The 144,179-nt window shown below is 36.7% G+C and overlaps 2 protein-coding genes across 2 annotated transcripts; one reads left to right on the top strand and one right to left on the bottom strand.

Moving 5' to 3' along the window:
* Positions 1-48,066: 48,066 nt before the first annotated feature.
* LOC149537256 (ubiquitin-conjugating enzyme E2 7-like) lies at positions 48,067-133,650 on the bottom strand. The gene is made up of 6 exons (XM_089807583.1): positions 133,373-133,650; positions 121,019-121,121; positions 120,643-120,740; positions 120,316-120,416; positions 120,117-120,194; positions 48,067-48,336 (listed from the first exon to the last, which is right to left on the bottom strand). The coding sequence occupies exons 1-6, from the start codon at positions 133,413-133,415 to the stop codon at positions 48,259-48,261; spliced, it is 501 nt and encodes a 166-aa protein (XP_089663709.1). The 5' UTR covers positions 133,416-133,650; the 3' UTR covers positions 48,067-48,258.
* Positions 114,609-118,452, top strand: LOC149537257 (uncharacterized). Its single transcript, XM_089807582.1, has 6 exons — positions 114,609-115,990; positions 116,156-116,454; positions 116,570-116,967; positions 117,086-117,309; positions 117,435-117,622; positions 117,729-118,452. Exons 1-6 carry the CDS (start codon positions 115,251-115,253, stop codon positions 118,343-118,345), a joined length of 2,466 nt encoding a protein of 821 aa, XP_089663708.1. The 5' UTR covers positions 114,609-115,250; the 3' UTR covers positions 118,346-118,452.
* Positions 133,651-144,179: the final 10,529 nt, after the last annotated feature.

The following is a 144,179-nucleotide window of genomic DNA, read 5'->3' as shown; positions in this document are numbered from 1 at the left end:
ATCAAAAAATAATAGATCACACAGAAAAGAACACAAGACACCAAGATTTAACATAGTTCACTCAAACCCTAAGCTACATCCACCAAATAGAAAGTCCAATATTATTATGATCCAGTGATTACAACCTGATTACAATCTGTAATCCCTTATAGCTCAATACCACCACAAGAACCAATTTTTGCATCACATCTTATGAGAATGCCTAACCCTAAGCCCTTTTATACAAGTAATTTTATGTTGCTTTAGGGTTACAACATGTTAGTCATATGTTACCCATACATCAGCCACAATGTTGGCCACAATTCAAAAAAAAATTAAGAATTTATGAAGTATGTATAGTACTTCCCTGATCAATCACCACAAATTAACAATCTCCCACTTGGAGACTAATCAGACTCCACACTAGACGACAATCTCCCACTTGGAGACTGATCATGTAGCAATACCACTATCACATGGGGCTCCCACTAGATCAAATCACCCTAGACTCTGATATTCTTTTATTCATGTTTAGTTTAGAAGACTGACCAAAGTTGAAGAGGAATTCAGCTTCTCCCTAATCACTACCTTTGTATTTACATATCCACTGGATTGTCATATGTATGTATCTTATCCAACTTTAACTATCCATCACCCAAAATTGACTAAATGAAATGGTAGTGCAACTGAATATGTTTTGTCTTTGAATGCAAAGTTGAATTCTTTGCAAGATGAATGACACTCTGGCTATCTATAAACAAATAATTATCCCTCTCAGGGTGTCCTAATTCTTCCAAGAAGAACTAAAGCCATGTCATCTCCTTGTCTGCCCCTATAGTAGCAACATACTCTACCTTTGTAGTGGATAAAGCATTAACTTTCTGTAACCTAGAAATCCATCTCATGATTGCTCCACCAACAATAAATACATAACCTGTAGTACTCCTCCTAGTATCAATATCTCCTACCAAATCTGAGTCAAGATATCCCTGTAAATTAGGAGTAGAGCCCCCAAAATGTAAACACTTACTAGATGTTCCTCTCAAATATCTAAGAATCCATTTTACTACATTCCAATCCTCAATTCTTAGATGATCCATATACCTGCTAACGACTCCCACTACATGTGCAATATCTGGCCTTGTACATACCATAGCATAGATCAAGCTTCCTATAGCTTAAGCATAGGGTACCATGGACATCTTATTCTCCTCTTCTTGTATTTTTGGACACATCTCCTTAGTCAACTTCAAATGACCAGGTAAAGGTGTGATGACAGCTTTAGCATTCTCCATAGAGAAACATTGCAAAACCTTCTCAACATAATCAAACTGAGATAGTGTCAATTTCTTATTTTTCAAATCTCTACAAATATTCATACCAAAGATTTGTGTTTCTACCCCCAAATCCTTCATAGCAAATGTATGTACTAACTAGCATTTCAATCCGTTAATGTGATCCATGTTAGACCTAGGGTCAAGCATATCATCAACATATCAACATAAAATAATGTAGTTGTCATCATCCAACCTCTTAAAATAAAAAATAAAAATCTAAATGACACCTACTATATCCATGCTCATGCATAAAATCATCAAATTTTAGATACCATTGCCGAGGTGCTTGCTTCAAGCCATATAAACTTTTCTTCAATCTACAAACTAAGTTCTCCTTACCTTTGACCTCAAATCCTTGTGGCTGAGCCATATATATCTCTTCATCCAAATCACCATAAAGGAAGGTTGTTTTAACATCAAGCTATTCTAAATTTAAATCTTCAGTAGCCACAATACTTAAAATAGTATAAATAGAAGTCATTTTAACAATAAGAGAGAATATTTCATCAAAATCAATGCCCTTTTTTTGTGCAAATTATTTTACAACTAACCTAGCTTTAAATATTTTCTTACCTCCATCCTCTTCTTTTAACCTATAAATCCATTTATTCTATAAAGCCCTTGTACCCATGGGCAACTTGCATAAATCCCATGTCTTATTTTTCAGCAAAGATTCTATTTTGTATTTCATGGTATACTCCCACTAAATCTTAGTATCTACCTACACAGCTTCATCATAACATTCAAGTTCACTAGCATCAGTAAGTAAAATATAATACAAGGAAGGAGAAAATCTTTCTGGAGATATACTTAGCCTTGTTCACCGTCTAACATTCATGGGGTTGTGTACTATTTTTTGTTGTGGTTGTTGCACATCATGAGAAATTTTTAGAACATCATCTTTTAGAGTATCATCCAACACTACATAATCATCTTCTTTATTCTCATGTTGTTGCAATAGATCTTTGTACAACACTTTCTCATTGAATATGACATCCCTGCTTCTTACAATTTTATAATATTCAAAATCCCAAAGCCTATAACCAAATTTATTAATGCCATATCCAAAAAACACACATTTCTTTGACTTAACTTCCAACTTGGTTCTATTTTCATAATCTATATGAGGAAAAGCTTCACAACCATAGGTCTTAAGAAAAGAATAACTCACCTTCTTACCAGTCCATGCTTCCTCTGGATTACCACAACCCCAAGGAGTAGAGGGACCTCTATTAATAAAATATATAGTACTATTAATAGCCTCTACCCACATGTGTAAGGGAAACTCAGCATGTAACCTCATGCTCCTTGCACACTCCATTATAGTCATGTTCATGTGTTCAACCCCTCCATTTTCCTGTGGAGTCCTTGGAATAGTTTTCTATCTATGAATACCATTAGTGGAGCAATAATCTTCAAATTCATGACTATAATACTCACCACCATTATCAAATCTGAGACATTTTAATTTTCTGCCAATCTCATTTTCAACCAAGCATTTCTATTTCTTAAAAGTTTGAAATACATCAAATTTTTGTTTAAGGAAATAAACCCATACTTTTCTAGTTTCATCATCAATAAATATAACATAATAATGAGAGCCACCGAGGGAAGATACCTAAGCTAGTCCTATTGGAAATATAGAAGGAGTAACTAAGAGGGGGGGTGAATCAGTTAGCACTAAAATAAATCCCATATCCCTTAGATGTCAACCATAAAAACTAATTTCAGATGTTATTCAGTAAATACACAAAAATATTGTAACTCGGTAAATGCAAAGTGTGATTTACTTTTAACTAATCTTAAAATATTCATAGTAATTAATTTGTGAGCATAAGAGAAATAACATGAACACATGAGACACTAAGATTCAATATGGAAACCCAATATGGGAAAAACCACCAATGTAACTGATTATTATTTTCACTCTTTTGAAGTGAGCCCTGTTAGGAGCCAACCTGATTAAAGGTTACAAAACACACTATTAGGTGTGACCTTGTTAGAGGATTTAATCACCCTATAAGGAGTGGCCTTGCAAGATATCTTAAAAAAATTCAATGGAACTGTCACCTTGTTAGAGGATTTACAACTGGTTGTTAAACCAACTTTTCTAAGAGATTTAGATCACTACTACAATGGTTAGAGAGTAACAATAAAATGACCTGATTGTGATACAACTGAATTGTTGATTATAGATCTATATTCTACTTCATCATTGATCCTTCTTGATCAAATACCACTTTTTTGCTCCACAAGGACACCTGCTTATCCTTCCAGTTCGCTCTCACTCTTTTTTTTTTCAATCCAATCAACACACTTGCACACACACTAAAAATCTCAACTTGACCTTTCATTTATATCAACCAGATTTTCAAGTTGGCTCAATAACTAATAATCATTACCACAATCAGCTAGAAACAATACTTAAAATAAATAAGCTTCTTATGCCAAAACAATAAAACCCTTCATTGGTCGACCCTACTTGGTAAATACTAGTTCTAAGATAATTTTCTATGTTAACCAATAGAAGCTTGGTTAACATTGCAAACTTGCAAAGATATCCTTTGGCAACCGAGTGAACTCAGTGAATGTTGACTCTGTCTAGCTTTCCTTTGTTAATTATGAGAACTCAATTAACATTGTTTCCTACCTAAATTCCTTCGACACTCGAGTGAGCTCGGTAGACACCATCTTTGTAGAGTAAACTTCAGGAACACTCAATAGACAAGGAAAACTATCTTGTTGACCAAGTGAGCTTGGTAAGCACTGACTGACAACTGATATGACATTTGTGTTACATCAAAGACAACACACAATTAGGCAGTTGTATCCAACAATCTCCCTCTTTGCCATTGATGGAAACACATGATGTCATAGCACAATGAAATTTGAAAACAAGACTTTCTCTGATAGAAAGTTTCTCCTTCTTAGATTTTTACCAAAAACTTCTTCTCTTTCATGCAGTAATCTCCCTCTATGAAGGAATTAAATAACTTCTAACAAATTTTAGAAAGATATGACAGTAATCTTCTCCTTCTTTGATAACACATTCCAAATATATGACATACCAAATTAGTATTAATGTACCTTGAGTATTGATTCATATGCAATATTCCCTTTGACTATGTTGCATCAATTGATTGATCTTCAACTTGGTTCCTATTGATGCATCACTAAAACTTTATTTAGTGAGCTTTAGATAGGGGAATGACCCCTAACTTACCTCTTAGATATAGGAATGCATCTTTACGTAATGGCTTGGTGAATATGTCTACAATCTATTCTTTTCTGTGAAAATATTCTAATTCAATTTCTTTATCCTGCACCAATTCTCTGACAAAATGATATTTTATAGCAATGTGCTTAGTTTTGGAGTGTATCACTAGGTTCTTTGATATGTTAATTGTGTTGGTGTTATCACAATACATGACAACCGGTTCTTTGATCTCAACCTTCATGTCTTCCAACAACTATTTAAACCAAACAATATTAGAACAATTCACTACTATTGCAACATATTCTACTTCTACTGTAGATTCGGATGTGTAGTTTTGTTTCTTGCTTGTTCAAGATACCAATATTTTACCAAGAAAAAATGATCCACCACTTGTACTCTTTCTGTCATCAAGATTTCCTAACCAATCAGCATCAGTGAATACCTTTAGGTCTAAGTTTCCTCCAAGTTTGTACCATAGACCATAATCTTCAGTACCTTTCAAATATCCCCAAATTCTTTTGATTGTCATCATATGATTTTCTCTGGGTTTAGCTGAGAATCTTGACACTATCCCAATTGCTAAAGCAATATCAAGCCTTATATAAACTACATACTATAATTTTCTAATCATTGATCTATATAAGGTCTAATCTTCCTCTTTTGAATCATCATCTTTGGTAAGTTTTAGTCCAGTACACATGACGGTTCGAATTGGTTTAGAATCTTCCATTGAAATTTCTTGAGTATCTCTTTGATATACTTAGATTGAGTAATTTAGATGTTATCCTTGTTTTATTGTATCTATAGTCCAACAAAATAAATTAATTCACCAAACATGGACATTTCAAACTCTTTGTTCATTTGTTTTAAAAATTCTTTGCATAGATCATCATTTCCTATAAATAGAGTGTCATCCACAAATAATTCTACCAATACAATCTTGTTATTTGGTCCTTCCTTAACATACAAACTATTGTTATCATTAGTTCTTTGAAAACCAATCTTTATAAGGTAGTTGTGCAACCTTTCATACCATGCTCTAGGAGCTTGTTTAAGACCATATAGTGCTTTGTGTAATTTGTAGACCATGTCCTTTTTGTCTAGATCAACAAAACCTTTTGGTTGTTCAATGTAGAGTTATTCATCTAGTATACCATTGAGAAACGTAGATTTAACATCCATCTGATATACTTTAAATGCTCTATGACCAACATACACAAGTAGAGTCCTAACACCTTCTAATCTTGCAACAGGAGAAAAAGTCTCACCATAATCAATTCCTTCTTCTTGAGAATATCCTTTACACACCAATCTTGCTTTGTTTCTTGATACTTGTCTATCTTCATTCAGCTTATTTTTGAATACCCATTTTGTTCCAATCGCATTTTTATCTTTAGGCTTGGGAACAAGAGTCCAAATTTTGTTCTTCTCTATTTGTTATATTTCTCCATTCATAGCTTCAATCCAACTTTCATTTTGCAATGCATATTTAACACTTCTAGGTTCAAAATCAGCAAGTAAACATGTAGATTTTAGCTTACTTCTTGTCATAGTACCTTTTGATTTATCTCCAATAATCTAATCAAGTGCATGATGCCTTCTAACCTACTTGGCCAATATAGGTTCTTTACCTTTTGAATGAATTGCACTGTCTTCATTTTGAATTTCATCTTCTGGCTTAGTTTGCTTAGACTTGGTAGGCATTAGCTCGGTAGCTTCAAAATGTGACTCGGGTCCTTGTGACTTGGTTTGAACTTCTTGCTACTTGGTAACTGAGGAAGACTTAGGAGTTGAAGTCTCCTTATTGACAAATGTGTCTAGCAATGTATCAGGTTCAAAGTAAATGAATCTTTTGTAATCTTTTAGTTCCTTTTTGCTTTCTTCTTTAGTTCTTTCTGCAAACTCATCAATTCTCACATGTGCACTTTTTATGATTTTATGAGTAGACAAATTCAAACATATATATGCCTTATTTCTACAAGAATATCCTAAGAATATACCTTCATCACCTTTTACATCAAAATTTCCTTTTCTAGACTCTTTCAAGATATAGCATTTACTTCCAAATACTTTCAAGTAACTTACATTGGGTTTATAGCCATACCATAATTCATAGGGAGTTTTATATGAGTCCTTCTTCAACTGTACTCAGTTCAAAGTATGAACTGCAATGCTGATAGCTTCCTTCTAGTATTTGATAGCAATATTCTTTTCAATCATTAGAGTCCTTACACAATCCATGATAGATATGTTTCTTCTTTCAACTATTCCATTCTACTCGGGAGTACCAAGGGCTAATACCTATCTTTTAATTCCTCTTTCAATGCAAAAGTTATTGAATTCATTGGAGATGAATTCACCACCTCTATCTGATCTTAAGCATTTCAATCTTTTCCTTGTTTCCTTTTCTATTCTTGCTAGATATCATTTGAATTTCTCAAATGCTTCTGACTTTTCTATAAGATACATAACAGTCATCATTCTGGAATATTCATCAACAAAAAGAATAAATATTTTTTCTCCACTATAGTTTTTTATTCCAATGGGTCCACATAGGTCGGCATGCACAACTTCCAAGACATGTTCAGACTAATAGTTTTGGTTGTTAAAACTAGTCCTTCCCATTTTGCCAATCTGACAATTTTTGCATAAACCAACATTTGGTTTCTTCAAACTAGGAATGTCTCTCAGTATTCTGAATTTGCTTATCTTGACCATATTATCAAAGTTTACATGACATAATCTTCTATGCCATGACCAACTTTCTCCCATTTGAGCAATAAAACATGAACAATCACTAAGATCAAGATAAAATAGGTTACCTCTTGTTTGTTTTCCTAATCCAATTAGATTACCTTTGTCATCCAATATTCTTTCCTTTGCATGCATGAATTCCACCTTGAATCCAATGTTTATTAGTTGTTCCACACTCAAAAAATTATGTTTTAGTCCTTCAACCTAATAGGCATTGTCACATACAAGTTTTTTTTAATGAGATTCGGCCTTTCTCTTATATGCAACAAGGTTCATTGTTTCCAAACTTTACACTACCACCATCATAGTCTTCAAAGTGTTCAACCTTTGTTTTGTCTCCAGTCATATGATGTGAAAATCCACTGCCTATGATCCATGTGTCATTTTTACTGATATAAGAGATAAGTGCCATCTTATCTTCTTCATCATCATATTCATCTTTCAAAGCAATGTATACTATCTCATCTTCACTGCTATCAGAATCTTTAGCCATAAAGCAAGTCTTCTTACCTTTGTCCTTGAATGATTTGTAATTTTTGAAATCCTTCTTGTCATTGCACTTGTGACTTTTCTTGTCATCCTTGCTTTCTTTGTTTGGGCACTTAGCAGCAATATGACCAATTTCTCCACATGAAAAATAGATTAAGGGAAGTTTACCTTTGTATTTTCCTCTGCCTCTAGAATATTTCCTTACAATTAAAGCTTCAACAACTTCAACATCGCTATTAGAACTTTCCTCTGATTCCTCTTCACTTTCTACCTGAATGTCCTTTATTTTCTTTCCTTTTTCTTTGAGTGAAAGTTTGGCTTCAAATGTTGATTCAATATTCTTGGAAGCTGGAACATAATTGTCATAGTTGTCTGGCTCAAAAGCTGTCAATCTTCTTCTAAGGTATCCAAAGTTATCTTGTGATTCAACTCACACATATTTTCTTGAATAGTAGATACTCTAATTACATATATAGGAAGTAATGTTCTGAGAACTTTACTTACAACAGTTTCATCATTCATTTCTCCTCTAAAAGCTCTAATTGTACTGACACTGGCTTTGATTCTTTCCACATATTTGGAAACATTTTCATCTTCTCTCATTCTCATTTGATCAAATTGTCCTCTAAGGCTTTCTGTTTTGGCTCTCCTCACATTGTCATCCCCACCATAGATGTCCTTTAGCTTGTTCCATATACCAAATATAGTTTTGCAATCCTTGATATCATCAAATTCATCATAGCTAAGAGTAGATGCAATATCAATCATTATGGTGCTATGGTTCTTTTTCTCAGCAATATCTCCAACAAATAATGTACCAGTGGGAGTTGTGTATTCTTCATCAAGGTATTTCAACCTTGAATCACTAATGGAGGCTAGATGAAGTCTCATGAGTCCCTACCATGCTGAAAATTTGTCTCTATTTAGCTTTGAAATTTCTCTCTTGTAAGACATCTTATCTTTAGCTTAGGTCCTTGAAACCTTCATGCAAGCACCAAAAGCTCTTATACCAATTTTTGGAAATATAGAAGGAGTAACTAAGAGGGGGGGTGAATCAGTTACCACTAAAATAAATTCCATATCCCTTAGATGTCAACCATAAAAACTAATTTTTGATATTATTTAGTAAATACACAAAAATGTTGTAACTTGGTAAATGTAAAGTGTAATTTACTTTTAACTGATCTTTAAATATTCATAGTAATTAATTTGAAAGCATAAGAGAAATAACATGAACACATGAGACACCAAGATTTAACATAGAAACCAAATATGAGAAAAACCATCAATGTAACTAGTTATTGTTTTCACTCTTCTAAAGTGAGCCTTGTTAGGAGCCAACCTGGTTAAAAGTTACAAAACACACTGTTAGGTGTGACCTGGTTAGAGGATTTAATCACTATGTAAGGAGTGGCCTTGCAAGAGGTCTTAAAACAATTCAATGGAACTATCACCTTGTTAGAGGATTTACAATTGGCTATTAAACCAACTCTGTTAAGAGATTTCGATCACTGCTACAATGGTTAGAGAGTAACAATGAAATGACCTGATTGTGATGCAATTGAATTGCTGATTACAGATCTCTATTCTACTTCATCCTTGATCCTTCCTGATTGAATAACACTTTTCTACTCCACAAGGATACCTGCTTATCCTTCTAGTTCACTCTCACTCTTTCTTTCTCAATCCAATCAACACACTTGTACACACACTAAAAATCTCAACTTGACCTTTCATTTATATCAACCAAATTTTCAAGTCAACTCAATAACCAATAATCATTACCAAAGTTGACTAGCAACAATACTTAAAATAAATAAGCTTCTTATGCCAAAATAAAAAAATCCTTCATTGGCCGACCCTTCTCGATAAATACTAGTTTTGAGATGAATTCCTATGTTAACCAATAGAAGCTTGGTTAACACTGCAAACTTGCAAAGATATCCTTTGGCAACCAAGTGAACTCAGTGAACACTAACTTTGTCCAACTTTGCTTTCCTAATCATGAGAACTCAATTAACACTGTTTCCTGCCTGAATTCCCTTGATGCCCGAGTGAGCTCGGTAGACACTGTCTTTGCAAAGTAAACTTCAGGAATGCTCGGTAGACAAGGAAAATTATCTTGCTGACCAAGTGAGCTCAGTAAGCACTATCTAACAACTAATATGACATTTTTGTAACATCAAAGACAACACAAAATTAGGCAATTGTATCCAATAGGTCCCCATATATCTATATACACAAGCTCTAATTTCTCCCTTTTATTTTCCTTCCCAGTCCTCACAAAACTCACTATCTTTTATTTTCCATACACACAACTTTTACAGAAGTTCATATTACCACATTTTAGACCTGGTAAAACTTTCTTTGAATGAAGTACTTTCATACCTTTCTCACTCATGTGCCCAAGTTTGTTGTATCATAGTATTGTATCAGAATCTACAGCAACTATTTGTTCTCCCTACTCAATCGTTTGAACATTAATTTTTCTCTGAAATAATCAAAGTAGAAGGAACAATATGACTTTTACAAAGATATAAGGTGCCTACTTTCATACCTCTATCTACTACAAGGGAACCTTTTAAAACCTTCCAATTTTTATCATTAAAAGTAACTACAAAACCCTCATCACTAAGTTGTCCTGCTAAAATTAAATTCTTGCTCAACCTTGGAACATGTCATACCTCATGTAGTAGCCAATATTTTTCATTTTGCAACTTAATTTTTACTTATTCCTTTCCAACAATCTGAAAGGGTTTATTATCCCCCAAATAAACAAGCCCAAAATCCCCTTGGACATAATCAATGAAATAACCTCTATGAGGTGTAGCATGAAATGAAGCACCAAAATCTAAAACCCATGAACCATCAACACTTTCTAAAGACAGAAGCAAAGCATCCCCTTCGAATTTTTTACTTACCACATTTTCCTCCTTGTCTCCATCTGGTTTATCTCCTTCATTTTTCTTTCAAGTCCAACAATCTTTCTTTTTATGCCCTGGTTTCTCACAATACATGCAATCATTCGGTCCTCTCGATTGAGACCTCCTCCTCTTTGAATTTCTTCTTGATTTCCCATGATTTTGAGAATTTGTTCCTCTCTTAGTTGTTCTATCTTTGCTTTGTGTGTTCAAAGCACTTCCTGATGTACACCCACCTGAGGATTTCCCACAAGTTTACACACTCAAAATAACTGTCATGCCCTAAATTTAACCTAACAAAACGCAACCATTTTTTTTTTTTAACTCATAAAATTTTACATAAATATATATATATATATATATACACACACACACATATATATACACATATATATGTATATATATATATATATATACATATACATATATATGTATATGTATGTATATATATACATATATATGTATATGTATGTATGTATGTATATATATATATATATACATATACATATATATGTATATGTATGTATATATATACATATATATGTATATGTATGTATGTATGTATGTATATATATATATATATATATATATACTCTTTATTTATTTTATTTTATTTTTTATTGTTATCCCAAAATTACCCAAACTTACTAATTATATATTTATTGAAAAGATCCTAAGTTCACATCTAAATAAGTAACCATCTAATTATACTAGGATATTTCAAATATTAACGTAGGAGGTGGAGACAATAACAATATGTCATCCAATACTCCTATCACACTATTTTAAATATGTGACTACCCATACAAAAGAATTTCTTTTATTTTATTTTATTTATATATTTATAGATATATATATTTTAATTTCTTTTATCCTATAGTTTCCAAGGCTATCTCTTAGCCAATTAAGTAATTAAATTAATTAAATTCTTACAACTAACTCAATTATTACTTCCCTTCATAACTATAATGATTAGCTCATTTAGTTCCAATCTATTTTCTTAAATCTTAGAAAAACATTAATAACATATGTTAAAGTTTCCAATTATTATGGTATGCCTCCTTTTTACAAATTGATAGTTAAACATGAGATCACATGTCCCCTAATTCTCTTTGCAAATATATTTCATAGTAAAATGAGGTAGCAAGGAAAGTTATTGCAGTAAGTTTTGATGTTGGTCACCTTCATCTTGGAACACTCCCACCCAAGCTTGTTTAGTATTCACTTTACCCACATCGACCCTCTAAGCAAGTGTTCACGTGCTCAATTCGCATCACTTTACTCCAACCCATAATGGGCGCCTAAAACTTTGGTCAAATGATGGGACATATCCCATACTCCCTATGCACCTATCCCAGGTTAATAGGCCCCTTTAGCCAAATATGGAGGTGTGCCCGTTGGTATTGCTATTTTCTGACATGACAAGGTCATATGCACTTAAAAATTATTGGGTAGTATGGATCTTGATGCCTAGAAAGGATGGGGAAGTGTTTAAACCCTTTTTTTTTCCAAAGGAAGAAGTTTAATATTATTATATTTGTATATGCTTTTAACAAAACATACCACTTAGCATCCTTGGGTAAACTTTCCTAGGTAGGCGTAGTGTCAGTAGTTTAACTATATATTTATTATTATTATTTTTTATTATTTTAAACAAAGAACAATTTTCAACGGCCTAATAAAATGGAGGTACTTTAGTTGTCTTGTATCATTTTCTTTTTCTTATGAGTTTAGCATTTATTATATTTTAGGATTGTCTTGGTATTAGTGTGATACTGTGGGTCACATGTCATAATGAGTCCTTAATGCCATCCAATATTATGTTTTATTTTATATGCCTACACCATTTTATTTAAATTGAATTTTAGTACCTAGCATACCTACTATTATTTTATTACTCTGTAATCTAGTGAAAAGAATTACTTTCTATTCCATATATTTTCTAGAGAGGTGAAATGCTCACCTAGCATAGAATTTCCAAAGAAGAGATCACAATGTCTACCTTTTCAACTACTCATTCTTGCTTGTTTATCTTCTCAATTTATTTATTTTTTTGTATTTGTCTATTTCAACCTAGAACCTTTAGGTAAATATTATATTTGTTGATAGAATGGGTTTGATTTCATAGCAAGTAGTGATACAGAAGAATCAAATACCTAGATGAATTCCCATTTAAAAAAATAATTTCACTCCAAGCTATGGAATATACAACATTTTAACATTTACAGAAAACTTTATTTCAAGTAAGATATAAACATACAACCTTTCACATCTTTCTTTCAAGTTTCAAATGATAATTAGGATGTCATTACATTTTACATTACACATATATACATCTTCCATTACTCATAAATTTCAAATGTTCATTTCTCAAAAAAGAAGACATGCATATGCATTATTTTCTAATTCTTCCTCTACCTATTCACAAGGTAATGATACAATGTTCCTACATCACAATGATACTTCACAAGAGGCTCTTCAAATCATGGACTTTGAGAAGCAAGAACATTGAATACATGGACATTAGAACCCATATACATTGAGCCTTCTTTACACATTTGTTTCTTCACTTTGACAAGGATGAAACCCTAATACTTCACAGCATGAATCTTCACAAACCCTGTAAAACAACACAAAACTTGGAACCATGGAGGCTCACCTCCCAACCTAGGCTCCTTTGAAGCCACCCACCGAGCAAGGGAAACAAGGACCAAATAGGTTACACACATACATCACAAAATTTTGTATGAATACACAACACAAACACAATCAACACCCTTCCATGGCTTGCACAATGATTCTCCATTTGAATCATAAAATGTTGGGTGACGGTGGGCTCTTCAAAGAGGAGAAATTCTAACAACATAAATATCATATTGCCAATGCGTTTTGCCTCTCAAGGCCACCACAACATAAACAACATATAGCCACTGCATTGCCTCTCAAGGCCTTCAAAACAACCATCTTCTCCTCATCCACCAAACCTCCTTGTACCTCCCAAATAACAATATTCATGGCCATGATGGAGCCCATGCTCCATGATAATAACAAACCTCATCATGAGGCAAAAAAAAAAATCTTTTCTCACTTGCAATGTCAAGCCCAACTTATGCCCTTCACCCAAGGCTTCTCTGCCCTCCCAAGGGTGAGTGAAGCCTTCACACCCATAGTCATAATCAACACTCACATTAAAACAAGAAATAACAACAAAAAAAATGAAGAACAAAAAAACAAAACCAAGAAAGGATCTCCAAAAGCACAAAACACATTCACTTCTTCCCAACACAATGACAAACTCATAACACAAGATTGACAATGCAATACATACTCCATAGATAACTTTTCACACTTGTAGATTTTCTTATCCATACTAAAGAAAAGGAATAAAAGAACATGCTTAAGTCACCAACCTTGGTCCAAGCTAGGGTAAGGATAGTTGGAGAAGAGCTCCCTTAATCTCCCTCCAAAACTTAGCTATCTCTAAAATTAGAGAGTGGGTGAACAACCCATTAACTTGTCACTCCCCACCTAAAAGACTCTCCACTAACCATTTTTAGTAAGAACATCAAGCCTCCTTTTCTTACATTGGTGCTCCTCCAAAATAAGAAGGTTGACCAAGTGGAGTTTTAAGGGTTCTATAATGGAAAAACTCCCAATTTCGAATTGGTCTAAGTTAGCTTTGTTTAAGGGGTTCCCAAAAATAGGAAAACATTAAAATAATTAAATTTAGGCCCCTAACCTACTATACTACCATTAGGGTGGCTTTTAAAAAAAAAAATAACACCATAGGATCCTATTTAGACCCCCTAAACTCCTTGTCAAGTTTGAATTCGAATTCCTACATGATGTGACCCAACCAAACACTCTCTCCCAAATGGGAGTACTTAAGCATTAATTTGAAAAGAAGGAAGAGGACCAAGATTGAGTAACCTTGAGACCAACACTATAGGTGACATGTCATCAGCACATAGACTATACAAGTGTCAAGTGACACACATAAAAAGAAATACATTACATTTTCCTTGACATGCCCTTAATGCACCTAGGTTATGATTAAACATATTCACAAGAAAGCAATCATGAAATTACGAAGAAAATTACTTTCACAATGAGGCTTTTGAATCTTCCAAAGATTTGCCTTGATTAAACTATGTCACAAGGTTTGGAGCTTGTTTCCCCCAAGAATTTCCATGGTTCCACTTCCTACACAATAAACTCAAGCATCAATAGTCCAAGGAGTCATATAATATGTATAACATATAAGTGTATAGTGATAATCATAATTCAAGTAAATTTTCCTATTTAAATCATCCAAGATGTTAGAATAAGAAATCTTCATAACATAAGCCATTAGATTAACATCTATGTGCATATCAAAATCAATTAATCATTTACTAGTGTATCATAAATCATCATAACCACTTCTTTGAATATCATAATCATTCATCTCATAAAGCATCATAACCAAATTGGCATCCATCCATAATCAACTTAACATTTAGCATCACATCAAAATTCTAATAATATCAATTCATAAGATTGCATCCATATATTTTCAACCATTTCCTACACAATAGTAGGTTCTAAGTGCATATGATAATGTAAACCACTACTACTAAGTATCAAAATGCGTAAATAAAATAATCCATAGTCCATCAAGTCTCAAATAACTGTCAAAATATCTAGATCCTAAATTTTCAAAATGTAAATAAAATATCCATGCTATGACGGGTCGGGGTGAGGCCTCACAATAACATTGATCACATCATCATATTTTAGGGTATTAGATCTCAAAACAGAATTACTCACAGCCATTACCAAGCCATTCTAGATTTCAGGCAAAGAACACAAAATCAAGAAAGTCCTAATGTCTTCATCAAAATTAATATCCATAGAAGATAACTGACTAGTAATAGTATTAAAATCATTTAAATGATTTGCAATAGATCCACCTTCTACTATTTTCATATTAAATAAATGCTATGAGAAATACCTTATTTGAAGCGAAGGGCTTTTCGTATAATTAGGCTAGGGTTTCCATCAACTCTTCCATCATCTTCACTTTTGTAATGTTAAATGCCACTGATAGTGCCAGGCATAACCAAATGCTTCCAAGTGTCTTTCTATCCAAAAGATCTCAGTCCTCATTTGTCATAGTTCCCTGGTTTTTAGTTTTTCCTACCAACAGCTTCCATAAATCCTTCTAATAAAGATAGTCTTACATTTACATCTTCCATAACTAAAATTTCTACCAATTAAACTTGTCAACCCTTAGCTTACCCTTGTCTGCCATCGCTCCAACTTTATTGTGATACTCCCACTCAACTGTGAGACTTTCTTGCAGAGGATAACTAAAAAATAACTATGCTTAGATAGCACTTGTTAGGATTAAATCTCAAATAAAAATAACAATTATATGCAAATATAAACAATATCAGATAATAATAGATCACACTGAAAAGAACACAAGACACTAAGATTTGACGTGGTTCACTCAAACCCTAGGCTACGTCCATCAAACAAGAAGTCCAATATTATTACAATCCAATGATTATAACTTAATTACAATATGTAATCCCTTATAGCTCAATATTGCTACAAGAACTAATTTTTGCATCACATCTTATGAAAATGCCTAACCCTAAGCCCTTTTATACAAGTAATTTTATACCACTTTAGGGTTACAACATGTCGGCCACATGTCAGCCATAAGTCAACCATGGTCCCAAAAAAAATTTGGGCCAATGTTCCAAACCTGAAAGAATTTATGAAGTATGTACAGTACTTTCCTAATCAGTCACCACAAACTAATAGATCTTAGAGTTCATTGAGTACCAATTCTTCCTAGTGCAAGTTATTTGTGTTGAGGGTATGCAAATGCACTGGGCATAGATTATCTATGATGAGCTCGCCTTCTGGATGAATTTGGCTAGAGGATTTAAAGAATTTTACATGTCCTCCTATCTAATATATGTCTTGTCCACTCACCACTTATGGTCTGGCCTTCCTAGCATCCAAAAATATGATAAGCATATGAAGGTATATGAGTTCTACCCCCATTTGTAGCTACAAAGAAGATTCAAGGAGTATGTCGCAGTAAATGATGCCTTCACAATGAGTCTATGTTGAGAATTGAAAGGATACCATAAAAGGAGATTCTCGCCAAAAGAAATTTTAGCTATTAGCCAATTCAGATGCCCATCCATCCAATATCTGAGCTTCTCATATCTGCAAATAGGTTCCTTTAATGGTTTTCCCAAGAGACTGCCCAAGTACCCGAAGAACAAGCTAGTTCTAGTCAAGTTATGTCAAGAAATTCTTGAACTGAACACCTTGTGTTCAAATGTGAAGAAAATAGTTGGTATTCCCTTCTCCATAGTGTTTGGACCCTATTCATGTGCTTCTAGATCCAATGTTCACAATCTGGTGAAGCATTTTGAGAATAAAATCAAATTGGTGGACTATGAGGTACTCAGGCCTCAATATGATCTAGTCAACTTTGTAAGGGATCACTTGAAGTTGGGATATGCCTACAATAATGTTTTGGATATCAAGGACTTCTAGGTCAGGGTGTCTCAACAAATACTAGACTCAAGATAAATTTTGGTCATATGACTAACAATTGATGAAATTAAGTTATGTTGGTAAAATAAATAGTATTGACAAATGAGTGTTAACGCACTTAACCATATTTACTATGTATGTCAAGTACACAATAGATGCTGAGCCAAAATTTCAATAGGTTTTGAGTCACAATTAGTGCCAAGCAGATCACAATATAGTATGTGTCAAGTGATCCAAAATTGTTCATGTGCTGAGTAACAGAATCATTCAGATGTTGAGGAATTCAGAGCAGCATATGTCGAGCAATATAGGATATAACAGATGCTAAGAAAACCAAAAAATGTAGTTGATGCCAAGCAATCCAAATTAGTATGTTCTGAGCATCAGTAATACTTCATGTGCCGAGCAACGCAGAATTAGCATATGAGTTTGTGCCCTCACAAACTCAAATGTAATCCATTTTTGGAGCTAACATAGAGAGATTTTGAAAAGGAAAAAGGATAAGAATGAATCATTTACATTCCCTATGCAATCTGCATGCAACCAATCAAAAAATGGTGAAGACATGCAACCAATAAGAAAAATGCAAAGTATGAGCAAGAATTTGAGATTCAATATGGATCATAGATCCATACCTAACCCTAATTCTTTGCACTCTTTATAAGGAGAATGAATGCACCATTGTGTGTAGTGGAAGAAAATAGTATAAGGGAAGATTATAGTGAAAATTTAGTGTAAAGAGAAAAAGACTTAGTGCTAAGGACAACATTTATACATCCATTTGATTAGAACATAATAGGGGACATATTCAGAGATCAGATCAAGCAAGGATCAGAAGAGGATGAGCAGATATAGTACCTAAACCCAATAATTTGAGATTGTATTCAATCATGTTAAAATTTCTAATACTCTCTCACAATTGTATTAGAGGTTGAAATCCTATGGTGGTGGGTTAGCTTAACAGCTAGGAAGGAGAACCATTGGAGAAGGTCAAGAAAATCCTATGTATTAGGTGGGTTTAACAGCCTTGTGTAAATCCTTTAACAGGGTGACACTTCATGTAAAGTGTTGTAAATCCTTTCAACAGTTCATATTTAATAGTGTGTTGTAGCCTTTAACATGGCAGGCCTTTAACAGGGAAAACCATCAAAAGTGGTTGAACTCATTGCTACAATGATTTTTGTGGGTGTCATCCCCACCCCAATTTTACCTTCTTATTCCTAGAGGGTTTCTAGGTTACCAAATCCTTGTGTTATGTGTTGATGCATGTTTTAGTTTCATGTTTGTTTATATGTTTACATGCATGCAAATTTTATTTTATTTTTTTTAGTTATTAAGGGTTTGAAAGGATAAAAATTGTGTACTTCTAATTCAGCTCCCCCCCCCTCCTCTCAGAAATACTCTTCCAATTGAACATTTTCAAAAATTGGTATTAGAGCCAAATTCTCTCAAGAAGAAGCCTAATAGCTTGGATAAAAAGATGAGAAGATGGAAGTTTTCAAACTTTGGAAGATCATTGACAATCAAGTGATTGATGTGCAACTAGCTCTACACAAAGTAGAGGAAGCCAAGGAGGAATTAAGAAAATCTTTGAAAAGAAGAAAGGAGATAGCCATAGCTGAAAATGACATACACTACAAGGAGATTGACACCTCACAAGTATTTTCCAATGGAGACTCCAAGGAATTTTATTTAGCAATAGTAGAATTAATGGAGAAAAACATAGCACAAGCTGAAGAAATCAGATTACTCAAGCTTGAACAAGAATCACAAGCCATAATGCTTTGTGAAGTGATTGAACAAAAGAAAAGAGTTATTGAAGACAAGGCCATGGTAGAAGATGACAAGAGGAATCTCATCAATAGGCTAGAAGAGAAGACAATTGAATTTGAAAAGATTTCAAACATGTAGTTAGACACCTTAAGCCAGATGATGAATGCTCATCATGAGCTAAACATGAAGGATATTGAAATCTCCACCTTAAAGATACAAAATGAACAATTATAGAATGAATTGAGGAGAGAAAAGGAAATAGCAAAAAGTTACAACAAACCCAATGAGGCCATCAAGTACTTTGAGAAATTGTTGAAATCACCAAGGGCTGGTAATGACACTACAGGACTTGGCTACATCAGCACTAAACAAGGAGAATCATCCAAGGTTGCAGAAGAAAGAAGCAACAAAGGTAAGAACACTAAACCTACTTGTTATTTTTGTGGTAAAAAAGGAGAACCTCTAATGTGTGTAGAAGCAAGAATAGTCATTAGCATGATAAGTCTACAAATGCAAATTTCTATCACAAATGCAAAAGGCAAGGACATCTAATACAAGACTGTAAAACCAAGACCATGAGGACACCAAGATTTGAGGGTCACTGCTACAACTAAAAAAAAATATGGACATAAAGCATTTGAATATAGATCAAAGCCTATGTGGACACCTAATCAGCCTTCAAGAGGAATCAATCATGTACACCACTACAATTGGGATTATAACACCAAGTATAGCTATCACTATTGTCAAGAGTATGGACACATTCCTAAAAATTGTGCAAGGACACATTTTAAGGGAAACTACAGTAGATGGTTAAATCAAACTACTTGTTCCAGTTTCTTGAAGACTGGACATGTCAACAGGAATTGTTCAACAAAGGTCAAAGCACCCAAGACTAAAGGTAACAAGGGCAAAGAAAAAGTTAATGTGGAACACATCAGGGAAGATATGAAGAAGACATGGCAAAAGAAAAGTGAATGCAGCATAATAAATGGAGAGATCACTTCACCCAAGAGGTCAAGTGATTACACCTCATCAAATTAAGCACTAGAAAGGCACATGGGGTTGATACATATAAAGATGTATCATACATCAGCCCAAAAGAACATAGGAGCATTACAAAGAAGAAATTAGCATAAGATAAGATGTCAGGATAAAAGTTGGAAGATGATGTCGAGCGACCTTTGGTTGCCTAGTAATAACTCCAATACATGTCGAATTGAACAGTCTAGTAGCTGCTGAGTAAGACTTGATAATGGCTACCGAGCAATTAACAAGATAGTAGCTGATGAGTGAATGAAACAGAGTTGATGCTGAGTTGGAAAATCCTTTGGAAGCTGAGTGACAGTTGTAAGCATGAATGTAATAAATGCTAGGTTTCAAGCCTAATAAAAGTGAAAATCGATAAATTTTTCATCATTTGAACAAAGAGCAAAGACAAGCAGAGCGATTGAGTGATTGCCCAGTGATCAAAAGGAAATTTACAATGATTCAATAGCAACCCAACTCTGTTTCATCGATTTACTAGGTATTTCATTCAAGTGTCGAGTTACGCAATTTGAAAAGTTTGTTTAAATAGTAAACCCTAGTTTGATTAGAAATGGCATCTAGTTCTAAGCCTGTAAAGGGAAAGGAAGGTTTGGAGATTCAATTAGTTAGCAATGAAGTTAAACAACCTAAGTTCAAGCCAATACCAGAGGTTACCTATAGAAACGATCTTGTTGGTGCCCTACCTGTGATTCCTAATAAAGTAGTAATGGTTTAGGATGTACGCAAGTGCTACAACTGTAAAATTGGAGTCATAGGAGATTTGGATATTTTCAATGCATTTGATAAACTCTATGAAAATAGGAAACTTAAAGATGAATTCTCCATAGTTGAGAAGAAGGGTTTAACCAAAACCCTAGTTTTCCCTATTGTCTTTAAAATGGAATGGATATGCATTGTGTTAAGAAGAATCCGTGATGGAGCTTTTTCATTAGAAATAGGGCCAGTAAAGTTCACAAAGAATACTGTGCATAGGGTTACTGGTATTCCAACCCTAGATCAACCCAAGACCCTAACGAGTGATAAGAGGGAGGCAATTGAGAAAACATTGTTGCCAAGTGGAACAACAGGGGTATGTAAATTGACACCATCAAAGACCCCCTACTAGATTTTTTTATAAGGATTATATCTCACAAATTTTACCAATCTAGCAAGTTAAACAGTGTACCCTGCATAGCAGTAGATGTTGCCTACAAGCTAGTGAAAAAGGATCATACTTATGATCTTATAGAGTTGATGATGCAGCAAATCAATGAAAACTTGGGAGCCATAAGGAAATCAAAAGCGGCTCAATGCAAGTTTGGCTAAGTTTTGATTTGCATATATTTCTACATTATGAAAGAATTCCCCTTAGTAAGGAAGGTGAAGTGGGATCCAAATAAGACTATTGTTGACCAAATAAATGGATTCATTGATCAAATGGGTGAGAAATTTGATGCCCAAATGAGTAGTTATTTTGAGGACTTCAAACAATCCATGAAACAGAGAATGAGAATTCCAGTTTCATTGGTGGAGCAACATGAAAAAGGCATTTGTTTTCTAGTGGATATTGATTATACTTACATACAAGCAGTCATCCCTAGAGTTAGATAGCTTAGACCACTAGGTTATGAACTTTTTGTCGATCATGCTTTAGCAGCTATTACAGCATTGCTTGCAGAGGAAACTGATAAAACGATAAAGCACTTTCGGACATATGATGTTGTCAAATCAAGGGTGGTCACAGACCTCAAGACAGCAATAGTAGTCAAGAAGAAGGACAAGATTGTAAAGAAACTTAAGAAGAAATTTGGGGTAGATATTGGAGAGGCAAGCACTGCAGAAGAAGCAGAGGAAATAAGTGATGATGAAGAAGAGGATGACAATGAGAAAGATGAAGATGAGCCAGAACAAGGGCCACTTCAGTTAACTCAAGGCCTAGGTGAAGATGAGGATGAGAGTGCCAAGGAAGAACAAGCCAAGGAAACATCCATCCAAACTAAGGTCACCAAAAGAAAGGAAAAAGAACCACCTACTCCTCAGCCCAAGCCAAAGAAAGTGGCAAAGCCTACACCTAAGAAGCCTACTACTAGAGCTACTACAAGAGCTACTACACAAAATGCAAAGGAAGAGGCAACAAAGAGGAAGGAACCCACTAAGAAGACTGAAGAAGAGCCAAAGAAAAGAAGAAAATTTGTGGCTCAACCTAATTTAGATGAAGAAAGAACAGAATCAGAACACTACAGCGAGTTTAAAGTGGTAAGTCATCCACCTAAGCCTTCTATTGACAAATTATGTGCTAGGATTAGGAATGGTGACATGAATGACTTGAAGAATGTAGATTTTAATAAGCTCACAAAGGATTAGTAGAATAATATAGAGAAATCTGTCTATAGTGTGATGGCAGAATATAAACATACACCTCTTGAATTGGATAGCTCATTGCCAAAGGAATTATATAAGATTGTAGAGGATAAATGGCATTTTTTTTTGCAAACTAAGAAGGAAATAAGGGAGTCTACCTTAGTAAGGATGTTGCTTGATTCGACTAAAAGTCAAATAAAAAATGCAGTTAAAAGGCACAACAGTACATTTACTCCCAAATACAGGGCATTTAGCATCTTACAAAATAAAATTGAAGAGGTTGTGAGCAAAACCACAAAAGTATGGAAGATTATTAATAAGAAAATTGATGATGTATTTGATGAAGAATACAAGGCAGAAGAAAATGCCAAAAAAAAGGAGATAAAAGAAGTAAGAAGGAAGAAAATAGAGGAGAAGAAAGTGAAGGAAGAAAAGAAGGAAAAGAAGAGGAGGAGGAAATGAGTAAAGAAGAAGAAAAGGGGACAGAAGCAACAAGAACAAAGTGTGTAGGACACACAACTGTCATCTCCTAGCCCTCCTCATTCTACCATCACACCTGCAGAGACAATCAAGATAAAGGATTTTATTAACACTTCTAGTCAAAACATTAATCCATTAACTGTAGAGGATCTAGCAAAGATCCTTGACCAATCAACACAAGCAACTAGACTATGCTCATGCCCAATATTGGTATATGTTGATGAGTTGCAAAAAGCAGTAGTGAAATTAAAGGAAGTCAAGGTGCAAACACAAGAACCACCTATGACCACATAATCTGCTTGACTTCTACTCCTTCCACCTCCATCTCCACCAAGAGAAAACACGCAAGCACTTCAGGAGCTGAGTGAAACAGTAGGGGATGATAAAGACAAATTAGTACAATCATTAGGTACACCCCCAGCCAGAATGATAGTAGAAGACAAACAAATTGAAGAGAAAGAAGAGACAAAAGATAAGGAGGAATCCGCAATACAAACTTTGGTTAAACTACCCAAAATAGGTACTCCTACAAAAACTCTTTAGTAGCCGAGCACTAGAATGCTAGAATTACAAATTAGAGCACCAGGCTCAAGCTCAACTAGTGTAGCCAGGAAAATTCATTATGGAATTCCTAAGCTTGATGAAGAAATAAAGATACCCTATTATGAATCTAGCACTCTCATAGAAGAAAAGATTAATGAGATACAAAGTGCATTGGATAGAAGAAGGAGACAAGAGGCACTTAGAAAGGATTATAAATACTGGCAAGCATTAAATGAAATCAAGGACATATTTATGGATGCCTTTAGCCTACAGTCTCCAAATGAATCAAGACCAATTATAAAGCAACTATCAGATATAGTTGATCAAGTAACAAATGAGGACCATGACACCAACGCTAAACTAATGGAATGGTCAGAGAAGAAATTCCAAGGTAAGGTCAATAAGAAGATATCAAATGATATCATTTTGGGACAAGTTGACCTAGCTAAAAAATTAGATAGAGTCAAAATTATATTTCAAAATATATTCTCCCTTTACAATAAATTGTGTGATTTTTCCAATTTCACACAAGAGATTAGCTAGAAGATATTGAGCTTGGAGAGAAATCTAAAGATTTATAGCATGCAACTTCCTACCAATCCAGCTCAAAGTGAGAAGCATTTTTCTCAGACGCTTCACACTCAAAGAGAATTAGTTGTATTAACAGCAGAGGAGGCTAATGTGAAAGCCAAGTTAATGCAAATTAAATCCTCCATTACCCCTCACTTGGAAGTACTTCGCAAAGAGCAAATGTATGTAGAGACAATCTTGAAGAAAGATCCCAATCTTTCAACACATGAAGGACTTGTAGAACTAGCAGCAGAGCTTACACTCCAATACAAGTCATTGGATATTGCATTAAACAATTGGGATGCAGCTCTAAAGATACTCCTGGAGGTTAATAGCTCATTTTTTGCTAAACATGCTATTACTACATAGAACCCTTTGACATCAGTGTCAAAAAGGGGGAGATGTATTATAGGGGAGTAAGCAAAGGAGGAGATATGTAGATACTATGGGTAATTAGTAGATATTATGGGTAATTACCACATTTTGATAAGTTCTGATCGTTTTGATTACATTCTTTCATTCATTTTGAGAATAAAGTGGAATGATTGTAATTATTCAAAAAGGGGGAGACAAGGAATAAAGGAGTGAAGTAGAGATGTAAAATTTTGGTAATCACATGGAATATAGGGACATCAAACAGATCAAATATAGCATACAGGCTCAGAATGCATAAACAGGTCAAAGGATAGGGAGGATCAGGCACATTGGTACAAAATTTCAATTTCAAAGGCATAATCAACTCAAGGAGAGTCATAAGGTATATTGCTACCCAATTTTTTTGAAATTTTGCATGTAAGCTGAGTAAGTGAAGAATGTACTCAATAAGGATAGGATCACTAATGCTTAGTTAAGTGTTTTTGACACTCATGTCAAAGGGGGAGATTGTTGGTCAAATAAATAGTATTGACAAATGAGTGTCAACACACTTAACCATTTTCACTATGTATGTCGAGTACACAATAGATGCCAAGCCAGAATTTCAATAGTTGTCGAGTCACAGTTAGTGTCCAGTAGATTACAATATAGTATGTGTCGAGTGATCCAAAATTGTTCATGTGCCAAGTAACAAAATCATTCAGATGCCAAGCAATTCATAGCAACATATGCTGAGCAATACAGGATATAATATATGCCAAGCAATCTAGAAATACTATGTGTCAAGCATAAGTAATACTTCATGTGCTGAGCAATGTAGAATTAGCATATGATTTTGTGCCCTCACAAACTCAAATGTAATCCATTTTTGGAGCCGACATAGAGAGATTTTGAAAAGGAAAAAGGATAAGAATGAATCATTTACATTCCCTATGCAATCTGCATGCAACCAATCAGAAAATGGTGAAGACATGCAACCAATAAGAAAAATGCAAAGTATGAGCAAGAATTTGAGATTCAATATGGATCGTAGATCCATACCTAACCCTAAGTATTTGGACTCTTTATAAGGAGAACGAATGCACCATTGTGTGTAATGGAAGAAAATAGTATAAGGGAAGATTATAGTGAAACTTCAGTGTGAAGAGAAAAAGACTTAGTGCTAAGGATAGCATTTATACATCCAGTTGATCAAAACAAAATAGGGGACATATTCAGAGATTGGATCAAGTAAGGATCAAAAGAGGATGAGTAGATCTAGTACCTAAACCTAGTAATTTGAGATTGTATTCAATCAGGTTAAAAGTTATAATACTCTCTCACAATTGTATTAGAGGTTGAAATTCTATGGTGATAGGTTAGCTTAACAACTAGGAAGGAGAACCTTTGGAGAAGGTCAAGAAAATCCTATGTATTACGTGAGCTTAACAGCCTTGTGTAAATCCTTCAACAGTGTGACACTTCATGTAAAGTGTTGTAAATCCTTTCAACAGGTCACATTTAACAGTGTTGTGGCCTTTAACAAGGAAAGCATTTAACAAGGCAAACCATTAGAAATGGTTGAACTCATTGTTGCAGTGATTTTTGTGGGTGTCATCCCCACCCCAGTTTTACCTTCTTATTCTTGGAGGGTTTTTGGGTTACCAAATCCTTGTGTTATGTGTTGATGCATATTTTAATTTCATGTTTGTCTATATTCTATGCATGCAAAAAAGAAAAAATTCAGTTATATGTTATTAAGGGTTTGAAAGGATAAAAATTATGTACTTCTAATTCACCCCCTCCCCCCCTCCCTTAGAAGTACTCTTTGCATTGAACATTCCAACAAGTTATATAATGATTATGTTGATATTTCTAACCTTGCAAATGATGGAGCATGTAGCACCCCACATCCTATGAGAAGATCAAAGGCGCCCCAATTTTGTCTACCCCACCTGCAAGCCCTGTCATAGACACCATGGAGGTCCTCATGCATGGAATAGTCAAAAGAAAAGATAAGTGGGTAGACTAAACCCAAGAAAAAAAGAAGAAGACTGGAAGCATTGGTTCTATGGGTTGATTATCTTCCAGTATTGCCTAGTCAATTGTAGTAGCCACCACCACAGCTACTACTTCAACATTTGTAGTTCCATTGTAGTCTATTGGTTAAGGTGGAGACCACCCTCTAGAGAATAATGATGTGCCAATCACTCCTACTTGCGATGGTGGCTCTCTTTCAAACATCGAGAAATTTGGGGACAAAGAAGGGGACAAGGAATGAGAGAAATTAGTGGAAAAGCCTACCTCCCCTATCCCAAATCATCAATTTGGATGGTGAGACCAACCCCATGGATGGCCAAGAACAAGACACATCTTAGCAAGGGGATACCTTGGCCCTCTTGGTCACTAAGGTTGATGCCTTCCCTATTGCTTTCTAGAGCAAGAAAACTCCCCTGGTACCAAGGAAGCTATTTGATCATACTGCCTTGCAGTTTGTTATCAATGTGCTCTCTATTGACTCCTAGCTCGAGGAGACCATTGATAGGAATAAAATAAGATATAAAAAAGTATCTCCATCGAAGGACTTGATCACATGAACCACCTCTTCTTAACCATCCAAGAAAACAAAGAAGTAGAAAACAACTGCAGAATTGGCCACTGGTTCAACTACTAGGCACATGTTGGTTTTGAGCCAAAAAAGGAAGGAAAATTCCATGAACTTTCCAAAGATGACTTCCAGATCAGAATGGTGGGTCTTGGTATCCCTGTTCACAACTCCATGGTGAACATATGGAAGAACGCCAATGAGAATATTGAAGATAAGTTAGAAGATCTTAGAGAAGAAAAGGAGGTCTTGAAGGCCTCGAACAAAGAATTCATGGAATACATTAGGTCTTTACTTGGGAGCACTTCATCAAGCCAATTTGACCCAAATGCAGAGGAGAACAAAACTCTACTCCTAAAGTTGTAACAATAGAGTCGAACATGGGTAGACTAGATGAAGACTCAAGGTCCCCCATTAATTGAAAATTTAGGAAGTCAAGTGTTATATTCTCACAAGCTAAGGGAGGTAGCTTCCAATCATCAGACCACCATAAAAAAGGTAGTAGATATACTGACAGAGCAGTTGGCCCTATTGCAAGAATTTATTGACATGAAGACCAATGTTGCCATTACCCATGGGATCCTAAAAATGGGAAAGAGGCCATTGTTTCACTAGAAAAAATCCTTGGAGTTTATTGTAGAGAGCTCTATGAGGTCTACAGATGAGCTCAAGGATGTACATGACCTGGTATAGAAGGTCATTGAGAAATTATTTCAATACCTAAAGATATTGCATACAAAGTTCTTTGTGTCTGCTAATGGTAAGCTTGTGGATATTGAGAGGATGAAGTCAAAGTTCTTGGCATTTGTTGATGAACTTGTTGATCCACTCAACTTCCAAATGTCAAAGATCCAAGAACTCTCTATTAGGATTAAACCATGCACAGAAGTAACAATTACATACAAATATAACCAATATTGAAAATAATAAATCACACAGAAAAGAACACAAGGCACTAAGATTTAATGTGGTTCACCCAATCCCTGGGCTATGTCCACCAAACAACAAGTCCAACATTATTATGATCCAGTGATTGTGACCTAATTACAATTTTTAATCCCTTATAGTGCAATATCGCCGCAAGAACCAATTTTCACATCACAACCATAAAACAATCCCTGAGGCTAAACCCTTTTATACAAGTATTTTTACCGCTTTAGGGTTATAATTAATAATTACATGTCAACCCAAGGCACCAAGATTTAACGTGGTTCACCCAATCCCTGGGCTATGTCCACCAAATAACAAGTCTGATATTATTACGATCTAGTGATTACAACCTGATTACAATCTATAATCCCTTACAACTCAATACCACTGCAAGAACCAATTTTCACATCACAACCATAAAACAATCCCTTACCCTAAGCCCTTTTATACAATTATTTTTATAGCTTTAGGGTTATAATTAATAATTACATGTCTAGTACTTTCCTGATCAGTCATCACAAACTAACACTCTTAGCAGCAGACTCAATCATAAGGAGACAATCAAAGAAGTTTCCATCAAGGATCTCCAGAATTGATGAATTGACTGAGATGAATGACTAATGGATGATTCGAGCTGACAATATAATCATTCCAAATGTCAAGGAACTAGAAAAAGTAATCGATGCTATGAAATCTTATAAAGCCAAAATAGTTACTCCTAAGAAGGCATGATGTTCTAATGCCTTTCTAGACATTTGATATTCTCTCTTGTCTTTCTTTTTGTAGCCATTCATGGCATTTTTTAGTCTTTGTAACTGATAATGATTCAAGCTTGTCCTATTTTTAGCTTATTGTGTTCAGAGATGCTCTATGATGCAATCATCGATTGTAATTGGCCATTTTGAGAAGGCCTATATATGTAACTTTTTGGGAAGTTAATAAGATTGGCAAAAATTATTGTTGGGCGAACCCCTGTAGATAGGACTATTGTGTGTGACTCTGAGTCCAATTTTAATTATGTTGTTCATTTAATTTTAGTATAGTATTTGGAACAAACTAGCTTTTGTTAAAAATCAATGAATGCTAATGAACTAGGTTTTATTTCCTTCATTCAATAGATCATGTGCCTTAATTTCTTCAACATGAGTTTCCCTGTGTTCTTTCTACCATACATCATAGTTTATGTGTTTAGTGTTTTTCATTGCATAAGGAGGTCAAAAATTGGTTGATGGAGTGGCTAAGAGATAGACAATCTATGTATTTTCAAAACATCACTTTATAATCTGAGAATTACCCATTTTGCCATCTTTTCTTTTTCTCCTATTGTCGTAAGTGGTTATGCATGTTTCCATTTCTTGCATTAAAGTTATAATAGATTTCAAGTTTTGAATTAGTCCCCATTTTCACTTGCCTAGGTTATTTAAAAGGTTGAGCAATCTGGTATCTGCCTCTTCTGCTCTCTAGTTAAGAGCATACCCCAAAACTCGAAAAACAAAATTCATTACAAATCTTGCATTTAAAAGGAAATTGTACCTTTCAATTTAGGGGTCTTTTATAGATTACTACTCTTACCCATTTTTTTGTTAACTTCTTTGTCCTCCATAATCCATTGGGAATTTTAAGAGTTAAGGTATAAACCAAAAAGATAAAGGAGACAAATTGTTAACCAAGAGTTTTTGGCGACTCTATTGGGGATAGAAATCATATATCCTAAGTTTTCTTAGTAAGTTTGTATGTGGCTTTACTAAGTAACTTAGGGCTTATCTTCATGGAAATTAATTTTTTGAGCTATGCATAACAACTCATAAAGAGAAATGGTGTTGCCTCATGAGGGACAAATCCCAACAGTGCAATCTAACCTCAGTTTCTAGGACGAACAAAAGGACATAATAAATAAGTTGAATACCCTTTCTTGGAAAAGCCAAAAGTCCCTTGACCAATATAGAAGAGTAATCTTTTCCCTTGAAAGAGAGGAGGCCAATGTTGAATATTGAGAGGGAGTTTTACGGGAAAGAAGATTAAGAGAAGCATACCCATTGTGAACCAAGAATGTTCACCCTGGATCTTAAGTATACCCATAGTGCTCATGGTAAAGGGTAAATTGACCCAGTGTTTGAAGAACTAAAGAAATTTGAGTTTCCTATATTGGAAGATCCTCTAAGAAGAGGGAGAGCTAATGTTTTAGGGTACCCATGGAGCTCTTTTTCTGCCACCCCATCCTATTTCTCGAATACATAGGTGTTCCTCCTCTGCACCTATTTTTTGCACTTAGATCTCATCATTGTGTAATGACCTCACTCTTCACAAAGTAGTTTCCCCTATTTCTATTACTTTTCAGCGCATACGAGTTATCCTTCCTACCTCAATAGTTGTTCCCTAGGGTAATGTTATTGGCCCTTTGTGGCTCACTACCAATAACTACCTACCTAGAGTTTCTTGAAAGAATTTTCCTAAATTCAATGATGATGGGAAGGTCTCTATTGACAAGAACATCACAAATTTCTTTGCCGCATGTAGTATTTTTTGTCATCAACATGAAGATGTAGCAGCAAGGATGTTTGTGGAAACTCTGGTTGAGAACGCAGCTAACTGGTTTTAGCACCTTCTAGTATGATGTATCACGACTTGGGATGACATGTAGAATTGATTTGAAGAATGCTACAAGAGTACAGAAGATGAACACACTCTTTTGACTCAACTTACCCATATAAATAAGGAACCCAATGTTCCTATGAGAGACTTTATCAATAAATTCAATAAGTTGGTCAATAGGATCCCTGTTGAAAGTAGACCTATAGCAAACAATCAGAAAATATTCTTCATTAGCTCCATGCCCCTTGACATCATTTTTCATGTTAGAGGAGCACATGTAGATAATCTCTAGGCTACTTAGACTCTGGCAATAGAGTTGGAAGATGATCTCATAGCAGCCAAGAAATGGAAAAGAGAGATTCAAAATGGAGCCTTGACAAACTCTGCCACTAGTATAACTAACAACATTGAAGTGATGCTTTAGAAGCTATCAAACAAGATGATTTCCATCAAAAGGAATATGGGGAAGACTTTTCCCTCATTCTAGCAACCATATCAAGTCATTCCCTAAAGGCAACATGAAGGAAAACCTTTTCAATTGCCATCTGCTCAACAAAAGCTTGCTATTGAGGCACTTCCCAAGAAACAAAATATGTGCATATTTCACCTAAGAGAGGTTCATGATGGTGATTTGTACCCAGAAATGAATAGATATAAGCAGTTCACTACTAGTGATGAGATAATAATTGAGTACCCTGAAGGTGAAGACGATTATGCTCTCCATGGCGACTCTGGAACATTATGTTTGGAGTATGAATCAAATTCAGAGGTTGGAGGCAATTGCTTCACCACCTTGGATGAAATTCAAATGACCGGAGCTACAAGGAGTCAAAGAGAGAACAATTTGGTGAGCTATGTTCCTACCTGGAACACATCCATGGGCCCTTCACCAGCTATAGTTGGAGCATCCACTTCCTCATCCTAGAGGAAAGACCATTCAAAGTTCAAGCCAAATGGTAAGCCTCACTCCCCATTTGACATAATATAATATTGTAAAGATGCTTGTATCTACTTGTGTCCCCTTGATTATCTCAAAACTCATCATATTGAATGGAAAAAGTTAGTAGATTATTGTAAAGGTGATGCTAATTTTAAAACTTGGCCTAATGTCAATTATACCATTAGCTACGACCAAACTCAATTCGATAGTGGCCCACTAGCTGATGAAGAGCATGTCTTTCCTTTTCTCTTCAAAGAGGAAGAAGCATCAGCCTTGGCTACCTCCCTTGGTCATAAACCTGATCCATTTTATCTGCCCTTATAGATAAATGGTCATAAGCCTAGTAACCGCATAATTGATTCTGAAGCCTCTGATAATGTCATGCCCTCTTCTTTTTCTTGTTCCCTTGGCTTGACCCTTACCAATACATTTGAACATTTATATTCCATAGATGCAAAGAAAGTCCCTCTATTAGGAAAAGTGAAAGATGCACAAGTAGCATTGATCACACACCCTGCAAAGAGAATGAAGCTAACCATCCTGGTAGTAGATATTTCTACTAGCTATAGTATGCTTTTGAGTAGGATATTTTACGAGGACATGGGAGGGGAAATCAAGATGGATTGGTCTCATGCCATAATCTCCGTGGGAAATAAGAAAATCAAGTTGGAACCTAAGGAGAAGGCCAAATTTATGGTCTTGAAGTCTAATGATCATAAGGCACAGATCCTATATCAAGAGATGGAGTTTGGAAATTACATGTTCTCTAACTTTAGTCATTTGGAAGGTCAACCAGAGGCTCCTAGTGACCTAGAGATTTGGATCCTAGATTTTGATGGTAGTTGTGCTACTATTGGATCTGGAGTTCGAGTGGTGCTTGTATCCCCGAATGGAGATGTAACTCATCTTGCATACAAGTTGCATTTCAAAAAAACTAACAACATAGTGGAGTATGAAGTCTTGTTATTACGTATTACTGTTGCAAAGTAGAGAGGGGTGAAAGTCTTAAGAGCTCAAGGAGATGCAGAGCTTATAGTAAAACAAGTTTGAGCTCTGCATACTATGAAGAATGCAAGGCTCAAAAATTACAAAAATAGATTTTGAGATGAGATTGAAAATTTGGACACCTTCTCGATACAAGTTGTTCCAAGGGAACAAAATGCAAGGATAGATTTGTAAGCTACCTCATCCTCACTCTTACTTCCACATCCAGACTTTATAGATAATCAGTACAAGTTTGAAGTCTTATTTAGGCTCAATGTCCTTGACAAGGTTGAGACATGGCAATTTTTCAACGATGATAAGTAGATCCAATATTTCCCAGAAGGCTCCAAACCTTGTAGTGATCAGTACTTTGAAGGAAGTGAAAATACATACAAAGATTTTTCCCCTGACACCAAGAAAGAGTTAGAACCTGGAGCTAAGAAACTCAAAGGTAATAAGATTCCTAGACATCTTATTTCCCTTGAAAATTTGTTTGATAAGCATGATCCATTTATTAGAAGGGAAAGGGGTGGGAAGGGTGCACTTCCAAAGAATTTAAAGGGATGAACATTGGCACTGAGTATAAACCTAAAATGGTCAATATTGGTAATAGTTACTCAAATGAAGAAAAGGTTAAAGATAAGGGATTGTTGTCAAAATATATCAAGATGTATTTTCTTGAGGGTATGAGGACCTAAAGACCTTTAGGAATGGTGAATTCAAGAACAAAATCCCCCTCAAATCCAAAGTTACTCCCTTTAGAGAGAAGTAGCATAATTACAACCCTATGGTCCCTAATGCCATCTTTAGAGAAGTTCACAAGATGCTAGAAGCAAGAATCATCTACCCCATACATCATTGACATGGATAGCCAATATTTTCCTTGTTCGAAAAAACAATGGGGAGATTAGAATTTGTGTAGATTTTAGAAATTTGAATCAAGCATCTCTGAAGGAGAATTACGCCTTTCCCAACATGGATCATCTTCTACAAATAGTGTTTTGATCCAAAATAATGTCCATGTTAGATGGATTTTTGGGTTTCAACCAAATTTAGGTAGACCTAGAAGATCAGTTCAAGAAAACCTTCACCACCCCTTGGAGAATGTTTGCATATAACTGAATTCCCTTTGGGCTCATTAATGTTGGAGCCACCTTTGAAAGGGATATGTTCCTCCTTTATTGATCTCAAAGATAAGATCATCATCATAAACTTGGACGATCTAACAATTTTCTCCAAGAAACAGAAAATTGCCTAAGGGACCTAGAGAAAGTGTTGAGAAGATGTAGGGAGCATGGGATTTCACTCAATCCCAAGAAGTCATTCTTTTGTGCTACAGAAGGATATTTTTTAGGTCATATAGTCTCCTGAGAAGGCATCAGGATTGTCTAAGAATGGACTAGGGCTATCCAACAATTAAATTTTTTGAGAAGCAAGTCTAGAGTCAAATCATTCTTTAGACAGGTGAACTTTCTAAGATGCTTAGTTGATATGATGAACGGAAGTCAAAGGTTCATATGGAATGGTTTTGGAAGGTCTTTCAATCAGATCAAGGATGCCATAGCCAAAGCACATGTTCTAGTCCACTCGGACTACACTAAGGAGTTCATATTATATTTCTATGCCTTGGCCCACACACTATCTTTAATACTTATGTAGGAAAATAAGGAAGACATCCAAGTGTCAATCACTTTCATGAGTACTTTTAAATAGCATGAGTTAAGATACTCTCAAGTGGAAAAGTGTGCCTATGCAGTGGCAAGAGCACTCAAGAAATTTAAATTCTATGTCTTACACTCGCATGTTGTGGTTTATGTACTTGACTCATTTGTCCAAAGAATACTAACCTAGCAAGGGATAGGTTGTAATACTAGAGGTGCGTGGATAGAAAAAGTGCAAGAATACAACATTGAGTTGAAGTCGACAAAGATGGTGTGTGGGAATGGCCTAGAAGAGATATTCCCCAAAGCACTAATGGTCATTCTCCAAGACCCCTAGTTCTCAAACATTTCCTATTTACTCACTTACAGAGATTTCTCGGATGGACTGACATACAAACAGAAAAGAGACCTTGGGATTAAATTAGCTAAGTATGTCATATATGATAAGAAACTCTACAAGAGAGAAATAGATGGAACCTTCTTGAGATGCATGGACAAGCCCCAACAAGAAATATTACTTCAAAATTTCCACAACGAGGCCTGTGGTGGGCATTTCTCATCTACAATCACAGCATACAAGATTTTGAGGCAATGCTACTACTGCCCTGGCATGTTTCAAGATGCATATAAGTGGGTGGCCAAATGCGACAAATGTAGGATGTTCTCTAGCAAGCCTCAATTAGTTGCTTTGCCTCTAAAGACTATTGTAATTGAAGGCCCCTTTCAGCAATGGAGAATTGACTTTATTGGACCAATCAATCCTCCCTCTTTTGCAAGCCATTTATATATCATCATTGTTATGGACTACTTCAGCAAATGGATGGAAGCCAAGCCTACCAAGAAAACTACTTCTAAAGTCATCTGTGAGTTCATCAAAGAGAACATTTTGGTAAGGTTTGGAGTGCCATTGAAGCTTGTCATGGATAATGCTACTTACTCTTCTTCTGTGGAGATCATTGAGTTATGCTACGACAATAGCGTACACCTCAGTCATTCATCAAATTACTTCCCTCAAGGGAATGGTCAAGCAGAATCAGTTAATAAGAACTTGATCAATATCATGAAGAAGTTGGTTTCTGAGAACCAGAAGTACTAGCACAAGAGATTGCATGAAGCTCTCTAGACATTTAGAGTGACACCCAAGAAGGCAATCAGGATTTCTCCCTTTGAGCTAGTATACAGAGTTGAGGCTAACCTTCCTCTCCCATTAGAGCTATGCATCTATAAACTACAACAAGTGATCGAGAATCCAGTATTCCAAAATGGTTTGGAAAAGCACAGTACCTAACTAAGTTGGAGGAGGAGCGTGAAAGGTTGGTTGATCACATTATAGAGCATCAGTAGCACATAAAGACATTCTTTAAGAAGAAGATCAGACCAAGGAAGTTCATGAAGGGCGATTTGGTCATGTTATGGGATAAGAGGCACAAACCCAAACATATGCATCATAAGTTTGACTCCCTTTGGAAGGGCCCTTTCAAGATTATGCAAGTAAACCAGAATAATTATTTCATTCTGGTGTATCCCTCTAGAAAGATTATGTCATTTTTCTATAATGGTCAAGATCTAAATTTTTATCAAGTTCATAATTGAAAGCAGGTAGCACCTACAGTTAGTGCTAGTCTAAGTAGGTTTACTTTGCATATTTCCTTGCTTTATTTTTCTGCTTTCCTATGTTAGTTTTCCTTTTTGTTGCGTGTGTAGTTTAGTTGCCTGTTGTAGCTTTTCATTCTAGTTGTGTGAAACCAAAAGTTTCAAGGCCTCTTCTTAGGCATATGAAATGTCTAAGTTAGAGCGAACTGTTGCCCAGTTTTAGTCCTACTCTTGTAAAACTTAAAGTCATTGGTATTTAAGTGAGTCTATGTCCAATTTGTATTGTCTAAGTTTCCTCTAGGTTACTTTTCATCTTTCCTGAGTACATCACTTTCTATATTTTTTAGGTAACCTTGTATTACCTTTACCCATCATTCTATGTAGGTTTTCTATTTTTTCAGTGCACGAGGGGTCTAGGTGATCTAGGTATGGTTGGGATATGTTTGAGTGTCTTCTCGATGAGAAGTAGGTTGTATGTGTTTAACTATCTACTGTCTTTCCTCGGCATCCTTTTTCCTACGGATTCTTAGCAATCAAACGAGTTCTCCTCTTTGGTGAACTTAATCAAGTACGTATCTAAAGGATGAAGCCATGAAAATGATTAAGAAGTTGTGTAAACAATAATGCCATGATGGAAAGACCCACAAAGTTGTGGATCAAAACCTGGAAGAAGGCCATTCATATTGCAAAGCTAAATTTTACCTTCACGAGGAAGAGCAGATATATGGGTTTTTTCATTGCACACTAATGCAAGAAAAGGTGTTTTGTTCTGCTTCTGAAGCTACAATGATTTATGTGAAATCCATGCCTTTACATACAAGTAGTAAAAGCACAATGTTGAATGAACTATTTCGAGCTCTTAATCAGTGAGACATGCTCGAGACCTGGCTTTGAAGCCATCAGATTGAGGTTAAAGGGTAAAGTATTGTTAGTTTACTCCATTTTGGGAAATTCTATTGAGCGAGGGTTTTTCCATCCCTAGGTAATGAAAAAGGCCACTTTTTCGAAGGCTATAAAAATGGAAATACAAGTGTCTTTAAAATGTGAATATTCTTTGAAGATGCTCAAAAGATACTTTCAAAAAAGTCAGTGGTGAGAATACAACCCCGATATAAAAGAGAGGAAGTGTTAAATGCTTAAGGCAAAAAGTGAAAGAATGAAGTGCGCAAGCTAAAAAAGGATCACTCCCTGCATTGCAATTCCAAGTAGAAGGAAAGTGGGTTTGTGGAAGAGCTAAGTTTTTCTCTCTCCCCGACATATGTTAATATTATCAACTATTTATGCATTCCAGATTCTGAAGCGAAATAAAGCACTCCTTGTGGAACTTAAGCACTTGTTCTGTTAAGTGATTTTTAGTAATATCACTTTAAGTAAAGTAATAGAGCTTCCAGCAATACAAGTTTTTATGTGGAAGTGAACAAAAAATTTCAATAATCGTTGATCATGCAATTAAATGCAAATACTACCATTATAATTGTTGGCCAAGCTTAATTATGTTTGTGTCATGCCAATGTTCTAATTCATATACCTATTTCATCAAAACTGCCTGAAATTTATTTCTTCAAGCATACTAAAATGGTTATTTATCAAGAATCGTATCTTGTGCAATCATAATGAATGGCAATCAGAGTTGTGGGTTATGATAAGTTAATAGGCCTAGAGAGTGAATTGAAAGAGCTAATAGATATGTCATTCAAATTCTATGATTTGGGTGATCTCCAAAGGAGACTCAATTCTCAACCAATTCACCCAATCACTCAAAAGCTTAAAGAGAGCAAACTGGTTGAGGCAACTGGTTTTCCAATAGCAGTACATGCACCGGAGCTTGTGAAGGAATGTATCAAGAGATATGACCCAGAAACAAAGCAGATTATGTTTCTTAATCAATCCATCCTCATCGCAATCAACAAGACACTGGTGCAGTCCACATTCAACATTCCCATAAAAGAGGAGTATTCTGATATTGATTCCAGCTCTTTCATGTCTATGTTCAATGAGAAGAAGACACTGAGACAGGAAGATGTGTACAGAACATGGTTTCAGACTCCTTGCTCGAAGAAGAGAAAAATGTCCAAGACCATGTCCGACAAAAATTTGAAGAGAGAGCTAGTAGACATTATTTCCCTACTACTTAGACCAATAGGAAAAGAGGAAACCTTAGAGTTCATAGAGCACCATTTCTTCCTAGTGCAAGCTATGTTGAGGGTATGCAAATTGACTGGGTGCAAATTATCTGTGATGAGGTTGCCTCATGGATGAATTCAGCCAGAGGATTTAAACAATTTTACATGTCCTCCTATTTAATATATGTCTTGGCCACTCACCACTTGTGGCCCAGTCTTTGTAGCATCCAAAACTATGATGAGCATATGAAGGTATATGACTTCTACCCCTATCTGCAGCTACAAAGAAGCTTTGAGAAGTATGTGGTAGTAAATGATGCCTTCACAATGAGGCTATGTTGGGAATTGCAAGGATGCCTTGAAAGGAGATTCTCACTAGAAGCAATCTCGGCTATCAACCAATTCGGATGCTCATTCATCCAATATTGGAGCTTCTCATATTAGCGGATAGGTTCCTTTGATGGTTTCCCAAGAGACTGCCTAGGTACCCGGAGAACAAGGTGGTTCTAGTTGAGTTATGTCAAAAAATTCTTGAAGTGAACACCTTGTGTTCAAATGTAAAGAAAATAGTTAGGATTCCCTTCCCTATAGTGGTTGGACCCTATTCTTGTGCTTCTAGATCTGATGCTCAGAATCTAGTGAAGCAGTTTGAGAACAAAATCAAATTGGTGGACTATGAGGTACTCAAGCCTCAATATGATCCAATCAAATTTGTAAGAGATCACTAGAAGTTGGGATATGCCTACAAGCATGTTCCAGATATCAAGGACTTTTGGGTCGGGTGTCTCAACAAATACCAGAATCGGGACAAATTTTGGTCATGACTAACAATTGATGAAATTAAGTTATATAACGATTTTTGTTGATATTTTTGACCTTGCAAATGATTGAGCCTACATGAACCTGGCATCCTATGAGAAAATCAAAGGCACCCCAATTTTGTCTACCCCACCTACAGGTCCTATCATAAACACCATGGAGGTCCTCATGCATGGAATAATCAAAATAATAAATAAGTGGGTAGAGTGGACCTGAGTGAGGAAGAAGAGGACCAGGAGCACTAGTTCTATAGGTGGAGTATCTTCAGGTGTTGCCCAGTGAACTGTAGCAGCCACCACCATAGCTACTACTTCAACATTTGTAGGCCCATTGTCATCTATTGGTCAAGGTGGAGACCATCCTCCAAAGAAGAATGTGCCAATCACTCCTACCTACAGAGGTGGCTCTCTTCCAAACACCGAGAAAGTTGGGGACAAGGAAGGGGACAAGGAGAAGGAGAAGGAAGAAGAGAAATCGGTGGAAAAGCCTACCTCCCCTATCCAAATCATAAATTTGGATGGTGAGACCAACCCCATGGATGGCCAAGAATAAGACACATCTCAGCAAGGGGATACCTTGGTCCTCTCAGTGACTAAGGTCATTGCCTTCCTTGTTGCTTTCTGCAGCAAGCAAACTCCCCTACTACCAAAGAAGCTATTCAATCCTAGTGCCTTGCAGTCTACTATCAATGTGCTCTCTACTGAGTCATGGCTTGAGGAGACCATTGGTAGGAAGAAAAGAATAGATGAAGAAGTGGTTCCATCAAAGGACTTGATCACACAAGCCACCTCTTCTTAGTCATCTAAGAAAACAAAGAAGCAAAAAATAAACGCTGCATTGACCGGTGATTCAACTACTGGTGACATGTTGGTAGAGATTGTCGAGCCACAAAAGGAAGGAAAATTCTATGAGCTTTCCAAAGATGACTTCCAGATCAGAACGGTGGATCTTGGTATCCTTGTTCACGAATCCATGGTAAACATATGGAAGTCCACCAATGAGAAGATTGAAGATAAGTTGGAAGATCTTAGGGAAGAAAAGGAGGTCTTTAAGGCCACAAACAAAGAATTGATGGAATACAATAGGTATGCACACAGGAGCACTTCATCGAGCCAATTTCACCTGAACGTAGAGGAGAACAAAAATATACTCCTAAAGCTACAACAAGAGAGGCAATTCGGGCAGGTTGGTCGAACATGGGTAGACCAGATGAAGGCTAAAGGTCTCCCATTAATTGAAATTTTGGGAAGTCTAGTGTTAGATGCTCACAAGCTAAGGGAGGCAACTTTCAATCATCAGACCACCGTACAAAAGGCAACAGACTGACTGACCGAGCAATTGGCCCTACTGCAAGAAGTTATTGACATGAAGACCAATGTTGCCATTAGATGTACATGACTTATTGCAAAAGGTCATTGAGAAATTATTTCAATATCTGAAGATATTGCATACAAAGTCCTTTGTGTCTACTAATGTTAAGCTTGTAGATATTGAGAGGATGAAGTCAAAGTTCTTGGCATTTTTTAATCAAGTGGTTGATCCACTCAATTTCCAAATGTCAAAGATCGAAGAACTCTTAGCAGTAGACTCAATCATAAGGAGAGAATCAGAGAAGTTCTAGTCAAGGGTCGCCAGAATTCATTAATTGACTAAGATGCATGACTACTAGATGATTCGAGCTGACAATATCATCATTCCAAATGTCGAGGAACTATACAAAGTAACTAATACTATGAAATCTTACAAAGCCAAAGCAGTTACTCCTAAGAAGGCATGATGTTCTAATGGTTTTCTAGACATCTGTCATTCTCTCTCTTCTTTCTTTTTGTAGCCATTCATGGCATTTTGTCAGTGTCTATAACGAACAATGATTCAAGCTTGTCCTATTTTTAGCTTATTCTTATCAATGATGCTCTGCAATGCAATCATCTATTCTAACTGGCCATTTTGAGAAGGCTTATTTATGTAACTCTTTGGGAAGTTAATAACATCGGCAAAAATTACTGTTGGAAGAACCCCTGTAGCTGGGACTACTGTGTGCAACTCTGAATCCAAATTTAACTTTGTTGTTCATTTAGTTTTAGTGTAGTATTTGGAACGAACTAGCTTTTGATTAAAATTGAATGAATGCTAATGAACTAGGTTTTATTTCCTTCACTCAATAGATTGTATGCCTTACTTTCTTCAGCATGAGTTTCCCTTTTTTCTTAGTGTTATCTGTCGTAGTTTATGTGTTTAATGTAGTTCATTGCATAAGGAGGTCGAAAATTGGTCGATGGAGTGGCTAACAGATAAACAATCTGGGTATTATCAAAACATCAATTAACTTTGTAATTTGGGAATTATCCATTTTTCCATCTTTTCTTTTTTTGCTTCTATCGTAGTTGGTTATGCATGTTTCCATTTATTGCATTAAAATTAGAATAGATTGCAAGTTTTGAATTAGTCCCCATTTTCACTTGCCTAGGTTGTTTAAAGCATTGAGCAATCTGGTATATGCCTCTTATGCTCTCTGCTTAAGAGCATACCCCCAAAACTCGAAAAACAAAATTCATTGCAAATCTTGCATTTAAAAGGGAGTTGTACCTTTCAATTAAGGGGTCTTTGATAGATTACTACATTGACCCATTATGTTGTTAACTTCTTTGTCCTCCATAAGCCATTGGGGAGTTTGAGAGTCAAGGTATAAACTAAAAAGATAAAGGAGACAAATTGTTAACCAACACATTATAAAGTGGAAACGCATAGAGAAGATGGAAGACAAGCTCACTAATATTATTAACCATGATAGATTAAACTCCTGAGACAAGGTCATTATTAATCAGAATGAAGGATAAATTTATTTATTTTTAACACTAATACTTGGCTCATGAGGAACAACACTAGCTTTTGGGATTGTGTGGGGTTCAAGACTAATTCAAACTCGAAAGAAGATTGTATAAGTAAAGTGGGTAGTATGAAAAGTTTGGCATTACAAGGGCTGAATATCCACAAAATGAAGCAGACCATAGGGATTGATCTTAATTTTCTTGAACCGGAGGATTGTTAGTGGAAGGAGCATAAAAACAACTAGAGAATTTTAAAGAAAGGTGGTGTTGCAAGGTTTTTGGAGAAGTTCCATGGTGCAGACAAGGAGATTACTCAGCGATTTGTGAAGATGTGGGAGAATGGTAAGGTTAATTTGCACAACCAAAGGGTTATTATCAATATTGACCTGATTTCTAAAGTTATTGGGTTGTCTAGTTCTCTCTTTTTTTAAATTAAGATATTAAGTATGTGAAAGAAGCCCTTAATAGATTCCCAACTAAGAAAAAGGAAAAGGGTCTTCTGGATAAGAAGCGTGCTAGTTCCTTAGACATCCACCAGATTAAGAAGAAATGGAAAAATGTTTTGATTAACTAAAAACAGGTTTTGAAAGGACCTGAAACCTTGTACAAAAAGACAAGAAAGATATATCAATGAAGGATCTTAATACAACTATGGAACACCACCCAAAAAACTAGAGGGACGTGCCATAGTTCCCAACAAGAGGACTAAAAACCAGCCCGAAAAAAAAAAAAAAAAGACCATCAAGATTTACATTTTGGTCCGGTATTTTGAGAACGTAAAGACATCAAGCGAAGGTTTGGAAGATTTGACTCTTTTACCTTTAATTGATGTTCATCCATCCTCCACCTTTTCAGCAGTCATCTGCCAATTCAGAGATAAACATGAAGAACCAGGGCAGACCACAAGAGTATTCATAGGGGGAAAGGGGTAGCACCACTTCTAACCCCCAAAACCCTTGTAGAAGAAACATGGGCCTCAATACCCACTACAATAGGAGATAAGACAGTTGAATCAGCACCAACAACAATGTTTAGGACAGAGTCATCAACAAAAGAAGGGACAGCTTTAACATTCTAAACCAAAGCCACCTAAGAGACAGCATATGTATCATCAAAGACAGCAACAGTATCATCCGCCAAAGAAAGATCATTCTAAGATGAGCTATCCACCCCATCCCCTTCCTCGCAAACTTTCTAAACCATATAGTGATGGTCTGAAACCCCCAACCACCAAGAAGGTGATATCCTTGATCTAACCTTATCAAAGGAACACCGCGCATCGAGATGGTCAGATTTATCACATTTCCTGCACCTGAAAAGAATACCCTCATAATCAAGATTATGGGTCCAAGAGACAATTGGAGAAGCCAAAGTAATCTGTTCAAGGAGACCCTTGGAAACATCAACCTCCACAAGAAAGTGAGCATACGTCATCTTAAACACATCAGAAGACTCTAAATCAACCATCTGGAAATCCCCAATAGCCTCCCCCATAGTCTCCAAGACTGAATCTAGCCAAAAGTGAAGGGGAAGATTCGGCAATCTTATCCATAAAGGTATCTTATTTAAGGATTCAATAACCGGATTAAATCCCTGATACCAAGGTTTGGCCATCAAAAGGAAACTCTCCTCCCAAGAGAAATAACTACACAAAAATGGTTTTCCTATCTACAACATTCACAAATTTCACAATAAAAACCCCCTTGCCACAAGGTAAATCTAAATTGTATCAGTTATGATTAGTTCCCAATATTTGGAAATCCAAGCATGTAAATCCAAGAGAGAGGGCTAGAAATCCCTAAAACAAAAAATAGCAGCAATAGAAGAGTAATCCTCCACATATTTGGAAATCTCATCAATAGTTTTTGAATCTAGGTTAATCACAATGGGGCTACTTATAGAGACAGGCACAGTCGATGGACGGAGTCCCCTTCTCCCAACTGAATAAGGACCACTGAGGCCTACCCCAAAAGAAGCCACATTCGTATAAGAGATTGTAGACCTCCCCGTAGCAACCCGAGACCCACAAATGGTTGTCAAAGACAGCCTAGAGGACCCACCAGGCGATGCAGCATAATGGGTAGAGAACCTCTCATGAACAATACCAACAAGAGGATTGTGAACAATTGTAGCAGCAAGAAGAGGGTGGTGGGCAGGAGCATCGTATTTTGAAAATCATGAGCGAGAGCAGCGTGAGCAGTGTGAGCGAGAGAAATGGCGAAATGTTGTTAGAGTGATTATGGAGTATATCACTCTTGATGGTAAGTTCACAAGAGTCTATAACTACCACTTTGTTTTTCTTAGTCACTTCAAACATGAGGTTAAAGTTTATTGTCCTTTCTATCTTTACAATTCTCTAGTTAAGACCCTTGAAAAGCATTGCAAGAACCCATCTAACCCTATTCTTCATGAGGATTTAATGTGTTTGATTGTTGTGTATTGAGAGAAGCACAAAGTTGTAGACTTGTTGGAGACTAAAAACCAAGAGAAGTCCAAAGAGGAGACTTGTAGGAAAAGGAAGAGGGAGGTGAAACAGGACAAGAAAAGTAGGGTTGGCATCTCAAACCTGGAGGACTCCTCAGATGGCTCTTCTGATTCGAATAAGGACCTCAAGAAGAAGAAGCAATTCAAAGTGTATGAATCGAAAGGGATTGCTTCATCCACCCCTTCTGATAGTTCAGAGGATATTTCAACCTCATTGGAGATAGAGGACCAAGATACTGAAATGATGGTAGCTCTGAAGGGCAAGAGGCTAGTGCTCCTAATGATGATGATCAAGCCAACTCTGAGGAAGAAGAAAAGATTAACATGAAAGAGGAATGTGGGGAAGATAATGAAGATCTCGCTCTCCACAAGGATAAGGCAGAAGAAAAGATGGGAAAAAATGATAATAATGTGAAGGGTAATGTTGATCTTGACAAAGGGTAGGTGTGGAAAACAAGGAGATTCTGGAGGATGAAAATTATGCCAGCGATGAGATTGAGGACTGCACTAAAGAAGCTAAGGGGTTATCTCCCAAGTCTTGGGAGAATGCGAATTGTAGTTAACACACCAATTTGGAAGCCATGGCAATGAAAACCCTAAATGACATTAGTGACAACAAGGTGGATTGTAATATTGAAATTGAACAAGACACTGTCAAAGCCCAAGATACTATGTCGTTGGACCAGTCCAATACTAGAAATAAGGACAAAGAAATAGGTAATTTGAAGATTCTTGATATTGCACAAGCCAAGTACTCTAATTCCCTTCAATTTGACAATTGGCTTGGCAATGAAATTCGATCAAATGGAGGATACTAGAAAGGATAATGGTGATGAGAAGATTATTGAATTGAGTAGATTGATTAAGGAAATGGAGAACAATATTAAAAATTTAACTAAAAGGACAGAAAAGAATGAAACAATGTTAGTTACTATTTTTCTTCATAACCATGAGCACCTAAAAGCGACCAAGATGAACCATAAAAAGCTCTATAAAATGTTGCAAAAACTGAATGTCATTAATCTGGACAAGGACGAGGTAGACATTGATTGAATCATGGCTCCTAGCAAGAGAACGAAGGCCAATATGAGAATGAAGATGGAGGACACCAAAGTGGAAGAGCCTAAAGAGGACTCCCATCCTTCAAACTCTGCAGAAGCTCGAAGATCTTGAAAATCAAACAGGGTCCCTTCTCCTGGACTTGGCCTAGTTTCCTGGTTTTTTTTGTACTGGTATTTTTTGATTTTGTATCTTTGTTGGACGGTTTCACTCTCTCCACTTTTGTTGTTGATGTTGTGTAGTTTCTTCTTGTTAGTTGTCTTTTTGTTTTTGTTGATAACTGCATTATGAATGTCTTTCTCATGTGTATCTACCTATAAGAGGCTTTTGTTGTAAACAGTTTCGGGTCCCTTCAAAACCTTTTTTTGCCATTAATCCAAAACTATGCAATGTGGGAATATTATAGATTTTATAGCATAAGTCTTATTTCTAAATTGACGATCAAAGACTCAATTTGTTTGACTCGCATTATTTTTCTCCTCGCCTTATTTAGAAATATGTTTCCATTTACCTCTAGGAAAAAGTGAAAGAAATTATACAAATATAATTGAATACAATAGTGACATAAACCCTAGACAAATCTAAACATACAAATTCAAAAGAGACAATGATAACAAACAAAGTCATTAATGTAGAACATAAGATGTTTCAAACCCTCCCTAGATTAAATTATTTAATTTTATTATTATATGTTGCATTGCATATAATATTAGATATTCAAAAAACCAAAAAAATAAACAAAAAAAAAATACATACAATATATTTCTAAATATTTTGAGTCCAAATATTATAAATTTATCTATCTTTAACATCCCTCAAAAACATTATAAAATATTACACAAACTTCATTAAAAAAAAAAAACTATTGCATCACAAATTACAAATAATCAATTCATATGCAAAATAAATAAATTTAACAATTAACAAGTGTAATAAATATTTGTATATATAAAAAATAAATACTTCACACTTTTATATATCTTGTCGCAAAATATTAAGAAAATAACTACAAAAACTATTATCAAGTTTTCTTTAACAACTAACACACCAAATCATAAAATTTATTATCTAAAGAACACTCCAATACGAAACAAATACATCTCCAACAACATATCTTCAGTGTACTCATTGGACACCGAGGTGCAATTACTAGTATGTACATAAATATAACTATATTTATAGACGTATTTATATATACATATAGATTTGTAAATCTCTAAACATATACTTAAAAAAGCCTCTATAACTACATAGATATTAGGTGATATGTATCTATGCGAGAAAATGAAAAGATAGTCACACCACTAAAATATTAATAACAAGTAGCAAAAAACTAGATAATGACGCCAAAACTTATATAGATGTATTTTACTCTTATAATGGCACATCAAGGATGATTTGAAACACTAATTACAAATCAAGTTACATAAAATATTGATTCCAAAACAATTGACTTAAACAGTGATTTAAGAATTATTACACACTTACTCCAAATTCTCCACAATCTTAATCGTCAATCTCCAAGCTCCTTCTCATTCTCTACAATCTCAATGCTCAATTGTGAAGCCCCTTCCATTCTTGACAGAGTAGTCCCTTCCGTTATAGTTTTTATATCAGTGACCTCTCTTGTTGGTTGAACAATGAACTAAGAACAGGGTGGGTCCAAAAGATACAAATTAGAATATATCTAATTGTATATATGTTTTGTTTTCTAGATTTGATTATGTGAATACACTTGTATCATCAACATTTCGGATCACACTATGTGATCCATCATCAAGATGCTTGCAAAAGAAGAGGAGAAATATACACAAGTGTAAATAGATGTGCACATGTATGAATGTCTACACGTATGAACATCGACACGCATGTAAGGGCATAGTGATGCATGTATGGTTTCCAACATGTTAAGAGAGTTTGATCTCATTATATTTGCTTCTCATATCATGAATACGAAAATTTGTGATATTTAGCAGTTGCATTAGAAAAATACATATGATATACAGACCAACAAAATAATTGATATCCATGAAAAGTTAAAATCAATTATTGCACCCTCTTTGACATGTTTTGCACCCTCCTGTACTTTTCTAGAACATAATTGATTTCTTAACATTTGCATATTTATTTCCCATATCAAATGGTATGATTGCTGTTTAATTTAAAATTACTACATTCGAGTCTTTCCCAAAATCATAAGCTCTTCGACAACAAAAAAGAAGCAGCAAATCCCATATCATAGACACTGTATTCAGTAGTAAAACACAGCACTTGTGTAGAACAATTTGAGCTGAATTTTACAAGTCATGTCATCACATGGTAGATGAGAGGGATTCGCCACAAATGGTCGACTTTCATAGCAATTATCACAGCAGACAATGAGACAAGGACTGAATGATTGCAACAGTGCTGAGGTCAAGTTATAAGGAACAAGTCTTCAAGGTTCACAAACACAACTCCCATATCCCTGACATCCCTATATCTTGGGGGCATCAAGAAATATCCTTGCAAAGTTTAAGTACTAGTACAAGAAGGGAGTGCTATAAACCATCAACTGAATTGAACTTTGTTTTGATGCATCCAGATTGTATTTTCAGTGAATTTCATTCAGATATTTTCCACTATTGATGACAAATTCAATGATTAACTCACTGTGGCACAGTTTATCATGATGCATGCATCTCTATCATGCTTATATTAAACATAACTAGCACATAGATATTGAATTATTGATATTCTTATATATTTTTGGAGGAGGACATCCCTAATTTGAGTGAAGATTCAGAGGTGACTCTTCCCAGTATTGACTCCACATCCCTAGACCCATAAGTCTTCAACCTAAGGGTGTCATAGGAAATAAAATAACAAATGGCATGCTGAACTTAAGCCATAATTCCACAAGCTTTGGTTAATTACAAGAACTGGGGAAAAACGCAATCTACAGTTGCAGACTATGGAAAATCTGGAAATTTAACAGGGAAACTAATTATGACAGTAATTGATAACTACGATTTAACATTTGAAGACACCACTAACCTTATGGGGCTGCCACAGATATAAACAATAACTACACGTGATTAGCAAGCATGTCTTTTAGTGCATTACCTCTTAAGCAACATTCTACACAAAAAGACAAGTTTCCAAGCTTGATTGAGACATCAAAGCGCACACATACAATATATTGCTAGACATAGGGACCCGATAATAAAAATTTGAATTTCCAGTGGGTTAAAAAAGAGTTCGCTCAAATCTCTATAACAATATCCATGTCAGAACATTTCCTGTGATTTCCTGACAATCCGCCTGGCCTTCCTTTTAAATTCTTCTTTATGGTCACGCCATTCCTTCTGCAAAAAGGCAAAAACACATCACAGTTATTCATCAATGATGCTTGGCAATGCATTGTATTTGTCGGCAAAGAGCTTTAACATGTAACAAAGCAGGAAATTTTTATTAAAAAACTATTATCCAAGGGAAGCAAACCAGCAAACCAGATTGATATTTTACAAGTCCTCTTCAACCACTTCAATAATTTCATACATTTAGCACTCCATCTAATTAACTATCTTCTTTTCAGCATTAAAAACATTTTTCTATTGAATATAGACCAGCTGACAAACTAACCAATTGCAACTTGATTTATTAAAATCAGGACATCAATATTAAGATGCTAATTGTTGTGTCCAAACCAAAGTAACATGAATCGGAATCGGATCAGAATCGGCAAGGCCGAATCGAATCGTGAATCAGCCAGGAATCAGAATCGAATTGGCCACAAATCAGCAAATTTAAAAAAACCCTTGAAATTAATTGAGTAGCTTATTTCATAAACCCTTTATCGCTGATTCGATTCATTGATTCACAAAAAATCGTTTGGCTTGAATCAAATCGTTAAATCGCGTGAATCGCCATGATTCTAGGAACTATGGTCCAAACACAAGAATTTCAAGAACAAGCAACATTTAACTAGTAAAACATCTGCAGATACAATCTTACAGAAAACTGCGAACCACAAAGGAATCAAAACTAAACTTTAAAAAATTACCAGAATTTCAAGAAAAATCAACAATTTACTAAGGAACTGTTGTTAGAAATGTGGGGGTAAGATGTAAGTTATTTTCTTCTCAAGAAGGATAAAAATAATTTACTAAGTTGTCGTAAACAGTATTAACATAAGAAGTACAGATATGTAATGCCAGTCTACCACCCTTCCAAACAATAAGAATTGAGTGTTTGGTGCAGTTAAGTACTGTGAAGTCAAAGATTTTGGTTTCCAGCTAATATAACAAAGCTGCAAAACTATCCTCTATCTTTCTAGCCAGATGACTCTAACATACAATTCAGCAAGTTCTAACAGTAGCATGAAGATAAAAATCAAACCATTCCAGATACTAACCATCACTAAGTTCCCAAAATCAAACAAGAAATCACTCACCACATGTATAGATAGCACCCGCAGCAGAGCAGCAACCAGAAATACAACATAACACTAAACCTTATTAAAGAGATTAAACCTCATCGAAGAGGAGGCCAAATCAAGTACTCCTTATCAAGTCCCAGTAGCACCACAGCACATAATAATGCACAATGGCAAAGAGATTAATCCCTACCTTCAATAAATCAAATGAGTGATTCTCAAGAGTCAAAAAGAATTACTCCATGACTTGGCTATTCATCAGCCTGGCTTCAAAAGAAATTTTAGTTATTCAATAGCCAGCCCCCCTACATGTTATCTCCAGATTGCACTGATATAATCAAGGCACGACATGAAATCATGCAGAAGTCATGTGATCCAAAAGTCCTGTCGGTGTGTTTGTGTAATGTTAGTAGGACTTACATTGTAAACCTTTGTTCCAGGTATGTCTCAATATTTGGGTAAGAAAGTTGAAGGCACTAATATAATATATATATATATATAGAACTTATGTATTGGTTGGTTAGGCAGGTAAGGTAGTTCTACAGAGAGATTGAATAACTGGCTTTATCACTGCATAATATACTACGTATGTTATGTCATTATTTATGCCTTCAATAAGTAGTTCATTTTTGTTGTGCTTCTGATCCCACAAGCAGTGTCAGCGCACCCAGGTAACCATGATGCAGGGCATGTGAAGCAAAATGTCATCAGAGATTTTGTGAAAAGTTAGCATTGATCTTTTCAATTTATTATATTGTAATTTGTTCCATTTTTCAGGCTGAATTTTAAGCAGCTGCAAAGTTTATATTATTTGTTTGCTGTGCTTTCATTAAAAAAGGTTAATAAAATATTTCCAATATTTATGTCAGTGTGCTTTGGAAGACAAGATCAGCATACAATTTTACGAAAAATGATCACGTCAATACTCTTTCTAAAGGTAAATTTTCCTTGCATTATTATTCTAAACTTGACAGGTTCACAGGTGCTCCCATGTGTAACAGACAATTGCATCGTAAACAAATTTGAAAATAAAAATGTATGTGGGTCAATACTTCCCAGAAAACTCCATCTAAAAGTACTTAATAAAATGAAGAAAAATACTATGTTACTGACTTGGCCCCTGCTATGCCCAGATCTAAGTACATTCCCATCTAATTTGTATTCAAGGCTGATCTACCACGGGATTCTGTGAGGAAATACAAACACCAGTGAGTTTGTCCCATACAATCCTGTGAAGAAGCTGACAAGAAAATTGCATAACCTGCCAAGGTCGCTGGAAGTCACCTTTAAAAAATCTGAAAATCTCTGCTTTCTCTCTACAAGAAAAACAAAAATCATGACACTTATGTGCCAGTTGCAGAGGTTGCAGACAAAATGGGCAGAAAAAAACCTTAAAACAATGGGCAGAAGTGCAGATCCAGAACGGGTATGGCAGGGAACAAGGGGATGAGTTTTTGGGATAGAAAATTTTTTTGCCAATTTTGGGGACAGTTAGGGGATGGCAAAGGGGAAAAATAAATAAAAATTAGGGAAAATAAATATATGCAGGGAAATTTAAAATATTCATATGAAAACATGGATGAAGGATGCAATTAACTAACAGAATTCTTCTGCCAAATTTGTGTTATTTTTAGATCATTTCAAATTTCCTCTACAATTGGAAGTCAAAGTTCCCTAGGCATCCCGTCCCCTAGACGTTTCCGAGACGGGAATGGCAGAAAAAAACACGGGGATGTGTTCCCGGTAACATAGGATCAAATATATTATGACCACCCAGCCAGGAACAGTATCTTCTGTAAAAGGGTATCAAAGTGCTTGTAGGAAATAATATTTGTTAATATATTATGCCAATGATATTAAAATTCATCGATTATATGAATGTAAAATACATGTGTATGTAAGAAATAGCGGGGCAGCAGCAAGCAGGAACAGCAGGTTTTTGATGGCACGAACGACTACATTACAATGGCCAAACCGGATTTAGATGGCCTTTCAACAGACAAAATCAAACCAGTTTTAAGATCACACCAAGTTATCAACAAAGAGATGCATGGGAGGTTCTGGTTAGCTCTGAGCAGAGATTATTTGGTGCAACTAATGGCGGTCAAAGAACCAGCAATATGGGTCAGAGATAATTTTACAGAGGGGGATCGATGCGGATTGAAGATCGTTTTGATTTTAGAAGGATTGAGACAAAGTTTTGAAGACCTAAAACCCTAGATAAGGATGGCAATCAGATTCGAAAGGTAAGAAATAACATTGAGCATGCTCATGTTACATCATTATTGATAGAGAATAACGAGTGGAGTGACTGTAAAAAAAATTTAAAAGAAAATGCTTTCCTTATTAAATGATTTGGGCTTTGGCTGTCTTTTAGTAAGATAAGGAAATGGTGTGATGATCATTGGAGTAAGGATTGTGCCCTAAAAACCCTAGCAAACAGATTTTACTTTGTAATCTGCCCTACCAATAAAGACAAGGAGTGGATCCTAAATGGCAGGCCTTTTCTACTGGATGGAAAGGGACTTTATATCACAAACTGGTCACCAAACTTTGGCCGTATAAAGGAGAGGATCAAGCAATTCCCAATCTGGGTTAAACTCTATAGCCTGCCACATGAATATTGGGACCATGAAACTCTAAGAATGCTAGGTGATAAACTAGGGATCTTTGTCAAGTCAGAAGAAGCTCTAGATAACAAAGACTCCACCACATATCCTCGGACTTTTATCTTATGGCAACAATGTCATCCCTTGCCAGATATCATTAAACTTAAAATTGGGGAAGGTCTCTGGAAAAAGTTGATTTTAATTAGCAGAAGTGATGAAATGAATATTGGTAATGACGAGTGACCTTCAACAGGAGAAATTTAAGGATGGAAAAGGCAAAGGACTGGAAAGTAATTTGTTAACAGATAAGACAATCAGATTTACAGAGAACAATTTAATTACTGGTCTTATTTGGAAAGACAGAAAGGGCGAAGTGAAGGGCAAGGATGATATAGATCAAATTCTTAAAAATGGCACTGGCAGCTTTTGTCAAGAATCAGAAGAATTTAGATCAGCCCAATCAGATGATGAGAATATCATAATTGTGTTGATGTTTTGTAGCTACATGAGTGTAGCATCCGAAGTCTTATTTTCTCCTGCTGAAGAGGATTCATTTTAACTTTATGGTTTTTGGTATTGCTGACAAATTTGTATTTAATGTTCCTAGCGGTGACTATCTATTCTTCATGCTTTTTGAGAACCGGCAGTCTTCCACTCTCCAAGGGGACAATGGACAGTCAAGAATTATTTATCTGTAGTTCAAGGTTATATTCAGATGAAAACTTCCGTATGAAGAAGATCTTGATATTGCTCTATCTGGAGATTTTGATATTGCTCTATTGTCATTTCAGTTCAGCGTGGAATAAAATTGTATATCAAGACATTCTGTGAAGTAATCTTTCTATGTGGCTGGATTTTTCTCCCTCAAGGAGGGTTTTCCCAGGATAATCTTTGTGTCTTTTGGTTTGTCTTGTTTATTGGTGCAGAGCACCAACGCACTATTTGTGGATTTTGGTTTAATGCTTTGTTTTCTCACCTAATCATGCTAGGATAAATAAGTCTTGGATAAAAATCCATGTTTATAATGGAAAAGACACCTTCATGTATGCCTAGATCACTATTGGCAAGTTATAAACCAAAGTTGTTAGTTGGGCAAAATTGGGTCTTTTTGAGTTTTTTGTTTAATATAGCCTAGGATTAGGTGTTTTTAGTTGTTTTTGATGTTTTTTTTGTGCAAAATTGCTAAATTGCAATATTGTAAAAGTTGCTCTAAATTGCAAAAGGAGTTGTGACTATTCAAACAATAGTTATAACCATTGGGATGGATGTAGGAAGGATATACCTCATTTGTGAGGTCACAAAAGGCAGATTGTATGGATGGGGAGAACTCGCAATAATAAATTTTCAGTTTTGAAGCAAATTTACTGGTTTTTTGTACTTCGTCCGTACTGTAAAGATTGGCAAGCATGATCAGATGATTGATTGAGGAGTTTTGTTTTACCTTTCCATTGCCTTTGGTTTCATCTCTCTGTGTTGTGATTTGTTCAAGTTATTCTATTTTTTGTACAGGAGGGTTTGCAGTGCAGCAATTTTTGTGCAAGTTTCAAAGATGGGCCCGTAACTGTGACTCCCACGGTTGGTTTTTAATGGCCTCTTGAGGAATGACAGTTAGATGGGTCCTCTTGGTGCTTCCAGGGTTTCAAGGCCAGACAAGTTGTTTTGTTATTTTAAAAATTTTCCTAACCAGCCCTCGGTCAAGTGCCTATGTGGATTTGACCTTGTGAACATGTTGTTTGTGTTATAATAGAAGAAGGAGATATGTTGGAGGGCTGAGTGTTTGGGTTTAAGTTAGAATAAGGTGAAGAGACATTCCTGAGTATTGAGTGAGATTCCATGACCCCATTTCTCCACAGTTGTTTTGTAAACCAAGCCTAATTTGGCCTTATTAGGATTGTGTTGCTTAGTTAAGGAAAGGGAGAGCTGGAGTGGAATTGAGACCTGGTGCTTTGGGATTGGACATAACTTTGAAAAGGGTACCTGGAACTCTAATCTGTTTTGAGGCTTGTTTGGGACTTTAGAAAGTTAGACCCTGAAAACCTCTTAAGGAGACCTAATAGGGGCTACTAGGTGAAATTGGGTTTGATGCTTTGTGGAAGTGTGGGGATCAAACCAGTGGCCTATTTTGTGTTATGTGAGTGTCCTAAGACCATTTCATGCCTTGGAACCACTGAAGTAAACCATTGCTGATTTTTTCTCATGATGGCCGAGTTGTGGGAATTAGTTCCTGAAACCATATTTTGGATGAATTTGGTCCTTAGACCATGAATGCTTGAAGGAGTTGATAGCCTTGCTTTCTACTGCATTTGGAGTATCTAAATTTGGTATAACCTTGTGTTAAGGTTGGAGATTTGGTAACTTGTTGAGTTGGTGATAGAGTGGGAAAGCCCATTTTCACATTTCTAGTTGTGTACTCTGCATCATTTATGCTATCTATTTTATGCTATTCCAGCTCAAAATTTATCATGGTATCAGAATGGACTTAAGCAAGATCAAGAACCAGATTCATTCAAGCAGTGTTCTTCAGGCTCTTTATTCTTGCATTCCTTTTAGAGAGCAATTGCTGGATCATTATAATTCAAAGCAGTGGAAGGGAATAATTAAAATTTGAGTTTATAAATATTGGGGAATCAACAGTGGGTCCATTACTTACGGAAGGAGCGGGTAGTCACTCAAGAGGAGTTTATCAAATTAATGTTGCAAGTCGGGTTTTGGATTTTCCAGTATTTTTCATTAATGTTCGCCTTTGAGATATTTAAAAAATAAAAACATAGTCCATATTATGGGGCATATGCTTAATGAAAGACAATAATTTGACGGAATTATAGTCTGGCTATATTTTCAATTGAGGAAGTTTTTGCCGTGAATTAAAGCATTGTCATGAAAAAATAATATTACCATCTGGGTAAGATTTTTATATTTCTGAAGTTTGAGTACATATTAGCCACATGGAACATTTAAGCTTTTCATATTTTTGTCGTATCGATGATTGATGTGGCCAGAAGCTATATTATGCTCTGTGAATGCAACTTGGGGTTCAGATACGAAAATGTCTCATGTGCATATGTGATCCTTAAGGGTTGTCATTATCATGTCCACTTCGAGTTATCAAAAGAAGCAAAGCTTATATGGGACGTTAGTTGTGAAGGTGTCGTCTATAACTTTTTCCACTGGTAAACTTGGTCATTGAAATATCAAGTTGCAACTGACAGCATATTGATGATGTGTGTTTAGCTCTCCATGCTACTGAGTGTCTAAGAAGCAGAGAAAGATTTTTTTGAGCTACCTAGTTTGGAGATACAAACAATCAACAGCTTTCAGTTGTGATAAAAGTTATTGAGCTTTCTTGTTATATTATCAGCATGAGTCTTCTCTCATTCAATGGGATTCATTTTCTGGTGCATCTATTTCTTCCTGAAGTGATTGATCATTTCCAATATTGTCTTTCTTCAAGTGAATTGGAACAGAGATTTGTAACAGGTTTATCTGTTGGATTGTATATAATGTGAGGGCTCTTCAACTGGCACTGATGTGAGTGGATGATGATGTTTCTAGCCATCATGGGTCAAACCTATAGCGTCTGTAGCTGCGTGGATGCAATTTCTGCCATATCTCTGTTGATACATTTACCATCGCAACATATTGTCATTTCTATTTTGGGCATATCTGGAGATCCGAATCTTTCAGTGCGAAGATCAAGAAAGAACAATTGGTGGATTGTGAGGAAGATTAGATGATAAAGATAAGTATAGCATACCTTTGAATAATGTTCATGAAACTTTTATGTAGCTATTGATTTATCGTGAATGATGTATGCTTCTAGCATTGGTGTTTCCCTTTGAGATAGGTTGATCCTATGAACTATTAGTAATCACTCTAAAATGCTTCAAAGACAGATCAAGGAGCATAAGGATGACGAGGAAGAGTTTGATGCATCCTGCGAGGAAGTCACACAGGCTAATTAATGGAGACACAGCTTCTTGTCTTAGGGCTGAGTTGGTGGCACATATCTGGAGACATCTCAAAAAGAAGAACCCATTCAGATTGTCTTGTGATCAGTTTCTTCTATGACATTCAGATGAAGTTAAATTCCAAGAATTCAAGGCACAAGTTGAGAGCATTGAGCTTCTAAGATCAATAGAGGAGAGTTCACTTCCACAAAAATTCTTTGCAATCTCTGTAGGAGGGATCAAGAGGGAGTTCTGAGAAGAAGTAAAGATGTCAACTAAGTGAGTTGCAAGGCCAGGTGCTAACGTCATTGGAAAAACTCTTTAGCTGCACAGAACAGAATAGCAGAGTCAATCTGGATCTAAAATTGGTAAATCCGCAAACTTATTCAATATAAGGTGATTTGGTATGACGTCAGAATGATAGTCCTGGACTCTAGCATGTCAAAAGTTTGGGAGGTGTCTGTTGAAAACCATTACTCTAAGGCAAGCATTGCAGGCAATCTTGAGCAAGGAGGTCAAGAGGTTGATGCAAGTGCTTGAGATTGAAAGGGACCTTGAGCAGCAGATGGAGAAAGCAAAATCCTTTGCGGAGGATCAGTAAGCTTGAGAAGCAGTGTGACTCCTAAAGCTCATTGTTTGGTCAAACATTGAAGCCAAGTGTAATTTATTGTGATAAATCAAAGCTGTAAGAATACTGCCCTTGCTGAGTGGGAGTCTTCGCATTTAGCTGTTCTTATTTTGTGCTAGAAAGCATATTTCTCTATGAGAGAGAAACATGAGATGAAAGCCCTTGTAATGCATGTTTCTCTGTGAGCAACAAATGTGAGGTGAAAGCACTTGTAATGCATGTTTCTCTGTGAGAAAGAAATGTGAGCTGAAAGCTCTTGTAATATATATTTCTCTAAGACAAAAATATGAAACGAAAAATCTTGTCTACATCTGAGATAGAGGTATTTCTCTTTCCACTCACAAGAGTAGCCATAGTGGATGTCATGTTGAAAGACTCCATGACAACATCACAGTGAGGGACTCCGTGATGAGAGCTTGTGTTTATATTTATTTCACACATCTGAGTAGCCATGGTGAACATCATGCTAAGTGACTCCATGATGCTATCACATTGAGAGATTTCATGATAAAAAATTTGGTTTTCTCACAAATGGGTGTGGTCATTGTGACTGTCATGTTGAGAGACTGTGTAAAGTTTATTACCAGATTTAAATTGATTACAAAATTTTGTTGCAATGTTTTGAATCGCTTCCAGAATCTGCAAACGTTAGTGCAGTAATAACACAAATGAAGTATTATCAAACTCAGAATTATCTTCGATCCTTTTGGAGCGCTTGCATTAATAGATTTTGATGCCAAGATTACATTGGGCAGATTGGATAAATACCAATGGAAGGGGTGTGGGGATGAATGGCCATGTCTCCAATTGAAGACATGGCCATTCATTCTCACACCCATTCATTGTTAACTAATACTCATCATTAGTTACTGTCATAAATACAGTGATTAAATGTATAACCAATCATTACATCTGCGGCCCAATATAAAGGATAGATCGATCATGATCTAAACATCAAAGGAACCAAAAATAATCTCGATCATGCCTTAATGATCTCAGAACATATATATATCTCATCAGTTGCAAACTGTGGAAGGTACAACAGCATGTACGTATGCATATATGCATAACAGCGTGTGCATCATGTTGTTGTGCGTATATACATACGTATGTGCTTATCACAGTAATGTCAGACCAAAGCTACATGCATTAACACTCCCTCTTAGCTAGGAAAGACAAAGTGCATACATATAAGTTCTTCTTTATATGAAAAGTAATATCCTCAAGTGTAATGTCCCCTTTTTAGCATTCATAGCATGATGTTGTCGTTAGCTTATTTCTCCACGGTCCCATAGGCTAACCAAGACATTAAAGGGACTTAGAGGCCATTTGGCCTAGATAGTTTCAGTTGCAGGTCTTTCTGAGGGGTTTTGAGGCAACTTTGGACATACTTACTATTTATAGTAAGTCATCTTGGATATGGTCGGACATCCAGTGGCAGCGGTATGTTGATGGTAATTGTTTAAAATCGGCAAGAAGACTTGTTTATCATTGATAAGATTTGTTATGCATTGATAAAGCTATTTTATAAAGTTAAATTTAAATATTTAACTTTATTAATGCATAGACTATAGTTTGTGAGAAATATTTAAATTAAAAGAGTCCCCTTTATTTTATAACACATCGGAGACATAAGTTACATAAAGGGAGTGATGTTTTATCCCACATTGAGAAAACGAAGGATTGAGCTCTTGTGAGAACACTATAAAAGAAAGGGAAGAGCTTCTTTTTAGTATGCTTGAAAATATCAAAGAAATTGGGGAATTTCCTGAAGATTATGTCTCAATAGTTTGAAGGACGAAATCCCTTCAAGCTGGAAATCTTGACGCCGTTGAAAGACGTGGTCTTGAGATTTAACATAGTAGCAATCCGAAAAAGCAGATACGAAAAAGCAATCCGAAAAAGCGGAACCTAAAAAGCAGGCTGAAAAAGCGAATACGAAAAAGCAATCCGAAAAAGCAAAACCGAAAAAGCAGGCCGAAAAAGCAGTTCGAAAAAAACAAAGCAGAAAGGGCAGCATTGAAGGAAATTATTACAGCCATGTACAACTAGGTTCTTTTGTTTGTTGTTTTTTAGGGTGTTATAAGCTTTCAGCTGTAAATGTGCATTATACCAACATTATCATTTTGTAATCCATGTAAATGCCAAAGTCTTGGCCATATTTCATGAGCATTGTATTTTTCATTGCAATTAAGAAGATAATAGTTGCTGATGTCATTTAAGCAATTTAATATCATTATTTATCAACTAGTTAGTTTGCATACCAACTGTTTGTAAAAATGCCAGTTGGCTGTAGGTGTTCATTTCTCATGCTTAGATCTATATATGCACTGAATATTGCCAAAATTAGTAGTACACTCATGTTAGGTCATTGTGTAGTCCATTGTAGTCTTCTAGCACAAGATTCTCATTGATGCAAATTGAAGAAAAAGTCATTTGAAGCTAGCTGAAATACTATATCAGTCATACGTCCCTTGCATGTGAATTGTTTGATGAAATTCCTTGAGCTTTTATCAACATTTTTTTGAGGGCAGATTTGAGGAGGGTTATTACAGTGGTATCAGAGCTATAAGTCCTGCCATCCTGTGGAGGTCTTATAGGGAATTTGGAACAGTCGGATAAAGGGGAAAGTGTTTGAGCATGCAACAGGGGCCTTATAATTTTCGCAATACCAGAGCAAGACCAAATAGGATTTCGGACCTGCAGAGCGAACAGTCTAGTTCATCCGTGCAGGTGGACATAGAATCCAGTTATACAGACACGGAGGAGGTATTCTTTGATCAAGACATCAATATGGGTGACCGAGATGACAGGAATACAGGATTAGGCAGAGGCGGGAATACCAGTCCAGATCAGGGAAAGGAAAGATTCTTGCATTTATTAGACACCTTAGCACAGGGACAGCGATCAGCAGAGCAGAGAGCACAAGAACAGAGTCAGAGATTGGAGCTTATGATGCAGATGATGGCTCGTCAAATGGGGTTGAATGCTAATGTGGGTGGAGGAAATAATCAGAATGGTAATAACCAGAGTGGTAATAATCAGAATGGGACACATAATGGAGGCGAACAAGTTGGGAACAATTTCGGTCATGCACCCCAGCAAACTAGGACAGTGAGTTCGAGGCCCATTATTCCAACATTTCCTCCTAGAGCTCCAGAGCAGCCTGTACCAGAGCCCCAGATCACTAATATACAAGACCAGCTGAGGAGAGATTGGGAAGCCGGAGGTCCAAATTTTATTGCTGCAATCATCTTTAGGGAGTATATAGATGTGCGGATGAAGCATATGCCACGTGGACATGACAGGAACCAAAGCTATGAGCTATGGAATAAAGTAGGGAAACTTCAGTTACCATATTATGATGGCTCGGGGAAGTCTACAGCAAGAGCTTGGGTTCAAAAGCTTGACACATACTTTCAAATGAACCCTATGCCTGAAGAAGAAGCTATTAAGTATGCAGCAATTCACCTGGATGGGTTAGCACATGAGCGGTGGCATCATGGTATGGTCACTATGGGTCATGCACACATTACCTCATATGTGGAGTTTATTGAGAGACTAATCAAACGCTTTGATAGGCCTAAGGATTGTACCTTCCCTATGACAGGCAAAAACTTGCATGAGGAGTTTAACAAACATGTTGATTCGATACAGGGAGACATTAGCACATCTTCAAGTAATGGTTTATCTGCATCATCTTCACAGGCAGAAGGGGTTACAGATGTTGTGCAGGTTGAGCCAGTAGCATGAAAAGGTGATATCACAGGCACACCGGATTGTGTGATTGACACAGATAGTGATTCCAATACAGTTGGGCTGGATGAAGTTACAGCAGTTGAGGATACTGTCATGTTTGAGGATAGTACAATTGATCAGAAAGTGAGCATTCAGGACTTTGCAAAAAATGAGTATCAAGCACAATTGGATGCTTCTTCACATGAGATAGAGGCTAGTAGCTCTTTACTTAGTTTGGCAAGCCAGCTGAAGATAAGGGACAAGAATATTGTCATGGCTTTATCTCATCACGACAGGATACATGGATTGATTGAGAATCACAATTGGATGATTCAACTGCAAGAGAGACAGAAAGGAGTCACAACAAGTTCTTCTTGTGACAACTTACAACAAATCAAGTAAGGCATGGAGGCAATGAAGGTAAGTTACATACACCTACTTTCAGATCACGATCATCTCCTTAATCTTGTAGGGATCTATTTAGATGCATTGAAGAAGGAGGAGGTTGACCGGCTTTCTCATGAGCTGGAGGATACTCAGAATTCCTTGGTGTGTATTCAGTTGGCTCTCCAAGATTCTGAGAGACATGTGGACGAGCTTTGTCTTGAAGTGAGCTCAATTCGAGAGTTAGCACGTATAGCAGGGACTCAGTTTTTTTTTACAGTCAAGTCACATGTTGATGATTTCTCAGAGATGACAAAGTTTATAGGAGAGTCCCAGGATCTGAGTATTATAGATGATAGCTATTCTAAGGTTACTCCTTTGGATAGTGTACCAGGGATAGAGTATAGGAGTTCGACCAGTCGGCACAATCATGTGTCTAGTCAGCTGAGAGTTGGTGAGCGAGACATTTCTATCGCTTGCGAGCATTTTGATGCTGTTCATCAGTTGTTAGCAGTTTATGGATGGGGTACTCCTACTAGTGATGAGCAGGGAGGCAGTTATCTTTCCTTGACAGAGATCCACTCTTTATGGGAGGCTATCCAGATTTTGAGACAGAATTATATGCAGTTGGTAGCCGACAAAGATTATCTTATGGAGTGGAGCAGTACAGCATATGACGCATTATTGGTCAAGGAAGATGAGGTGAGTGAGCTTACTCAGCAGCTCGAAGTGACTTCTGAGTTTCTTGAGAGTACACAGTTGGCTTTCAAGGAGTCACAATTTCATTTAGCTAAGGTGACAATGGAGTTAGAATGACTTCAGTCTTTACCAAATTTTGTACAATCACAGACCGTGGTGTCTGGTGATCCGCGGATGTCCATGGTCGAGGTTGATAGAGGTAGTGGAGGTGAGGATATATCTGTCCACAACACTAGTATTGGCATATTTGGTCCGTTTACACTAGAGGCAGGTTCAACTGAGTTGGGCGCTGCAGCTAAGCATTGTGATATGTTTGACTTGGAGGGCACAGAGACTAGTGATGTTGTTGTTGATTCTGCACTCTTGGCTATATCATCCTCTGACTTAGCTGATGATGAGTCATAGTTGGTTGTATCACGTCTGTAAGATGAGTCTTTGATTGGGATTGGTTCTTTTTACCGACATTATACTGTAGGATATGTTCATCAGTTTGCTTTTGATCCATGTGTTGAGGAGTTGATGGCAGACAGATTTGGTCTGGGCTCTCGTTTTTGCTATCTACCGTGTAATGACTATTCACCATCAGCAGTGCATGGGTGTTATGGTTATGAGACAGTGACCAGTGATCTGCAGAGTTGTGTTAATTGCAGTAGGTGTGCAGTGTGTGGATTCTCTGTATTTGGTGCAGTTTCATGCGGGAGTATCCATCGTTGTTGCAGAATTGTATTGTACATTCCACATAGGCTAGTGGGATGTGTTGATGGTATTTACTATGTTGGCAGTTTGGGTTATCTACTCTACTTGGGTTCTGATATTTCGAGAGCTTGTTTCTCATGGGTTCCTGACTTTGGAGTTTGGGTGAGTTGTATTTGCCAATTTGATTATGAATTCCTCTTGGTTAATTTTCAGAGGTTGTTGCAGGAGCCTATGTTGACTGACAGCAGTATAGTTCATGACTACATTTGGGATCCAGGTGGATTGATTGGGTTGTTGTTCGACCATTGCTTGGGGACAAGCAATTTTGGGAAGGGCGGATTATAATGTCCCTTTTTTAGCATTCATAGCATGATGTTGTCGTTAGCCTATTTCCCTACGGTCCCGTAGGCTAACCAGGACATTAAAGGGACTTAGAGGCCATTTGGCCTAGATAGTTTCAGTTGCAGGCTTTCTGAGGGGTTTTGAGGCAACTTTGGGCATACTTACTATTTATAGTAAGTCATCTTGGATATGGTCGGACATCCAGTGGCAGCGGAATGTCGATGGTAATTGTTTAAAATCGGCAAGAAGACTTGTTTATCATTGATAAGATTTGTTATGCATTGATAAAGCTATTTTATAAAGTTAAATTTAAATATTTAACTTTATTAATGCATAGACTATAGTTTGTGGAAAATATTTAAATTAAAAGAGTCCCCTTTATTTTATAACACATTGGAGACATAAGTTACATAAAGGGAGTGATGTTTTATCCCACATTGAGAAAACAAAAGATTGAGCTCTTGTGAGAACACTATAAAAGAAAGAGAAGAGCTTCTTTTTAGTATGCTTGGAAATATCAAAGAAATTGGAAAATTTCCTAGAGATTTATGTCTCAATAGTTTGAAGGACCAAATCCCTTCAAGCTGGAAATCTTGACGCCATTGAAAAATATGGTCTTGAGATTTAACATAGTATCAATCCGAAAAAGCAGATACAAAAAGCAGTCCGAAAAAGTGGAACCGAAAAAGCAGGCTGAAAAAGCGGGTACGAAAAAGCAGTCCGAAAAAGCAGAACCGAAAAAGCAAGCCGAAAAAGCAGTTCGAAAAAAGCAAAGCAGAAGGGGCAGCATTGAAGGAAATTCTTACAGCCATCTACAACCAGGTTCTTTTGTTAGTATTGTTTTTTAAGGTGTTATAAGCTTTCAGCTGTAAGTGTGCATTATACCAGCATTATCATTTTGTAATCCATGTAAATGCCAAAGTCTTGGCCATATTTCATGAGCATTGTATTTTTCATTGCAATTAAGAAGATAATAGTTGTTGGTGTCATTTAAGCAATTTAATATCATTATTTATCAGCTAGTTAGTTTGCATACCAACTGTTTGTAAAAATGTCAGTTGGCTGTAGGTGTTCATTTCTCATGCTTAGATCATATATATGCACTGAATATTCCCAAAATTAGTAGCACACTCATGTTAGGTCATTGTGTAGTCCATTGTAATCTTCTAGCACAAGATTCTCATTGATGCAAACTGAAGAAAAAGTCATTTGAAGCTAGCTGAAATACCATATCAGTCATATGTCCCTTGCATGTGAATTGTTTGATGAAATTCCTTGAGCTTTCATCAGCATTTTTTTAAGGGCAGATTTGAGGAGGGTTATTACATCAAGATATATATAAGAAAATCAAGTCTCAAGATATTCTTTTTACTTATGGTGTGTATACAGATATCAAGTCACGTGATATCCACCATAAAAGATCATGGTACATCCATAGCTATTAAGTCACATAATATCCACCATGAATTTGAACATATTGATCTTCAACAGATATCAAGTCACATGATATTCATCAACATGCTCTTTTAACTATCATGATTTTTCTTTGAATATCAAGTCACATGATATTCATCATGATAGTAATCTAATAATAATAAAGTTGTCACCTTATATTATTAGAATCAATATTTCAATATAAAATATTATCACCTTAAATAATGAACATAGGGTAGGCCCATGAGTCATAGAGTCACACATATGACAAAAGAGTTTACACTTTAAACATCTTTATTTAAATAATACAAATTTACAAAGTTTGAGACTCAATCTCACAAACTTACATTTCAATCAAACCAAGTTTCTTTCTAAAATGATCAACTTTTGCTTTAGGGAGAGCATTGGTGAGAATGTCAGCTATTTGATCACCTGTATTAAAATATTCTAAATGAATAGCTCTTCTTTCCACCATGTCTCTTACGTAGTGGTAAGGAATTTCTATATGCTTAGATCTATCATGAAATTCTAGATTCACAGATATCTTGATGCAACTTTGGTTATCAGAGTGAATAGTGGTAGGTTTCATAGGTTCACCAAAAAAGTTAGAAAGCAACTTCCGAAGCCACACTGCTTCTCTAGCGCCCATGGCTGCTACAATATACTCTGCCTCAATAGAACTTTGAGCAACAAAAGCTTGTTTTTTGCAAATCCAAGAAATCGTGGCTAATCCTAAACTGAAGCAGCATCCTGATGTGCTTTTCTGGTCCTTTGCACTTTCGGCCCAATCGAAATCAATATATCCATGTAACTCAAAGCTGGTATTTTCATATATAAGTTCATAGCCAATACTACCTTGGAGATACCTCAATATATGCTTCAAAGCAACAAGATGAATCTCACAAGGTTCACATATGAACTGACTTAATGCATTTACTGCATAGCAGATATTAGGTCGAGTATTTACAAGATACATCAAGGACCCAATTGTGTGTCTATATAAGGTAGGATCAACTAGTCTAGATTCAACATTTGCTTCCTTTAGCTTGTGAAGGTTGGTTTCCATAGGTGTAGACATAGGTCAACAGTCCCACATTCCAAATCTTTACAAAATATCAATAGTATACTTGAAATATCCCTAACCAGATATTTAATAAATTTTTCTTTTAACAATATAATCACAACTAAAACATTGCAGATGTATTTCAGCACAATGGAATCCAGTAGAAACCCCAATAGATATTTGACTGACTTCTTCTTGAATATAACATTCAAAATCAGGTATAGGCAGATGGAATACAATACTATAATAAAACCAGAAGATTCTCCACAAGAATATAACCCGTTATTTCACAATAACATTCAAAATGTTGAGCATATAACCATGAGTTACCAACCAATAAGATAAAACCAACAAACTCTTATAACTCCTTAAAATATGTTGTTGCATTATACAATAGCAATACAATAACCAGCACTAAGAATCCAATCCACAGACTAACAATCAAATTGGAATACTAGAGTAGGAACCTGTAAGCAAATGAAACACCTGAACCGATGCCTCCCGAGACAATGAGTTTGCATCCACTAGCTGCCAACGCGAGGGGCTACATCCTCAAACTAGTTGAAAACTGAAGCTTTCTTAAAAACTCTCACAAAAGAGAAAACTGAACTAAATCATAAATCAAGCATCCCCAGCCATGTGCCTCTTTCCCCTTTTAATACACAAACTAAGACTCTTCAACTCCCCTCTGGCTTTCATTCTATTCCCTTGTGACTCTTCAACTTCTCTCTGATAATTCATCTTATTCCCTTGACCTTTTGTCCTTTTTATAACATTAAATTGACCTTTTAATATTTTGAGTTTGTCTCAAAGTCAATTTTAACATTATATAAAATAAGACTTCAATATTTCTAATGTCCCAAAAAGGGGACATTACAAATCTCCCCTCCTTAAAATTGCTTGTCCTCGAGCAATCAGTACTAGGATCCCATACGAGTCTATAGGTAGCCCTGTAGTCCAAGCTGAAAACAATTCTGACCACACTACGAAGCCAGATGTCTCTCTGCAATCTATCTTTCAACTGGATCTTTGGATACTATATAACTCTCTAAAGAAACTCTGCAACTATAAATTGAACAACTCTGATCATCGCTGATACCACTAAATCCAACCTTAAACTGAGAAGAATTACAACAAGGTCCTCAACAAGCCATAAATACATATGATCAACACCTAGATCCCAAACCCTGTTGTCTTAACCAGCTGATATGATAAGATAGAAATGTATCAGTGAACTATGCATAATCCAGTAAATGATGACAACCCGACCAAGATAGATAATGTAATAAACAATTCACTCAAAAACTGAATGTAACATCCTGGGCGCAACAAATACCAAACTGTCATCTTCAATCTGGAGAATCTTCGAGTACATAGGTACTATAAATAAGAATGGAGCTGAAAGAGCATTCCCTATGATCAACACATAACTCTCCTCTAAACTACACCAAAAGCTATCCAAAGGCTGATACAATCCAACCAACTCCTGTATGGTGTGAAATCAGGAACCCAACATGGACTGATCCTGTGATGCACAACCGCAATCAAATCACCACTTTCATCCTGTGACCCATATTCCTTGCTAGGAAATGGTATCAGGATTCCATATCCTGAAATCAAAATCATCTTCATCATGATAATCAAAAGGAGAGTCCTCGTTTATCTCAAAAAGAGGATTATCGGAAATCCAATCAACATCTACTTCAAACGCGAGATTATCGATAAACTGAATGTGCTCTGAAACTTTGGTACTTGGTCCTTTAGGGCAACTATCCAAAGCATACGTCTGCTGAAAACTATCAAGTTCATTAATTACCTCTAGGAAAAATTTGTCTCTCTTTATCCTCTTGCTCCTAAGAGTGATTCGTGATCCTAATCTGATTTTCTGCTTCCTGAAGAGAAATCTGAACATCATTCAATACCTCTTGTGTTTCCTTAAACTCTCTATTGAGCTCCTTAATCTCATGCCTCTCTTTATTCAACTAATCAACATGTGTTTCAGCAATCTTAAGAATGTTATCTCTGTTAGAAAGCAAATACAAATATTCTGATTTCATAGTGTCAAGGCCTGTTTTGATCACTTGCAAATCATAAACAAGCCATTATGCTTCCACTCCCTTTTCAACCTCCCTATAGAGATCCTTAATCAACTTGTGAGTGCTGTCGTAACATACCAAATATGCCACAACCATTTCTTCATTAACCTTCAGTTGGTTTCTAAATACATGCATTTCATTATCGTGTTGATATAGCTCATCGTCTTGTAGTGTCATCTTGGATTGTTCCCCTGAATTTTTGTCATGGGTGTAGGTAATATATGGTTCATCACACAAAAATTCCAATCTGTTATTACCTCATGTGCAACCATCCTCATTCACCTATTTGTCAACACTAATCTCCAATTCACCAACATAAAAATTGTACCCTGGGTAACATCTATATAGTTGTTGGAAGGCTGTAAAACAATGGTAGTTGACTGCTCTTCTTTTTCAAGAACCTCTATTCGCTGATCATGATTTTCTGGAAACTCCTCGTACATATTTTTGCCCTGGCCCCTTGCAAGAAGATCCTGAACCAATTCCAATTACTCTCTTTTTGCCCTATCCGTCTTATTTTGTTGCTCTAGATGAAAATCCACATGATCACTGAATGATAAATCATTATGAATTCAGGTAGGAAGTCTTTGATACTCTTTGTAAATGTTTGAGTATTTCAGTTCTTATATCTACTGGTTGGGGCACCCATGGTCTAGAATATTCAACTCTTTCTTCACGATTGCTATAAACCATGAAGGGTTGCCTATTGACTTGCCTTTCATCCCTTTTGTAATTACCCATAGAGACATCTTGCAAGAGAAATTTATTCGAATAATCAAATCTTGGTGGCTGAAAAGGAACTGATTCCTTTATCATTGAATGCTCAGGAAGTTGTGATAGTTGATGCTTTACTTTTCCTACCTTCTCTACTTTATTACCATCATCACCTTGCAACAAACTCCAGCCATCTTTGTGAGTAAGTGCATCCGTCACGTTTGTGGCTGCCAATGAAATTGAAAAACTTGACAAATTTTCTCTTGCCAATGATTCACGTGCATTTTGCAACTTTGGATCATGTTTGGTTAATGACTTTGCTGTCCTAATTGATGCCCACATAGAATCCATCTGAGCCATGACATTTTGAGGGTGTAATCAAAATACCAAAGTTTGACTCAACATATCCCCAAGAACTTAAGACTGTTTAGAGACTTGCACACTAAACCGTGAGTTCTGATTTTTGTAACTTTAATGGAGCTTCTAAGGTATCTTCTAGTTCTCGCATAGTAATCACCTTTTTGTATCAATTCTGGTAAACTGTGCACTTAGAGTTGTGTTCCAGCACTTGAAACAAGCTATCCAAAATATCAAAAACAACGACAAAATTTATTGCTTCAAAATTTCTTTCTTCTTAGGTGTTTGAACACAACGGGCTGGAACAGATATCTTCATCCTATGATAAACTTGCACATTCCCCTTTTCAGTATTCATACTAATAGACCCAGCAAGACAGATTCATTGGACTTCCTTCACGCACAATTAACCACTCCACTTAGAAAACAAAGATACTGATTTTTTAACTATAGTAACTGAAAAGCATACAATTCTTCCCAGAAGAGAAACTCATCACAAGAACGATCATATTGTGATTCCCCTGCTTGAACTATGTTGTCCCGACCTGTAACTTGCATCCACCTTTCAAAATTCACAAAAAAAATCACCAAGAATGTGAGTCGTCCTCTAGAATAGCAACCACCACGCACAAATGAATGTTAAGGCAGAATGATTTCCAACACTAGCTCTTTCTGATTCATTTGCACAAAATAAATTGCTTATAATTCTAGCTGTACATTCAACTGTCACCCACTGCTCAAATATAGGGATGCGAAATTCAAATAATGTAATTAATATGCATTAATATATGCTTATCTATCTAACTTCCTGCATTGCTCCTATTAGACATGTTTTTTGTTACATTATTCTCTGTTATAGCCTCTACAGAATGAAAATCATGCATCTCAACACCCACTCCTTTCAAACATAGTCGTATTATGCAATAGATGTTCTCAGACTAGGAAACAACTTATATATTATTGAATATCCAACTCAAAAGCCACGACCTCCTTGTTGTCACTATTATGAATACTTGATATTAAACAGAGATCAAAACGATCAATATATACAAAAGGAGAATCGAATAGAATAGAAACATTCTATTCTAGACTACACCTAAATATTAGAAACATTCTAATATTTACAATAAGCTACAAGAGTGAGCATTAAAGATTATTCTAATACCCCCCCTTAATGCTCAATCTATTTACTACACCAATAGATCCCCTGAATTTAACAAACTTGTCAGGACCAAGGGGTTTTGTAAAAATATTTGCTGGTTGCTCTAAGGTAGGGACATAGAGTAACTGAATAGATCCATCTTCTACTAACTGTCGGATATAATGGCAATGAAGCTCGATGTGCTTGGTCCGTTCATGAAACACTGGGTTTTTGGCAAGTTTGAGTACTGCCTGATTGTCTATAAACAAAGAAGTTGGACCTGCTTGAGAAATATGCATATCTGCAAGCATCTGACAGAGCCAAACTGTTTCACAAGCTGCCTTGATAGCTCCTCTATATTCTGCTTCTGTAGAGGAGAGTGCATGTGCCTGTTGCTTCTTACTGGTCCAGGTAACTGCTGCAGATCCGATACTGAACACATAACCAAATGTAGATTTCCTGTCATCAACTGAGCCGGCCCAATCGGAATCGGTGAATCCACTGAGCTAAGGAGTAGTACTCCTTGTGTAAAGAAGACCATAATCTGTGGTACCATGTACATAGCGTAACAAACATTTCGCTGCAATCCAATGATCAATCTTGGGGTTCATCATGAACCGTGAGATGTAGCTGACTGCAAAACTGAGATCAGGTCTAGTAGTAGTGAGATAGATGAGACTACCTACTAGCTGCCTGAAGAGTGTTTCATCTAGAGGAGGAGAATCAAATTGTGCGAACAATTTCAGACCAGTCTCCATAGGAGTGGAGGCAGGTTTGCAATCTTGCATTCGAAACCGGTCAAGCAAATTTCTGGCATACTTGGACTGAGACAAAAAAAACTGTTGTCAGTCTGCCAAACCTCAATACCTAAACAATAATGAAGCAATCCAAGATCGGTCATATCAAAAGTTCTGCATAGATCTTGTTTGATATCTGAAATCAAATGTTCTAAACTCCCAGTAATGATCAGATCATCCACATAGACAACAAGCAAAAGAATATCATTACCATAGTGTTTAATATACAAATTACTATCTGATGGGCTACGCTGAAATCCCTGATTAAACAAGTACTGATCAATCTTTATGTACCAAGCCCTAGGAGCATGTTTAAGACCATAGATGGCCTTCTGGAGTCTACATACTTTTGGTTCTGAACCAGCAACCTTAAAACCTGGGGGCTGTGTCATGTAGACTTCTCCCTATAATTCACCATTGAGAAAGGCACTTTTCACATCCATCTGATGAACTTTCCAACCATACTGAGCTGCAATGGCAAGAAGAATGCGAATAGTGCTCATCTTGGCTGTCGGAGCAAATGTCTCCTCATAGTCAATGCCTTCGCGCTAGGTGAATCCTCAAGCAACAAGTTTGGCTTTGTATTTGTCCAAGGTACCATCTGCATGGTACTTGACCTTATAGACCCATTTACAGCTAATAGGTTTCTTCCCAAGAGGGAGATCTGAAAGAACCCAGGTGTGGTTCTTTTGAAGTCTCTGAAGCTCAACATCCATTGCTTGTTCCCATTCTGGAATTCCTTTGGCCTTTGCATATGTCTGGGGCTCAGGGATACTGTGGATGTTGGCCATAAGAGCTATATTAACTGTGTTGTGCTGAATGCTCTTATTTCTGGAGGCTCTACCCTCAATGAGTTCATTAGGACAAAGATCACTAATTGTTTGAGCCCACCATTTTGGCCGAAGAGTCGAGGAGCCAATATCAGATGCAGTCGGAATAGCTGGATGAGGAGCAGGAGCAGGAGCTATATTATCTGGAAGTGGCAGAGGTGGTGTATCAGTAGCATCAGATGACTCATATAAAATAGAAGAACCCAAGTCAGAGATTGATGTAAATACTGATCGTTTAATCTTCAGTTGTGATGTTGTGTTTGATGAGGAACTCGCTTCTATATGTTGGATTCCCAAAAGAACATTTGTCACATTTTCCCCCAAACTGCCACCCATGTGTCAATGTGGTTGTACTAATGTGTCCGCTCCTACTAAATTTAGAATAGTGTCGAAGTCTGGTGAAAGCAAACGGCTTCTATTCCTGGTAACTCATTGCTCACTCCTCCATGTAATCTTCAACCACAGCTCGTGCTACGTAGCAACCCACGGCATCAATATTCGATTATTACACTTTCTTGACCTTCGACATCCCTCAATATATTGCTTGAGCATGTAAAAAAACTTGTGCCTTGTAAGCAGCGTTCAATACATCCAAAAAAAACCGTTGGAGCCTAAATGCAAAGTAATGCCCTCCGCCAATGGAATTCCACATTCTTCTAAAATTGGCCTTCCAACTATTACAGCTGTTATGCTATCCCAGTAGCCACAACAAGAAATGGTTCTTCATTGCTCAACTAATACCGAGTGATTGTCGAACTTTGGACTCTCGTCCTTGATCCTAAGCACATAGCACATTTGACATCTCGAGAAGTGTTGTTTCAATTCTCCATATACATTCACGATAGTCACCAAAATTCTTACCTCCTCAACTGAAAGTCCATTTAGACTAAATTCTTCTCCCAACCGCCAGAAGGTGAAACGACACCCTTCTACTTGTCTTCTCAGAAAAACCGTTTTCCAAAACTAGTAGCATTTTACAAATACACCTATCTTCTAGAAATATCCTTACTCCTGCGATATTCTTGTTATCAGTTGTGTCTTGCTACAATAGTAGGTTCTATTCTGTCATATATGCATTAAATTAAAGATAACGTACTACATGTGCCCTCTTCATACGGCTTCAGGCTTGGCAACAAATTTCACAGTTAGTACCAATATAAGTGTCTCGTCTCTGTACTTACAATGTGCTCCAACAGATACAAAAATGCATATACCAGTTTGCTCATTCCATAGACGTACAGTTTCGTCTTTGCTAGCAGATGCAATAAGAGAGGGTTTTAAGTAATTGTGTCCTAATCTCATTCACGGACTCTCCATGCCCAACAAAACTTTTGCAAATCTTTTCATTTGCAGCATCAATAACTCGAATTATTCCGTTGCTACCACCTGCAACTAATAATGGTGGACCATTTAAATTGCAAGCCCAAGTGTAACTCACCATACAACTAATACTATTTTGATGCAGCATAGGCATATTAGGTGTTCACAGGAATAAACTAACATATCTAACAATCTGCATTTCCTGCCTTGTCACCCTACGGATTACTAATTACAAGATTCACAAATTGCCGCTAGCTGAAGTAGCTTACTTCCCTTGTTCTCCAGAAAACACTAAACATGGGGCACGATTCCCAACTGGTACCCAAAGCTAACATTGCGTTTACCAACTTACCTTTGAATATGGAGTCGTCTAAAACAATATTTCCTCCTAAATCAAACTTAGATATGCAAATTTGACCCTTCATAAGATTGTCTCTATTAGAACTTCACATGCTAGCAGGAAACACCAGCTCTGATACCACTGAAATATCCCTAATCGAATATTTACTAAATTTCTCTTTTAACAGTATAATCAAAACTAAAACATTGCAAATGTATTTCGGCACAATGGAATCCAGTAGAAACCCCAATAGATATTTGACTAACTTCTTCTTGAATATAACATTCAAACTCAAATATAGGCAGATGGAATACAATAACATAATAAAACCAGAAGATTCTCCACAAGAATATAACTCATTATTTGACAATAACATTCAAAATGTCAAGCATATAACCATGAGTTACAAACCAATAAGATAAAAAAACTCTTATAACTCCTTAAAATACGTTATCGCATTATACAACAGCAATACAATAACTAGCACTATAAATCGAATCCTTAAATACAGATTAACAGTCAGATTGGAATACTAAAGAACCTATAAGCACGAATGAAACACCCAAACTGATGTCTCCCGAGACAATGGGTTTGCATCCACTATCTGCCAGCGCAAGGGGCTATGTCCTCAAACTAGCTAAAAGCTGAAACTTTCTGAAAAACTCTCACAAGAGAGAAAACTGAATTGAATCATAAATCAAGCATCCCCAGCCATGAGCCTCTTTCCCCTTTTAATACACAAACGAAGACTCTTCGACTCCCCTCTGGCTTTTGTCCTATTCCCTTATGACTCTTCAACTTCTCTCTAATAATTCGTCTTATTCCCTTGATCTTTTGTCCTTTTTATAACATTAAATTGACCTTTTAATATTTTGAGTCTATGTCTCAGAGTCAATTTTAATATTATATATAATACGACTTCAATATTTTTAATGTCCCAAAAAGGGGAGATTACAATAGTTCTTTTGATGTAGAAAGATATTACTAGACTTCTGACGTACTTCCAAACCAAGAAAGTGATGAAAATTTCCTAAATCCTTCATTTCGATTTCAGAAGCCAAATCTTTCTTACATTGATTAATGAGATGTTTTCCACTATAATCAAAAGATCATCAACATAAAGAATTTGAATTAGCATATCACCTTTAGTTACCTTGAAGTGGAGATTTCGATCAGCTATGTTCTTGGTGAATCCCAGACTTAAAAGGTATTTGTCAATCCTTTCATACCAAGCCGGGGGAGCCTGTTTGAGTCCATATAGAGCCCTCTTCAATTTACAAACATGAGAAGCAGCATCATTAATTACAAATCCTTATGGTTGTTTCAAGTATACTAATTGCTCTATTTTTTCATTAAGAAAAGCAGTTTTTACATCCATTTGATGGATTTTCCAACCTTTGGTTGCTGCGATGGCTATTACAGCTCTAACAGAAGTGTACCTAGCAACTGGTGTAAAGGTTTCTTCAAAGTCAATTCCTTCCTTTTGAGAAAAACCTCTAGCCACAAAACAAGCTTAATGTTTTTCAATACTGCCATCTGCAGCATACTTAACTTTGAAGAGCCATTTTGAAGACAACAAATTTTTCCTTAGGTCTCGAAATTATGTCCCAAACATCATTTTTTAGTATAGACTGGTATTCTTGCACCATGGCATCTTTCAAGATTAATGTTTAAGTGTTTCAAAAGTACTAGAAGGTTTAGGATTCGAGCTCTCACACAAGAAAGCATTATATGTCAATTTTCTAGGTCTCTTGCTTTCTCAAAAGGTTCCTGAAGGGGCTACAAATCCATCTCCTTCCTGTATTATTTTTCTTGCCCAAAGTGGTCTTTTAGAGTGATCAAGACTCTTCTTGAGCCCTTAGAAGGATTTTAGTTTCAGTTTAAGTCTCTTCAGGGAACTCTGTCTGAATCTTAGGAACAGGAGTCTCTTCTGGAGATACATCAAATGTATCTAGTTCATCAAAGGTTTTGGCTCTTCTGAAAGCAATGTCTTCCTCAAAGATAACATCTCTACTTAGTTCTATTTGTTTCTATCCAAGTATGTATACTCTATATCCTTTTACTATTTCACTAAAACCAATGAGAATACCCTTTCTTCCAAAAGGTTCTAACTTAGTCCTCTTCTCCTTAGGTACATGAACATACACAGGACATCCAAATATCCTTAGGTTATTGATGTTCGGTTTCTTTCTAGAAAATGTTTTTTTTGGAGTCTTATTGTCCAAATGTGAGTGAGGACATCTATTATGAATATAGACTGCAATGTTGGATGCTTCAGCCCAAAAGGACATGCTCAAATTTTGATCAAAAATCATAGCCCAAGCAGCTTCTACAATAGTTATGTTCTTCCTTTCAGCAACCCCATTTTGTTGAGGATTGTGAGGGACCATGAACTCCCTCTTAATCCCAGTGAGTTTGCAGAAATCTTTAAACATTTCAGAAGTATACTCCTTCCCATTATCTGTTCTCAGAACTTTAATGTTCTTACTGGAGGAGTTCTCAATGATAGTTTTGAATTCTTTAAACTTAGAGAGAATCTCTTCAGATTCTTTGCATTTAAGGAAGTATATCCATGTCTTCCTTGAAAAATAATCAACAAATATCAAATAGTGCAAGAATCCTCCTATAGAAGGTATAGACATGGGCCCACATAGATCAAAATGTACTAGTTCCAACACTTCTTTAGTTTTGCTCAAACTATGAGGAAATGGCTTTTTAGTGTTTTTTCCTAAGGCACAACCTTTACATGATTCATTATGAATATGGTTTAACTTGGGCATTCTGGTTACTACCTTCTCCATTGATGTTAGAGCACAAAATTTGATATGACCTAGTCTTCTATGTCATTTTTCATTTGAATCTGACGTCTCATGTACAAGTGCAAGTTTTGTCTTAGCACATAGCTCATATAAAAGTCCTTGTCTTACTCCTATTGTTAGAGCCCTTTTAATGGTTGAATCTTTAGGCCATGCTAGTAATTTCCCTCCCATGAATGCGATTCTAAAACCATCATCTTCAAGTGCAGATATAGACATTAAATTCCTCTTAATACCTAGTACATAAAGAACTCTAGAAAGTTGAATAGAATTTCTAGATTTCAATTTTATGGTGCAGGTCCCAATTTCTTTTACAGAGTGTGCAGAATCATCACCAATTGTAAATTCTTCATCTGTTTCTATTTGCATGTTTTCTAGGTTATCCCAATATCCAATGATGTGTCTAGAAGACCCGCTGTCAACTATCCATGTATTCCTTTTGGTTGATATCTGGTTGGATAATGCTGAATAGAAGGCATATTTCTCATATTCATTGCCTTCGTTTGACTTCTCAAATTTTGCAAAAGATGCTTGAGTTTTAGATCTATTAGGACAATTTATTGCATAATGTCCATATAGATCACATCTGAAGCATTGGATTTTGGACAAGTCTTTCTTCTGTTTGGATTGTCTTTTTCCATGAAAATTTCTTTTCCTCTTGTTGATTTTCTTCTTTCCTTTTTTATGAGCATTTGTATTAAGAACTTGAACATCTTCATCTAGAGTTTTGTGTTTTCCCTTAATCATTAATCTCGATTCTTCTTGAAGACAATCTAATCTTAAATGATCTAGTTTAGGGATTTTAGACCTAGCACTTATACCTTGTACAAAGGATTCCCAGGAGTTTGGAAGTCCTCATAATGCTATTAAGGATAATTCTTGATTTTCAATTTCATAACCAAGTGCAGATAATTGATCTCTCAAATCTGTGATTCTCATGAAAAAAGCATTTACAGTTTCTCCTTTATTCATGCTTACATTATTCATCTGCCTTTTAAGAGCAAGTTTTCTGCCTATATTATTGATTATAAATGCATTTTCAAGAGCACCAAACATACGATATTTTGTGATATGTTTTGCCACAATAGGTACTACGCGGTCTCAAACAGCATCCACAATTATCTTCATAGCCTTTTCATTTTTCTCGATCCATTCTAATTTCTCAAGATCATCTTTAGGTTCCTCTTTGTCCTCTCTTACAAATGATTCCAATTTGTTTTCTTTAACAACATCATTAATCAAACTTTCCAAGATTCGAAGTTATCAGCACTTCCAAGGTGATGTTTGAATCTCATTGTGTTTGTCATCTTTGTAGAGAGAGAGAAAGGACAATTATTTGAAGTAAAATCTGATCCTTATAAACTTAGTGTAATCATTCCTTAGCCAAGCTCTGATACCATGTAAAGTTTATTACCAGATTTAAATTGATTGCAGAATTTTGTTGCAGGTACAAACAATAACACCAATGTTTTGAATCGTTTCCAGAATCTGCAAACATTAGTGCAATAATAACACAAATGAAGTATTATCAAACTCAGAATTATCTTCGATCTTTTTGGAGTGCTTGCATTAATAGATTTTGATGCCAAGATTACATCGAGCAGATTGGATAAATACCAATGGAAGGGGTGTGGGGATGAATGGCCATGTCTCCAATTGGAGACATGGACATTCATTCTCACACCTGTTCATTGTTAACTAATACTCATGATTAGTTACTGTCATGAACACAGTGATTAAATGTATAACCAATCATTACATCTGTGGCCCAATATAAAGGATAGATTGATCATGATCTAAACATCAAAGGAACCAAAAATAATCTTGATCATGCCTTAATGATCTCGGAACATATATATCTCTCATCGGTTGCAGACTGTGGAAGCTACAACAGCATGTACGTGTGCATATATGCATAACAATGTGTGCATCATGCTGTTGTGTGTAGATACATACGTATGTGCTTATCACAGTAATGTCAAACCGAAGCTACATGCATTGACACTATGACATGAGAGTTTGAAAACATTTCTCCCTAGCTAAGAGGGAGTGTTCATGTTTTGTAGCTACATAAGTGCAGCGTCAACAGTCTTCTTGTCCCCTGTTGAAGGCAATTCCTTTTACCTTCTTGGTTTTGATGTTGCTGGTGAATTTGTATTGAGTATTCTAGCGATGACTGTCTATTCTTTATGCTTTTTGATAACCGGCAGTCTCTTTACTCTCCAAGGAGACAATGGATAGTCAATTATTATTTATATGCAGTTCGAGGTTATATTCAAATGAAAAATTATGTGTGAAGGAGAGTTTGATATTGCTCTATCTTCATTCCAGTTCAGCGTAGAACAAAATTGTATATAAAGAAATTTTGTTTCACTTTAATATAAGTGACTTTTCTGTGTGGCTGGGTTTTTCTCCCTCGAGTAGAAAGGTTTTCCTAGAATAATCTGTATCTTTTTGTTTTATGCTATTCTAGTTCAAATTTATCAAATTGGAGGTAATGAAACCATAGAGAAGGGGAAGAGGATGCTACACATAACCATAAAGAACCTAATAAAGGGCAGAATGTTATTAATGGACAGTTGCATCATCCTGAAGAAGGTGAAGAAATGAGACATCAACTCTGTGCACATGTTTTGTGAAGAAGGTGTTTGAGCAAAAGTTTACCAAGAACACACCTATGGTAGAATCTGTTAGAAGAGAATGCAGGGAATAGAGCTTGAATGATAGGATTGAAAGCAGGCATAGAAACTGATTTCAAAACACACACTCTTCTCATGTAGAAAAGGGGGGACAACTCTATTTTGAGATGGAGAAGACAGGTTGTGATGGGGATGACTTCCTTTACAAAGATATTCAAATTTCTCCATTCAGAATTTGGAGAGCTCTTTTGACGGTGTGAAGGATAGTGTTGGGAAACACAGAAGAATTTGATTCTACATGTCTTACAGGACAGGGCAGGTGGTAAGGATGGATTGGGATTATCTGAAAATCCCGTAATTTTAGAGTTAAGAATGGTGGAACAAACAACTTTACCAAGCAAGACAAAAATTGGTGAGGAGAAAAGGAGGGGAGCAATAATCACTAGAATGAAGTTAGAGATGGCTGGAAATGCAGCTGATCAAAGCAAACTATTGAGATTAGGAAAAGGCTGTGCCTTTTCCCGACAGCCATGAAGATCCTTTTGTGAAATGTCAGGGGCTACAATGCCCCTGACAAGATTTGCCTGATCAAAGGATGCCCTGATCAAGCGAAACCAGACTTAGTCTTCTTACAAGAAACGAAGTTAGGAAGTCTTGATATAGAGTCCTTTAAAAGATGTTATAGTGGATGGAAATGCCATTTCTCAGAAGTTGTAGGAGCCGCAAGAGGCTTATGTGCATTGTAGAACGATGCTACTATTGATGTGTAGATGGTGAGACAAGATAGAAACTGGCAATGGATTGGTGTGGGTTCAAAAAAATTACATACAAGATTTAGTGCAATCAATTTATATAGACCAAACAACCCAGTTAATAAAAGAGTTTTATGCCAAGAGCTTTCAAATATCCTCAACAATAATCTAAATGAAATGCTCATCCTTGGTGGAGATTTTAATGCCATTTTTAGCCAAGCAGAAAAGAGAGAAGGGTTTGATTGATTGGGGAAAAGTCAAAAAGATCTTGCAAACATGATAACTGAGAATGGATTAATTGAACTGGAGTTGGGAAATGGGTAGTTTACTTGGACAAATAGGAGTCATTCTTTAAATATCGCGGAGAAGCTGGATAGGTTCTTGATTACTGATTACTGAGAAGAGGCAGATCGGACATGCATTGCAGAAATTCTCCCTATCACAAGTTCCAATCATTACCCTATTAGTGTGTGTATTCAGGAAGAAGCTGCTCCAGACCAATCTCTTTTCGAATTTGAAGCCATGTGGATGTAGGCTGATGGTTTTAGAGAAACAAATGCATATTGGTGGTCTTCTGCTCCCAATAGATCAGGCACAAGGCTTTTATTTTATTTTCAAGAAATTGCAGTTCATTATGGAACAATTAAAAATCTGAAATTGGGAGCGCAAAAATATATTTGTGGAAACATTGCATATTTAAAACGATTTAGCATGTTTACACTCTAAATTGCTAAATTGATTGTAAATCAGTGTTACACCGGAGCCGGGGTGCAGCCATGCGGGGGTGCACTGGGATGAGTTTCGAGTGCAGGAAAAAAAGAACCTCAATTTGGGGACGACAGGGTGCAGAGGAGGGGTGAGGGGGGGAAGTTGCATAGTTGAATAGAGAAAAATGAAATGTGATTCACGAACCATAAGTTCAAACTCGAAACTTCATAACCATTACCAATGACCATTGAACTTAGTAAAATACTACAACTTTTAAATATAATAATGATATTGATAAATGAAAATTAGAAACCATACATAGTACCATTTAAGCCAACCATTGACTATCAATTTATCAAATGACAAAGATGAAAGATTCAAAATTCATTGTTCAAATATGACTATCATATATCATAATTTATTGTGCATAAATTTTACTTTTTTTTGACTTTTCATTCAACTCACCGGCCACACCCTAGTCATACCCCGGATGCACCTGCGTCCCCGCATCCCATCCAGGTGCACCGACCGGTACAGCCGTGTTTTGGCCAAGGTGGGGGTACTCAAGTGTGTGACATATCTGCACCAGGGACGTGCGCACACCCGGTGCATGGGGTTTTGGGGTGGGTGCACGCGCCCGGATTACACTGTTGTAAATGGAATGGGGGAAGAAGAATATCAAGCTGCAAAAGGGTTAAATAGCAATATTCAGAATTGTTAGCAAGATAGGAAATCTTTTGGGGTAGAAGTCGCAAGAGAGATGGTTGTTGGAGGGAGATAGAAATACAAATTTTTTTCACAATTCAGTGAAAGTTAAAAGATCACAAAATAAAATTGATTCAATCAAGGATCCTAGTGGCAACCTACTACAAATGGCAGCTGAAATCAATATGAAGTTGTAAGATATTCCTCTGATATTTTCTTATGTGATCCTGCAAATTTAGAGACTGATTTAGCCATTTTAGAGGTTATTCCCAATTGTATTGCTGATAAACAGAATGCAATGTTAACATGCCTTGTGTCAAAAGAGGAAGTTAAAAAGGCACTGTTTGATTTAGGTAGGGGAAAGGCCCCAGGGCCAGATGGCTTCCAGATATCTTTTTTCAGAAATTCTGGGACACCTTGGGTATGACATTTGGGAAGTAGTTGAAGAGTCTAGAGCTGGGGGTTTCATCCTACAAGATTTTAATAACACATTTATTGCCCTTATTCCGAAAAAGCCTGAAAGAAGCACTTTTGTAGACTTCAAACTGATCTTTGTAACACTATTTATAAAATCATTTTAAAGGTAATTGATAATAGGTTGAAGAGTGAGCAAGATTTACTCATCTCCAGCAAGCAGAGCCCATGAGACCATTCATTCAGTGAGGATAGGAAAAACAGAGAGGATGGTGATCAAATTAGATATTAGAAAAGCTTAAGAAGTAAATCGAAGATTCTTATTAAAGGTGTCGGAAAAATTTGGCTTCTGCAAAGTTTGGATTACTTGGATTGAAACTTGCACTAGCTCTCGAAGAGTTCCGGTGCTTGCAAATAGAAGTCCACTGGGTTTTATTGAATCCAAAAAGGGCATAAGGCAAGGAGCTTTAGGTCGGTTAAATTCTAAAAGGATAAGAGATGGTCAATGGAAAGGTATTAAAGTGGCTGATGGAAATAGATCCTATACTTATTTGATGGGTGAAGCCACTTTAAGAGAAGCTAGAATCATGAAAGCAACAATTGATAAATATAGTCAAGCTACGGGTCAATGTATCAACTGGGAAAAATCAGAAATATGCTTTTTCAACACTAACAGTCAAATAATAGAGGGAGATTTGCAAGATTTTAGGCAAGAAGATTGGTATTCTGCCAGAAAAATATCTTGGAATTCCTCTTTTGGGTGGTACATGTAGAGCAAATTATAGAAGGACCTCATTGATAGCTGTTTTAAAAGGATGGACAGGTGGAAGAGCAGATGGCTTACCTCAGCAGGTAGAATTCTTATGCTCAAAGCAGTCATATCAGCAATCCCTATTTCCTCTATCATGTGCCTTAAGACTCTTGGAGAGGTGATTAAGATTATAGGACAAAGGATGCATAAGTTCTTTTGGAAAGACACTACTGAAGATGATAAACTTCATTTACTTACTTGGAATAAGATATGTAGAGCTAAGGAAAAGGGCAGAAGTAACATAAGAGACTGGAAAGTGATGAATGAAGCACAGTGCGAAATTGGTTTGAAGTATCTATTCAAATCAAGATTTGCGATTAAGGCTAAATATCTTGACTCGAGAGAGGGCCACAGAATCTTGACAATTAGAAACCCTCCAAGGGAATCAGCGATTTCGAATTTTATTGTCGATTGCCGGCCAGTGATTACAAATCATAAAACCTGGCAAGTTGCTACAGGTAGAAATGCTCTGTTTTGGAATGACTAGTGGAATAGACATCCAGCTCTAAAGAATTCAGCAAAATATCATGATCTAAGAAAACATTTTTCACAAAGATTGGGGGAGAAAGTCGGTGACTATATAGAATTTAAACAGAGTCATCTAGGCCAGGAATGGGTGTGGAAGAATGTGGAAAATTTGCAACACTCAGATCAGCAAGCAAGAATGATGAAATCCTAATTTCAAAACAGAGAGATTATGATTAATCAGAAGGAAGATAAAATTATTTGTTGTGGAGAAAAATGTTGCTTACCCGCCTACAAGTAAAAGGAAATAACGAATAGTACTAATAGAGAATTTTAACAGGTACAAGTGCAATGTGTTATCAGAACTGTCCTATATTCATTAATGTCAATCAAAGTTTACATCTGATTACACACAGTGACAATGACAAATATTGACAATGATACCAATGATGATCTCTCCCATCAAAGAGAATATAAATAAACTCCTGAACGGGTGCGACATGAATCGCCGCGACCATAACTACCTACCCCTCGGTCATGGTAACGACCAACGACATAGTTAATAACATATTCGATGACACATCATTATACACGACAACATCATCCCCACACCCACCCCCCCCCCCCCCCCCACCCCACAAAAAAAAGTCAAATCTCCTAATGACATACAATCCAGAAAAACAATCGGGATGGGGGAGGCTAAGAGTGTGTCCCTGAACGGGTGCGACATGAATCGCCGCGACCATAACTACCTACCCCTCGGTCATGGTAACAACCAACGACATAGTTAATAACATATTCGATGACACATCATTATACACGACAACATCATCCCCACACCCACCCACCCCCCCCCCCCCACAAAAAAAAGTCAAATCTCCTAATGACATACAATCCAGAAAAACAATCGGGATGGGGGAGGCTAAGAGTGTGTCCCTGATGTTGTAGTTGTTGGTGGTGGTGGTGGGGTTTCTACTAAGCGAGCTCACAACTCATACAACTGTTGTGTTCCGAGCTGCAAGTCCTGATCTGCGACCAACTTCTGCTCCATTGTCCTCTTTATCATCATGGCTACACCTAGTAACCTCTTCTCCTTGGCATCCACTTCCTCCATTGAACTTGCCAAGCATGACTCCAACATGACCCTATCTACCCTGGCCTCCTCCAACTGAGCCAACAAAGTAGCTCTCTCAATGCATATGGCTGCACTCTCCACGGCCCATGGCTCCATATCTCAATTCATCTCTCCTTTCATCGTCTCCAACTCAGTCGCCAACTCCCTCCTTACTATCCCATGCATGGACAAGACATGCTTTGTGCGACATAAAGTGTAGTAGCCTTCTCTAAAGGCCTACTCAATCTCCCTCACCAACATAGCCACCTAAGTCTCCATTGGAGCACTTAGTCCTCCATCATGGCAAGGGACTTTGTGGTAGGCCACACCCTAGACACACAGCAAGCTCGGAACTCCTTGATGCATCCCACTCTCACAAATGTCAAAAGCCTCTCCAACTCCTCTATCACCTCCTCTTGAATACGTGACTAAGAAGAAGCTATCACCGTCCTAGCTCTTGCGGCCATCTCTTGCAGATACTACTCTTACGTCACCCTCTCTAGACTCTGGTGCAGGAGCACCCACATAAAGTATTTCAATCAAAGTTTTATATAAAGTATTTAGGTCAGGTTTTATATATTTAAGTGTATTTAGGTCAAAGCTTTATATAAAGTATTTAGGTCAAGTTTTATGCACGAGCCGACTTGAGAAATTTATCTTGGTTTAGGATAAGATAATTTTCTTGGGATTTGTACTGATCATTCTATACTAATCTAGAATTTTCTATTTTGTAATAATCTAGAATTTTCTGTAGACCGTCTTAGCAAGTATAAATAGAGTTTTAGGTTTAGGTTTAGGTCAAGTTGGAGAGCAAAGTTTCTGGATACAAAGTTATGAAGAGAAGAAATCTGCAGGAAGAGCTAATGTATGTACTGTTCATTTGATAAATTAAATAGAAGAATTTTATAATCTATCTCTTGCTGGTGCTGGTTCCTATTGCTATTGTGTTTGCTTCCGTTGTGTTTTACCTCTGCATCATTTTTGGTATCAGAACTTGGGGAAAGCTCTTGAGGCAATTAGATTTTATGTATGGATCGGAGTTAGAAGCTGAAACATCAAACATAGTCACTAATGCTGAACTGGCAAAAAAGATGCAAGAACAAGAGAAAATCAATAAGTGGTTATTAGATGAATTTGAGAAGATGAAGGGCCAGATGGAAAAGAAAGCAAAGGTCTCCTTAGAATAAGAGGAAGAAGGGGAAGAAGAGGATACCCCAGAGCAGGAGGTGGTTAACTTACCTGCAGATCAGAGATACTTTATAGAAGCCCTTGAGAGAGTTGGTAAGAAGGATGCCAAAGGTGACCTACCCATCTTCTCAGGAAAGATAGATGCTAATGTTGTTGTGGATTGGATAGAAGCCTTGAACAACCATTTTCAATGTGAAAATATAGCAGAGAAGGATAAGATTAAAATTGCCAAGTCAAAGTTGAAGGGACCAGCCCTCACTTGGTGGAATTTCATTCAAGGAGAAAGGGTCAAAGAAGCTAAGAACATGATAACTTCATGGGAAAGGATGTGTGCCAAGGTGAGAGAAACATACTTACCTAAGGATTATGAAATCCAACTTCATCGAAGGAGACAAAGTTTAAGACAAAAGGAGCTAGATGTCACTGCCTATACTGAAGAACTTCAAAAATTAAGCCTGAGGTCAAAGCAGAATGAATGTGAAAGTATAAAAGTTGCTAGATATCTCAATGGATTGAGGTTGAACATTCAAGAAGAACTTAATTTATTATGTCCAGATACAATACAAAAATGTTATCAACTAGCATTGAAGGTGGAAGCCAAATTGAAAAGAAGACAAGAACAAAATAGCAGAGGAAGAGGAAGAAATCAAAGGAGAAGAGGAAATTTCCAAGGAAGAGGACAAAACCATGAAGATCATAAGGAGATGAAGCAAGAAACCAGTCAAAGTGAAGGAAATTTCAGAGGTAACTTTAGAGGTAGAAGAGGAAATCCAAGAGGTGGATTTGGTGGTAGAAGGGCAAGTTCAATTGTTTGTTTCAATTATAATAAGGAGGGACATTATGCATCTAGGTGTCCAATAGAGCAAGTTCAAGTTCACAAGGTGAAAGAAGAACCCATTTGGTACAAGATGATGACTACCAAGAGAAGGAGATGGCTGACTCAGATAGTGTACCTGAAAGAGGAGAAAGTTTAATGATGAGAAGAACACTTTTGAAAGTGCCTACTACCATGGAACCACCACAAAGGAAAACTATCTTTACGACTGCTTGCAAATCTGGAGGTAAGGTATGTAAAGTCATTATTGATTCAAGATCTACTGAGAATTTAGTTTCTCTTGAGATGGTTGAGAAGTTAAAACTTAGGAGAATACCTCATCCTTTTCCTTATAAGGTTTCATGGCTAACAAAGGGTCAACAAACTCTCGTAAATGAGCAAGCATGGGTTGATTTTCAGATTGGAAAGTATAAGGACAGAATTTTGTGTGATATAATTGATATGGATGCATGCCACCTATTATTTGGTAGGACCTGGCAGTATGATTTACAGGCACAACATGACGGAAAACTCAATATATACACCATCAAGAAGGATGGAAAGGTGATTAGATTGATTCCATTTGCTGATCATGAGGAAGTGGAAGAAAATAAGGAGAGGGAAGCCAAAATTATGATGGTTAATAAAAAAAAATTCTTATGAGACATAAAGGATGAACCTAAGCATTGTTTTCTTTTGATGCCTAACCCACATCCACAAGAACTCATTAGAAAAGACAGAAAGGAGGTTAAAACAAAGAGGCAATTCCTAATGAAGTGAAAGAACTTTTGGATAAATATGAAGGTTTGATTTCAGAAGGTATGCCAAAATCTTTACCACCTATACGAGACATTAGTCATTGTATTGATTTCATTCCTGGAGCTACTTTACCCAATAAGGCTGCATATAAGAGGACACCACAACAAAATGAAGAGATTGCCAAACAAGTAAAGGAGTTACTTGATTTTGGCTTGATTATGAAAAGCTTAAGCCCATGTGCTGTACCTGCTGTTTTGGCACCTAAGAAGGAAGGAACCTGGAGGTTATGCATTGATTCTAGAGCCATTAATAAGATTACAATCAGATATAGGTTTCCAATGCCAAGAATTGAAGATTTGCTTGATTGTTTGGGAGGTGCAAAGTATTTCTCCAAGATTGACTTAAAAAGTGGGTACCATCAAATAAGAATAAGAGTTGGAGATGAGTGGAAGACAGCATTCAAAACCAATGATGGATTATATGAATGGAAGATAATGTCATTTGGACTCTCTAATGCTCCTAGTACCTTTATGAGACTTATGAATGAAATACTCAAGGACTTCAATGGCAAGTTTGTCATAGTATATTTAGATGACATATTAATTTTCAGCAAGACAAAGGAGGAACACCTAGAGCACATTGACATGGTTTTGAGAAGACTTCATGAGGAGAAATTGGTAATAAATTTAGAAAAATGTTTGTTTATGCAAGAGGAGCTGACATATCTAGGTTTTGTGATCTCTCAAGGTTGCTTGAAGATGGATAAAGAAAAGGTAAGTGCTATACTATCCTGGCCACCCCCAAAAATAGTTAAAAATGTTAGAAGCTTTCATGGTCTTCCTACATTTTATAGGAAATTCATAAGAAATTTCAGTCATATATGTGCTCCTATGTTAGAAACTATTAAAGGAGGAAGGAAGTGTAAGTTTGCATGGAGTCAATTAGCAAATGAAGCTTTTGAGTTGCTTAAAAAAAAGGTTAGTGAGCAGCCAATTCTTTCTTTACCTGATTTTAACAAATATTTCCAAGTAGAATGTGATGCTAGTAAGGTTGCTATAGGGGCAGTTCTTAGTCAAGAAGGAAAACCAATGGCTTTTTCAAGTCAAAAACTCAATGAAGCCAAGCAGAAATACTCTTCATATGACTTAGAAATGTATGCATTGGTTCAAGCTCTCAAAAAGTGGAGACATTACTTATTGCCAAAGGAGTTTGTTGTGTATACCGATAACCAAGCACTTAGTTTTCTAAATAGCCAAGACAAATTAAGTCATAGGCACATGAAATGGATGGAGTATTTACACGCCTATACCTTCACCATCAAGCATAAAAAGGGCATACCAAATAAGGTTGCTGATGCTCTTAGTAGAAGGAATCTGACTGTCTCCCAGATACAGCTAGAAAGTGTGGGTATTGAAGCACTCAAGGACATGTATGTAGCAGATCCAGATTTTGGTGACATCTACAAGGTATGTATGGAGTTTGGTGAGAGATACCATGCTGATTTTCCTGATTTCTTGATACAAGACAGACTTCTTTTCAAAGGAGAACAATTATGTGTACCCAAGTGCTCTATGAGGACAAACATTATCAAAGAAAAGCACATTGGAACAATGGGTGGACATTTTGGTTTGGATAAAACCTTAGAATTGGTTAGAAGGTACTACTATTGGCCTAAACTTCAAACTGATGTGAAAAACTTTGTCGCAACATGTATGATTTGTCAAAGGGCCAAAGGAAGGACTACAAATGCTGGGCTTTATCAACCTTTGCCAATACCATCTAGACCTTGGGAAAGCATAACAATGGATTTTGTAATGGGGCTGCCACGGACACAAAAGGGGTATGATAGTGTATTTGTTGTAGTAATTAGGTTCAGCAAAATGGCTCACTTCTTACCCTGTAAGTCAACCAATGATGCTTCTCATATAGCAAATCTCTTTTTCAAGGAAGTCATAAGGATTCATGGGCTACCCCTCAATATAGTTTCAGACAGGAATGTGAAGTTCGTAGTACACTTTTGGAGAACTTTATGGAGGAAACTTGGAACCAATTTATCATTTTCATCAGCCTACCACCCTCAAACTGATGGCCAAACAAAGGTAGTTAATAGAACGTTGGGCAATTTGTTAAGAACCCTCACAAGACAACATGCAGCAAAATGGGATGTAATCCTACGCCAAGCTGAATTTGCATATAATGACTCCATCAATAGAAGTACAGGAAAATCACCATTCCAAGTGGTATATGGAATTCATCCTAAAGGGATTTTTTAGTTAAGGGATATGAGTTCACAGCCACAAGTTAGTGCCCAATGAGAAGAATTTGCTATTGCCATAAAAGCAATCCATGATGAAGTCAAAGAAAAACTCCGAAACAGCTCTGACAAGTATAAGAAGCATGCAGATCAGAAATGGAGACATTTAGAATTTGAAGTGGGAGATTTAGTATGGGCAAATCTCAAGAAGGAGAGGCTACCCAAAGGTAAATCTACCAAACTTATGTTGAGAAAACTAGAACCTTGTAAAATATTAAAGAAGTTTGGACCAAATGCTTATGAGATTCAATTGCCACCTGAGATTGGCATTTCTCCCATCTTCAACATAGCAGACCTCACACCATTCAAAGCACCCATTGAAGAAATTGATACAGGACAGATTGCTGATACAGATGACATTCAACATCTACCCTTTAAGTAGACACCACCACTAGACAGGATACTTGACACCAAAGTCATTAAGCAGCGAAAAGGCCAGGAGTCCAATCAGTATTTGGTAAAACTCAAAGGTTATTTGGATATAGATGCTGTGTGGATGACTGAACAAGATATCAAGAAGCAAGGTACCTGATGCAGGAGCATCCAGAGGTATAAGGGCAATCCTGTGTCACCCAAAAAAATGTACTTACACTTAGTTTCTGTTTCATGTCTTTACATTTTTGGATACCCATTTGGGTCAAATAAAGGTTCCAACTCTCATAGTTCCACTATCAGTGTGTTTGAAAATCCCGAAAAAATAGGAGCATGCAATTTGGCCATCATTTTGGTGACCTAGAAGGTGTGAATTGGCCAAATGAATGTAATTGTGATTTAGAGCATTCCAGAAAAAGAATCAGGTCAAAAGGCCCCACGGTTTGAAAGTTATTGCAGTTTTTCGGGTTTTGGAGACTTCCTAAGAATGCTTCAAAGTCAGGTTAGGGGCATTAAATGACCTCGAAAAGGGCCAAAAAATGGGGGACGAGCAAAGCTTGTCCATAGGGCTATAGAGCGCTTCGAGAGCTTTCCAAAAATGTAAACGGTTCGTCAATCGAAGCTACGGTTCAAAAGTTATGCCTCCCGGAAGTTCAGTTACCGTTTCTGGATTCTTCTAGATTTGCACCGACTTCTAACGACGCTTCTGGAACCTTCTATTTGGTCGGTGGATGCCTACTAGCACTTTCTAGAATGTACTCCTAGTCCTTAACCCTCCGGGGTCTATTTAAGGAGATTTTTGGCATTGTAAAAGGCAGTTCGGAGTGGAGTTTGAGAGGAGGTACCATAAGGAGAAATTATCTCCAGATTTATGCTATTGTAAGCCCTTAGGGCATGTTTTGAAGTTTATTTTCCTGTACTGTTTGTACTAGCTTATTTTCTCAGTTAATATAATTTCCCTTTTCTGTTGTTTCCATTCTGTTCTTGGGTTGTGTCACCATCAGTACCACTCTACAAGAGCTCATCTCAAGTGGGCTTGAGATAAAATTTCCTGGGGAGTATGGTGCAGGAGCACCCACATAAAGTATTTCAATCAAAGTTTTATATAAAGTATTTAGGTCAGGTTTTATATATTTAAGTGTATTTAGGTCAAAGCTTTATATAAAGTATTTAGGTCAAGTTTTATGCACGAGCCGACTTGAAAAATTTATCTTGGTTTAGGATAAGATAATTTTCTTGGGATTTGTACTGATCATTCTATACTAATCTAGAATTTTCTATTTTGTAATAATCTAAAATTTCCGTAGACCGTCTTAACAAATATAAATAGAGTTTCAGGTTTAGGTCTAAGTCAAGTTGGAGAGCAAAGTTTCTAGATACAAAGTTATGAAAAGAAGAAATCTACAGGAAGAGCTAATGTATGTACTGTTCATTTGATAAATTAAATAGAAGAATTTTATAATCTATCTCTTGCTGGTGCTGGTTCCTATTGCTATTGTGTTTGCTTCCGTTGTGTTTTACCTCTGCATCAGACTCCCTCCTACTAATCTCTTGTGAAAGGCCTTCTTCATACTAGGCATCTCCTAAGTAGACTCCATGGCTAAAGCCTAACTCCAATAGAGTCTCTGGCTCTCGAGAGATCAAAGTCTATCTGCTCCAACTCCATGGGCATCAATCTCGTTGGTGAGCTCTCATCATCTAAATCTCATGTATGGCCGGTAGTTCCCTTTGTGGAGAGGTGAGGATATCTCCAATCAGCCTCATCACTACCATATTATACGTGCTTAGTCACAAATTCACCTCTATTGTCTCCTCTGGCATCTCACTACTCCCTACCATCTTCACCTTTCCGCGTGGCTCTCTCCCCTTAGTCTCCATCTATACGGGCTCTCCCCCTTGTAATTCAACACTCAATAACTCCATCTCAAGTCTACACTTGCTAACATCCTATGGTACTACTAGTAGAGCCAACTCTACCAAAGGTGGTGGTGGTGCAACTGAAACTAACTTCGTTGAAGGTACTAAAACTATCTCCACTGAATATACTGAAACTATCTCCGCTGCAGGTACTGAATTTGGCCAATGTTGGAATCGCTGTGGAGGTCATGAATCCCACTAGTACTGATGGATGTGCAATGTTCAATGATAAGGGTCACGAAAACAGAACATGTGGGGGCACGAGTGTGGGCGTAAGGGTGACAACAATAGACTCTACAGCATTATCCTCTGCCCCATGACTACCTTCGTCTCTTGAGTCACTGCCTCAGCTCTCTAAGGTGTCTTCTCTCCCACTATCTCTGGCTTAGACTTTGAAGTAACTTGCGTTTGTTGCTTCTAGCGAGTGGGTGTCATCCTTGGCAGACCCTAAAAATTCCTAGGCAAAATACACTGAATTTTTCAGTTTCTCCTTGATGAAGCACCTAAGTACATTTTTCCATATCGGAAGGGCAAAACCAAGGCACTAGCAAAATAGCGAAATTTCGCTGTTTTGGGGAAGACAATGGGGATGCTTTCTGAGATGGTAATTTTTTGCTATTTCGGATAGACTAAAATATGGGGCCTGCGAAATAGCAATATCTCACGAAATCGCATGTACTAGCGAAGGGTGACTGCAAAGTGGCAATTTTTTGCTATTTCAAAAGGGGTAGCCAAATTACCTTGCGAAAGTGCAAAAATGACTTATGAAATCTTGAAAGGCGAAGGATGTCATTTCACGTACCCTGAAGAACACGGCATTAATTGCAGGAATGTTTGAGATGACAAGTGAGTGAAGTAGAGAAGTTGTCACTTGTGCAAAATGTCAGAAGTCACGAATATGAATGAAATGTAACATAAAAAATAGCAAGTTATTAAAGAAGCAAAGTCATTTTATGCGAAGTACCGTTTGAAGCTGAGGAAGAATTTAGAGAGCAAGCAAGCAAGTTGTTTTGTGGCTTCTGCAGATTCTGAAAACCTTAAGTTCAAATTTCTACCCAAACTTGAGCTTCTTTTAAAACAGCACCTAAGAAGGAAATCAATGCTAAGAAAGAAGTAAATGTTAAGAAGGATAAGGGAGAAAAATATAGAAAGGATCATTCAAAAAACACTTTTACAATTGTTCCCTGATTCTTCTTCTACTAGGACTATGACAATAGTTTCTGCTGAGTATAGTGGGTGTAAAGATGTTGTTCTTCCAATGTACAATAGGTCTTTATTTTGGTACTTCTATGCAAATAAAGATGAGAAGGAACCTAGGAATAACCCCTGGAAATTAGACCTACCCAAGATTACTGTCCCAAATGTGTTTATAAATGTTGAGCTTATGAACATTCTAGCTGAGCATTACGAACCAGCAACAAGGACAATTAGGATAACAGACGGATTGTCATTACTAGTCATCACTAGGTCATGCATTGAGATTGCTTTGGTTTGAGCATTCAAGCCCTCGCTAAAATTGATCGCGAACAGTTCAAGATTGACTATGAAAGGATGATGGAGTTTAGGTTCACAGTACTTTCTCATTTCATGATGAGAGGTCAGAACAATACGCTCATGCCAGTCGAGCATATGGGCCCTCATCTTGTGGATAGGTTCATGAGTTTTTTCAAGAATACCTATTATGGCTGGTCTCAGGTATTCGAAGAATATTGAAAAGAAAGGATTCCTCTCGACTACACGTATATGTGTATGAGGATTCAAAACCTTCATTTTTTCTTGGAATTTGACTTCGCCAATGAGATTGAAAGGTCACTTCACACACAACTAGCCAAATGGAAAACCACAAAAACCTTCAAAAATTATTATGTACTAAGTCATTTGCTCCTGTTTCAGAATGCTAGCCATTTTAGGGAATTCTCGAAACTAACCACAACCAATGATGAAGGTAACATGTTGCCTATTCAAATGTGGTCTAGAGCCTGGGACAAGCATGGCAAGGATGGAGATTATAGAATATTCAGACGTGTTTGTCGTGTGGATCGTGAGATTGCTCGGGGCTCTATCAGAAGAATACCCAAGCAGATTAAGATTATGCTGAGACCCAAAGAGTACTTACTTAACAAAAAGTATGAATTCAATTTTGGGGATTGGGTGTGTAAACCAGACTTTACATTAATCAGATTATATGCGTGTAGGCAACCACCATACAGGATTACCCCAATTTGTATCTGAGAGGGTAGGGTTTTTGGAATTGATGTTGCAGCTACTATGGATAGAGAAGGAAATTGCAAACCCTATGAGAAAAGGGAATCATATGCCTCATTTCATTAATTTGGTGGCTTTGTAATAGGATATTCAATGCTAAAAGAAGTGCAGGAATATATCATGAGCAGCTTTTGGTTTTTAAATGACAAAGCAAGACAATATGACCCCGAGGGACATATTAAATCTTTCATTGCAAGGCATGATCATCAGTTCAGCAAGGAAGATGATATTATCCGGAATTGTGATGATGTTCCTGAAATAATGCAAAGGGTGAAGAAATGGGGAATCCTCTTAAAGATGGAAAATCAGAGGCTGAATTGGAAGCAATCAGAGTTGACAAGTGCATCCAGGATTTTGACAAATTGTATCAGCAACACTTGAAGTAGAAGAAGGAAAAGAAAATTGAACAGCCACAGCCTTTGCCAGCCAAAAAGAGGAGGAAGTTGAAAATGAATGACTCGGATTCTTTTGCCTCAAAACAATAAATTGATGCACCCGAAGGAAGCAACACTCCCTTCATTACTTATGATTGTTAAAGTTGTAGCTTCAACCGGATAAATTCGATCTGAGATTCATTGTTGTTATTGGTAAATCATCATTTTCTATATATATATATATTATACTAATTAGTATTATGAAATATATATATATATATATATATATATATATAAAATGATGATTAAACCTTGGAGACATGTCTTCTCTCATATTTATATGAGATCCAAATCTGCATTTGGAATATATCAATCACAATGGTCATATTATTACATTTGCAAAAAAATCCATGTTACTTAACATGGTATCAAAGCGGGTTTCAAATTGCAAATGTAAGAAAATGAAAGATGCATAACAACCCTAGAATATTACTTAGTGACCAAGAAAGGAAATGCTTAAAACAACAAACTCACAGTTGATCTTTCTCGTGTATCATCCACCAAGAAAATACACAACGAATAGAAAGAAGGAATTTCTGTGGGCACGCAGATGACAGTAGCACACTGCAAGAATAAAATTTAAATCTTGCCTCCATCTAATAACCCTCAGGAATAATGCATGGGTCAACCGGAAACAAAGGCATTATTGCCAAGAATCATTTCAAGTCACACGGCAAAAGAGGGTGAACGTCATCAACATATTTGCTTAACCATTGATTGCATTGTAAGAGGAGCCTTTGCTATAGTCGATATAGGGACGAGAAGGAACCCTTACATGTAAGGAAACAACCAGATTATTGGGGCCAGTGTAAGGATTCCTTTTTAAGGAGTCGTTTGACTCATATAAAAGTTAGGGTTGAATAATTTAATGAAGAAGAGATCTCTGTCATAACATATTTCTTACTCCATACCAATTCACCAATTCAAAGGAAATTATGAACTTTCCACGGTGGAAGACCCTTTAATAGGGGGAAGGTGAACAAGCTGGCAAATGACACAGTGCACCTATAAAGCATTGCCCCGAGAAGGCAATAAGGATAATGTAAAAGACAAAATATGAAAATGATATTTTGAAGAAACAGTGGGCCCACTGCAATCTCATTGCCTAAGTAAGAAGTAGTCACACTCTTTGCGCACGTCGAACGCCACCACTAACGTAAGATGAGGACAGTATCACTCAATGAAGGTGGGGTTATTTTGGTGACAAGATCCTAATTGGGGTCAACAAGTATGAAGACCACATGGGGATTAAAGAGTGTAACACCCTGCTTATAATACAGTAAATTAAGCAATCCGCAAAAATCAACATACAAAATAATGTGGAAAGGCGTTGGTTAATAAGAAGACCACATTGGACAAATCGTACTTTGAATTTGACTTTCAATTGGAGTGTTGTAATGTGGTGAAATATGTGAGCCAAGCTCACCATCAGAAGTAGTCGTAGGTGTAAAAGGGTCTACAGGAAGGTGTGAGTGGGCAAATTGAAACCCACATACTTATATTGTATGGTATCCAACGTTGGTTTCTTTGTCATCATTTGAGCATATTGCGGGAGAGGATGATTCTTACATGGAGCTTGTGCACTAATCTCAGCCCTAGAGATGGGTGTGGTATTGTTCAGAGAAATGTGTACTACACTTATGTGTACTCATAGGAGACCCATGTATCTGAAGAAGACACAGGATGAGCGACAAGGAAGGTGTTCAAATAAAAGCCATCCACGTGGCATCCACGCAATACATTCCCTGACAGGCATGTGGGTGACGAAAGGAGATAAAAGGCACTATCAATTATTTCACTTTAGAAGCAATGAGCAAATTATTATTGGTGAATTAACCCCAAGTAAGTCAAATCGCAGGTATAGTGATATCCTTGGGTACCCACCCAACACAGTCAATATAAAGGTATGTTATACTTTCTTAAATAGTAATTTTTTATGAGATATGATATATTTATAAATAATAGGAAGGTTTTAAATATATGTAATAATAATAATATATGGATTATTGTTACATATAATGGAATTGGTAATATAAAATATGTTAAACAATATTAATTTATTAGTATTATGTCTAGTTACTAATACTGTTATTGAATATAATGAAATATGAAATGTAATTATAAACAAGGAAAATAATGAATAATTAATAAGATGTAATCTTGAATAGAGTAATTAAGTTATTTTGAAAGAATAATATTACACTATTATGATTATTGTGAATCTCTTATTATTCCTAATATTATCATTATCCTTGAGTATTATAGTAATCACACTCTTACTTTTGTATTTGTATACATACTATAAGAGCTATATGCTTTGATACTTTCCTTCGAGAATGTTCTTGCGAATAAATAAATTTTGAAAAAAAGGGAAATTGAGATTAAAGGGAGAGGGAGATTGAGATTTAAAGGGAGACTGACATTTCAAGCAAACTTGAAAGAGAGGAAGCATATAGAGGATATGATCCAGTCAACCTTTGGTGACTGTGATCATATTAATTCAGAGAGAGTAAACCACGTTGTGATAGACTTGCTAATGATATAAATTTGGAATACACATATTGCAAGATGTGCATAATTTTAACAAATGCCTTTGCATGAACAAATGAAATTTGAGTTGTTGTGAGACATTAATGAAGTTTTTAAGAATTCATTTGAACCATCTACGAGTCTCTCTTTAATGAATGAAACTCAACGTATGAGTTGTAGATCCATACATGTGGCACAATCATACTCAATCAAGATATTACAGTATTATGGACGAGTTTAAGAAAATGGAAGGACATGTTCACTTCTACTATTAAGCTAAATGAATGTTTGGACCTTCAATGGACAAAAAGAGCAAGTTGGAACTTAGAAAGGAGTTGTCGTATTTGATACAAAATTGTTCAACAATATAAGAATGAGTGGAGAAATTTTACATTGTGGGGGGAATAATGATCAATGTTCCATTCCCACTTGAACCTTATTTAGAGGGGAGATGTTCCATTCTCAACGATCTAAGAAGACAATTTTTGAATCTTCATATGCAGATAAGTATTCTTGTCTTTTACATTTATCTATACATTGTAGTCTCTATCTTATTTGTAATTCTATACATACTATAAGGATTTTTGCCTTGATCTTTTCCTTTATGTTTGAGGATGTTCTTACGGGAAAAGAAGGTTCATACTTTACACATGCTACCAAATATTGTGTAAACTCAATCTAATGATAGTAGCTCCAAAGACCCTAATGATCAAGATGGATAAAGTAAGGCTCTTGAAGCAAACATCTTTGATGATTAAGATTATGAATATCCTTCTACATTAAGGGGGAGTGGTACTTCTTCGAAAGCAATGCAGGAGCTTAGAAGATTGATACTCAAAAGGAGTGTAGAAATACATGTGTGTGACTGTGTGATTTTGATGGGCCTACTCTTGAGTGCATCATGAGGAAGTACTGACTTATCACTAGAAAATCGGAAGATTAATATCAGATTCAGAGTAAGTCTGACAAGAATCCTTGGGGGAAGAGAGACTCTAAGGGAGTAACTAGAGGACCTGACTTCCAAATATCATTGTTCAGAGGGAAAATTTTGAGGTACAATCCTTTGTAAATAATATCTTCTCTATGAGGAGAACTTCTAAGTGAAATTCTTTGTAGTTCATTCTTCTCTATGAGAGAGAATTAAGGTGAAAGCCTTTGTACCACCCTTTGACTAGGTTCATGGTGGTTATTATTTCACATATGATATGTAATGAAAGGTGACGATCTTTCATTGACATATATATACAGAAGGTAACCATTGTAAGGTGACGATCTTATAAATAGTAGACCTGTTATCATGGTTCTTCGTGCCGGATTTTGTCAAACACCTTGATAACTAACTCATCATGGTTCTTTGGGTCGGATTTTGTTGAGCACCATGAAAACCAATTTGTTATGGTTCTTCGGGCCAGATCTTGTTGGACACCATAACTTAAATCTATCATAGACCACACTTAAGGTGGCATTCAAATCTTGTATTATAATTGCTGAAATTCTCTCCTTGCTAAAGAGGGAGTGTTGAGAAATGTAGGCTCATAGTGAATTGAAGCAAATTCCATATGTAATATATGTCTATGTGTGTGCGTGTGTGTTGATGGATTTATGTTGATATCCTTGTATATGTCATTCCACGAATATCATACTGAGTCAATATCTCTTCATATACTTGAGAGCACAAGGTGTTCTACAAATCCTCCCTAGCTAAGAGGGAGTGTTAAAGTTTTAGCTTCAGTCGGATAAATTCGATCTGAGACTCATTGTTGTTATTGGTATATCATCATTTTATATATATACATATTCATGTAATAATAATATATATTAGTATATATATATACACATACATATACATTTTTTTTTTTTTATACTAATTAGTATTATGAAATATATATATATATATATATATATATATATATATATATATATATAAAATGATGATTAAACCTTGGAGACATATCTCTTCCTCTCATATTTATATGAGATCCAAATCTGCATTCGGAATATATCAATCACAATGGTCATATTATTACATTTGCAGAAAAGATCCATGTTACTTAACAATGATGATCTGATGAAGGAGAAGGATTAGAAGATGTCGTTCATATTTTAAGAAGCCTGAAAGAAAATACAGCAACTAAGGAGCCACAACCAGCCCCAATGTTCCAAGAACATGTGCATGGTTATCATTTGCAGACAATGGAGAATGATGTGCTAATAGACACAAGGGATGAGAGAGAGGCAATCTCTCAAAGATTTATTGAACAGGATGACTTCTCCAAGACCCAGGAGTTTAAGGACTTCTGGATCAAGTATAAAATGAAAGATTTTGATGAGAGAAAGAGGAAAAGATTAGAGGGAGTAGATGAATCACAGCACACTGCCTTAGTACAACAAATGATTGATGAACTACATTTGGATGATATCTCTTGCACAGAAGAGGAGGCTATAGAGATTGTACGGAAGAGTGAAATTCTTATTGTGCCTGGGTTAACACTAAGAATTTTTTTTTGCTTGACCAAGTAAGAAGGCAAGAAGATGCTACATTTGCCACTGAGATTGAGACACTGGAGAAGATAGAAGGATCTGGGCTTGACCCCAAAACTGAGACTTCGGCCACTTGGGTGACATTCAAAGCGGATAAGCCCAAATCGATTGATATTTCTAGAGGGACACAAAGAATGGAAATGGTTCAGACAATTGACAAAACTAATCCCCTAGTCTCTACTCCAGATGAAACACATGAGAGAAAGGAATGAAGAACTACAAATAAGAGAAACAGATATGAATTTGATAATAAACAAGATGCATACAAAGACTAGGAGATTGGAAACTGAACTCAGAAGTTTGAAGGCCCTTCCTGCATCAAATGTTATTGTAGTTCACCAAGCAGCCCTTGTTGCAACAGTTGAAGAAAAGCCATCTGAAGAGGTAAGAAAAGAAGACATACATAAAGAATGCACTTACAGGAACCTAGAAGAAATCCTATCTTTTAGGATGAAAATGATCCTAGGAAAATGTGATGAAGTATATGAAGGGCTCCAAAATGAGAATTATATGCTTCACTTCTTCAAGAAAAACAAAGCCATGTTGTCTGAATTGGAAGAGAAATGGAAACCCTCCAGGTTTGAATTAGGTAGACTTTATGAGATCACAAAGAGAGATCTAGATGCTCTCCCACAAATCAAAGGTGTTGTTGATACGTTGGAAGCTATATCAAGGAATCTAGCGTACAAGGAAAAAGAACAGCAAAAGATAGAACAAAAGATAGTGATCATTGCTTCTGCTGAACATTGTGGCATACCTGCTCTAAAGGGTAAAGAAGAAAGAACCAGGGACTTCGAAGGTTCGAGAAATGAGATTACAACATTGCCCCAAAGAGCTATGGCTCAATTCAAAGAGAATAAATGAATGAATTTCATACTCTGTTGGATAAGATTATTACTTTGGAGAGTAAATTCATTATGTTCTAGAGGGATGTGCATGTTACCATAGGAAAGAAATGGCAAGACCTTCAAAAGCTCATCCCTGAGGTTTCTCAGTTTGTATGGCCTACACATGTTCAAATTTCAAAATGGATCAATGATTACATGACAATTCCTGAATCACCCCAAGTGGAAGCTAGGAGCCACACAGAGGAGGCCGCCATCATTTTCTATAAGAAGGGTTAACAAGATCTCATTTAATATAAGACATACAGATACAATACATAAAAGGTTTTGGCATATATCGGATATAATTCCTTTTATGCAATATCACAAGACAAGTTAAATCTTAATGATTGATGTAGTTCCAAGATTTAAGGAATCAACACTTATCTGTTGTTCCTCATTTGAATGGCAATATAAAGATACTTTCCTTTCATTCTCAATTCAGATATTTGGATGTTCAATAATTCATTGCCAGAATTGTCCTATTGAATTCATATTATTGTTCGATGGATTGAACTTAATATGCATCTTTGATTATCAAATATTGCATGCTATGTGATGTTTGTCTAATTGATCTCCATCACCAAGGTTAAAGTCATTTTAACTAGGGCTCATATTCTTCAATTCTTTGTCCAATAATTGATGGTGTGCATGTTGTCTTCAGAATTTGATGACACTTTGATTGTGTGGGTTAGACTCTATTTACCCACTAACAAAGGATTGGTCTTGCCAAATAGGTTAGACTTGATTTTGATTAACAGTTGTAATTGGTGGAGTTGAACCACATTAAGTCATTTTCCTTATTTCCATTCATCTTTTAAGTTTACCATAAATACCTAATCCTGATTTCTCCTTGAGAACTACTTGCAATCTCAAGAGTATCATTTAAGAAGTTTGCAAAAGTAACTCTTTAATCAGTTTGAAGAATTGAGATATAGGTACACCCGCCCAAGTTGGCAAAGCCTGAAGAGTAGAGGAATCAATCATCAAGTATCAATCGTAGTCATTGGCCAAATTGTGTTGAATTACCCAACATTGAGTAGGCAAGAATAATAGGTTTAAGGCAAGAATAATAGGTTTTCAACCAACAATTTGAGGAACTAATAGTCCCTACATCCAAATGCCTCCACTGAAATATTAGCGAGAGCGAGAGTACCCTTAGGCTTCACCTCAAGGTCTGTATGGGGAATCTAGACTCGTGTAGCATTTAAGAAGAGGCCTAATGCATAGTATGGCATGTAAAAGGTTTTGTGTTGCAATGTCATAAATTCATACATCCTTTTGACAAGGAGTGATGCCCAATCATATACACAATCATTTTGCAAGTCGTTCATGAGGAATATCTAGGGCAAAGCAATGTCAAACACTCTGCTTGATCCTATCACTTTGCTTTTTACTACATCCATCAAACAACACCAAGACCCTTCGGCTATAAATGACTTCTTTGTTCCCTGTCCCTTCGATGCCTTCGCTACAGACTCCACCTCTACAGGTCTGAGGTCTCGAGACACCAGTTTTATCCAAAATTCCTCTTCCTCCCTCTTCATTTTCCTAGCCTTCAAATCAATATTCTTACCATCTTTGTCAAGTATCCCGAATATCCTCGTAAACTCCATGGTTTTAAAAGAGACCTTCAAGTCATGGTTGAGGTACTCGAATGTACTGGTTCTGGAGAATCTATCAAATGTGTCTAACATCACCCTCAATGCACACTCATATTCCCTACTACAAAAGATAAGCATCTGTATCACCCATTGTACATATGCCCTTCTCAAATTTCTCTTTATCAAATCATCCTCTGGTGTGTCTTGCCAATATTTCCTACATTTGAGTCCATTCAAGCCTTTGAATGCTACTATCTATGTTGTTACTTCGTCCTTGGGAGGAATCAACGCCATTTGTACTTGTGGCCTAAGTTTCTTCTTCCTACTAGTACAACAAGTATCCACTCTTCTTGCAACTTTTACTCCAAAAGGTAACACTAAGTATTTTTATCCACATTGTTGGAACTACTTGGCTGTGACTACAACTTAGCTTTCCAATTCCTTTTGCCTACCTAATCCATAATAACTATCACCTCCCTTGTTGTTTAGTACAGCAAAAGACGATTAGGTATTTGTAAGTAACTAATGCCACCAATACACTCTCACTGTTGTAGCTTGTCAATGCCCTTCATCCCTATCTTGCCATCATTGTCTTGCCTCTTTGTATGTTGCCAAGCTTGCTTGTCTGTTGGAAATTGTATTCTTTTGATCTTCTTGAACTTGGCTAATGCCTTTGTCGTTGGTACCTCTCACGCCTTGCCAATGGTTGGCGGTGTATGGCTCACCCTATCCTTTGTACTTGTTCTCAAGTGTAATTCTTATTGCGTTGTATAGGGTGCTTCTGTCTAATTGCTTTCTTCTTTTTTCTTTGTTTGAATTACATGGAGCGTTCTCTATCTCTATATGTCATACTTTTTTCATACAATGCACATAGACTTTCTCGTTGGCTTTCTACCCTTCGATCCTTCTTGCGCGCTTATGCCTTCTTTCATGTCATTTTACATAGTTCTTCCCTTAATCCTTGTCCCCTATTTCTCTAATTCCGTGTCACACAAATTCTTCATTCTCGTTACCTGATGGGAATTGTATTACCATTGGTTTAGCTATATGGTCTAGGCTTTCCTTTTCATGGTCAATGGTATTCGGTCACTTGGTGATTCTCGCCCTCATTGCGTGGTTCTTCAACGGTTGTGGGCTCATATTCTTGACGCCCTCATCATGCGGTTCTATCAATGTCATTGGTGTATATTCTTAATGCTTTAAAGTGTATATGCATAACCATTTCCCATTTGGAAGCGTACGATGAATGCTATCGACAATATATATATATATATATATATATATATATATATATATATATATTTTTTTTTTTTTTTTTTTTTTTTTAATTTAAAATTTTCCCTCCTTGTCATCATAGGCATCCATACGGGGCACTCCTCGTGGTGGGGTCACTGTACGGTGCCATCTTCACCTAGTGTCTCTACCATACGATGTCATCACCACACAGTTGGCATTCCTCTATTATTATTCTTTTATTGTCATATACCTAACCTAATTAAGTTAACTTTGAGGCACGGGCTAGTCAGGGTCGTTCGTCCTTCCGTCCCTTTGTTGCCTCTTAAAGTATGGCTTCAACTTTGATCCATTGATGGCGTTGGGAACCTCCTGTTCATTCAACATCTACAGATTAATGGCCCCATTCTCTAAAACCTCTCACGCCTTGTACAATTCAAGTCATATGACCTTACTCTTTCTTGGCTTTATCCCGTTTCGCTCATTATATTTCAAGCACGAGCTGCCCCGATGTAAACTTCATCCACCAGAGGTGTCTGTCATGCCATGCCTCCCTCCATTGTTGGGCTACATCGGTAGCCCATTGTGCTCGCATTCCCTGTTTGTCCAACTTATTGAGAGCCTACAACCTCTCCCTTAAACTCTCTATATCCCCTAGTATGTTTTCTATTGCTATTCGCGGACTTGGCACAATGAACTCAACAAGTACTATAGCCTCCTACTTATACATTAACTGAAAGGGAGTCTTACCTGTAGTTACTTTATGTTGTTCTGTAGGCTCACAACATTGACGGTAACTTTTTTCCCAATCTTCTCCTTCGACTCCACAGGACTTATAATTTATAGTTACCAATATTTTATTAGTTGCCTCAGCATGATTGTTCGCTCTCAAATAGTAGAGGCTTGAGAATGAGCGGAACATTTTTAACTCAATGGTGAGCAACTTAATAATGTGGTTTACGAAGTGTCCCCCACGATTGTTGCTTATCTAAATTGGGATACCGTACCTTATGATCATCTACTCATAGATAAACCTCGCCATGCTCAAGGTCGAGTTATCTAGTAGGGCTCATGCCTCTACCCACTTGGTTTAATATTCCATCGCCACAACGATATATCTAGATCTTCATGTTCTACTTGCCTCGAGTGGCCCGACAAAATCTAGTCCCCATCATTCAAATAAATCTTGTACATAGGAGTTCAATGGCATAAAATCCCTCTTCAATGGTCTTCCAACCCTCTAGCAGGTGTCATAGCTTACCACCCACTCTTGCATCATTGTATAGCATTAGCCACCATAACCCTACAAGTAAGACTTTCCGTGTGGTTGTGTCTGACCCCATGCGCCCTTCGACAAGGTCCTCGTGAACCTCCCTCAAAACAATCAGGACCTCCTCCATCTTGTATAGTTGGAAGGTTCTGCTTCTGTAGGACAAGTTTCTTTCTCTTGCTCAGTGACATCTCACTTGGAAATTTGGTTTTGGAAAGGTATTCTCTAATACTCATGGACCAAGTGGCAGAATTGCAATCTGAAAAAGATGGTCATGATGGAAGTTGTCATTTACTCTATAGGGTGGTTCTCCAAATTTAATGTAGGAAAGGTGATTTGCATTCACATGTCTTTTCTTGGGTCGTACCACGATGGTAAATATGAACTCCTGTAGCAAAAGTTACCATCTACTCACTCTTCGTTGGATGATCAACTTATTTACCAAGTACATTCATGCCTAATGATCTACATAAAAAGTAAATGGAGTAGCCAAAAAGTAGTGTCAAAAATTTATGACGGCATACACCATTCCCAAGGCTTCCCTTTTTGTCATGATATAGTTCTTTTCTGCCTTCAACAAAATTCTATTGGCAAAATATATCGGGTAGTCCAACCCATGGTCATCAACTTGTGCAAGCGTAGCTCTAATTGCACAATTGGATACGTTGACATGCACATGGAACTCTTTATCCCAATTGGCGTATGCCAGAATGGGTACACCTACTATCCTTGTCTTCAATTCTCCAAATGCCTCCCCTTGTTTTAGTTCCCCAAGTGTAGGACTCCCTCTTCCGAATCAATTTATCCATTCGATAGGACACATGAACAAAAAATTAGATGTACCTCCTATTACATCCAATTTGATTAAGGAAGGATTTGATTTTGTGACACTTGTGAGTGGCTCCATCTCAATGATCACCCTTACTTTGTCAAGATCTGTCTTGAGTCCGACCTTACGGACAATGTGTTCGAGTAGATTCCCTGAGGTACCAAGAACCTACACAATAGATACATAAATGGTCTAGATCAAAAAAAATATTTTAAAAAAAGAATAAAGGTGGCAACATCCTCCATACACATGCCTTAAATATCCAGTCGTGCTTGACTAAGTAACTTTGATATGTAGGTATGTGTGTGTGTGTGTGTGTGTGTGTGTGTTTAAGTACATATTTCATACTCACACAAGTATGAGTATAGACACAATATTAATATACTAAGACATAATAGCATTTGCAAGAAACACTAAGATCATCCATATAATGAAGGTAAAATTTCTTATTTGAGTTTTATAATGTTTTTAAATTAACATGTTAGCTCATGGTCATCCTTTGTTCTTCTTGATTGTCTAGTCCTTTCATCCTTCGTCATGGTGGTTTAGGACTCCTACCTATTTGCTTAATGGTAGGTGGTGCCCCCATGCCCAACTCCTTTCTGGCAATGCTTCCCCCCTTCGACGTGCTCTTTCAGGGAAGAAATTCTTCATGATAATATCATATTCCTCAATATAATCATAATTACCATAACAATTATTATTCGTAAACGATCATAACAACTAACCACCATTTCACTTTCCATGACTTCATAATGAATAACCAACTTTCCAAGATAACATTGAAATATCATCATAACGGTTAACTAGCATGTCAACTTCGTATGAAATTATAACAATTAACCATCTTACCATTTCACATGATTGTAACTAATTTTACCTATCAACTGACTTCACATGAAACCTCAACGCCTATATGAACATTTTTAAATCTGGGCATGCACCCTTCGTGTAGCCTTCCTCCTTGCATTCCATACACCATAGGTCGCCAACCTCATTTTGGTTGGTACGACCCTTCATCATTTTAAATTTTATCAATATGTGTGGCACGTCCTTCTATAGGGCTTGGATTTTCTTATTCGATTCTTTGTCACTACTCTCACCCTAAGAATCGACGTCATTGTCGAATGATTTCTTTTCCTTTTTCTTCACCATTTTACCTTCACTATCTAAGTCCATCTCCTTGTTGTATGTGTTGATGCAATAGGATCTCTAATAGAATAAACTGTATTTCTGACTGTAATAGAATATGTAACTTACTTGCTCTCAGACTTGTATATTGCAGATCTTTAATTCACGACCGTGTCCGTTGCTTGGAGAATTTTCTTATGTAAATAATAATGCGAATTTGTTCTTCAATAATCTGCAAGATAAACAGATCGCTAGGACTGCATATATGACTTGGATTAATATATGATTGTTCTCATTGATGCATTATAATATTTATATATGATAAGGACACATGTCCCTGTAGGGGCATATGACTCTACATGGCCAAGGGCCATATAGGGTCAAGACCCTACGGTGGCATAACTATGTCTTAACACAACTTAATACCAATGTTAATGATAGCGGCAATAATCATGCCCAACACTCATATAACAAGCAATGTTTAAATCCCGATATGAATCGGTTATCGCAGTATGATAACAAGCAAGGCCCGATCAGTATTGGCGGTAGAGATAGATATTAATTCTCACACATATAAATATATCTATAAATATGTATGCACATATGAGTATATATATATATATATATATATATATATATATATATATATATATATATATATATATGTTAGCCTTTCTTTCGATAATCATAAGATCAAATTCAAATGTCCATAATTAGTTTCACTAAAGCTATACTTCAACACTCCCTCTTAGCAAGGGAGAAGTAATGATTTCTCAAGAATACAGAATATTTGTATACATACCACATTATTAGACTTTTAACACTCTGAAAAGTGACTTGTCAAATAATTAAAAAACACCATGTTATGAACACTAACATAACATATATTATGATCTCTAATTGTCCGAAACAATATCTAGAGTAATCATAATGCACATCTGATAACAGGCCTATCATTTGCAAGATCGTCATATTACAAAGGATTACCCTCCAAATATATATGTTCATGAAAGATCGTCACCTTTCATTACATATCTGATGCAACTAAACAACCATAGAAGCATAAGCACACACAAATTGAAAATTGAAAATTTAATATTCAATATTACAATTTAATCATACCAAGTTTTTCTCTAAAGTATTCCAACTTCACTTTAGCAAGAGGCTTGGTAAAAACATTCGTTGTTTGCTCATTAGTACAAATGTACTCCAGTATGATAACCCCTCGAACCACCATATCTCTAATGTAGTGATAAGGAATTTCAATACGCTTACAACGGTTGTGGAAAACTGGATTAGCTGAAAGCTTGATTCAACTCTACTTGTCGCAATGAACCACAAAAGGCTTCAAAGGCCTTTTGAACAAATCAACTAGCAACCTTCATAACCACACAGCTTCTTGGGATCCCAAAGACGAGGCAATGTTTTTTGCTTCAGTAGAGCTTAACGCAACTAAAGATTGTTTTTTGCTGAACCAAGAAATCATCCCGGACCCAAGACTGAAGCAACATCCAAAAGTACTTTTACGTTCAGTAGTGTTGCCTACCCAATCAAAATCTGAATATCCATGAAGATTGATGTCTACTTGATCATATATGATTCCCATGCCAACAGTGTCCTTTAAATATCTCAAAATGTATTAGTTGCATGTAGATGTATCTTCTTTGGTACACACATAAACTGACTTAAAGTGTTTGTAGCATAACATATATCCGAACGAGTATTCACCAACTACATTAAGGATCCAATAATGTGCCTATAGTAAGTAGGATCCGCTAATTCAAATTTGACCATATCATCCTTCAACTTGTGTAGATTGACTTCCATAGGAGTAGTAGCTGGTTTACATTCAATCATTCCAAATTTTGTCAAAATATCAACAATATATTTTCCCTGGTTTAGAAAAATGTAGTTACTCTTTTGCCAAACTTCTAGTCCTAGGAAGTAGTGAAAAAGACCTAAATCTTTCATATCAAACTCTACTGTTAGTTCTTGTTTGCACTTATTTATAAGATGTTTTGCACATGTTATCAACAAATCATCAACATATGATACAAGAATAATCATGTCATCACCATCTATCTTGAAGTATAGGTTAGGATCAACTTCATTTGTAGAATACCCTAACTTTGTTAGATAGTTGTCTATTCTTTCATACCATGCTCTGGGAGCCTGTTTAAGACTATAAAGTGCTTTCTTTAATTTACACACGTGAGATTTTCTGTCATTAGTGTAGAACCCTTCTAGTTGCTCAATATAAACCTCTTCTTCAATTTCACCATTTAGGAATGTTGTTTTAACATCCACTTGATGAACTTTCCATTCTTTAGATGCTACGATGGCCAAGATAGTCTTAACTGAAGTGTATCTAGCAACTGGAGCAAATGTTTCTTCATAGTCGATACCTTCTTTCTGTGAGAAACCTCGTGCTACAAATCTGGCTTTGTAATTTTCAATGCTGCCATTAGGTGCATGCTTGATTTTGAATAGCCACTTTAGAAGAAACAACTGATTTGTTTTTAGGTCTGGGTACAACATCCCATACATCATTTTTTAGTATAGAATTATATTATTCAATCACTGTTTTTTTCCAAGGTTTACTTGATAACATAGTTACACCATCTTGGGGGACGGGGGGACAGCGAAACGGGGGGACAAGTTTCCGGGACGTGGGGACAGAGGGGCCTTAATTTGGGGACGACGGGGGGACGGTGGGGGGACGGCAGTAGGGGACAAGAGGGGTGTATATATCTATGCATATGGTATTTAAAAATGTTAGTTATGAAAATATGTATTGCAATATAGGATGTAAAGATGTAAAAGAGTGAATACTTGAAACATTGCATTGAATTGGAACATCGAACATTAAACATAAATAGTCGAATTTGCAAATACTAAATAACAGGATGTCCCCCATCCTCGGTGGAGGTGGTGGAATCTAGTGGCACCGCTGGGGACAGGGAGACGAAGTCCCCAAGTCTCCGGTGCGTTGAAGTCTCCGAGACGTCTGGCAAAAAGGGGGGGGACGCGTCCCCGTGTTACTATGCTTGATAAGGCTTCTTCAACATTTGAAGGTTATGTTTTTATAAGTTCAGATAATAATGCTACATAGCATGATTGGTTTCTTATTCTTTTACTTTCTCGAATTACTTCATCAGGTTCAACATGATTCTCTTCTATCATTTTCCTATCCCAAAGTGGTCTCTTTTTATTGTTAACATTTTTAACATCCTCAAGATTTGATGTAGTGGTAGAAAAAGATTCATTATCATTCTCTCTCTCAATTTCTGCTAAGTGATTTTCATCTATTTCAGTGACAGGTTCTGTAAGAGATTCATCAAGGTTTTTAGAGAGATTGAAGGCAATAACTTCCTCAAATTTCACATCTCTACTAATCTCAATTGTTCTTTGACCCAGAACAAAAATCATGTAGCCTTTGGTTGTTTCATTGTATCCAATGAGTATCCCCTTCTTCACAGATGGTTCTAGTTTTGTTCTTTTCTCTTTAGGAATGTGAATATAAACAAGACACCCAAATATTCTTAGATGACTTAGATCTGGTTTGATACCCGTAAATACTTCTTCAAGGGTGGTGTTTTCTAATATTGAGTGTGGACATCTGTTTTGAATGTATACTGCAGTGTTAGATGCTTCAGCCCAGAAAGAAGTATGAAGGTTTTGATTGTGCATCATTGCTTTGGCTAATCCATTGTCTGACCTTAGTAATTTTATTTTCTGTCCTGACTGATTTTCAACTAAAGCTTTGAATTCTTTGAATTTCGATAATACTTCAATTGATTCCTTCTATTTTAGGAAGTAAATCCAAGTTCTTCTAAAATAGTCATCAATAAAAATTACATAATAGAGACACCCATTTAGAGAAGGTATAGACATAGGACCACAAAGATCAGTATGGATAAGCTCAAGAATAGATTTTGATTTGTGAACACTTTTAGGAAATGATTGCTTAGTGTTTTTGCCTAGGGCACAACATTTGCAAATGCATAAGTGATCAGTTTTGAGACTATGTAATCCTTTTACAACTTTTCCTATAGATGATAATGCACGATAGTGAAGGTGACCTAGCCTCCTATGCCAAATTTCGGAAGAATTTGAGGTTTCATGACTTAGAGCTAAAGTTTGGTTATTACAAAGTTTATATAGACTTCCATCTCTAAACCCAATAGATATAGCTTTCTTCATGTTAAGAGTTCTTTGGCCAAGATAGAACTCTGTCGTCTTGAAAAGTAACTCTAAATCCTTGATTAGCAAGACCGGAGATAGAGTCCAAATTCCTTTTTATAGCAAGGACGTATAAAACATTTTCAAGTTGAAGGGCAATGCCTGAATTTAGGGGGATAGAGCAGGATCCAATACCATTGATTGGATGAGTAGAATTGTCTCCAATAGTTACTTCTTCTAAGGAGTATTCAGAGAAGCTTTCAAATGTCTCTAAAACCTGTTATATGTCGAGATGCTCCACTCTCTATAATCCATGTATTTTTGTTTGAATTTATTTCACTTGAAAGAGCTAAATAAAATGCATAGTTTTCTTTTTCCTCTTTCCCTTCTTTAACTTCTACTAGAGCCGCTTGAATTCTTTTCTATTCAGGGCAGAAGTTGTGTGAATGTTACATTTTGTCACATTTAAAACATTTTACTTTTGACCAATCTCATTTCTTATACGATTTGTCAAATTCCTTCTTATTACGTTTGAATTTTCTTTTTTTGTTTGAATTTGCATGAAGAGCTTGAATTTCTCACTCTTGATTTATGCTTAATCCCCTTGAAACTAGTCTTGATTCTTCTTGTGTGCATTCATTTTTGAGTAATTCAAATTTGGGAAGTTTAAGTCGAGAGCTTAGACCTCTAATAAAGGTTTCCCAAGATAGAGGAAGACCTCTTAAAACTATCATGCTAAGTTCTTTGTCATCAACTCAATTTTCAATTGTTGCAAGTTGATCTTTTAGTTCAGAAATTCTTAGGAAGTAAGATGTATTTGATTCCCCATTGTTCATCTTTATATATAAAAGATCTTGCTTTAAAGTTAGCTGCCTACTAGTATTATTGATTTCAAAAGTATCCCTAATAGTAGAGAACATTTCAAATGCAGTTTTGAGACTAGATATGGAAGGGAGAATATGATCTTTTATAGAGTCTATAATGATTTTCATAGCTTGGTTATTGTGCATTTTCCATGTCGTTTTATCTAGCTCATTTTCAAGAATGGTTTTGTTTGATTCTATGTACTCTTCTAATTCCATTTCTCTTAATATTATCATAACTCCAATTTTCCATGATGAAAAATTTGATGCTCCCTCAAGTCTATCCTCCAATCTTATGTGATTAACCATTTTGAATTTAGAGAATAAATTTAATTTTATAAATCTGAGGTTTAGATTTAAACTTCTAAATAACAGAGTTTCTTATCAAAATGGCTCTGAACCATGTTAATGCAATAGGATCTCTGATAGAATAAACTGTATTTCTGACTGTAATAGAATATGTAACTTACTTTCTCTTAGACTTGTATATTGCAGATCTTTAATTCAGGACTGTGTTCGTTGGTTGGAGAATCTTCTTATGTGAATAATAATGCGAACTTGTTCTTCAATAATCTGCAAGATAAACAGATCATTGGGACTGCATATATGACTTGGATTGATAAATGATTGTTCCCATCAACGCATTATATTATTTATATATAATGAGTCATGTCCCTATAGGGGCACGACTCTACATGGCCATGGGCCACGTACGGTCATGACCCTACGATGGCATAACTGCCTCTTAACACAACTTAATACCAATTCTAATGGCGATAGTAATCACACCCAACACTCATATAACAAGCAATGTTTAAATTCGATATGAATCGGTGATCACAGTATGATAACAAGCAAGGCCCGATCAGTATCGCCGCCAGAGATATTAATTCTGACACAATTAAATATATCTATATATATGTGTGTGTGTGTGTGTGTGTGTGTGTGTGTGTGTGTGTGTGTGTGTGTATATATGTTAGTCTTTCTTTCGATAATCATAATATCAGATTCAAATGTCCAGAATTACTTTGACAGAAGCCATACTTCAACAGTATGTGTCAGCATACAATGGTGATGGTACGATCTTCATCTTTCTCCTAAGGGAAGATTTTAATTCTTCAATGATCCAATGCTTTTCCAGCTCATCTGTCGGCAAGTTTTCCATCTTTCCAACCACCTCCTTCAATCATAGGTTGTACCCTCGCATGATTTCATCCTTAGCTTGTTTAGTATTAGATTTCAGCAATGATCTTGTTATCATCCCTGAGCAACCGGAATACAATCTGAAATTCCTTTAAGGTCTGCCCATGTAAATATTTTTGCTTGATCTGTGTCAGAGTACCAATTGACGACTGCTTCGCACAAAGTTGACAAAAATTGTTGTCCACTCATTGTGGTCGATTCCTTGTCCAAATTGTTTCATATGTTTTACAATGTCGTACAAGGTCCTCTTTCTTGTCACATGTAAACTTAGGTAATTTATACTTTTGTGTCATTATAATGGTCCTGATTATCGGTTGTACTAGTGTCCCCATAGTGGACATATTCGAGCCTAGTAGATCACTTTGGTTCCTATGCCCCTATGTCTCTCTGACACTCATGGCAGCACCAATATCCCTTACACCTCTACCCTCGGCCTCTTCTCCCTCCTTCCTTCAAGTCTCCCTCACTTTTGTACGCAGGGTTAGAGTTAAGTTCCCAAACCAACTTCTTGTTTCCTTGATAAAATCTTCCTCTCTACTTACCCCTACTTTAGTATTCTAGATTTTGGCAATGTTCTCATTATCAGCCTTGAGTAACGAAAATTTAGTCTAAAATTCCTTTTTAAGGTTTGCCTATGTAGAGATTTTTGCCTGATCTATGTCAGAGTACTAGTCGACGACTGCTTCATGCAAAGTCAACTAAATTTGTTTTGTCCACTCGTTGTGGCCTGTTACTCCATTGGTTGTCCAAAATTTTTCGCATCAATGTTGTATGAGGTCCTCTTTCCTATCAACTGTAAACTTAGGTTATTTGCGCTTATGTGCCATTATAACAGTTCTGGTTATCGATTGTGTTAGTAACCCCAAGCTTGGTGTCCCCGAAATGGAAGTATCCAAGCCTAGTAGACTACTTTGATTCTTGTGCCCCTATGTCCCTCCGACACTCATGGCAGCACCACTATCCCTCGTACCTCTACCCTCAACCTCTTCTCCCTCCTTCCTTCAAGACTCTCTCACTTATGTTCATAGGGTTAGAGTTAAGTTCCTGAACTGACTTCTCATTTCCTCAATAAAATCTTCCTCTCTGTTCACCCCACAATGTTTCTCACCATCAAACTCTTCGCAACAGTCCTCTCTACCATCAACCTCATCACGTTCACTGACCACCTCTTTTGATAGTCCCTCCGCAAGTCTCCTCAAGCTTCGTCTTCTTTCAACCTGTTGTTGTAGTGATACTGCTTTCTAGATAATCTCTCATTGGTCTACATGTTCTTTTCGATTGTTATCTTTATTTAAATGGTTTGGCATGAATTCGACCTTTGTATATGCAAAAGCAAACAACACATGATATAATCAAGAACACTTCAGTAATTTATTATTTGTGTACAATGTATGTCATCATATGGACATAATCATAACACTTTATGTTCTGCTTTATTTGTATTTCCCTTTGAAAGCTTAGTTCATGTTTCTCTTTTGACAAGTTGCATCCCTTCCTCCTTCTTCCCTTTTGATATCCTCCCTTCGACAATAGTAGTCTTGCAAAATTTGTTGCCTTTGATTCTCCCTGTTGACCTCCTCTCAACAATTCTGAAGGGCAAGGAATGTTTGTGCCAACAATCGAGGGAGATAGTACATCAACCAATCTACTGTCACACTCACTCTAAGGGTGTTCTAGACAGCACTCTTTGGTACTTCCTCTCGTGCGGCTTCCTTCCTACTATAAGTTTTGATGGATGCCTGCAATAACACAACAAAATCTGATGCCAACATCCATTCGCCTTCAAATAGTTCCAAGTTTTCCTCTTCTTACTCCTAGCAACTACTTTTACCATACTCTATCGGCAACCCATTGCTTTTCATTCACCATCCACACTTTATCACTTCCCAAGGTCTTAGGGGCGAAGACACCAAATGTTTACTGCCTATGGATAAAGGGAATTAATGCATACAATTAATGGCGAATTATAACACGAACAAGTGAGTGGAATGTAATATCAAAGAGCTGTCATATCTTCATTAAATGTTAATCAAAGTTTACATCTGATTAAATGTAGTGACAATGACAAATGCTAACAACGATACCAATGATGATCTCTCCCATCCAAGAGAATACAAATATAACTCCTGGGGGGGTGACGTGAACCGTTGCGACCATATCTAACTACTCCTCAATCATAGTAACAACCAACGACATAGTTAATAACATATTCGACGACACATAGCATGTCCTATCCACGCATGAGACAATAAGAAGGGAGCTGGCGACTAAGTTGGAGACGGTGAAGGGCGAGATGACTCGAGATAGGGACGCATGGGCCGCGGAAAGGGCAGCCACACATGCTGAGAGAGCTGCATTGTTGGCTCAGCTTGAGGAGGCTAGGGCAAATAAGATGGCGTTAGAGTCACGCTTGTTGAGTTCTATGGAGGAAGTGGATGCCAAGGAGAAGAAGTTACTAGAGGCAGCCATGATGGTGAAGAGGATGATGGAGCGTATGTTGGTTGCAGATCAGGTCTTGCAGCTCAAAACACAGCAAGTGTACAAGTTGCGAGCTCACTTAGCAGAAGCCCCACAACCACCATCAGTGCATACAACATCAGGGATGCAGTCTCAGCCTCCCCCGTCCTGATTTTCTTTTCTCTCTTGTATAGTTGTAATGTGGGTTTTAGTGTTATTCCATTTTGATTGTACATCGCCAGGAGACGATTTTCTTTTTTGGGGGGAGATAATATTGCCAGGTATAATGATATGTGTCGTGGAATATGCTATTAACTATGTCGTTGGTTGTTACTATGGCCGAGGGGTAGGTAGATATGGTCGCGAGGGTCATGTCGCACCCCCTCGGGAGTTATATGTATATACTCTCGGATGGGAGAGAACGTCATTGGTATTATTGTCAGTATTTGTCATTGTCAATGTGCGTAATCAGACGTCAACTTTGATTGACAATAATGAAGATATGGCAGTTCTCTGATATTGCATTGCACTTACTTGTACCTGTTATAATTCTCTATTAGTAGCATGCATTAATTCCCTTTATCCATAGGCAGTAAACAAATGTGGGAGTTACTCAGTGAAGAGTGGATATCAAATCTTAGAATTGATGGTGATGAGAATTGGCCAACTAAGCTGTGTTGGGGGAGGGATTGCCTTCCAAAAGCAGGTTTTTTGCATGGCTAGCAATTAACGGGAGAATACTATCTTGTGAAAGAAGAAAGAAATTTGCATTTATAGGACCAACCATAGATGTGAGTATCGCCGATTAATCGGCGATACAAGATAAAATCGCGATTTTTTGGGGCCGGCGATTTAGTCGCCCCAAAAATCGCGATTTTTTTTTGCAGATTTTTTCCAAAAAATCGCAGATTAATCGCCTAAAAAATCGCCTAAAAATCGCGATTTTTTTGCAAAAAATCGCTCGCGCCCGGCAGTCACATAAAGTGACGAAAAAACACGTTTTTTTCATTATGTTTTTACATTGCTTAGGGTGTTTTGGAGAGGAGAGGATAGAGAAGGAGTTCTTGGCAAGAAATAGGCAGAATCAAGTGCATTTGGAGGCCTTTTGATTCGATTTCTTCGTTACTAGGTAAGTGATTTGAATCTTTGTTTTTTGTTTTTGCAAGAGATTGTATTTTTTTTTCTTGCATGTAAATGGATAAAAATACATTCCTAATTAGTTAGGAATGCATTTGATGAATGTAAGCAAGATTAAATGCATTCATTTGCATTTTTTTCCATTCTAGATCGAATTTATGCTAAAAATTTGCCCTTTCTAAAAAAATTTGAAACCCTAGCAGCTAGTTTGTTTGAATGTTATTTGGATTTCAATTTATTGGTGCTGTTATTGGAATGTTGCTTGAATTCTTTGTTTAACTGTTAATTTTGATCTTGTTATAATTTATTTATAGTTTTTTTAAAAAATTTGTATGTGTAGGCAGCCCGCAGCAGTTTTAAATGGCAGACAAATGGCCATTGACTCCATGCCCCTCAGGCTACATTGGCACCAGGCCAAAGAATGCGAGAGATCAAGCATGGAAATATGCCTATGAAGCACCTGATGAACCAACCAAAGTGATTTGCATTCGATGTGAAAAAGTAATATCCGGGGGCATTTACCGGTTCAAATATCACATCGCAGGGATCTCAAAACATGATACAAATCCTTGTGAGAATACAACAGAAGAAATAAAAAGGTTTGCAAATGCCTTGCTCGCAGCTGGAGAGCAAAAAAAATTGCAAAGAGAGCGGAATAAATTGCATGTCAGGGCAGCCATAGCAGAGACCCAGGGCAGTTTCGTTGATGTTCAGGAGGAGGAGGCAGCCATTGAGAGCATGGCTGGCTCTTATCGTGGGCCGCGTGTCCGCAAACAGGGTGTTTTTTCTTTCACGAGTTCCACTCCCACTCCCACTCCTACACCTCCTAGCACTTCCGCACCATCAGGATCAGCAGGTGCTTCTGGGATAGGGAGCTATTTTGTGACGAGGCACACACCTGGTGCACAACCTTCATTAGAGGCCACTAGATGGAATAAGGAGGTCCATGACCAGTTGGACAATGCACTAGCAGATTTCTGGGTTTTCAACAACCTTCCTATTAGTGTTGTTGACAGTCCCTATTGGGAGGCTTTGGCCACAGGGTTGACAGTTGCAGGAAAGGGGTACAAGTCCCCTTCTCGTTTTGTGTTGGGTGGCAGGTAAGCGAATAATTTTATTACACTCGATTTCCTTTTAATTTTTAACTTTTTACTTAGTTCTAAATTTTAATTAATTTATCTAGAAATTAGAATGTTGATTACTAAAGTCTAAATCAATTTTAAATTACTAAGAATCTAAGACATAACTAAATTTTGTTTTTGTAGGCTTATTGGAAATGCTGTTGAGAGGGCCAAAGCATTTGTTGAGGAACAGAAACAAGAATGGACAAAATTTGGTTGCACCATTCTTTCTGACGGGTGGACGGATGGGAAGAGCAGGACCATAATTAATTTTTTGGCCTGCTGTAATGATAATGTGGTGTTCCTGAAATCAATCGATGCCTCCAACAAGGTAAAAAATGCTCAGACATTAGCATTGATGTTGGAGAATATGGTCTTAGAGATTGGCATTGAAAATGTGGTGCAAATCATCACAGACAATGCTGCTGCATATGTATCAGCAGGTAAACCGTAATTTTATGTTGCATGTGCATTGTGAATTTCACAACAAGAATTTTTAATAGTTTGATATATTTGAAAAGTTGGAAACTAATTAGTATTTGCTTTTACAATTGGCAGGAAAACTCCTACAGCAGAGGCACCCCACTCTCTCTTGGACCCCGTGTGCAGCACATGTCCTTGACCTTCTTTTGGAGGACATGGGCAAACTTGAGTGGGTCACTCCAATTGTGGAGGATGCAAGGCGGGTGACAAAATACATATACAATCACCCATGGGTCCTTAGCCTGATGAGAGAGCACACTGATGGCAAAGAAATTGTCAGGCCTGCCGTCACAAGGTTTGCAACGATTTTTTTGACATTGCAAAGCATTCTCGATAATTTGGCTTCTTTGAAGCAAATGTTTGTTTCCAAAAAATGGCTTGCTTCCACATTTTCAAAGAAGAGTGAAGGAGAGAATGTTGTGCGGATTGTGTTTGATAAATATTTTGAAGATAAGGCTGATGAAATAGTAAAGGTAACTACAAAACTTTAAGTTTTAGTTTGCACTTTACAACTTTATAACATACTAAGTTTGTAACTCAAGTAAATAATAATTTTGTAACTTGTCAACTAATTTCAAATTTATATTGCAGGTGTCTGAGCCTTTAGTCAGAGTTTTGCGTTTGGTTGATGGAGACCAAACGCCAATGGGTGAACTATATGAGGCCATGGACAAGGCCAAAGAATCTGTCAAAAATTACTACAAGGGGGAAAGCATCAAATATGAACCCATTTGGCAAATCATTGATAGAAGGTGGAATAATCAGCTTCACCAACCCATTCATGCAGCAGGATATTTCCTCAACCCACGTTTTAGGTATACTATAAGCTCATTCTTACTCAAATTTAAGTTAACAAAGACTTGAGTTCATTTTGCTTTCGTAGGGTGTTGGGTGTGTACTAAAATTGGAAGACTTATTTGTTTTTGGTTTTTGGTTTTAGGGCTGATGGTACATATGCAGATCCTGATGGAGAGGTCATCAGAGGCCTAAGTGAGTGCGTCGAAAAGATGGTAACCAGCGAGGAAACAAGAGATAAAATCATCGCTGAGCAGGAGATCTTCACTTCAGCAGGAGGCAAGGTGTTCTCCACTTCTCTCTGCAAGAGAGCAAGGCTTACACAAACCCCAGGTAATACATTTGCAAACTTCTGAATCTCAAATGCTAAATTAATATTTATGTTTCATTTTTTGTTGTCTATTAGTATTTTCTAACTTGTACAATTTTTGTGATGCAGTGGCTTGGTGGACCACTTGGGGTGCAAGCACTCCAAATCTTGCAAAATTTGCTCTCAGAATCCTATCACAGCCTTGTAGCGCATCACATTGTGAGCGCAAATGGAGTTTGTTTGAGGTCATCCACACAAAAAAGAGAAACAGGTTGTCCCAAAAGAGGATGAATGACATGGTCTATGTGCAATATAATCTTAAATTGCGCATGAAAAAGGCGCAACAAGATCCGCCTGGGCCAATCGATTTGGATGAGATAGATCCTTATTATGATTGGACGGCACAAGAGCAGGCTCCCTTATTTACACAGGAGGACATCTCCAATTTGGAGAGGGAGGCCGCGGAGGAGGCTGCGAAGGAGGAAGGGGGTGGAACTGGATATGACATCGATTTGGATGACATCGAGGAGGGCGATGATGAGGATGATGACATTGAGCTTACTGCAGAGGACCTTGACATCTTGCGCGCAGCGAATGTGGAGATACCGACATCTAGTTCTATAGCTACACCATCTCCTGCATTGGCACAGACACAGACACGGGCACAAACCCTGCGGGGTTCTAGTTCTAGAGCTTTACCCTCTCCCGCACTCGCTAGTAAAGTGACTGGGAAGAGGAAGATGTAGTCCTGTATTTGACATTTGTACTTATTTGTAGTCATGTTGATGTGCTTATTTGAACTCTTTACATTTGACACTTTATTTATGAGAATACTTCTCATGTGTTGTGAACTTGTTAGTTGTTAGTAATTTACAACTTGTCACTACTTACTTGTTAGTAATTTACCAATTAATAACTCTTTTTGCATTGATATATATCTAAACATGATTGTTTCTTATGTATTGTTAGTAATTAAGTCATTAGATGCAAAAAAACATTGAATTCTGTAAAAAAATCGCATTTTTTTATTAAAATTTAGTGGTTTTTTAGTTCCCGATTTTTTCCCCGATTTTTTCCCGATTTTTCCCGATTAAACTTTTTCAGGCCTAGGCGATTAATCTCCTCAGGCGATTTTTACATCTATGGGACCAACCAAATGTGTCTTGTGTGAGGAGGATGAAGGAAATGCTGATCATTTACTTTTACAATGCAGGGTTGTCTCAGAATGTTGGGATATGCTAAGGTCCAATTTAGATCGTCAAGGACCTCTGCAAAACTAATTGAGAGAAGTTTTTCATAGTTGGCCCATAAAAAAGAGGAAATCAATACTATCAAGTGTTTGGACAGTGCGCCTTTCTGTTTTGATTTGTCAATTGTGCAAAGAGCAGAACAGAAGGATTTTCTTGGATAAAAAAGGAACCAATGAAGATATTAAAAAATAGAATTAACATAGGAAAATCCAAACAAAATGGCCAAGATTAAAAATCAGAATAACTGGTATTGCTGATGGGGGGAAGTTGCAGAGAAAAATTTGGAGGCGCGACTAGATCGGAAAAGCCAGACAATGGATGGATTAAGATTAATTTTGATGGGGCTGTCAAAGGCAAACCAGGACCTTCAGGACCAAGGGTCATCATTTGAAATTGGAATGGAGAAACTTTGGTTATAGGGGCACAAAAATTAGCAGTTAGAACAAACAACATTGCAGAAGCTAAAGCAGCTCTGCTAACAATGAAATTGGGTAGACCCCTGGGTTACAAAAAAAATTTATCTAGAAGGCAAGTCACTTATTATTGTGCAGGCCATTGGAAAAGACAAGTTGTATCTTGTAATTTGTTGCTGGTCACAAGATCTTATGTCAATAATCTGTATGTCATTTTTGCATATTGAATCTATTCCATGACTACTTTTTTAATTAAGATTCCCAATGCAAAGTTAACATAGATGACACTTTAAATGACAAAATAAAAATGGATTGAAGCCATTTATCCTAACTAAAAACCTTTTTTTTAAAAAGAAAAAAATTATACAAACCAACTTTGAATAATTTGGAGTTCATCTATTTAATGGTACGCATTGGCAAAAGCCCATGATAATGGGAATTTCATTGGATTCAATAATATAAAATCAAAGTTGAAGACCATGCTTGTTAAGTACATATGACAACTGTACCAAACATGTCCAATTGCGTAAGACAACCATCCTGTCATTCATAGTTCTTCCTTTTCTGATTTTCCAACTAAAATACTAATGAAAGTTTGTTTTCCGGTTTCTCTTTCCTCTTGTTTTGCCATTTCTTGTAGATGTCCCTACTTATGATAGTAAAATATCCAAGTTCACATACCTCGTACTTTATGTTAATATAGTTCAACAAGAAAATATTTATCTCTATTTAAATTTCATGGGGTCATTGACATGGGAAAAACGTGTTCTTTTTTACTTTGCAGAAAAAGTCCCATAACATTTCTTAAATGTAGTTTCTTAGGATTTTAAATAAGATATCAAGTTTCATCTTACCGCTGCATCAATATTTGCTGGTGATTCATCGTTTGGACTGGATAACATTGATATAATGCTCAAAAGGATTGTTTCTACCTGTAATTGTGATCCATTTATGAGACTCCGATTACAAGAAATAGTTACTGAATTATTCCTTTAAGGCTTTACATATACTGAAGTTCAAGCTAGCTAATACAATTTGATCAGGAAGATGTACCGTGTGTACGGGTGACCACCGTTCACTCGCCAACTCATAGCCATTTGGATCATCTCCTGGTGCATGAAGGATCGATATGCAAACTCGCCCATCTGGATATACTACAAGTACAAGACAGTATGTCAGGAAAGACAATAACATTTTTGGACATCCCCATACAATCATGACATTGTTGTTCTGATGTAACATCACACTGACACTCGCAACTAATAGCAGGAAAACAAGACTGAAATTACATCACCAGTACTTTATAGGTTGGTTATGAAATTTATTTCTACCAAATCCTTAAAGAAAAAAATCTAACACTAAAATTAAACACCATCTAACCATTAGGGTGCCACATCTCTGATGTGAATCTCACAGAAGGTGGGCTGTTTGGATAGTTGGGGGGAAAACTCATAATTGCATTGAAATATCCACCTTCACTGCACCCACAAAAGAAACCAATTCTTCAACACGGTCAATTGTATAGATTATAACTTCTCACATTCATCTCAACCATGTAAATAATAAACCAAACTTTGCAGCATTCTTAAACTTTAAACACATAATGGCTGAGATATACAATGCAGTCAATAGAATTAGAAGATAAAAAGCACATAGCCACAACACTTAGAATGACAAAGAGCCAATGCCTTTGGGAAAACTCAAAACACAATTAAAAATTGCTTAAAAAGAATTCTTGATTAAATTACAGACGTACTACAGTGTATCTGGGGGTCCGATAATAGTTACATTCCATTCAAAGATATTGGAATCATCCACAAGTCCAGCAGAGAATCCATCCAATGGATTTCTTGACAATTCTGCAAAAAATAAATCCATGAATTATCTAAATCAGTATATCAACACAAAGGTGGAGAGTTTTTTATTAAATGCACAAAATAACAAGACCCCAATATGAAAAAAGAAAAAGAACTTATTAAGAAGTATGAGAATAATGTTGGAATTTTGATCCTACCAAATTATCAGTTCTACAAATAACAGCTTCACAAGTTGAACTGTTTCAGAAAAGGATTGTTAAATTGCATCAAAAGCTTCACTTCTCATGACTTCCTATGCTTATTTAAATTTAATGTGATTTTTTTTAATGCATTTCTGCATACTATTTAGTTCTAAGTAGAGGCTTTCAACATGCAAAAAGAAAAATAAAGTCAAACTCTTGTTAATACAAATGCAACATCATTATGAGACTTTTTATGCACTAATCCAGGGGTCCTTAGTAATATAGATGCCAAATAAACCATGTCAATAGGGGCGGGCACTTTCCAAGGAAAGTAACATGTCTAATTACAAGAATATTACATGCACACCTGTGCAGTATGTACATATAGATGGAGCAAATTGATGGAACCGAATATACCTTCTCACAACTGTGTGATAACCTTCAATGCATTCTTCAAGAAAACATTACAAGAATTCATGGAAAGTAACTCTCCTATTTGGTTTTTGACCCCAGGGTTTTAACTACAACTGTGCGATAGCCTTCAATGAATTCTTCAAGAAAACATTACAAGAATCCATGGAAAGTAACCCTCTTATTTGGTTTTTGGCCCAAGGGTTTCAAGCAATGTTGACAAGCACACTCCACAAGAAGTTAAGAAACCCATAAATAATGTGCTGTAATGTCCCAGAATAATCTGGGCTGACCTATCTTGAGTTGGCGCCCAATACAGTAAACAATTAATTTGAATTTTATTTTTTGTTTTTTTGTTTTTTAACCTTTACCTGTGGCCAACCTCCTTGGTTCTGGCTTCTCAGTGGGTATATTTGCAAGTAACAAAATTTGTATTGGGACATGGAAAAAATTTGGAAACTTCTCTTTTGGCTGCTTTGGGGGCATAGCAGCTTAGACAGGAATACTCAGCCTGGTGCATAGCTCCAGACTAAGCGAATTTTGGGTTAGACCCTAAATGGATTCAGCATTTACTATTTTTTTCTTTTTATATCAGACTTGTGCTCAGATCGTCACAGTGGTATCAAAGCCTCAGACCTGCCAGCCTGAGGGTGTCTTATGCAACTAAGCCAAAGAGAGCAGCGAGCAATTGAGAGGGAAAGGAAGAAGGTAACTGCTGGTTCTTCTGGAATAGGAGGCAGAGGTAAGAAGATGGCAGACAGAGATGAACAATTTGAGGATTTTTAAAGCAAATGACGCAGATGCAAGATCTGATGGTCAAAAAGCAAGAGCAAACAACCCAAATACAGTTAATGATGCAATCCATGCAGGACAAAAACAATAACTCCAGACCAGCCCCAAACAATGGTCTTGAGGGTAGTCATTCCAGATCTGAGATCCACAGCAACAGAGTTTCACGCTACATGCAACTCATGTCATACATCAAACAATGGGGGTAAAGAGCCAAGGCTAGCACAAGGAGACATCAATGCGAGTATGGATGCCTATATGCAGATTGATCCTGAGATAAGGCACCAGCTCCCATTTATTCAATTTCACAACATGAGAAATGGATCAAAGGGAGGTCAAGCAAATTACTTTCCAAATAGAGATCTACAACACAAAGTGAGCAAGTTGTCACTTCCAATCTTTGATGGCTCTATTGAGGTTACTAGACAAGCATAGGTACTGAAGATGGATACCTATTTTTCTTAGTCCCATGACCGAAGAAGAAGCTATCAAATTCGCCATTCTAAACTTGGAAGGTTTAGCCCATGAGTGGTGGCACCATGGCCTGGTGACCCAAGGGTTTGGTCTGGTGGCAACATATGCTTAGTTCACATATAAAATTATAAACTCACTGTAAGGTTTCACAAGAAAGATCGGGATGTTAATTTTGTAACTCTGACATCATACTGGTCTGATTCCACAGATCTGATAGAGCATGAATTTCCTTTATAGCATTAGCCTTTAAGATATACTAAACTATAATACAGATCACAATCCTTTGGGAACACTAAATTAGTTAGTTTAACTAACTATTAGTCAGCAAACAGAGACACCGATCTTGGTGAAATAATGTCTTATGGAGGGCCGACCAAGAAAGGGTCATGTCCTTGGTAAGGACATGTCCCTTGGGTTTACTATAAAGTAAGGTAAGAATGTGGATAGAGGACATACAAAAATACAATTAAGTCTGCTCCTCTAGCATTACTGCCTAATGCAATTTATAGCAGGGATAAAAACATTTTCAGAATAATTATTATACTCCAAGTAACACTTCATATACAGGTCTGTATATTCAAGACCATCTTCAGCAATAGAAAGGCATTATATTAGTTTGATTTATAGCAGAATTTGCAGAAACTTTACATGGTATCAGAGCTCTGGTAGTCGAACCTTGGCTCTACAAATTAGTAACCAGACTCAATTCATATCTAGCATCATTCTTCTCCCTACAATGACTGCAACGGCTAATGCAATCAGACCCAAAGTTAGATTTGATGGTAAAGACCATTTCATCGCATGGAAATTCAGAATTATGATGGCTCTTGACGAAAATGATGTATCACAGTTCGTTGATAAGGAATCCAAACAACCTAATATTGAACCTAATAAGACTACCTGGATCAAAGGAAACAGGAAAGCCATGAGAATCATATTAGATGGAGTAAAAAATGAAATTGTACCTATGCTAATGAAACATCAAACGTCATTCAAAATGATGAGTGCACTAATCAATGCATATGAGGTTAATAATAAGACCAGAAACTTGTCACTAAAAAGGCAACTAAATCATTTAAAAATAAGAAAGGGAGAATCTATGAATTCATACTTCCTAAGGGTGGCTAGTCTAAGAGATGAACTTACAAACATTGGGTACATAAGTGATGATGAAGAATTAGCATTAATGGCAATAGATGGATTACCAGATTGATGGGAAATATTCTCACAAGGAGTGAGTGTTGAAGACAAACTTCCAAACTTCAATAGACTTAAAGGAGATTGCCTTCAAGAAGAATCTAGGCAACTAAAGAAAGGAGGAAAATTGAAAACTAAGAATGAAGAACTTCATGTTCTCAACACAAATTCCTATGGATCATCTCGACACATTACAGGATACAAAGAAGTACTAGACTCATTACCAAAAGCAATTTATGACGAAGTTACCATAGGTGACAATTCCACTCATCCTGCCAAAGGAATTGGGAACTGCACCTTGAATCTAAAATTAGGCATTTCTCTTTATCTCAAAAGAGTACTCTATGTACCAGGAATCAAGAGGAATATAATCTCTGTTACAGCACCTAAAGATGATGGACACAAAGTTCCATTCGTGAATGGTAAAGTAATGACTTAGTCTAAGAGCTCTTATTTAAGAAATCAAAGTTAATTGGTCAAAGAAAGGGATACCTGCATGAATTAAATATAGAACCTAGTCAACCTATTCAAGCCTCAATTCATGAAGTTATTGATATGGCACAGAAGGTTAGGACATCTAAATTTCAAAACCTTATCTACTATGAAGAAGATGGTTATTGGTTTACCTAAGTTGAATAAAGATCATTCGAGCATATGCAAAGGATGCGCTTTAGGTAAGAACACCAAAAATCCATTTCAAGATAGCACAAGAAAAACTAACAATGTTTTAGGGTTAATCCACTCAGATTTATGTGGACCTAAGTTTGTTGCTTCCCTTGGAGGATTCTAGTACTATATACTTTTTATAGATGATTTCTCTAAGAAAACATGGATTTACTTCTTAAAATGTAAAGAATTAGAAGAAATCCTTAAGAAATTCAAAGAATTCAAATACTACTAAAAACCTATCAGGATACAAAATTAAAACTTTTAGGCCTAACAATGGAGGGAAATACACTTCAGATTTGTTTAAAGATTTTTGTAAAGAAGCAGGAATTAAGAGGGAGTATATTGTTCCTTATAACCCATAGCAAAATGTGGTAGCAATAAGGAAGAATAGAACAATTATAGAAGCAACAAGAGCTATGATACTTGATCAAAATTTAGAGTACTATCTTTGGGCGGAAGCCTCCTGTACTGTTGTCTACCTTAAAGATAAAAATCTTGAAGAAGTCTTTTCTAAGGTTAAACCAAATATAAGTCATCTTAGGATATTTGGGTGCCCTATATGCATACATGTTCCGAAAGAAAAGAGAACTAAGTTAGAACCCTCCGCGAGAAAAGGTATTTTTGTCAGGTATAGTGAAACATCTAAAGCATATAGAGTTTACATACCTGGTCAGAAAAACATTGAACTTAGTAGGGATGTAATATTTAAAAAAGATTTAGCATTCAAAAGAGCCCTAAGTTCTGAAGATCCTACACATATACTTGGTTCTGAAGAAAATCATGAATCTGAGTTTCAGAGGGAGAACACTGAAGAAATTGAAGACGAAATTCAAAATCTTAATCTTGAGGAAACTCAAAATCCTAAGAAATGACCACTTTGGGCTATTAAGACTCTAGAGGAAGCACAAGACATTGCTGCATCATCTGGAACCTTCAGAGAAAGCAAAAGACCGAAAAAAATTTCTAACTATGCAACAACATTAGTGATTTATCTAAATCAGAACCAACCAATTTTTCAGATGCTATTAAACATACAGCTCGGAAGGATGCTATGACAGAAGAATACCAATCCATTATTAAGAATGATGTTTCGAAAATTGTTCCAAAGCCTGAAGGAATATCTATTGTTTCTTCTAAGTGGATATTTAAAATCAAGCATGTTGTTGACAATAGCATTGAAAAATATAAAGCCAGATTTGTAGCCAGAGGTTTCTGTCAGAAGGAAGGAATTGATTATGAAGAAACCTTTGCTCCAGTTGCCAGATACACCTCTATAAGAGTAGTCCTAGCTATTGCAAAATCGAAGGGATGGAAAGTAGATCAAATGGATGTGAAAACAACATTTCTGAATGGAAAGATTACAAAAGAGGTATAGAGGTATATTTGGAACAACCTAAAGGATTTGAAACTCATAATCCTAAAAAATTTATTTGCAGACTCAAGAAAGCTTCCTATGGGCTTAAACAGGCTCCCAGGGCATGGTATGAAAGAATCGATACATATCTCACCAGTTTAGGTTTCTCTAAGAATGAAGTTGATCCAAATCTCTATTATAACATGAATAAAGATGATATGATAATTTTGATACTATAAGTTGATGATTTACTAATAACAGGTAATGATCATCTTATAGATCAATGCAAGAAATATCTAATCCAAGAATTTGATATGAAAGATTTAGGACTCCTTCATTACTTCTTAGGACTGGAAATGTGTCAGAACTCTGACAACATCATACTTAATCAAGGAAAGTATACATTAGACATCTTTAAGAGATTTGGAATGTGGAATTGCAGACCTTTATCTTCTCCAATGGAGACTAATCTACACAAACTTAAGGAAGTAGCAGCAGAATCACCTTCCATAGACTCTACTCTTTACAGACAGATGATTGGGTCCCTTATGTGCTTGGTAAATACAAGACCTAATATTTGCTATGTTGTTAATGCCTTAAGTCTGTTTATGTGTGAGCCAAAGGAGATTCACCTAGTTGCAGTCAAACACATTATGAGATACAAGGCACTCTTAACCTTGGGCTCAAGTATGAGAAAGTTGACTTGGACTTACATGGGTTCACAGACTCAGATTGGGCTAGAAGTGTTACTGATAGGAAAAGCACTTCAAGATGTTGTTTTAGTTTAGGGTCAACAATGATATCATGGATATGCAGAAAGCAGGCATCTGTAGCACAGAGTTCCATATAAGCTAAATACATTGCAGCAACAATGACCTCTCGGGAAGCAATTTGTCTTAGAAAGTTACTTGTCGGATTATTTGGTCAACCCATGAATCCTACTACTATTCACTGTGATAATCAGAGTTCCATCAAGTTTTCTATGAATCCATTTTTTCCTGACAGATCCAAGTATATCGAAATTCCTTACCATTATGTAAGAGATATGGTAGATAGGAATACTGTAAAATCAGAATGCATTTGCACTGCAGATTAGACAACAAATATTCTTACCAAACCTCTCTCTCAAGTGAAGATACATCACTTTAGAAAAAGACTTAGTATGGTTGAATTATACTACATTTGTATTCTTTAATTATTAATGAAATAATTTTGAGTTATAATTATTACTGTCAAGCTATTGACTGTTATGGGCTTCACCATTTGTATTCATTATCTAAGAGGTGACAATCTCTGAGATGATGAACACTTGTATAAAAGACATTATGAGAGATGACAATCTCTAAGATAATGTACTGAACAGTAGAGAATTACTGTCGGATCTGGATGAGTTCAAGATCACATTGTGATGTAGACATTTCTATGCTTATGAGTCACAACTTGGATAGAGGAAGAATTTAATCATTCTCCAAATTTTATCTTGTGTACTAGTAGATCTTAACTCAAGATCATATTGTGATATACGAATGCCAGTACCTATGAGTCACAACTTGGACAAAGGAAGAATTTAATCATTCTCCGGATTTTATCTTGTATATTGCATTCCGTGCAATACTGTTATCACAAGTATAAGTGATAAGTCATATGACATAGTATCATGTGTTCAATGATACCACATGCTTAGAAGATTCAGATAGATATAGAGTATCAATCTATGCTTATTCATCTTACTTGATGTTGCTAGATATGTTATCTCTCAGTATGATTATCAAGTTAAGAGGGAGTGTTAATTCTATAACTCTAACATCATACTGGTCTGATTCTACAGATCGTATAGATCTGGTAAAGCATGAATTTCCTTTATAGCATCAGCCTTTAAGATATACTAAACTATAATACAGATCGCAATCCTTTGGAAACACTAAATGTAGTTAGTTTAACTAACTATTAGTCAGCAAATGGAGATGCCAATCTTGGCAAAATAATATGTCTTATGGGAGGGCCGACCTAGGAAGGGTCATGTCCTTTGTAAGGACATGTCCCTTGGGTTTACTATAAAGGAAGGTAAGAATGTGGATAGAGGACACACAAAAATACAATTAAGTCTGCTCCTCTAGCATTACTGCCTAATGCAATTTATAGCAGGGATAAAAACATTTTCAGAATAATTATTATACTCCAAGTAACACTTCATATACAGGTCTGTATATTCAAGACCATCTTCAGCAATAGAAAGGCATTATATCAGTTTGATTTATAGCAGAATTTGTAGAAACTTTACACCAGAGACCTACATTCTTAGGAGTTGACTCAACTAAAGCAAACATGCACCATGAATGATTATGCTTTAGAATTCCAAAGGCCTGCAGTGATGGTAACGGATGTTTCAGACAAGAGCCTTATGTTCTTTTTCATTGAAGGCATGTTTCAGACAAGAGGCTTATGTTCTTTTTCGTTGAAGGCCTATCGGAGTCTTTTCATGGCTTGGTAAGAGCTTTGCAACCAGCAACACTAGAGGAAGCAATTCAAAAGGCCTTAAGTCTTGAAGATTCCACAAAGAAGGGGAAAACCATCACCAAGAGGGCACCAGCAGGGCAGCCTCAAAAGCCTTTTATCAAGGCAAATTCACCTCCAAAAGGTCCTCCTCCAAGACCACATGACATGTTTAGGAATGAGTTACAGAGGCAGGACCTGAGTTTCACATGTAAGGAACCATGGCAACAGGGACAGTGATGAATGGGAAAAGGGAAAATCCACTACATCAAAGTTGTTGCTGATGAGGATCCCGAGCTTGACATGGAACAAGAGCATAAAGAGGAACAAATCCAACAGGGGGGGCACTCGCAGCCCTTGCCAGAGAACCAGATTATACTGCCTTCCCTATTCATGGGGTACTGAAGGGGCAAAGGGTTCCCCACCCTCATTGATAGCGGTGCTCCCTACAACTATGTCAGTGAGGAAACAATCAAAAGGTTGAAACTGAACACTGTACCAATTGAAGGACTCGATGTCAAAACAGCAGGTGGATTAGTTTTGTCGTGTACGAAGAAGGTTCTGAAAATGGAACTAACATTAAGAGAATATCATATGAAAGATGACTTCTACATGGTTGATATGGAAATGGAAGTTGTTTTGAAAGTTTAATGGTTGTACACGATTGACAAGTATAGAGGCCAGCCACCGGACCATGGAGTTCTACTTTTACAACGATGGGGAAAAAATAGTTCTCCGAGGACTAACAAACAAAGGGCCAATATCTGTTTCAGCAAATAGAATGAAGCAAATATTTTGCAATGACCAAGTTGAGTGGGCAGCGAAATGCTTCATCACAGATACAAGACCAATCAAACTAACAGAAATTCTAGACATCAAATTTCAGAGCATCTTGGATAAAAATGGCAAGGTCTTTGAAGACATTCCCCTGAGTTTTCCACCAAATAGGCGTTTTCAGCACATCATTGAAATAGAAGAGGGGTTTTGATCACTCCATATCACCATCCCAAAGCTTACAAAGATGAGATCAAGGCAACAATCAAGGAATTAGTTAGGATGGGACACATCAGAACCAGCTCTAGCCCATTTGCATCATGAGTGGTGTTGGTAAAGAAGAAAAATGGGACACTAAGGACGTGCATTGATTACTGAATGTTGAACAAACGAACAATCAAAATCACTATCCCATTCCATAGATCGATGAGCTGCTAGATGAACTCCATGGGGCAATGAATTTTTCCAAGATAGATCTGTGTTTCGGTTATCATCAGATCAAGGTTCAAGAAAAAGATATACATAAAACAGCCTTTGGGTCTCACTATAGGCATTACGAATTGTTGGTCATGTTCTTTGGTCTGACTAATGCCCCAGCCACTGTCTAGTCATGCAAGAAACAGGTATTTATTACTCAGTTAAGGAAGTTTGCTCGATTTGATTTTGACAATATCTTGGTCTATAGCAGGACTTTGGAAGAGCACTTAAAACACCTAGATGTAGTGACGGGCATTCTCGAGAAACAGTCTTTCTGTGCTAAAAGATCCAAGTGTGAATAGGGATTTCCGATTTTCAGAAATCTTGTATTTAGAGTTCAAGATCAGCAAACTGGGTGTCAGTGTTGGTGAAGAAAAGATTAAGGCTATTCAGAATTGGGCTATAGACCCAATAATTTAACACAGTTGACAGAGTTTGTGGGTCTTTGCTGCTACTACAGAAGATTCATAAAAGATTTCTCCCAGCTTGCAGGATCATTGATAAATTTGATGAAGAAAGGAGCTTTCACATGGAACCCCGCAGCACAGCAAACCTTGGATAAACTCAAGGAGGTAATGAGCTCACGTCCTGTTTTACCTATGCCTCATTTCTCACTGCCATTTGTCTTAGAGTGTGATGCTTCGGAGGAAGGTATTGGAGCTGTGTGATGCAGAATAAGCACCCTATTGCATATGAGAGTAGAAAGCTCGCCAATTCAGAGAAGGCTTTCTCCATCTACAATAAAGAGATGTTAGCTATCACATGCCCTTGTTAAGTTCAGGCAGTACTTGGTCTGTAGGAAATTTGTGGTGAAGACAAATCATAACAGCCTGCAACACTTCATCAAACAGCGACATTTGAATAATAGGCAGCAGAAATGGCTAACCAAGCTCCAAGCCTGTGACTTTGATATTGAATATGTGAAGGGTAAGAACAATGTGATTGCTGATGCTCTATTGAGGAAGCCGGATCTTTGTGCTATGACTGATATATCTGCTGATTGAAAGGTGGGCATTGCAGCTGAATATGCCAAGGACTCATTTGCTAACAATATTTTGGAAGGAAAGACAGTTGATGAGTACAGGGTGATTGAAGAGCTCATTCTCTCTAAGGGACAGAACTACCTTGTGCCTCATTCCAAGATCGAGGATAAAATCATTAGAGCTTGACACGATACAACCCTTGCTGGCCACCCAGGTTTCTACAAAACATACAAGAAAGTAAGGGAGCATTTCGCATGGAAGGGGCTGGCAAATGATGTGTAACAGCATGTCAGAGAATACTCTATGTGCCAACAAAATTAAGCATAGCAGATGTTAGCAGTAGGATTGCTGTAACCTTTGCCCATCCCAAGTCAAAAATGGGAAGGCATTTCAATGGATTTCATCACAGGACTCACAAAGCTGCAAGGTAAAGATTGTATTTATGTTGTGGTGGATAGGCTTACTAAGTATGTTCATTTCTGTGGCATTACTTCAAAATTTAAAGCTCCTCAAGTTGCAGACCTGTTCTTTAAGGAAGTGTTTAGACTCCATGGATTGCCATAACACATTGTGACTAACAGGGACTGTAAATTCATCAGCATGTTTTGCAAAAACTCTTTCGTTTGGGCCATACAGAATTAACACCCAGCAAAAGCTATCGCCCCATAATGGATGGACAAACGAAGATCATTAAAAAATTGATTGAAGGATAATTGAGGAACTATGTGACAGGGCAGCTATCAGCTCGGATGAAATGGCTACACCTAGTAGAGTTGTGCTTCGACACCACACATCACATGTCCATCAGAATGTCCCCTTTCAAAGCACTCTATGTTTGCGGGGCTACCTCCATCATGAATTTGATTCTTTCTGCCAGTTTGCAGGTGCTAGGGATATGGTAAAGCAGAATGTTGACATCATGAACTCCTTGAAGGCGAATTTGCAGCATGCCCAAAATCAGCAAAAATTGTATGTAGATCAGCATAGGACTATGAGGGCCTTTGAAATTAATGATCTGGTTTACTTAAGATTACAGCCATATAGACAGTCATCCGTCAAGGGGAATGGAGCAGAGAAGTTGAAGCCAAGAGTCTATGGCCCAATTAGAATCACAACAAAGGTCGCAGACGTTGCATATGAACTTGAGTTGCCTCCAACGAGCAGAATCCACAATATTTTTCACCATTCATGCCTAAAAAAGGCTCTGAGACAACAGATCACCCCATCCAGGAGTTGCCACCCCTCGATGATGAAGGCAAACTCGCTCTCAAACCTGAGACAGTATTGGAGGTAAGCGAGAAGTGGTTGAGAAACAAGATCATTCCAGAGTATTTGGTGAAATGGAAGAACATGCCCATTGAAGACACTACATGGTAAGGAATGGAGGACTTTGAGCATCCAAATTTGAAGTTGCTTGAGGACCAGCAACCATCTGGAGCCAGGGGATTGTGATGTCCCAAAATAATCTGGGCCGACCTATTTTGGGTTGGTGCCCAATCCAATAAACAATTGATGTGAATTTTTAAATTTTTTTTACCTTTTCCCTTTATCTGTTGCCGGCCTCCTTGGGTCTGGATTCTTGGTGAGTATACAAGTGACAAAGTTTGTTTTGGAAACTTATCTTTCATCTACTCTGGGGCGTAGCTGCTCAAACAGGAATACTCAACCTGGTGTGTAGCACCAGACTGAGCAAAATTTGTCTGAGACTATTAATGCATTCAGCGTTTGCTATATTTTGTTCGCTTTTATATCAGAATCGTGCTTAGATTGTCACATATGCTAAGGTTTTAATTTAGAAGAGCAACAATAACCTGATATGTCAAACACAGTCATTTGGTTAGTCCTTGGAATATAACACCCTGTACACAAAGGCTACATCGATTTTGATTTGGAAATGGTGAGGATGAGGGCTTATATGCCATTATTTGGAAACTCTGCAGCAAGGTTATTTACAAGCTACCAATATCCGGTATATGGTTTATATTTGCAGGATGAACACCCCAAACCTGCCCACGACGAAATCCCACCAATCTCACATCTACATATACAAGCTTACAACAGGTAAGATGAATTGCCCTGGGCAATTGAGCATGACGATCTAAAGGTAAAGTTGACTGTTCAGATTTCAGATAAGTAAGCACACCAGCTTCGCATATGATACCCCTTGAGGACAAACAATAGAACATTTATAACTTGAGTTCCATAAACCAGGTCAAAAATAAATAAAACCATACCAATCCACCTACACCAAAGATAAAGTAAGGAAATTTATACACAATACCTTTCTCTAAGGATATTTGAACCCAATACTTCTCTCTACTACCTTAAAAACAATCCACTTTAGTAAGGAATTGAACATAGACCCATATCAACCATTATACCCAGATAACCGATGCAATGCAAAAAAGTTGTGAACAAAGAAGAAAAAATTACCCGCTACTCAACCCAGCCAATAGAAAATAAAAGATGAAGGCAAAGGAAAAACTTTACCTTTGAGTTGTTTCTTCAGCAGGAGACTGGCCTGATCTCCCATCCCTCCTCAAACCCAATTCTTTCCACTTCTCTGAGTTGGAAAATGGTGCTATGGAGAAAATGATCACTGTGATTCCGCTGTCCTTTTCCGATCAAAAGACAAAAAGATACACCCTTATTACACCACATCCACTTGATGATCTGAGCGTGTTCGAACCTTCATTTGCGAAGCAGGAATAAAGGGCCGAGGTGAAGTAGGCAGCAGGGCAAGAGGAGCGAAGGGAATAGAATCAGACGCGAATGACCGCATCGAATGAAATAATTTGTTAGATTTCATTGTGGGAAATGATGATTATTTCAGGGAAGTTTTTAGAGAATTAGAAAAAAGGAATCTTACTAGAGATAGTAACTTTGTTGCAATTAGATATTTTTTGTTTCTTAGTTTATGTTGGTTAGGTTCTTGTGGCATGTTTTAAGGACTTTTATTAGTACTCTATTTACTATAGTTAATTATATGAGGAGTAGTTTGATTAGCGTAATTCATTTTGTAATAGGAAAAGTTATGATTAGTACTCTATTTATTATAGTTAATTGTATTAGGAGTAGTTTGATTAGCACAACTTATGTTGATAGTAATAGGAAAAGTTTTGAAGGCTCAAACTATAAATAGTAATTAATCTTTCCGTATCAACCAATCATATTATATGATTTTATTACTTAAATTTTAATGCATTTATATGCTATGATGAACTTGTTCATTTTTTACTTGAGTTTTTGCAATAAATGTTTGCTACATTAGATTTTTGCAGAAGCTTGCAAGAGTCATCTCAAAAAACTAAAAAAGAGAGCACGCTACTTTGAAGACACAATGGAGCAACCAAAATAAGATTTGTAGTGCTTAGAAATAATAGAGTATGCTAGTTTATAAAGCTAGGTATTTTTTAAATAGTTTTACCTTAAACAAAATTGTTAAAGGTGGGTGTTAACCATTTCTGCCCCCCTTTCTAAAGTTTGAACATCCAGGATGGCAGCCATGATTCTGTTCATTTTACTCATTCATTTATTGTCATACAAGCTAATGGGGATACAACAAAAATCTTTGACTTTTCTTTTATACATCCCTAGACCTTAGAAAATTATGTCGATGGAGGCTTTCTAAGTCACGGCGACACGAAAATCCCTCTTTGCTCGGTCACACACAATTAAGGTTTAACCTTCAAGGGAATCACGACAGTGCGACATAGTCAAATTCATAGCCAATCATGTCATTGTAGTTAACTTCAAGTTTAGGTAGAAATAAGCTACAACTGTGCAAAGTTTAACATAGGCAGATAGGTTTTGTGTATTATTGCATAGTCATGGAGGGTCAAGGCTAAACCAAGGTTAGAGTGGCGACATTGCAATTGCTTTGGTCACTCGTTCACAAAATTAAGAGGTGGGTTAACAGATCAAGTGGTGGCACTGCGATCTTCCCTTGATTCACATGGTCACAAAGGGTTTACAGCTAACCAAAGTTCAAATTGCGAAGTGGAAAAAACCTTTGGTCACTTCGTCGCACAATTAAAGGACTAAACCCTAGTTAAGGCTATAATGCAATGATTTTCTTGTGCGCTTTGTCATTGGGTCAACATTGAAGTTAATAAGTTAAGCTACAATGGTACAATGGCTATTAATCTTACTGTTTCGTATAATCACAATGCTTATATAAGAAGAGCAAATGATAGTTGTGAAGAGGCGACAAAGGAAGAGCAACCAATTTCGCACCATCGCACGATTAGTAAGTGGTTAAGCCTAAACCAACAGTGATGGTGTGAAGAGCTAACTGCATGTTGGGTGCAACATCGCACGGTTAAGGAAAATGTCTATCTTGTTGATCTCAGATTAGGTTTGACAAGTGAGTGTCAACACACTTAAGTCATTTACTTAGTTCATGTCGAACTAGTAATGCATGCTGAGTACAACATGTAAATATTAAACCACGTCAAGTTGCAATGAGTGTCGAGTCACTCAAGTGTTGAACAGATAGACCATGTCGAATGATTAAAGTTCTGAGTAAACAGTAGATGTCAAGCAGTTCAAGTGCCGAGTCAAAATAGAATTACAATGTATACTGAGCATCAAAGACTTCGTATGCCAAGTGACACAGATTGGACATATTTGTTTGTAATGGCACAAATAACTATGTAAACCATTTTTCAACTAACCTAAGGATAGATTATGATCTTTTGAAGATAAGGATGAATCTATATGCAGATTCCCTATGGAATTACATGTAGCCAATCAGAAAATGGGAAGGTTTAAGCAGCAAAATGGTTGAATCTCAGTTGTAGATTCATACCTAACCCTAAGCCACCTAAGTCTTATTAAGGAGGATGAAGCCCTAAATTTTTTAACAATGTTGAGAGCATTGAAAAAGGGTGAATGATTGAATTGGAGGAGCAAATGAGACAAGTTGCAGAGCATTCAAGGTGACTTAGTAGTAAGAGTGAATTGTAGAATTAGTTAAGTGAAGAACAGAGGATAGAGGAGGATACAACATTGACACATTAGATTGTGAAGGATCAACCAAAGATTGGATAGAGGTGATTTGTTATCAAGCAAGCAAGTGCCAATCGCAGGATCTATGTTGAGATATTTTGACAAGTGATTTCAGTTAAATCTCTCAACAGAGTAGTCTTAACAGGCTATATGAAATCCTTTAATAGGGTGCTTACTTAGTTGTAAGTTGAAGTTCTTTAACTAGGTGCACTTCTAACAGGGTGTTAAATCCTCTAACAAGGTGGGACTTAACAGTCTTTGTAAGCCTTTAACAAGGCAGGCCTTTCATAGGGCAGACCATGATTCATGGTCAAACCATTGTAACCTTAATTGGATACACTTTATTGTTGTGGTAGTGAAGATTTATGGGTATCATCCCCACCCTATTTTTACCTTCTCATGTGGAGGGTTTTTGGGTAATCATATCTGGTGTTAAGTGTGTGTGTTTGATTACATGTTTACATGATTGATGCATGTGCTTTATATGTTATTTCAATATATTAATGCATGTGATGTATGAATGGTGAAAGTTTTATGAGTTCAATTTTAAACTCCTAATTCACCCCTCCCCCCCCCCCCCCCAGAAGTTTACACCTTTCCCACTTGTAATTCTAACATATTTGGCGGTCTCGATGGAGCGATTAAGGTGAAGATTGTCACATTTGCAACATCGCATAGTTTCAATCAGTTAAGTTTCTTCAAGTTACGATGTTGTGATGGAGCATAAAACAAGGATGGTCTTCACATGGTCGTGGATATCAAAGATGCAACCAGGTATTAAGTCACAACAGTGCAAATGACATGGTGAAGTGGTCAAGTTTTTTGACAATTGTAGGGTCACGTACATTTTTGTCATGATCAATTTCAAGTTGTGAACAAGTGAGGAGCTCATCTGCAAATAAGTTCTATGTTGTCACATATTCAGAGAGGTTTAAAGTCAACCCAAGGTTAGAGTTGCAATGGTGTGAATGCTTTGATCACTTGTTCATAGGGTTAGAAGACGAGTTAATACAAACAATCGTGAAGATGCGATCAACATTAAGCAGTCAAGTTTATAGGCCTTCGCAACATCGCATGTGATAAAGATGCTAGATCCTAAACCATGACGATGGCACAAAAAGACATTTTCATGCTGAGTACAAGATCACAATAGCTAAGGGGATAAAGTGAAAGTAAGTTGTGAAGTAACAACAAGCATAAAACAAGGATGATTGTGGTTTCACAAGATCAAACAACTAACAAAGGAAATAGGTTGTGAACAGATGAATGCAGGGTCAACATAACAGTTAGACTATTGGGCAAGATGGTGAAATGTTTCAAGGGTATGGAGCCACATGGTAGAAGAGATGATTGACTTTAGTTGACTTGTTGATTTGGCTAATTTGGCATGATGTGAAAGAAATGCATGCGGTAGTTGGAGAAAGAGTGGAGAAAATATTTAATTCATCTGCAACCATTTCTTGATATCCTCAATGTTGTTGCACTCCGTGCTTCTCAAATGCATCTCATGATCAATTTTGCTTGGATTTGATCTCTTACGGTTGAGTGCATGCTTTCCTTTGTTCTCTCTATCATTTCTTATGAGCAGTTGTGCTTCATGATCAAATTTTCTCTCGATCCTCAGCTATTGCTCTCATCTATAGTCCAATCCAATGGTGGCATAGTTCAAACTCAAGGTTATATTTGGCTTATGTGTGCACCCTATAAAGGCAAGTTTTGTTGTTGTTCAAAGGATCTCTCTTTTCTAGTCTTTTGCAAATACTCTCTGCAATTGTTTTGCCTCTTATTCAATAGATATCATCTTTGTCGTATCCATTCACAACTAGTTGAACTTGTGCAATCTATTATGCCTCACTTCTTTTTAATGTATTTTGACAATTGTAATACCATATGATTATGTTCATTTTGGTTAACTGATCTATTAAGTGAATCTATTGTATTCCTTGTATGGTTATGTTATCTACGTCACTTGTCTATGGTATTGAGATAGAAAAAATGCAGAAAGTGGTGTATCTTGCGAAATCTATTGGATTTTAATGTAGCTATTAGGAAGGAAATAGATCAAAAATACTATTTTGGTGTATCACCCCCTCTAGATTAGAATAGGTAGCTTGATTTTCATGCATCTCCTTCTTCCTTTTCCTCTCAATAATAGATAGGTGCACCCTGATAGTAAGGAAGTCAGCCTTCTCCGGAGACTCAATCTCTAACTGCAAAGTCCCACACTTTTGAGAATGTTTCCATGTTACACAAGGTTACCTTTAGGTAAAAACTTTAGACAAGGGTGCAAACTTTCGTGTCAATAGTTTTTGGCACACTCGATGGGATAGATATTGAAGCATTTTTTTTATTAAAAAACTCTACTAGTTCACTAGTGTTATGAAAAGATCTTCAAATCAATGTTGAGGGGATAGTGTTTCTCTTAGCCTTCCAGGCCTTTAGAGGCTCACTTTTAAGCACTTGGCAACTTCATCTCTACATATTGGTTTCTAGACCAAAGTTGTTGTGATTTATGACCAAAGCTCACACGAGGGCATCTTCTAGAGGTACTTTCCAATACACTGACCTTTCATTTTTAAATCCTAGAAGGAAAAGAATAGACTTTTTCTATCTCCAGTTAGGAGTTCAGCAATAACATATACACCTGCAAATCTCTTTCTACTCCTCTTGTTGATAGGTCACAGCCTAGGATACCATCTTCTCATTTGAAGAGATTGTCATTCCACATGGCCTGGCCTAGAAATTAGGTTTTTGCCACCTTTAATGATGGGAGTCCTCTTATTTTAGCTCAAAGACATGATATCCCAATTGTTGCTCTTAAAAGTCTACCCGATTTTACAAGTGAGACCTCTATTTCTCCAATTGAACATATTCAAGAAGTCTTGAATATATGTAATAGACATGGTTTTATAGAGGATGATGTTATTGTTAGACTTTTAGCCTCATCATTAAAGGGAAAAGCCTTACAATGGCATAGAGGATTCCCACATAATTCCATTAATAGTGGGAATGAGTTAGGAGAAAGACTTTGTAAACATTTTGAAGATAAGAGTGATCATCTATCCCTCTTGGACCAGCTAACCACAATTACAAGAGCACCCCGTGAGTATATGACATATTTTAATTATAGATTTCAAAAGACATGGGATAGAATACCTATTGTAGTGAAGCATACTTGTGGTAATGCTTTCTTGCATTATCTTAGAGCTTTCAATAGTGATATTGCCACCACAGTGCAAACCATGGGACGGGATACCTTGCCAACTGCATATGAAATTTCTATAAGAGCAACAAACATCTTGATCCAAGGAGGAAAGTTAGCTCCAAGGCCTTTAATGCCCTTCTTTGTAGACATGCCCAATCATCAGCCTGCAACAACCCTTGTTCCTACCACATTCATGAGTCAACCCCTTGCTATTTCTCCAATAGCCTCTACATCTTCCAATGGGCTAGAGGAGTTAAAGGACATGATGCAGGCTCTTATGCAAAATATAGACAAGAAGTTGTAGGATCAAGAGAAGAAGCTAGAGGACAACCTCTCAGCTATGCAAAAGATGAGCAACAAGGTGGTGGCCTTGGAGAGGAAACAAGCTCAAAATAGTAACCCTTTTCAAACCAACTATTAGAACCCTCCATGAAATAGGCAGCTAAATTAAGGCCAAGGCCCATTTAACCAAATAGACCCATAGGTAATGTTGCCCCTGCAAATACAAACATAAATCCAAACAGAGCATTAGTTCCTCAGAACAACCTGGCTCATGAGCAAGATTTATGTCCCTCTTGCAATCATTCCTATCAGTATTGTATGTGCCAGATGGCACAATATTCCCAAGCATTAGTCACACAAGATCAAGCAATAGGACAATAGTGTAATGCTAGCCAACCTACTAATACTTGTCACCTACTACAACAAGGTGAGTGCTCTTTTATGAACCATCAGCCAGAGGAACATTGTCATGCCAGTCGAGATAATTACAATGCCATAGCTCACAATACCAGAAGTAAAAGAAGGGCTATTGAGGATGCAATACCTCCTCCACTAAATCAAGTTTCAACTTTAGGTGTTGCTCCTCAGGTTCCTATTACAAGCATACAGCCAAATGTTGCCCCCAAACATAAGCAAGATACGAGCAACGAGAAGCTTACTGAATCTCATACTACTCAATGAGTCATCAATCCCTATAACCCCCAAGGCTCTAATCAAGATAGTTAGCTCTCCTCTCAATGTAGTAGACCATATGAAGAAGGCTACTATTAATATCTCCCTGTGGGATGTTGCTACTATGCCATCACATAAGAGGCTACTACAACAAGAGTTAGAGAACATAGGAGTGGAAAATCAACAAACTACCTTAAGTGATGGAAGAAGTCTAGTGCAACCAATAAAAGAAGGAGATACAAGTAAGAAAAATAGGCCTCCTTTTTTTTATGTGTCTTTGATCATAGGTGACAAGCTAGTTCATAATTGCATGATTGATTTAGGGGCTAGTAGTTCTGTAATACCTAGGTGTATAGCTGACCTCCTTAGTATTAAATATGAGCCAATGGTTAAGGATGTGCTCCAGTTAGATGGTAGCTATGTCAAGTAGTAGGAATCTTAAGGAATGTAGAAATGGCATTGCATGTATGTCTTGTTTGTATTGCCATTCAAGACATATCAGTAGCTGAGGTCAAGCCACATTTTGCCATTTTCCTTTCTAGGGACTTCTCTGCACAAATTGGTGGTTATATTGCATCTGACTGGGCCTACATGTTTTTTAAACCAAGATATGGAACAAAATATTCCATAAGGGTAGGGCCGCTGACCTTTAATCATATAGAGACCTATACTCCTAGTCTCATAAACACGAATTGTACAATTCATGAGATAGATAATGACAACACAAGACATGGGCCTGCCACTTCTTTGGCAGAAGTGCCTAATTACCTTTTGGATGAGTGGGCCACTACTTATCAATTTGATCCAATGTAGGAAGCTCTAGAGGTAGGTCTTGGAACTTATTGCATGTTTGAAGAAAATGCTCCTATTCCCAATCTCATAAAAGAAGAAGATACAAGCTGATTGTGGAATGTGTTCTTTGATGGCTCAAGGAACAAAAATGGTTCAGGTGCTAGTGTAATGCTTGTTTCACCTAATTTAGAGAAATACTACTTTTCATATAGGCTCCAATTCAACTACACCAATAATGTGGTAGAGTATGCAACCTTGATCCAAGGTCTCCAACTTGCACAAAGGAGAGGCATTAAGCTCTTGAAAGTATTTGAGGACACTAAGTTGGTTGTAAATCAAATCAAAAATTAGAATATCACAAAAGTAACATTCTCAAGATTTACAAGCATAGAGTATGGGATTTACTTGAAGGTTTTCAAGCATTCAACATTCAGAGTGTCCTGAGAAATAAAAATAAGTATGTTGATAGACTTGTAGTAATCGATGCCCATTATGACATACCAAAGCATGTTGTTGATACAAAGGAACAACATATCAAACTTGTTGTGAGGCCTGTTGTCCCAAATAACTGCTCAAATTGGAAAGTTTTTTTTTTTAAAATTTGCAAATTGTTAATTTCCTACAAAATGAAGTAGAGTTTTCTGCTAAAAATCATTTTAAGATGCAGAGCCAGTATGGGGATCATATTATGAATCTTAATTCCAAAAATTGCCTAAGGGTCTTATACTTTAGAAGGTATTTTCAATTCTGATTGACCAAGCAAGAAGCAAGGGCTCAAACTTGATTGCAAAGAGGGATCATCATATGCATGCCACCATTGTTGATGGAAAGACTCTCAACTTGGGAAAGGTATGCACTAAGACTAAAAAAGAAGTTGTCATTAATTTATGCCAAGAATTCAATGATGTTATTGCTTGGACATATGAAGACTTCAAAGGGTTTTGACCCAAGCTTATTTCAACATACTATATATTTAGACCATGATGCAAAGGTTGTTAGATAGAAACAAAGGCCAGTAAACCCTAGGATTGAACCATTAATGAGAATGAATTGTTAAACTCATAGAGGCTAACATTATTTTCCCTATTAAGCACTCCTCATGGGTAGCTAATCTTGTCCCTGTTAGGAAGAAGAATGGGAAAATTTGACTATGCGTAGATTTTAGGGACCTTAATAAGGCTTCTCTTAAAGATCACCATCCTCTTTCTTCTATGTAGCAAATTTTGTCCAAGGTTAGTGGCTCAGAGAGGTTTTCCTTCTTAGATGGTTTTTCAAGCTATAATCAGGTGTTAGTCCAAGACTCGGACCGATATAAGACAACCTTCACCACCAAATGGGGTACCTATGCTTATTGTAAAATGTCATTTGGACTAAACAATGCAGGTACTACATTTCAGAAGGCAATGAGGATGGCCTTCAAAGGCATGTTGGAGAATTTTGTACTAATATATCTTGATGATATAAGTGTCTTCTCAAAACATGCAACAAATCACTTTGATCATTTGAGGTAGGTATTCATAATGTTGCCTCACTTTTCATCCTCTAACCGATTAGCAAAAGTGGATATTTGTGTTATAGTGAGACAAGTGAGTTCTTAGTTGTGGTTGAGTCTAAGTCTAATCTCTCTTAGGTGGAACGAATCTTCGTCGGCTTTCTCCTTTTCCTCTTCTCCCCTTTTCTTAGCCAGGTGGTTTTTCATTTTGTCGAAGTGATCTTACGGGTAGGTTAGTACCTGGTCCAATGGAGATTCATGTTACTCATGCAGTGATCAATGACAAGTTATATATGCTTTTAGCCTTCTTTTTTTTTTAAAGAAACAAAAGCTTGTAGAAATTTAGAGATTGTATTCTCCTCTACAGGTTTCCAACCCATGAAGATGATTTCTTTCTAAAGGCCCTAAATGACACACATGGATTGAAAACACAAAAATAGCAAGATATCCTATGGTGAATCAATGCTTAATTTGTGATTATGACTTCATAAAATGTTAAGATTCATCGTGGCTCTCATAATTGTCTCTAGTGGAAAACTCAGAATGAACTTCTCCTCAATGGGTTTTCAACCCATGAAGTCAGTTTTCTGAAAAGGCAATTTAAAGTGAAAAGAAACTTTAAGTGAACTCCTACAACATCTTCATACCTTTCTTAGATATTTTTTATCCCAAAAAAGATGATGGTCTAAAGTTCTATTAAGAAAGGTAGCGTTGGTGGAGAAATGGAAATTGTCCTCTCCTCGGCAAGTTTTCAACCCATGAAGACAATTTCCTGAATTCCAAAGAAAATCGAGCCAATAATTAGGTTGGATCCACAATTTGTGCATAAAATGTCTTAACACGATAATAAAAAGAATCTAAACATTATGGAAAAGATTTAATGATCAGAATTCAACCTAGTAGATACTTTCCCATGAAGTACTCTATTGATAACTTTATGAAACTTAAAGGAAAATGGGAAAGTAAGTTATGGAGAGAAAGAAAGTTACTGTTGAGCCAACAGAAAAGTGAAAAGACACCTAGATATCTATTAAATCCTTGTATTTACTATTTCAATAGATCTCTCCTTCAATTCATTCATGGCATGAATTCTAAAGATCAACAGATGAATCAAGGCTCCTATATATGTAGGAACATAAATAGTTGAATAATTGCCGCTCGTTCTTTGAACTACTTTTCTGTTAATGTGCATAACTTTTTCAAAAGGCTAGTATCTATTTCATTAGCCATTCCTTTGACTTTCTTCATTCAAATATTGTTCTTAAAACAATGTCAACCAGATTCGCAGGTTTCGATGGGTTGAATGAAATTAGATCCCAATTGCAGAATTTCATAGATACCTCTCTTCATTTCTACGACATGGAGGATTTTCAAAAGAGGGTGAAGTTTGAGAAAATTCATCCCATCACTAAAAAGCTCTTAGGGTGTGGGTTGGTCAAGGCAGCTGGTTTTTCAGTTGTAGTCTAGGCCTCCAAGTTGATCTACGAATGCATACACCATTACAACCCAGAGACAAGGCATATTGTACTACCAAATAACACAGTGTTGATTTCAATCGACAGGAAAACTATGGTGAATTGCTTATGAGTACCAGAACAAGAGGGATTCTCATACTTGACCTTTGGAGGAGTCATTTCTAAGTTCTTCACAAAGAAGATGATCTGGAGGAAAAAGATCATGCAGACATGGTTCCAAAAACCACGGAGTGCCAACAGTAAGGTTCCTAAGACCTTGTTTGGGACCAACCTCAAACCAAGATCATTGATATCTTGGCCCTCCTACATAAATTGAAAGGTGAGGTAGAAGCTTTCAATTTCATTGAGCAATATTTCTTTTTAGTGCAA

This window comes from Cupressus sempervirens, chromosome 10, assembly GCF_028749045.1.
Source record: "Cupressus sempervirens isolate cs-2001-9-10 chromosome 10, ASM2874904v1, whole genome shotgun sequence".
Classification (NCBI taxonomy): Eukaryota; Viridiplantae; Streptophyta; class Pinopsida; order Cupressales; family Cupressaceae; genus Cupressus; species Cupressus sempervirens.
The sequence above is the reverse complement of the archived record's forward strand: the minus strand, read 5'-3'. Positions and strand labels throughout refer to the sequence as shown.

Coding starts and splice junctions, on each gene's coding strand:
- LOC149537257 (XM_089807582.1), top strand. CDS start 115,251: ATGGCAGACAAATGGCCATTGACTCCATGCCCCTCAGGCTACATTGGC. Junction 115,991..116,155: donor CGTTTTGTGTTGGGTGGCAG/GTAAGCGAATAA, acceptor TTGTTTTTGTAG/GCTTATTGGAAATGCTGTTG. Junction 116,455..116,569: donor TGCTGCATATGTATCAGCAG/GTAAACCGTAAT, acceptor TACAATTGGCAG/GAAAACTCCTACAGCAGAGG.
- LOC149537256 (XM_089807583.1), bottom strand. CDS start 133,415: ATGGGAGATCAGGCCAGTCTCCTGCTGAAGAAACAACTCAAAG. Junction 120,195..120,315: donor GGTGGTCACCCGTACACACG/GTACATCTTCCT, acceptor TCACAATTACAG/GTAGAAACAATCCTTTTGAG. Junction 48,337..120,116: donor CAGCAAATATTGATGCAGCG/GTAAGATGAAAC, acceptor GCCTTTTTGCAG/AAGGAATGGCGTGACCATAA.